This window comes from Camelus dromedarius, chromosome 2 (genome assembly GCF_036321535.1).
Source record: "Camelus dromedarius isolate mCamDro1 chromosome 2, mCamDro1.pat, whole genome shotgun sequence".
In the NCBI taxonomy this organism is placed as follows: Eukaryota; Metazoa; Chordata; class Mammalia; order Artiodactyla; family Camelidae; genus Camelus; species Camelus dromedarius.
In genome coordinates, this window is record NC_087437.1 from 37971587 (window position 1) to 38115765 (window position 144179).

General features: G+C 34.9%; 1 protein-coding gene, 1 long non-coding RNA gene and 1 pseudogene across 2 annotated transcripts; 2 read left to right on the plus strand and 1 right to left on the minus strand.

The window, feature by feature from the left end:
* Nucleotides 1-18486: 18486 nt before the first annotated feature.
* On the plus strand, nucleotides 18487-74708 carry LOC135322664 (uncharacterized). Its single transcript, XR_010383399.1, has 4 exons — nucleotides 18487-18527; nucleotides 19767-19860; nucleotides 25688-25778; nucleotides 74614-74708. It is a non-coding gene; the product is annotated as an uncharacterized LOC135322664 (long non-coding RNA).
* LOC105086014 (phosphomannomutase 2-like) lies at nucleotides 33236-43036 on the plus strand (annotated as a pseudogene).
* BCHE (butyrylcholinesterase) lies at nucleotides 62200-112736 on the minus strand. The gene is made up of 4 exons (XM_010976339.3): nucleotides 112577-112736; nucleotides 105890-107414; nucleotides 68547-68713; nucleotides 62200-62802 (listed from the first exon to the last, which is right to left on the minus strand). The coding sequence occupies exons 2-4, from the start codon at nucleotides 107404-107406 to the stop codon at nucleotides 62678-62680; spliced, it is 1809 nt and encodes a 602-aa protein (XP_010974641.1). The 5' UTR covers nucleotides 107407-107414; nucleotides 112577-112736; the 3' UTR covers nucleotides 62200-62677.
* Nucleotides 112737-144179: the final 31443 nt, after the last annotated feature.

The following is a 144179-nucleotide window of genomic DNA, read 5'->3' on the forward strand; positions in this document are numbered from 1 at the left end:
TCAGCCTAGACTTAACCAGGCTTAGAATACACACATTTTTTGGTCAAAGGAAGTGTATTATGCTTAGGATATATATATCCTAAGCATAATACACTTCCTTTGACCAAAAAATGTAGAAATCTTACTGGATGCAGAAATGTAGCATTAGAGTATTGGGTGTATGTTCAAGAAGTAGGTTTCAGGGTGAAATCGTCCACTGAAACTTGTCCTTTACCCACCTTTGTCAAAGCTTTACCATTTCTGCGTGTGCACTCCTGCTTTGATCCAAGGGACTTGTGTGCCAATAGCAATAGTATTTCCTTGAAAAATAACCTGGCCCTTTCCTTTTTCCTTTCTGAAGTGGATGAGATAGTGTATTTTTGAATGTTATCAATGCAACAATCTTTGCTGCCTTCTTCTCTGCCAGTTAGCCCAGGCCCACCTTAAGAATTTGAGAGAGAAAGGGACTATAGGATTTTGTTTAGAATTCTTCAGTTGCAACATTGCTAAGAGTAGAGATTTGTAAACCTCCAGAAAGGGAATGTGCAAACCTAACATTTTTTGTTTTGTTGGGGAAGGAGGTTATAATTTTTTTTTAAATTTTGCCCATTCATGGAACATTGTTCAGTTTTTCAAAACAGTAAATAAGCAAAGAGCCTTCAAAACAGTTAAAGGCTAACAAACTAAAAATGTTGCTTGCAGTTTTTACTTAGAGCCTCTGAAAAGCATAAAAACAATATGTTGGACAAAGAAATAAACCAAACACTTCATAATCTTGGAATATTTTGCATGGTGTAAAAGCACTGAATTTTCTCAGTCTTCCAAGTTAATTTATATTTCATAGGTCTCAAGAGAAGAAGAAAAGTTGAAACACTAATGAAGGTTTTAAAAGTCTGGAAAAATAGTATATTTTATCATTTCAGAGTTGCCCTGCTATGGTGTTAAAGGAATTATTGTTTTTTACTTTGCCTTCAATTGCATAAAGTTTGATCTGGCATTTAAATTTAAATAAACTAGCTTTATCAATAAGAAATAATTTTTAACAAATAAGATTTTAAAATGTGAGATCCATCATAAGATTAAATACTATCCTGAGAAATATGGAGTAGATTCTTATAGCATAAATGTGAATAACTAATATGAATGACTAATACACGTTTTTCACCTATTATGAGCAAGTCATTACAGTGAGGTTTTTTTTCTTAAAAAAAAGTTACCTAGTTAAATTCTCTCCACAAGCTCATGGGGCAAGTATAATAATTCCTATGTAGCACTCTTTTTAGATATATTCATTTTCTTAGGAGGCATATCCCCCTTTTGTACAGACACACGCTCTGTTAAGTTAATAATACAGTTAGTTATTAGTGGTGTGGCAGCACATAAGACCCTCTCCCATTAGCATGTGAAAGGATAACAAATGCTCAGTACAGTGATGATCTCTGGGCTTTTATTTGACTGATCAGTGTATTGGAATGAAGGGTAAGAGCTAATTTTTAATAATCAATTCATGGGATTATTAGATAGTAGAGGGAAAGAAAGGAGACAGATGACTTGCTGAGAAAAGATCTTAGTGAAGAAGAGGAAGCTATGAAATAGGCACTTGGAGTTACAGCACCATGAAACCTGGTCACACACCCCTGCAGTATCTTCAGTGAGCTCTGCAGTCTTGTTCATGCACGGGGGAGCTGGCTCCATTTGGTGGGTAGAATAATAACAGTTGCTATTTAGGGAATTCTTATTCTGAGCCAAATGTTAGATCACATTTGTTCCTCCAAACAATATTTTTAACTACTATTGTTATTCTCATTTTAGATGGAGAAACTGATTCTTTGAGAGGTTTCCTCATTTTTTTTCAAGTTTCTGTTTGACTGCTAATAGCTTTAAAGCCCCATCACTCCCCTTCCCCTCCTGCCCCACGTCTAGGCAAGCTGATATAGCCCCAACACCACCTCCTTTGGCATCTGCAGGATGAACTCATGCAACTGAGGGTCACAGAACACTTGAGAACCATCATCAAGCTAAGCACACCTAATCACCATAAAAATCAAGCCAGTCTCCTTTCCTAGATCTCTAAAGTCATTTTTTGACCAGGTCAGGAGCCAGCAGTGCTCTCCTCTGCTGACTTCTTAATGAGTAAATAAAATTTTTCATACCCTCTTGGTGAGTGTGTTTGTGGTGTCATCAGTTTTGACACAAGAATCGAATCTTAGATGGGGGTCCATCTTGTCTCAACAGAATGACTGCAGACATTTCCAGTGTGTTTTTTAAAAACTCAAGCAGAAAAATAAATTGCTGGAAGCACATGTGGTAATTTATAAATCAACAGAAGCCTGGAAAGGTAGGCTCAGAAGTTGGGCAACTACCAAGAACATCTAGTGACAAGAAAGAGAACCAGCATCATGGCCCAGGGACAGTCTAGTTAGGATTTTGCTGCGGACACTAATTCCACTGGATACTTACCACTGTCTCCACCCCTGAGCTCTCATGGCCCTGATTGCCAGTGCTGCATGGAAAAGTCTCCAAATACCCATATCATTTGGTCAGCTTTTCAAGGTTCAGACCTGGAGGTGTGAGCATTTAATTATCAGAGACCTAGTTTTCACACTCTAGTCAGCCACAGAGCAAGGAGAAGGTTTAACTGGCATCTTCTGATGTAACAGTGTCTTCTATTAAGATATGCACAATTGATGAGAACTTCAAAGTAGAAAGTTTGTTCTGATCCCGGGTAACATAAAACTATGAATAGCATCATTATATCGCTTATACAAAGTTCTTTAACACAATAACACTATTCCTAAGTGATTACCGTTTCATCCCTGAAATCCTTCTTCATTCAGCTTTATGAAGCAATTCTGTTAGAGTTAACTACCTTTTTACTTACATTTTTTTAAGTTGTTACTGAATTTCCTCTTCTTTCTATCCCCCAAATAAAGACGCTTCTTAAGTTCTTCTCTTTCCCTTTCTTTCACCTCTCCAGTAGAGACAGCCCTCACCTTCTCAGCCTCAACTATTACATACGTGGATGGTACTTAGTTCACATCTCTAATACAGGTATCTCTGTAGATTTAGTCTTTTGTTTCTATTTCCCTTCAGGATACTTACATCCAGATTCTCTCCTGCAGGTTCAAAGCGAAAATGCCTAAAACCTAACAATCTTCTCCCAAACCCAGCTCTACTCTAGGATTTACCTATCTTTGGAGCTACCTTGTCTTCTAATTATCTCACTGCCTCCTTGGAGTTTGCTTGCTTCCTCATGGTCTATATCACCAAAAACTGTCAACTGCTCCACAACATTTATATATATATATAAATGTTATATAATTATTATAATCAGATTGATTCGTGTCAGAACACACAAACCAAGTTAGACTTTCCTGGATTTGGCTAAAGGTAGTTATTACCAGGGGATTTATTGAATTCATGTGTTTGTGTTTTCAAACTTTTTCTTCAAACTTTTTGATGAAATGAATTCTTTGAGGACAAACACACAATCCCAATTTGGAAGAGAAATTAGTCTAAGAGAATTTCAGGAGTTACTGTTAAAAATATAACCTAGAAGAGATAAACCTCACAGCTTTTCATGCATTTGAAATAATTATATTTCATTTCCTTTTAAAACCCTATTTGGCTTAGCTACCATATCAGATACCTCATCTGTGCTACTTTCTATCCATTCTGCATCACATGTTTCTTTCTGGTGCTTTCAGCCACTGTTCCCAGTCTTGCCAGTGTTGCTCATTAAGTGACTCTGGGTGATCTTCAAAAAGTATCACACACTCAAAACACACGATGTCCACAACACACACCTCTTATTCCCTGTCCTGGTACTTACCTAGTGTTACTGAAGTATGAGATATTAGGGTACAGGCTTAGTGACTACAACTTGTAAGTGAGGGGGAATTAATGCCCCGCCTATAAATCCCTGACAATAGAATGCCAGATTGGAGAACAAATTATTCTCACTTTCTTCCCAACTGTCATTTCAATCATGGTCTTTCTGTTTTTTGGAAGATATTCCCATGAGATCAAGCAAGCAGTTGTGCGTATAACAAGTGCATGTAACTTTGCAATGCACTCTTGGACTGATTCACCCTCTTCTCCTGCTTCACTCACTTTTCCCCTAACTCTGCCTCCATAGGTTTGCACTCCCTAATAAAGTGGGAGCCCATGCTTCAGATTGTGCTTTCTGGGCAGCCCAGGCTAATACAGGTGTGCTGCCTCTTCCACAAACAGCCTGAGACTATTTAGAAGAAAATGGGCTTAGAGAACAAAATCATCTGAAGACTGCCAAGGCTAAGATAAGTATAGGAGGTAAGGACGTAGGGGAGAGTTTTTGCAGAAAAAATTTGTAAGCATATTATTTATGGTAGAAATTAGGTACCTATGCTGATTAACTATAGTCAAAAGGGAATTAATCTACTGGTGACGCTAAAGTAGGAAATATTTATGGGAGCTTTTTTTCCTAGGCATCAAATTTGATGCTTTCAGTGACTAGAAGTGATGGCAAAGTCCAGAGCTAATGCCACATTTGCTTTTTAGAGAGATTTTATGCCTCCCAATATGAATCACACGAGTGAACATGAATCAACAAAATAAAGAAGAGAACTTCATGTAGCAAAACAATGACCACTTAGTGGTGTCAATGAGTTTGCAGAAATCGTTATCCAACAAGTTGCGTATTATGACTTATCTTTATTTGCCTGAGATCTGTGACATTATTTAGATTTTAGATACATCTATCTTTTACCACTATCTTTTTGAAATGTTCTGGGACTGCTTACTTGTACATGCTAGTGAGAAAATACAATTAAATAAATTGTGATGAAAAATAATTCAGGCTTTGAAACCTGCGTTTTTTTCTTCCTATATTACAGTTAAAACATTTTCATAGTAAAATTTTTATACTTATAAATATCATTAAAATTTTATACTTATGAATTTGTACTTATATGAAAAAATATCTTTCTCATTATCCTAGTTGCTAAAATATGACAAATTCTTTGAAAACTTTACATAAGAAAGATGGGGTTGATTTCCTTTAAAGAATAAACTTTCTGCTTTCTAGTAAAAAAAAAATAGAAATCCATCCATAGTTTCAGTGATTTTGAAGTACGTTCTTGAGATTAATCTTGGCATTAAACTTTTAAGATTAAATTTACTCTGAAAAGAAAGTATAAAGTAAATTGGACATAAAGTAGTTTCTCAAGAAATAAAAAAATGTATCTACATTTTAAATTTCTGGCACATCTTAATACTAACCTTTATTGAGATAGCATTTGGCTTGGCAGAGGCCCCATCTAACTTACCTCCCAGTCTTGCAGAAAGAGGCATATAATATTAGGAAAATGTATGTTAAATTTGATGTATTTAAAAGATAAATTATTGGACAGACCATAAGAAGCGCTAACACTAAGAGAACAAAATTATAGTATAATCTTCAATAAATCTATAAATTATAAATATTTCATCAACATTTAAAATATTTTCTCAACAAAAGACAACTTAAAGATTATCATCCACACACTGTGAAATATATTCAGAATATATAGATTGCGAAAAGGACTGGAATATGTATCCAGAATATCCAGAATATGCACATAATTCTTCAGATAAAATGTAAGTATGGATAACTCAATGAAAATCGAAAAAGACTTGAAGAGACACTTCACAAAAGGGTAGTGAATGGCCAATAAATATATAAAAGATGGTCAACATTTTTATTAATAGTCACTGAGGATACGTAAAATAAAGCAACAAGACACTGTTCACACTCCAGAAAGGCTAACTGAAGGCCAAAAGCAAAAAACTAAAAATACCAAATGTTATCAAGCATGTGGGCCAGTTGGAACTCTCAAATACTGCAGATGGGAGTTATACTAGTTTGCTAGGACTGTCAAAACAAAATACTGCAAAGTGGAGGTTTAAACAACAGAAATCTATTGTCTCATAGTTCTGGGGACTAGAGTGAAACCTAAAAGGTTGGTTCTTCGAGAGCTGTGTGTGTGAGATCTTTATCTTGTTTTGTATGGTGATCACACAGTTATACAATTGTTAGAACTCAGCAAACTGAACACTTAAGTCTAGTTAAGTTTATTATTATGTTAACTAGACCTGGATTACATACAAATGTATATAATATATATATACAATTATATAAATACAGCAATTTAAAACTAGAACTGACCCTGTTGCTAATTCTATGTTAATAAAATTTAAACATGTAGGAAAAATATTAAGATTAAAAATGCAAATCATGGCTGACATTTTCTGCTTAAGCTTGTTGTATAATACAATTCTGTACCAAGAAAATAATCAGTGAATTTTAATGAAAGTAGAGGTCAAGATTGTATAACAAGGGGAATTCATGAATCTATTTAAAATTCTAGCATTCATGATTCTTCCTTTGAAAAAAATAAAAATGCAACTCAGATTTAGCAATTGCTATAGATAGCACCTAATATGCAGAAAAGCAAACATGGTCCCCTCAGGTTGTACAGACTTCAACTTCAACATAGTTGTTAATTTATATGTTAAGATTCATATCAGGATAGGGTGGGTTATACTATAGGCACAAACAGCCCCATACTCTCAGTGGTTAAATACAAGAAGGCTCATTTCTCACTTGGTGAACGTGACCAGTAGGGCTGCCGGGGGCTCCACGCATCAGAGGCACTTGATGGAGGCTCTTTCCTGTTCACCACCACAGGGGAAGTAAAGCTGCAGGGTCTTCCATGGTTGAGTTTTCCAGTCTGGAAGTGAGGTACATGGGTTTCACCTATAGATCATTGGCCAGAATCAGTTACATGGCTATATGTCACCTCAAGGAGAGAGTGTATAACTGCCCAGGTTCTGAAAGGTGATGGGAGTCAGATACTGGTGAACAGTGATAAGTAATAACATCTTTCATCCATAGATGATGGGAAAGGCAGATCCTGGGGACCCTTGAAATCACAGTTTTTTTTCCAAACCAGTAAAGAAGAGGAAATATATTTGACTTATATAGTCAGAAAGCCTTCGATTTGCTGATACTAATAAATAATTTATCAACAAAACTTTTAAGAGCTAAGTGCTTTGAATAAGCCTCCTAAACACCCACTAAAATATCAACTGCTTATTACTACAGGACAAAATTAAAAAGAACAAAGTGAAACAGAATGTACAGCACGCAATAGTCTTTCTCTGGTTCACTTTAACACTCCCAATTGTTCAAGTGTTCTAATGATCATTGCCCATGAAAGATTAATTACTAACTTGCAAAAGACAAAGTATGAAACCCCAAGGACCTTTCTTGTTTCAGCTCCTCCTGATCAAACGTTAAAAAGTATTTACGAAGAACACTAACTTTAACTGAAAGGAAAGAAAGGGGGAAAAAATTACCCCAGCCATTATATTGTTTTTGCTTATCCATGTTTCAGCCCTTGTCCATTTGCATACATAATTGTTTACATATTATTAGATATAGCATAAATATAGTTAATGCTTTTTGTTTTTCATTACTGAATATATTTATAAGTATTATCTATGCATTTTACTGTATATTTAACCAAAGTATGTACTGTGAAGAAAAATACATATCAAATTGTAAGGCACTGTGGCAAAGACCCTAATATCATCCCATTTTCGTAGGAAGTTAAGAAATACATACTTAGGGAAGCAAAGTATCCAGCATATATAATCCAAGTAAGGACTGTATTTCCCAGCCTCCTGTGAATTAAGCATTAGTTTTGACCACTAAGAGATGAGAACTTTTCTTATGATACTTCTGTTTATTATCCTTAAGCAGGAATGAAGGAGAAAGTTCCGTTTTAGTTTTTTTTCTTAACTGGAAGTTAGACATGATGGCTAGGTTTGAGTAAATCATCTTAGAATATCAAGCTAGAATGAACCTAGGTTCTGGAAGAGAAGGCCTGGATTGAAATGCCTAGAGAGATAAACACCTAACTTGTCCATCCATTATTTATTTGGTTTGTTTGATTTCACTTTAGTTTTGTTTTGTCACATGTTGCTGAGCTGAACACTGACAAATACAGGTGCAGGACAATTCCTCAGTAAAAAACATATATTGGGACCTTGTAAGGTTCTAGAAATGCATATGTTTTAAAAAACGTCCAATAGTACCAAAAGGTATGAAACAAAATTAAAACTATTGACTTCCCAAAATAACATTTATTGAAAGTTTTGTTCCTGCAAATAAGCGTTTATTTACTCATATAGCTAAAAAGATACAGATGTTGATGGATAGCTAGCTATATATGTGCCTTCTGCCTGTGTGTGAACTATTTTAGTAGGTATTTTTATCTATGTAGATAGATACTGATGTACTTATAGATGCATACATATGCACATTTTTCCTGATTTTTAACGTTATACAGTACCTATTTATATCTCCTTAAGGCAAAAAAGAGTAGCTAATTTTCACTCGTCTATCCTCCTTTTCTTCTTAACCTCCTTGATTTCATCGTGTTGTTTTTGTAACATTTCTTTTATAACCTTATATGACTACTTACATTTTGATTTCTTGATTTTTCAAGTTTATTCAGTACTTGTTAATTCTCCACCAAGTAGGTTGAGGAAATTAATAAAATTCCATTATCTACTATTCTCCACTCCACCTCCCAGTTTTTGGGTTTTGTTATTATTATATATATATATATATGTATGTGTATGTGTGTGTGTATATATGTTTTTATGTTATATGTTATTATGACATAAGTCATATATAGTGTATAATATTTAATGTCTGTTACCACATTTTATATATTTTGTATATGAATAATTTTAATACTGATTATTATTCATTTATCATGACATCATATTAATTTGAGTTGCCCGGATTTTTCTAGCAGTTCTATCTAAAAAGACTTTTATGTTTGGAAATGTCTTCCTGCTTCCTCTATACTTAAACATATTTGGATGGGCACAGCTTTTCTTGGACCTTCATGGTTTCTCAGTCATTGTACTCAGGAATTTACTCGGGATCAGTGTGGCTCTGGAGAACCCTGAGGTATGGCTTCCCTGACTTCTCTCTCTAAAGTTCTTGATCCTTGAAATTCGATTTTGTCTCAGTACATGTGATTTTGAATCCATTTAATGTAAATTATGGTGGGTGCTTTTCATCTCAGAAAATTTCATTCTTCCTTAATTTCAGGGAAAATTCACACAAAATTTTTGTCAAATTTTGCCCACACTGTGGGCAGATATTATATATGTCAAGGGCATTGTTTTCTTTAACCTGGGTCAGGTTTTTCAAAAATCTTTTAATGATAATTCTAAAATATAAAATGATACTTGATTGTTGGTTAATGCTCACAGGAAAGGGACAGTTTGCTTTATAATTAGTACTTTGACTTCATTTCCTCCACAGTTTAAAAGATTGTTGGGTAAACGGAACTTAGACCTAAACAATTTATGTTCCAATTTTTTTCTCAGGGTCTGAGAAAAGTGACACAGGTAATTTGCGAGGGGAAAGGGATGCTTGCATACTGAAAATGCCCTTATTCTACCTTTATATCTAAGAGATAATTTGGTTGGCTGTATTATTCTGGGTGAAAGTTATTTTCCCTCAGAATTTTGAAGGCTTTACTTCACTTTCTTTAGCTTCTGGTGTTATTGTTGAAAAGTCTCACCATTCTGTCTACAGACTCTTTATATTAATAATTAGTACTGTTATTTCATTCTGAAAACTTTCAGAATAGTTTCTTTATTCTTTATACTCCAAAGTTTCTGGATGATAATATTGGTATTGATCTTTTTTTCATTTATTTTGCTCAGCAATCAGCGATCCTTTACAATCTGGAAATTCATATCTCTCAGTTCTTAAGGCGTTTTAACATTACTTGTTTCATATTTTTTCTCCTGTTAGTTATCTTCCTGGAACTCGTGTTATTTGTATTTGAAATATCTGAAATAAGTCTTTGAAGCTTTTATTCTTACTTTCCTAATTTTCAGTTTTCTTTGCTCTCTTTTCTAGAAGACATTTCAACTTTATCTTTCTTCTCTTCATTCATTCAATGAAAGTATTGGTTTTCAGAACTTTTCTATTCTGTTATCTGTGTTGTGTTATGTGGCATCTTGTTCTCTTTTTACAGATGCAATACTTTTATTGATAGAAAATATTTGATCCCTTGTAAAGAAGAAAACTCCAGACTTCTGAGAGCGTAATGGGAGATAAATTACCTGGCAGTGTAAAGTGGGGGAGAATCCTTACAGGCCTGACTAATTCTCAAAAAAAAACCTTTCACACTGTCTCAGTTTAGCCTGACTCCCCTCCTCCCAGATCCCTCTTTCAGAAAGATACCAGATTCTAACAATCCCTGAGCCTTGAGATCTCTGTAGTGAAAACTGAGTTGTTTTATTGTTAACACCATGGCTTTAGAATTGAGTTTTAGGATTTGGCTTCCTTGGATATGTTACGTTACCATTCATAAATCTGTCTACAGCTCTTAAAATTGTTTTGATGTTTCCTTTCCTGTTATTTTCTTTTAGGTGCTTTGTGACTTTAAAAATTTTTAGTAGTTTTAGGGTGGAACAAATATAAACATATGTCTTCACTTTATGTTCTTTAACTAGACAACCTCATTAAATTATTGATAAAAATTATTGTTGAGTATTTTTTAAAATTTTGGTATTTACTTATTGCTGTTATATGTGAACTGTGGACAAAGTTTTAAAAGACAGAAAATGTTAAATATAAGCAAGCTGTCAAGATAATAAGAGAAGAAAAAGAACCTGCTTAACATGAAATACATGCAAGTTTTCTCATCTTGAAAGTGAGGATTATGTGACTTGGGTTAGTAGTGGCCATAGTAAGATAAACTAAATTCTTTAGGGTCTTATGTATATTTTAGTATAAATATTTAATTGTCTGTTTGAATTAAGCTCAAAGAAGTGGTCTAAACTGTTCTAAATTAAGAAAGATCCCTCATAATCTTAAAAATTTCCAAACGATGCAATAATACTTCATGGGGATAAAAATAACCAGTGTCATTAGTTCACTTGTCTACCCAAGGCTTATGAAAAGCTCAAGAGAAAAGACTCTGAGTTGAGCACAACCTGTTTTGTTTTTCCTCCCCCTCCCCATCCCTCTTTCCCCCTCTCCTCCCTCTCTCAATCTCTCTGTGTCTTTTCTTTCTCAGACACAAATTTTGGCATCTGAATGTGAGAGCAAGTAGAATGTAAGAAGGAAAGAAGAAACTAAATGTTAGGGATTTGAAACTTCTTGACAAAACACAGCTGCTCATGTTGGAGGACATTTTATTGAAAATATAAATTCCCACAAGCAGCACCTGGAGTCCAATAGTTTTCAAGCTGACAAGCCGGTGCTGTGAACATTCTAACTGAATATTTAACAACTGTGGTAAATGTCAATTATGTAAATGGTAAAATGATATACTCTATATTTATGTAGCACAAACTAAGCTCATAGTGGGAAGAACCTTCCCATAAAAATTACTTGAGAAATTTGTGATTTCTCACATGAAATATTCTAAAAAGCTAATAGACATGCATGCAAACCACTATTTTCCATTAGGGAATAATTAATAAATACAAATGGGATAAAAACTGACAATATGATACTGAAGAAGTTAATAATGAAATTGTAATTTTCTTACCATAAAATGATATTACAGCTATGACAGCAGTTTCTGCCTATAAACCACCTGCTCTAACCCTTTACCCCAGACTGAAAGGAGCTGAGAATCTGTGCTTTCTGATGCTAACCATCTGGATGAGAAGTGAAATTTTCAGTTGAAATTCTAAATGTTTACAAGTACTTGAGTGCTTTTTGTTGAGTACACCAAACCTAAAACTTTTAAATTTCTCTTAAAGATTTCAATTTTCATCCAGGTATTGTTCTAAAACATCTCATTACTTTGTTCAAAAGTTAATCATTCAACTGTTTTGTTTTTTGCTGACAAATATACACAACATGGACGAGCCTCCTATTTAGCCTTAGTATTAATCATATCTCCTTAGGGCCCAGGTTCATAGTGGGTATGACTAGGAGTGTTTTCTGAGAATATGTTTGTTTTGGAGGTGAGGCCATTTTCAAAGTACAAATTCACCTACCCCCGACCCTAAGTTTGATAAATTCTTGAAAGTATATAGTCCCCTTTTCCCCAAGTCTCCTAACCTCCCATCTTTTGCAGCACTGCACCAAAAATCAACTGTACATTAGGAAAGTATTCTACACCTGGAAAGAAGGGAAGTTATATATTATTTCTTCAAGGTTAACTTCAATCTTACATATATTATTAGCCATACAACATGATGGCTATGTTCGAAACATCATTAGATTGTTCATACATAATTATTGATTACCAGAAATACAGGGTCGGTAAATGCAAATATCACACATTTTCAACTTTTAACAGTACAAAAACAATTATGAATAATTGTATTTTTAAATCATTAAACAAAGAATTTTAGGCTTTGAGCATTTAGGTAATTGATTGTATCTTTAAAAAGATATAAAGCCTAAAGTTGATGGAACAACAGGAAACAAATCAGAGAACTGCAGAAGAAAAAGAAATAAAGATGAGATAAAGTTAATCATTAGCCTACATAACAGTATTAGCTCAAACTGATCGAGTGTTAGTTATGTACCAGACACGGTTCTAGGTGTTTTATATGAATGAACCAATTTACTTCTTAAAGTGATTCTTTGATAATTTACTTCTCAAAACAACCTTTTGACATTATTATTATTTTCTTCATATTAGTGATGAAATGTATGGCTATGTCAATGTAATGGATGAAGAGTTAGGAGAGCTTGTGTCATATTGTGGTCTTGCTTTTGGTCTAGACACAATGCTCAACTGCTTCTAAAACAAGATTCTGTGCCAAGGAGACTTAAATTCATCTTTCAGTGCTAAAAAGCTACAGATTTTGAGCTTTTCTATCTTATGAATTGAGTGAAAAATAAGTTATCTGATTTAGGTATTTTCTTCTTTTTGATTCAGACTTCATGGATTGTACCTCATTTTTTCTAATCACATAATAATAGTAATAATACCTTTCTCAGAAGGTTGATTGGAAAAGGTAATGAGTTATTATAGTGAGTTAATACAGGTAAATATTTAGCATAGTGCTTGTTCTGCAGTCAACACTCAATAAATTTGAGCTAATATTGTTTTTGACTAAATATCAGGATTTAAAGATTTTTTTTATTATCCTGTAAATTTTTAAACATATTATATGGCATTTATCCAACAAGCCTACTCTTAATGCTTTAGAGTGAAATAATTTAACTACTAACAATAATCGTAAACAACTGTTAATCATAAATTGTTAATACAATCTTAACATCGATATTATATTATCTGTTACCATCACTCAATGATAGTGGATTGCTGGCCTCTTATTTTCCCTAGCACTTAGACTACTGTTTACTCTCAATACCATATCTTTACACAGAGGAGTTTTACTTCTTTTTTTCTCCTCAATATTCCTTTGAGATGGCTAATTTAGAATACTCATAAACAACTTTGTTTATAATTAATCTAAAATTCTCTTTCTGATTTTCAAATCTCCCCCCACTCTGATCTCACAATATTTTCATGTTGCTTTTATTCACTTCTGTTGGCATCTGCCTACCCCAACCTTTCACAGCTAGTTCTTGCAACCAAAACTCAATCCTGCCTAATTTTCTAATTCATTTTGGACCAGGTTAGGAAGTTCAGTACATCGATGCCTCAGAGTCCTATGTGACAAGACCAGGCAACTAAATAAACTGCAACTGCCTTATCAATAATGAGATTTGGTAACCAATGAGAATTTTACATTTCTATTTCTCTAAGAAAAAATAATTTAATATTGTTTCTTGTATACCTCCAGAAAGATCTTTTTGAAAAGTTACACACATCCTCACATATTTGTAAATTCATCAAAAGTTTAAGCAGTATAAATGAGAGTAATTTTCACATTATGTGAATTTTGCTATTTAAAACTAAAACTGATAGGTCACTCTTGTAAATGTATCCATTGGACTTGAAAACAATATTGACTTGAAATATAATATCATTTACTTAAAAATATAAATAAACAAGCAAGAATATGAATTTATCAGTTTTCTTTTCTCTTTCCACTCACATTTCCATTCCATTTCCTGCATTCAAAATTCATGCTTGAAAGTGTTTTATTGATCACCCCATCAAAAATATATACATTATTTAAATTTAATTAATTTAAAATAATTTTTATAAGTTCAGTGTTAAATTTTGGATTCTTTTTATTGTGATTATTATTAAAGCACATTTATTATAACAGCATCAATATACATTGTATTTACATTTATAAGTATTAAAAATAATATAAAAAGAATATGTATCTTGAAATATAAAATATTATGTCTTATTTTTCAATTAGATTATGTATCTGTAGATGAATATTGCCATTAAAATGGGACGTTATGTGGCATTACTTCTATTTCTATTTTTGTTTTACAGGTATAGTTTGAGGGAAAAACAAATTCACATGAATAAGTTGACAAAATTGGAAGAAGTTTTGGTACGGTAATGTTACAGATCCTTTGAACTCCTTCTGAATTATATTCCAAAAGCCATATTGTGATACCATATTTCCATTGACCTATCAACATACAACTCAGTTATTTTTTTTTCTTCATTTTTTTAAAGACTCAGGATCTACTAGTTTGTAGAAGAATGTGTTATTCAGCCCCTTTTTTTGTTATTTAGAAGTATCCAAAATGCTTTATTGAGTGTTACCAAATGATTATTAGCTAATATATTGATTATCATTTTAGTTAGAGTACTGAAAAGGGCTGGGAAAATAAAATTTTATGACTATATTGAGTATAATAGTTTTTGATAAGATGCTTTTATATTAACATATGCTTTAAAAATATTTTTATTAAAGCATTGTACCTGCAGATTACGTTGATCCTATCTGTAAAATTATCTATCTTATAACTTACAGGGTAGAGGCATTTCTCTTTGACAGATAACCTGTATCATCAAACTAAGTTTTTCTCAAGAAAGATACGACTTCTAGCTTCAATACAAACAAATAACCATTTGACTTGTAAATTTTAGTTCTAATATGGGTGGATGAATAGCTAGCTTAATAAAGACATGGAATCTTACCATGAATTTGTTGCCTGGATGAAAAGAGGCAATGCTTTTGTCAGTACTTCTTATCAGGGATTTACTTTGATCTCATAGGTCTCTACCCAGCAACATTTTTTGAAAATAACTGGAGAGAGGCAGTGTGGAGTAAGGAAGCAATATAGATAAATGAAAATGTCCATATCCCTTAATTTCCATTCTACAAAATATCTAAATTCAAAAAATTTCATCACTAGTCACAGTGCACCATTTCTAAAGCCATGTTTAAAGCTAGTAAGATTGACAAAGGTGTGAAGCTCTACCTGACATAGTTGTCTTACTTTGCCTGTAGCAGGTCGTGGTCACACCAATACTTTGAATTCTCCCTATAGTTAGTCAGCCTACCAACTTTGATACCCTGGGGCAATGCAACATAGTAAGGTTTGAAATTAATGAGAGGTAGGTCTGGACAGTTGTGAAAGGAAAGGTTGCTAAGAAAAACAGGCTGATGGCTCCACCAAATATCTTCTCAGGCAGATAAATTCTTAAGAAAGAGTATATGTGGGTGCAAGATTTGAAATTTGATAGTCTTAAAACCATTCATACCCATGTACACATTAGAAAATCTTTGTGAGCTGTAAAGATTGTGTATCTCAGCTTGAAGATCCCAAACGTTGGTATATGTAGGAGCCAGGCAGAAGTCTTCATGATCTTAACAGTATTAAGCAGATAAACTACAGACTCAGGTAGGTTCAAGAGGAGATACCCTAATTGAATAATTCTTATAAATTGCCGTTCAGAAATAAGAAACCAGTTGTGTTTTTCAAGGTCAGAATCCCAGCCTTTTTTCTAATATTAAATACTCCAATTTCTAAATGTTGGGAACTCATTCAATATTTGATTAAAAGACTGAATAGGCTAAATGAAACATATCTGCAGGCAAACTCTATCTCAGGGTTATTTATGTCCTATCCTTTCTCTTCACATTCTCTGCCATTTACTTGAGTTATACTTCAATTTGTTTTTCATCAACATTCCAGTACATTGCTGAGATGAGAAACTGACTTTGCTAGGGCATTAACACCTAGTTTGTTCTTGACGTTGTCCCCTGAAGTTGAGGCAGCTTCTCTTTTCCCTTCACCCTAGTCGAAGTCCCACATGAATGGACCGATCACGTGGGATAATGCATTTCTAGGCATTTGTCTTAAAGGTAACAGCCTTTGTGAGATCCTCTAGTACTTCCTAACACACATTAAGTTGGAACGTTTATTTCTCTTTAATGACAGACAGAGGCTTTCAAAAATGATGTCTAAAGTTGTTTTGCCTTTGCAAATGCTACGCATTCAACCCTCCAGTGGCTAGAAAATGGTCCAGCCTCTATACACTTTAGCTTTTTTAGTACATTCCCTCAGTAACCACCTTCTCTTTTTTCTTTCTTTCCTCTTTTTTTTTTTTTTTTGTTTCCAGCTGGCCCTCTTGCTGTGAACACCAAAATTTATCTCCTAAATTATTCTCCAGTTCCTTCAGATTTCTCTTGCCTGTGTCCTACGCAAGTTCTCTACCTACTGTCAACTGTGCACTTTGTCATTAACCACTTTGGAGAGGACTCTCCCTTAAAATTCTTCCTGCATTCTTACCACTTGTCAACATTGTACTCATTTTTCAGTACTTAATTCTAGTTTCATATACTCCATTTACTCTGTGCGTGTCTCTTTTTCCTTCTCTGTCTTTTTTTTTTTTTTTTGCTTGAGTACTTCATCCTAATTCAAGCTCTCTTTTCTGAAAACCTGTATCAAGTTCATGCTACGAAATCAATTACATTGTCTTGAAGTATTATTTATCATTTTTATGTATTTTCACCAATTAAATTTTAAACTTTTAGAAAGCCAGTTATGTAAATTGACTCTAATACATTGCTTTAGAAATTATTTGCAACTGACCTACAATAAGTAGTCAATGGATGCCTATTGTTTAATTCATCCTGGCAATACAAATAGACGCTGAAGAGGCAAACATACATTACGTGGTCGAGTTAGAATTCAATGCCTGTTTTATAAAACTAGTTCAATGCATAAATCTTGTAAAAGTAATTAGAATTGAACTAATTGATTAAAGTTAATGTTTCTGTCTTTTGTAGTCAGTGTTCTCCTCCTGCTTTTCTCTGGGTTCTGTTGGATATGCTATTTTTCCACCACAACATTTAGATACTTTAAATCACATCCTAAATGTCATTTAGCAACTTAGGAGAAATAAAAAAAAGCAAACACTCTTCTCAAGGGAGAGAAGAGCTGTGAAATGGTCAAAAAAGAAAAAAATAGAAATCTTCAAATCTCTAATATTTACCGATTCTATACAAGGCTTCCCAGGAAGGAAGCTTACATAAAAACTGTGTATCAGGAAAGTAAACTTTGGTTCCTTCAGTGTTAGGTAGAGATAAGTTTCAGTATGTTTTGGAATAAATTCAACCTGATCTCTATTCCCTTGTATACTTTTCTCTCTTTTTTTGACCATCAAATACTTCTCTGGCCTCTCACTGGTCTGTTATTCTCACTCTTATAATATCACTGAGATTTGTCTGATTTTTTGTATTCTTCTCATTGAAAAGTTACAGGAAAGAGGCAACGAATATTGAGGGAACAGTGATGACTGACATCCACTTTAAGCTTGTCTTACATGTAATTCACATTTACAAACAAACCCCCTGCTTCCTCTAACTTTAGTGTCCATTCAACTTCACAGCCACGAAGAGCCCCCTGAGGTAACACACAGAATTAGAATTAACCTGTTCTCATATTTGTGCCGTGGTTAAATTCAAGATTATGTATAATGTTCAAATATGATGGAGAAAACTATTTTAATGTATAAAATCTTGTGAAGGTAATTAGAATTGGAACTTCTTTGAGCTGTGGGGAAGATGACTTTGAGATATATTTTGCCTTTACCAATTCTATACAAGATAACAAGAAATGTATTGATAAGTCTATTAGCATTCTTACCCTCTACGGACCCTTCTATGAATGGCAGATTCAATATCTAGGTTCTAACGACCTGGCATCAATGTTCCCACAGAGTTCATTTCTCAATGTATAATTTACTGTCTGTTAAGTGAATGTAGTATTAACTCTAAAATAGATTTCACTATTAATATCAGAATTTTCTTTGGATTTGCATTGTCTTCAGCTCAAATTGCTCTCCCCTGTACACTTACACTTGATATGGTAACCTGTTAAAGGCTAAGATTCTGATTGGTTGAGTTCTGGGTGTCAACATTTTCACTTTCCTTTAATGAAACAAGTTTTATGTTGCAGAAAAATATTTCCCATGTGAAAGCTTACTCAAGCATATTCTGCATCTGTACATCAATAGCTCCTCTGGTTTAAACTGAAAGCACAGATTTTTTTGAAAATGAAATACAAGCTTATGCCATAAAGAAGTTGAATAGCTGGACCATAATGGATCAGTAATGAGTCATTAGTGACTAAGGTGAGTGAAAAATTGCTGTAAAGTAATAAATGGCTTTGCAGCACATGCAACATTCGGCAAGAACCAAATGTCAATGGGAATCCAGGTGTCAAGGCTTCCTGTGAGTTTACAAACTATTCAGAAGAACACAAACAATTTATACCTTATAGCAGAGAATAAAACTGAATGCCTAAAACCCCAATTCTCATTAAGCCTAAGCCACTTGTAGCAGAGAGAACAGTATAAACAGTTAAGAAAATTGTGTAGCATACTGATTACTCACAGCTCTCTAAAGCCAGACATATAATCATTTTCTAAAACAGTTGCCGACAGTGCTCCTTATTTCTTTGAAACTTGTTCTCTTTTCTGAAAGGTTAAACAGAGACCTTAATTCTCTGAGAGGGCCATGTATGTCTCATTCTGAGAGGCACTTAGTATGCTCAAGAAATATCTGTTAAAAGCAAGTGTATTTTAAAAACTAATTTACAACCAGATAGCAAGAATTCTGTTTGGTTAGAAATGATGTAAGCCATGGAACTGGAGCAGGATTCTGGAGGGTCCTGCTGGGCCAGGAACTACCTTTTATTTTCTGCACAGTAGGAAGGTCTACGGGATCTAAGAAGAGGGTAGAAGAGGCAGCCTGGGAAATAGAGAGGTACCCAGGACCCCGAGAAACAAGTATTTACAGTGTAGGAAGTATTTCGATATTTTAATCACTGCTATCGGTTTATCATGAACTCATGGCTGAACATCAGTCCTGATTTGATGAGGACATCTTCAGAAGACTGTCAACATTTGCCCAACAGAGAATTTGCGAATCCCGATATTGCCACATGACGCTGTCACCAGACGTCCTCAGTGAGACTGATACCTTTTATTTCCAGTAGATATTAACTCTTCTGTTCACAGAGAAAAACATAAAGGCTCAGTCAAGTTATGCGGCAATTTAAAGAGCCAGCAAGGGGCAGGAAAGAACTTCAGCACGTAAGATATTTTGCCAGACCCAGTGCTTAATAAACTACCTCGGCTGGAGAATGAAAGTCGCCTCAACAGAACCTAATGTAGTAACTCCAACCCCTAGTGGGAACCTTGGGAAGGAGTGGAGGACCACTCAGGTTTAGGGGGAGGGAAGGGGAAAATGGTGTTCTCAGAAACCCTTGTCACACTTTGTTCTTTATAGTTCTAAAAAATAAAACTTCAAATATTATTCAGTCAAATATATTGCATGAAATATATTTAAATAATGCTTCATTTTGGCAGGTTGTTCAGGGAAAATAGGTGCTCTGACAGTGAGCCCACAGTGAGTTCCCTAGGGAGCTGTATGAAGCCCGCTGCAGAGACAGCCTGCCTGATGGTGAGTCCTAGGTACAGCCGTTACTCGGTGTGGGACATGGGGCACGAGGCTTCATCTCTCTGAACCTCAGTTTCCTCTTCGATAATACAGAAATACTTCTCTTCATGCAATTTCTGTGAAAAAAGAAATATTTCTCTTTATGCAATTGCTGTGAAAATATGGTGAGATGATTTATATTTGGAGGTTGGCACAGTGACTAGCAAAAATGTAAGTACTAAATAAATTAGTCCTTATGGTAAATATTTTTACATAAGGATAAGGAAAAGAGAAAGTCTTATCTGCAGAACCATAGCAGCTGCTATAGAAATATTTGTAGAGTTGATATTTGATAAATGTTTGTTGCGTGAGTGACCCATGAGTGATATTGTGAAAGTAAAGTCTTTCTTGATATTTTTCTGTTTTATTATGACTTTCCATTCATCCAAATTATTCACTGAGTCAGGATCACATGATTTTTAATTTTTTTTCCTGTTGACCTGTATTTCTAGAGTTCTTTACATAGTAGCCTGGAAGACCACAGGCCTCAAGACTGTGGCAGACCACAAGTTATAATAATGTTATAAAATGGTAAATTCTGAATTTGCTTAATTTTTATAAGTATATTGGTAGGAGTTTATAGAGAAGAAAGTTAAGTCCCTAAATATGTTTCTGGGGTCTAACCAATACATTATGGTAAATGATGTTAAGATAATTGCACGTCAGCTGAAAACAGAAATTGTCCTGGGGAAAACAGGTCTAAAACAGATCCTAAAGAATGATAATGTTTAAGTAGAGGAGAAGGAACAGACCATTTAATACCCTAACCCAGTTGTTTTACGTTCAACTGTTCATTTTGAGTATCCATCTACCAAGTGAGCTATGTGTGTCTTATTTTATGTCATGAATCATATAATCTTTGTGGGAAGGTCTTCGGTGTTATTTGAAAGAACCTGCAGTTACTTATTGTCTTGAAGGTGTGTTGGTCATCTGGTCCCTAACAGGTCTTCCTCCTCCTCCTGTGTGAACACTCCCAGGACTGGGCTGCTAGCTTTCTGATTCTTTTATGTTTGTATTTAGAAAGCGTCTCTTTTCTAGATTCATGTATTTCTTCTAGTTTTCTCTACAGTTTCATGTACTATTTGATACTCTTTTCATTAGACGGTACTTCAAAAGTTATAAATACCACTATTGTATTCATAAAAGTCCTCTCTTTTAAAATCAAGTGTCAACAATTTCTTCAACTATATCCACGTGGGATAGTTCTAGATCTTTGACTATTTGGGGAAGATAAATAAAGGTACTGTTTATACTGTTCTCTAGTAGCCAGGATGGATTTGAGACTCTTAATCAGTCTAGGGTATCTGGCCACATTTTGCTGAAGACTTTCTCTAGAATAAAGTACATGCAGTGCCTTTTGTTCTTAGTTTTTTCCCTTTATTTCCACCATTTTTCATGTTCTCTGTTTCCTGTTATAATTATTTAGCCTCTTAAGGTAAATTGTCAGTCTTTTCTTGTGGTTATGGTGATTTTATTTTTTGGCCATCGTAGTAGGTTTATTAGGAAGAAAGGGGCTTAAACTCAGCTGTGTCCATGTTAATTCACTGGACCTCTTTTTCCTCTTCTGTAAAATGAAGAGCCTTGATTAGACAAATTCTCAAGTCTGCCATAGCTCAAAAATTCTGATTCCATGTGTGTATTATCCCATTGGAACAACTGGAGACATCCGAGGTAGCTATTCCCTTTGCTGACTTTACTGTATCTTCTAATACTGTATATACATACAATATCAATATTATATAACAACAATGAAAATAAAACAACAACAATAAAGATAACTCCTAGTTGCAGCATTTATCTTGATCGTTGTTCCTGGGTGGAATTCAGTACAGTGTGTGTAATTTATAACAGCAGAAAAAAGCAGCAGGGGGAGGAGGAAGGCCACCACGACCTTGTGATGGGAGCACAGCAATTGTTCTTCCCACACAAAAGAGGAAAATAAGGACCAATAAACACCACTTCATAGAGTAATAGACACCAGAGAAAGGAAAGGAAGACCATGGTAAATAATGGGCAATGCTGCTAACTCCTGTCATTCTTTATTCTGTTCATGACATGAATGTAGCCTCATAAATTACTTTCTAAAGCTGCAAGTGTTTTTCTTTGAAAAGAGATTCATCATCTATGATTCTGATTCCCTTTACTGAAATGAATAGAATCAATCGCATACCCTGTAATAATGCTGAATAAAAATTACCTTTTTGAGACCATAACCTTTCCCAAATAGCATAATAATTGAAATGCTATCCTGTACATGACAGTTATGAGAATCTAACTTTCCCTTCTCTTCCATACGAGACCTCAAAATCTCTTAGTGATACAATGAATAAATAAGCTTAATACCTGCAGCTTCACTTTCCTTCCCCTGAGCAGGCTGAGATATCTCAATCTGCACAACCTCAGGAGCAATATGCTGTGATGTTATCTGGTAATTTTAAAAATGCTTAATTATGTATTTCTTTCAAAATTGTTTATATAACTGTTTAAAATATATAAAAATTATAAATATAAGCATATAGGGCAGCAGAACATGACACATGCATGTATGTGTGTGCTTACACACACATGCACATATTAAGAGCAAGTTTATGTTGTGTCCAGTGCTTTTCCAAGTGCTCCAAAACTCATTTAATCTTCACAATTCACAATAAGCCTATGGGGTATTTTTATTGTTATTTCATTGATGAGGACTACAAGGCACTAAGAAGTGAAGTGATTTCCCAAGTTACACAGTAATGTGATGGGGGAAGCAGTCTGATCAAGAGACATTACTCTTATGTCATTGCTTACTTCTATAAAGCCATATAGATATATTCTACAAATCTATATACTGTATAGTATCTACTACATAACTACTATGAAATTAAGAAGGTTAACCAAACCTAATGTTGGCTTAGTAACATTACAATGAATCATTTGAGGTTGGGAAACAGAACCATGTAGATAATGATGGAGGCAACTCATTCCCACCAAAACTTAAAACTTGCTGTTGAAAACTTAAAATTAACCATATCCTGTTTCTTTTCACATCATCACCCCTTTGCTATGCCTTAATGTGAGAGCAGGAGCAAAGTATAATCAGTTACCAAGAAGTTTTTCTATTTAATACTTAATATAAATACTCATTGATATTAATGAAATTTAATACTGTGCATATCTGAGGAGTCCAGTAGAGAATAAAATGCAATTCATATATCCTCTCACAGGCCATAGTCCATCTTACTTAATTTTCTGTAGAAGGAGGTGGAGGGTGTATGTAGAAGGCAGAGACAGAGTGACCTCATTCAAAACCTAGGATAAAAAGGAGGGTGACAAGGAAAGTGGCCTTGCAAGCCTATCCTCATAGACAGTCATCTCAAATGGAAGTAGCCACCTACTTCCTTTCCCTACTAAGAGTACAAGCAGATGCTGGAAAAATTCTAATGTGTTACAGTACAAACAAAAAAACTCAATATTTTATTTCCAATTAATTATTTTTGTTATCTTAACTTATCATCTTCCAGGGCCTAATTGCTAATGAAAACCCTCAAGCATTCAAGAGTACCCTGATATAAGCCTACCTCAATGCTATTCTAGTTCTGCCGACACCAGGAATACAGCTCAGATCAATTAAAACTATACTCTCTAGCAGTGAGGCCCAAGAATGGGAAATTTATGATCTCTCCAGGTGACTGCAGTGTGCACTCAGAGCATTCTGTGCATTCTCACTTTACTTCGATGTTGTAACCCCATTTTAGCAGCTGGAATGCAAAGTCAAGAAACTTGGGTTTACTGTGGGGGGAAACAGAAGACTTTGAAGGAAATGGTGACCATTTGTCACCTACGCAGCCCGTGTGAAATGGCAGAACCTCGGCCTGTTCACCTCTTTAATGTCACTCCGTGCTCTTCTCCTGCCTCTTTACTGTTGTCTGCCACTCTCGTTCTCAGTTCCCCGAATATGCCAAACACACTGCTGCTGCAGGGGTTTCACACCCGTTAGTCCCGAAGCCTAGCATGCAGTTTTCCCCACTCCTTACCTGCCTAGTGCCGGAGAATTTTATTATGTCAACTTAGCCAAGTGGGAATCACGTTTCCCTGAGTTCTCTTCTCTGCATAGGTTCCAAATTAGAAGCAAACACAAAGATACTTGACGAGAGATTTAAAAGGCAAAAGAGGAGCAGCAGATATATTCTGTTCACACCCAGTTGGTGCAAAGAAACTGTGTGCAGGTGCTGTTGTAGTTCACGCAGGTTTTCCTCTTCTCAGCGGGCTCCTCTTGTTAGCGAGGAGCAGCAGCAGAGCCTCCGACTCCTCCAGAAACTGCCAGGTCCTCCTCTGGCTTCCTCTACTCCTGTACTAGGTACATATTTAGTTCCACCTAGAGGGTTCCAGCTTTTCCTGAAAGTAACTTGAATCATTAAGGTTGGTAACTTGGAGGTGGGGGGAAATGACGCAGGGTCTGGTCCGTCCTCACTGGTTCCAGTGTGTCCTCACTCTCTCCACTTCACATCCGTCTTCCCAGCTTCCTGCCTGTGGACTTCAGCCTCCAGCACCAGACGCAAAGATGGAAACCTTACATAGGCTTTGTCAGCTCCCACATCCTGTGAGCTCAAATCCCTATAAGAAATCCCTCATTTATCACTCCCAGTGATTCAGTTCCTGCAGACAAACCTGACTGATAGCTCCAGCTTCTGTTCTCTCTTCAGGCTTCAACTCAAATATCCTCCCTGAGGGGTCTTCCCAGACATCCTTATCCAGACTGTGCCTCTCCTCAATCCTCTAGTTACACTCTGTCTTCTCATTGTGTTCATTTCTTTCCAAGCACTTACTATCATTTATACTTACTTTGTTAAACTTATGTGCTATTTGCCTGCCTCCCCCATTACTAAGTATACTGTATAAGAAGGAGTTAGGTGTGTCCTATTTGTCACTTCATCTCTAATGCCTGTTACAGTGCCTGATATACAGCAAATGTTCATTAAATATTTTGTACATGTGAGTGAATAAAAAAATTAATGGATGGATACTTTTTAGAAAGGTAGCTCTGGGGTCACGTGAACAAAGAATTTAAGAAGAAATTGGTGGCTGGCTGACCAGATAGAGGACTATTGAAATTGATAAAGACCTGAAAAAGGGAAGGATGAACAAGGGGAGGATGAAAAGATGAGACATGGACAAAAACAAAGATGAACCAGGATGATTTATCTCCTCTATGTTGAAGATGGTGAAAAAGAAGGTAGAACCAAGATAAGAGATTCTTCATCCCATTGAAGAAACAGGATAGCCGGGGGTGATATAAGAAAGGGATTTCTTATAAAGATTTTAATTCACACAATGTGGGAGCTGATTAATCCTATGGAAAGCTCCCATCTTTGCATCTGGAGCTGGACGCTGACGTCAGTAACACAGGTAGTTGGGAAGAAGGATGTGAAGTGGGGAAAGTGAGGGCAAACCCGAACGGCTGAGGGTGGATTGGAACCTGCGTCAGTTTCTCATTCCTCATTGCTCATGACCATGAGGATGATGATGCTTCAGCAGATTAAAGATGAAGAAAAGGCCTTAAGGAGTCAGATATTGAGTCTGAGGTTTTCAATTCAAATGGAAATATCTGGATAAAAGTCAGGAATGGTGACACACTAATTTAGATGATATTTAGTGATACTATGTGAACTCATGACAGTAGTTAAAATTATCCAGGTAGAGTGTAGAACTGAGTTAAGAAAAAGTACAAGGACACCTAAATATTTGCAATGTAAGAGGGTGAGGAAAAAAAGATTTTCCATGCTTTGAGAATAAAGTGAAATTGTTTCAGGTCAGAAAACTGCACAAACACGAGGAGCAGAAAAAGCATCACACCCTTCATTCCTCTGCACCAGCAGCCTCAGAAGTCAGCTAGCAACACTGTGAGTATTTCACATTCTCTTTTTGCCTTTTCCTCAGCCCTTCTGCCCAAATACTCATTGTAATGTTCCAAACTCCTTTCAGTAAGTTTACACTTGAGTGGGAAAATTGCACTGTCTATATCAGTCGCTCTCAAACAGGAACAGTTTTGCCCCCAAAAGTGTATTTGGCAATGTCTGGAAATATTTTTTATTGCTCTTGGCATCTAGTGGTTAGAACTCAGGAAGCAGCTAAGCATCTAAAGCATCATACAATGCACAGAACAGCAGCCCCTGCCCCCAAACCTGGACTGCCCATCCCCAATGTCTATAGTGCTCAGGATGAGAATCACTGGTCTAGAGAAACATTTTGCAAATAGCTGCTTTTAGAACACAGTTGGTGCAAGTTCCGTGGAATATCAATAGATTTTTGGCATACGCATGTGTTTATGTGTGTATATATATATACACACAAACACGAACAACTATGTGGTCAAATTAGTTGATAAAAAAGATTAAATAGGTTATTTATCTCAGTGTTCTTCAGAGTCTTTTATATATTAATGAGCATTTTAATTCTCTTAAGTGATATTTTGCATGCCTTGTTTCCCAAACTTAATTGACCTTGGAACCTATTTCTGATGAAACATGTTGAGAAATTAATGTTCTGTAAGAAAACTTTGGGAAACACTGTTTTGGAGTGTAGGAATGAAGTCTTAGGATATAAGGGGCACCATAAGATGAGTAACACCTACTTAAAAAGTTCACTAAACGGTGAACTTTTTAGTTCACCGTTTAGAATGTATAGACCTGCCATCAAATTTCAGATCTGTTTGGTTTGTTAAGCTAAGGCTAAGAAACAGTTAACTGTGTAGGGCTTTAACTTAGGGCCTAGCTACTAACAAGAGTTTGATTCTGGTAATCTACACACACACACACACACACACACACACACACACACACACACACATACACACACATATATAAAACTTTAAGAATGTGTTAAAAAACTAAAAACACAATATGTTATACATTTTCACAGAAATTTAAAACAAGAAATATGTAATATAAAAATATAACCAAACCAAAGAATTCAAACCTATCAGAGTGATTATTTCAAAATATGTAAATTAAGTAAACTAATCTTATTTAAAATACAAAGCTTAAGGTTATACTAAAAGATAATATTCAAGTTGCATAGAATAAAAATCATACTTAAACTTGAGTATCTTACATTGACTTGGCGTGTCCATAAACACATGTCAAATTTAATCACTGGACAAAGTCCCTAACCAGATTTCAATATTTTGAATTAACTCTGACATCAGTGGGAAAGCATAAATACGTTCAAATGTGTTTCCATACTGTGATTGCAGCACCATGTTATTGGCACTCTGTTTAAGGCAAGACATCTTATTTGTGAGATAGTACTATCTCTTAGGCCTTATTTCCACTTGGAAAAATAGCATTGGGCCATTGACTGGCGAGTACATCAGTAAACATAGATTTTTTTTTTTTTTGGTATCAAGTTCAGATTATTCTGAGATGTTTATGGTATAAATTTTAAAGAAGAAAAGGAAACTCTGGTAAGAATCCAGAGAGCAGCCATGAGTGAAGATAATACTAAATGGCCTGGCAAATACAATGTATAAAGAAGGCTTAAAAAGATGGTTGGCTTATAAAAGAGAATTCTCAGGTATGAGTTACTGAAAATTCTATTTGAATTAAAAATAGAACATGTAAAAATGTACTTAAGTTGTACTGAGAAAAAAGGTTAAGCATAAAGATGAACTGTGCTGTTACACACTTGAATCATTCCTGAGATTGATTCTTTTATAGCATTTTGAGGGCAAGAGTCTAAACTCCTAAGCATGTTGAATTATATTTAGTGCTACTTGGATAGAAGGAAAATGTTATTTATTTTTATCCCTATACAGCCTTCAATGATTTTAATAAATGTTTTTCTAAGTGCATATTGCAAGAAGTGGTTAAATAAAAATGGCATGCAGCAATGGCAGAGTGAAAGTATATCAAAAGATTTTACTAGGACGGAGGGGAGTGTTTGTGTACACAAGGATAGGGTACCACTCATGGAGGAAGTGCATGGATTTCAGTGCCAGGAACTCAGTATTTTAGGCTATAAACCTTTATTTTTTATGTAGAAGAAATTCTTAACTTTGGACAGACTAAAATTAAAATAAGAAGACTGATGCATAAAATCCTACTACCAATACAGTAATTGACAATGGGACATGCACCTGTCACATTTACAAGAATTTTCATTTGGCCTGATCACACATTCTTTTTCAATAATTATGGTTATGTGCAGAGCAAGGCTATATTGTTTACCTGGTGAATGTAAAATTAGAATACAGTGAATTAGTACACTAGACAGATAGGCCAGTTTATACTGTGGTACAGATTTCCCCTGCTATTCGAAAGTAGAGCATTGTTTCGAAAACTTTTGAAGCTGAAATGGCATAAAATGAAGAAACAATCACCTTAGGACACATCTTGCTAATAATGCACGAAATAAATAGAGCTAAATCATAGATGCTCACAGATGCAGTTCAAGGCTATGGCAGCTTGATGCTGAGATGCTGAGTGTAATTCTTGGGGAAGGAGCGTACCACTCTTGTTGCTCATGGTCTGCTCGCTGCCTCTGTAAGGGCTTGCTGCAGAACAAATGCTGAATGTCTTTGGTTTCACTTTTCACCTTTTCTGTAAAAGCAAAACCCCTCTTTGGATTTGTTTAGGTTAGCGAAAACTGGTACTAATGTAGGTATTTCATAAAAGTGAAGCAGCATAAAGCGGACTTTAGACAATCTGGTCAAATCTGTAACGCGTTAAACTCTAAAATCTCGGTGGCTTAATTTAACTAAGATTCATTTCAGTTTGGAAGTGCACACCTCACTTCTGCTCACAAACAGTTGGCCAGAATTAGTCACTTTGCCTAACTGGAAGAGGGCCGAGAAATGTGGAAATGCATACAAATATTTGGTGAGTTGTAATGACTTTGTCCTGCTTAGATCTGTTAATTATTTAAAGACAGAGGAGAAGATAGGCTGCTGCAATTCCCTATGGTTATGTGGAATTTATTCACGATCAAACAGCTTAAAGAGGAAAGCTAATTCTCCTTCTTAAAGCTCTGCGGTGGACATTGTTTACATTTTACTCTGAAATTCTACTTTTTCTGTGATTCAATGTTTGACCATATCACTTTTAACTGGCATAGTCCACTTATTAGGTTTACATTTTAAAACAGTTTACACTAAAGTCAGCTACCTCTTTAAGGAAAATTAACCTATCTTAGATTTTATTCATTATATGTTGATTTTATTTTTGAATTGGATGGGAGAGTGAGGGTGCAGACAGAATAAAAAATTAATTAGAAATCCACTAAATATTTTAATCAAACTTTAATTAATTACTATTTTGTTATTAAGAAAAAGTACAGGATTTAAAATAGTTATACATATATTGTCTTTAATAATTGAGTCATCTTAATTGAATTGAGTAACTCAATATTTAAAAAATTTTAAACTGTTAAACGGGCAAGCAAATTGATCAGCTGAAGTCATTCTTTCATTGTTTTCAAACTACAGCTTATAAATTCACTATTTTCTAAATAACATGATTTCTATTTTGTTAAAGATACACAAACTTTCACAAAACACTGTCGTTTTGAAAAGATGTCAACAGATGATTTTGTTGATAAAAAAGAAAATACACACACATGCACACACACATCATTTCATGATAAGTAAAAATATATTTTTGAAAAATCTGTAATGTATTTGTAGCTCTAATTTAAAAATTATTTTTGACAGGGCAGAGCAATAGTCTTCACATTTATTGGACCATGCGTTTTCAGCCAAAGAGCAGTTATATTTCTTAATATCACTAAGCACATTATAATGCTGGAAAGAAACATTGGTGAAAAATTATAATTTAAATTACAATGAACCCTGAAAAGTCAGAACTATTTAAAAAACTGCTGAAAATTCAAAATCTAAGTAGGTGACTAAACACCTGGCTTAGGAGAATAGAATAATGAGCTAAATAAAGAAGACACTGAGTGTTAAGAATTTAATTCTTGAAAGAATAGACTCTGAAATTATTCCAGACATTTCTGAAACAGTGAAAATAAATTGGTGTCTGTTAAGGACATGTCAGATCCAAGTCTCCTAAGGAGTGGATTTGCTCCAGTTGCACAAAGTGGTTTGTGTCTATCCTGTTTGTCAGTGTTCATGCTATACTGCCTATTAAATATTTTAAATATCATATCTGATATTATCTATTAGTTTATATTTAGTCGGATGAGGTTAATTTGCGCAGTTTTGTTTCTCTTACACGTTTGATTGAACTTTTTCTTGCATGTCTGTTCAGTCGTTATGATTAAAGATCCAAGCAATATCACCAGTTCTTTTTTATTCTTTTTTATTGACATATAGTTGACTTATAATATTATATTAGTTTCAGGTGTACAACATAGTGATTCAATATTTTTATAGCTTATACTCCATTTAAACTTACTACCAAATAATAGCTATATATCCCTGTACTTTCCAATACATCCTTGTTGCTTATCTGTTTTATTTATTTATTTATTTACTTGCTTTACCAGAATTTTTATTCATAAGTTTTTACTAGTTTCATTTTTAGATTTTTTAAATTAATTATTGTTGATATACACTATTATATGTTTCAGGGGTACAGCATAGTGATTCACAATTTTTAAAGGTGATATTCCATTTATAGTTATTATAAAATATTAGCTGTGTTCCCTGTGTTGTACAGTTTTTCCTTGTAGCTTATTTATTTTATGCACAGTGATCTGTACCTCTTAATCCCCTGTATCTATTTTATCCATAATAATTTGTAACTCTTAATCCCATACCCCAGTATTACCATTTCTTTAACTTAAATTTTAATTTCTTGAAAATTATATTCATTGCAATCAAGGCCTCCTTACTTTTAAATAATTCACAGGCTCATAGACTGTAAGAATCAACTCTCAATAAATGCTTGCGAAATGCAGGACCAGTCCAGCTTCCCAACCCCCATTGCCTCTTTCGGTTTTACTCCGATTTTCCTTGTCTCTGGACAGTTTTGTGATGACTTTCCTAGTACTGATTCTGCTTAATATACCACAGTGTGTGTATAAATGAAAGCTTGGAGTTTAATCCTTCTTTGATTCAAACCTGTTTTTTTCTTTAAATATTTTCGTAGCATGAAACTTTTACTCAAATATGTATTACAATGTTTTTCTTTAGTATTTACTTCATTTTAACAGGATTTCCCCCCTTGAGGTATGAACCTAGTCTTTTTCCAGCATACATTTATAACTAAAATGTCATTAACTCACTACAAAAAAAGTCACGAATCATCTATTAGCTTAAAAGCAGGCCTATGCAGTGGGATGCAAGAGGAACAGAATACAATCCCTGTTGTTTGGAGATCACAGAAACTTTGTCAAAGGAGGCGAATACTAGACTGACTATGACCAAGTTTTAGTACTACAGGCACTGGGAGAGAACAAAGGGACATGGTCTCTGTTAACTCGGACCGGTAATGTCTGAGAGGCCCTCCTGGATGAGGTCAAATGTGAATTGAATTTTAGAAGAGGAATAAGAAATTTCCAGGTAGAAAAAAGAGCGGAATTAAGAAAATCATACAGAGTGCTAGCTCTAATAAGCAACCGCCATTAAATAAATTGGATGAACTGCTCCTCTGTGAGTCATCATGACAGAACCCAAAGCAGGCTTGGGGAGGAGACTGCCTTCTGGTGGAGCCCACACGCCTCTCTTCTGTTAGTTGGGTTGGATGCTTATCACACGCTGCACTTATTCTTAAAATTGCTCTGTCAGTTGGATTTTTATTACAATTTTATGATTAGTAAAATATTATATAAACAGATGAAGCAGAATAAAATAAAAGGCATTTATGTAACACATTATTTGAATGTTTTGGAAAAGATTAAGTTGAGTCTCTGAATATATTGCTGTCAATTTAGGTACAGACGGACATTGCTAAAAGATATGGTGAGCATTTTTAGAAGTATTTACTATAAAGAATGTTTTTACTCGTGTTGTTTTAAATTAGATTCTTTCTCCACTTCAAATATACCCAATACAGTTGCTTATGAATCCGGATGTTACAAATCATGCAGTGACAGTGCACAGGCCTACAGTAAAGAAATACACTTAATTCTACATCAGAAGCTCTGTTTTAACTTAGAGCACATTGCTTAAAGTATGGATGCATTTTGTTAATTATTCCTCACCTGTCATATTTTTTAAATAAAGTCACTGCTGATTTTGAATTTTTTAGAAAAGAGGGTTTTTAAAAACCAGAAAAAGTAGCAAAACTATGGCCTAAAGAGCCATTGTTGTAGGAAAAAAATGAGAAAATAATGTTTTTCTGTTCTTCTTAATAATTAATTTACCTTGTCATTAGAACATTAAGCAATGTTTAAATATAAGTTTGAACTAAACATCTATTACCATAAAGGAGAAAAAGTAATACCAAGAGAAGCAAATTTTATTGTTTTTTTCAGAGAGACACCAGCAATGTCTGTAGTGGTCAGAAAAATTACACCAAATGAAACAGTAATAAAAAATTGTGTCACTATGTACAAAAGATTATTCCCTATTCATAAGTTGTTGGAAGAGAATTTATTCTTTCACACCATCAATTTATATGCCAAGCATTGTGCAGGTTACTCAGGCTGTTGATTCAAGAAGAGTTTCTTTCTTCAGGGAGGGAAGATCTGATAGGAGGCATAGCAAACAGAAAATTATAACTCTGTGCCACAAATAAGTTCTACAGTTATAAATACTGCACCAGTGTATTAGCTTTCTATTGCTGCTTTAACAAATTACCACAAACTTGGTAGCTTAAAGCAACACAAATGTATTATCTTACCATGCTGAAGTTCAGAAATTTGAAATAGTTAGAATAAAGAACCCCTCTACCACTGATATCAATCAATCCATTAATTAGCAAGTATTTTTAAAGGACTTTCTATTTTCAAAACTCAATAAATGACACTATCTCTGTTCTTGTGGCACTTACAGCTCTTTAGCAGATATTAATAAAATGATCACAAACATGTAACATAACAGTCATAGCAATAAGATCTGTTAAGATGAATCACACGGTGCCATGATAGTAGGGGAAAGACCTGCCACTGGGGTCCAGGGAAGAGGAAATTAAATTGTGATATCAAGAAATAATAGGAAATAAACACATAGAAAAGGGGAAAGTGCATTTAAGACAGAAAGGAACAAGTAAATGGCCCAGTGGTGAAGACTGAGGTTCAGGTAAGCGATTGAAAGACCCATGTGGTAGGACCCAGAAACTAGTAATATAAGATCATACTGGGTTTTATTAAACTTTTTGGTTGAAAATTTGAAGCATTTTGAGTAAGGACCTTGAGTTGATCAGCCTTGCTTTGTGAACTGACTGTCTTGGCAGAGATGGGCAAGAGTGAATGCAGAGGGACACGTTCACATAATTGCATTGAAATAGCCCACATAGGAGATTACAGAGGCTTGTTCTGGTCTGGTGAGGAGAATGTGGAGATCAAGAAAGGAGGGTGGATCCGCGAGGCCTGTAAGAGCAGCGATCACAAGGACTGCTAGTGAAAATGGAAGATGAGAGGATATGGAGTGTGAACAGTGATTTTTAATATCCCATCGTGAGGAAGTGAATGTGTGCTGATACTCTTCAGACTTAACTACCACATAAAGTTCTCTTTGACCTGATTCTTCAGGTTTGTTGGGAGAGGATGAGGAGCTACTTTTTGATTTTCTCTGAATTTTGAAGCATTTCTGGTTCTTGTGGTGAGAGGGTGGTAGCACTCAAGTAAGAGACAACAGAAGATTGATAATGATTTAGATTAGAGGATACCCATTTTTTTCAGTACCAAGTGGAATTTTACAGGAGATGAGTTGAAGGATGGTGGGGAGCATTTCACATACAATGGTACTTGGGAATCCTGCACTTACAGAGCAAGAAACAGACAGGTGTAAATCTTTTTCTACTTTCTGGTCTAAAAGCATAAATTTGGAAATGTAAAAGGAGGATACATTATTGAGACAACTAAAAATTAAGAAATTTGGGTCTGGAAGTGGAATGCTAAGTTTAAATGTGCAGAGTGGAGGATGTTAGTGTAATGTCAAGGTTTAAGTGCTTCCCGTGGATATAAATGAATTGCACCTGTCATTTGACACTGGCTCTAACTTTTTCCAGCTGTGTGACTTCAGACACTTGACATAGATTCTTGGCACTTACATTTTCTACCTGTAAGATGGGAATAACAACAATTGCTCTCTCACAGGCTGGCTGTGAGTTTTAAATTAATTAACATGCAAACAGTGTAGGAAACACCTAGAATATGGTGAATTCCCTATAAATGTTATTTTTATTATATGCAATACAAGGATTTCTTTATACTTCAACATACCCTAAGTTCAAAAAATGTTTACCCCAGCACTTCACAGAATAAAATAATACAAAATTTTATGACATATTTCTTTTGTAAATCTTTCTCTGAAGGATAAGAAAATAGTCATACTGTACTTGTTAACAACTTAATAGCAATTTCTCAATTGGACTAGAATTCTAGTGGCTATAAATAACACAGTGATTGTCTGCCTGTGATAAGCATTTATTCAGTATATTGCTGATGTACCCATGATGGTCTCATAACTGCAGGTTTCTTCTTGTTTATTATGATTATTGTAAGTTAGGTGCCACTTGACATTTTCAGGACTAAAAACTTCTTTTTAAAGCAAGATCACAATTAAGCTGACATTAAGTAGCCTCTCCTCAGATGAACACGGCTCTCTGTAAATAAAACTAAAAAGAATAAATACCACTATTAAACTATGTACTATTCTTTTTTTTCTTTGAGCACACTGATTTTATTTTAAGGAAAATGGGTTGCTAGAAAAATATATCTAGAAATGTAACCATAAGCACAAGGAAGAATACTTCTAGATTTCTAGAATTCTTTGGTCTTCTGGACACACGGCTGAAGTAAAATACAATGCCTTTTATTAATAGGCCCTTACTAAAAGTGAGGTTAATTACTAAACTTTTCTAAGTCAAAAATAAGTGAGCATTTCTTGTTGAATATACGCTCTGGTTGTTGTATCCTTGAGTTCTTACTATGGTTTCTAGTGGGTAGATTTTAAGCAGGCTGCTCCCTTAAACATGGCTGTGAGGTCAGGGAAGGTGTTTTTCACTTGTGGGTATTTTTTTTTCACTTGTGGGTATTTTTAAATGATCTGCTACTTGTGTTATTGCATATAATCATCCTAAGATTCTGGGAAGCGAGGCATTAAGCAGAGCAAACAAATGGCTGGAGATATAAGGCATTTGTCTGCTGTCACATGGCTACTGAGTAGTAGACAGCATTCAAATCCGGGTGTCTATCTGGTTTCAAACTTTGACTTAATTTTTTACTACATTTGTCTTTATTTCAAGAAGAATTTGAGCTATTTGTAGTGGAGGTTAGGTGTAACTGAGACAAGAGTAAATTTATTTCTTTTTAAGAAAGGTCTTCCAGTAGCATTTAGATAGCATCAGATGTTTTTCAGGGAAATAAAATGCTCTGTTGGAAACACATGGCATATGTATCCATAGACTTGGTAGTAAGTGCAGCAGAAATTAGGGAAGTTGCAAACGACGCTTTTAGAAGTGCACTTGTGATGGATCAAATTCCTAGAGTCTAGAAGGTGGTTGTCGTAACACACTTATCAGAAAAGCATTAAGCAATGACAAGTATAGGAACAGAAAATTGGTTGGCTTAACATAAATTATGGGGGAAAATATATTAGAAAACCAAGTACAAGAAACAAATGCTTACAAAGACATGACACACTTGAAATGAAAATAAAATTTATTTAGTATTGCTTCAATAACTTATTTTGGTTCTCATTTTAAGACACTGCTTTAAAAAACCTGTGAGTTTGAATACACTGGCGTTTATAGTTATACTAGTTTCCTACCTAAAACCATGCATTTGTAGTTTCCCATAGAGCAAAGAGGATTAAAGCCTCTTACTTGTGGTTTTGGTTTTAATAGATATGGTCATTAAACTTGAAAATTTTAATCTTGCATTCACTTTCACTCACTCCTAATGCCTCAAAGTATACCTGAAGGAAATGCTCCAATTGAAAGATAAATTGAGAAAGAGAGAGAGGGAGAAAGGGAGGAAGAGAGAGAGAACAATTTTTCAAAAATTATGGCTTACATTCTCCAAAGGAGCAAATACACTGCATACCGAAACAAGGATTAAGATATTACAATAAATCACAAAAAATAAACCACTAAATAAACAAACATTTAGAGAACAAGAAAGATCTTAAGAGTTAAAATATTATAGCAGAAATATACAATTCAATAGACTGGGAAAATAATTTGCATGAAGTGTCTGAAAAGTAGAACAGTAAGAAAAAGAGCTGGAAAGTAAGACATTAGAAAAGTTAAAGCATTGACCCAGGATGTCCAATATCTAATATCAATCTATTAAGATTTCCAGAAGGCAGGACCACAAAAACAAGATAAGTCACCATTCAATGAGTAATACAAGAATACTGCTGCTACTCTCTCCGCAAATCCCTGGTACCAAAGAATGTGAATTTTATCAAAATTTTAAGATAAGAATATGCCCATGCTATTTAAAATGTTTCACAATGTAAAAATAGAAAAGAAAATTTAAATCTCTTAAAATAAAACACACACACATCTGTATCTAACCATAATTTTAAATAAAATGAGAAAAAAGGAAAACATTGATTTGCAATTGGCACAATTATGAGTTAATTGAGCGAAGTTTGTGTAGAAGAATAGAATGCTTAAAAGCTCCAAGGTGAAAGGAAGCATGTATTAGAGTGTACATTAAAAACGAGTGTTACTGTAGCAAAGACAGTAAGGATGGATAACTGATGGAGGAATAGGCAGAAAGTAGAAAATGCAAAATCTGGTCTTGTTTAGAAAGTTGTCATTAACTACAATAGGATGGCATTAGAGAGTTGTGAGCAGTGGAAAGAACGGATCAGATGTGTTCAATTATGAAATACATTCAATTATAATAATTTCACCAATTTTGCAATCTTAAAGATTCCTCTTGGTGTCTAATTATGGGTGACAGAGAAAATGTGTACTTGCTCATAATGAGGAATCTGATAATGAACCTTGAGATTTAAGTTACACATGGAACAGGTGATAATTTGTAATGTATAATTTCATAGACAAATAGAAACTACTTACCTAAAGCACATTACTTCATATATTTATCAAAACCTGTGATGTGTTCAGCAAGGCACACATATTAATGATATCCTCTTATTCCTCCAATCCCCCTACCCAATATGGCTTAGAAAAGGCAACATTTGTTTTCAATTTATACTAAAGAGCAGAAGACTATAAAAAGCCTTTAGACTGTTTTATCCAGGTCATTTTTGTAGTTAGTTTTTCAAACTTTTCTTTTAAAGGTCTGATCCTTTCTTACTTTTCCAGGCTTATCTTTTGTCCTTTTATCCTTGATACACCATGGTCTCCTGCTACAGCAATACGACCTTTTTCTCTTCTGCAGGAATTTGCATGTCAATTATACTTTATATATTGTGAGTTGTTTGGAGTCAAGAGATGATAACTTTTTATCCTATGAGTATTTATGAGATATATGTCCAGCATATTTATTTCTCAGAGACTATGCTACATACCAGCAACAAAAAGATATTAAGATCGAGTTTTGTCTTGGTTCTAGTAGTATTGTTCTATAGCAAGTGCTAAATACATATTTTTGACTGTGTTGTTAATCACCATATAACTACTTTTTGAGTGAATTTAATCTCAGTTTACTTTTTGATATTTTAAGCTTAAGTTTGAATAAATAGAGCTTTATTCCCAGACAAAAATTCATTTGACATCCCTTTCTTATCAGGAAATATCTCTACCTATAGTAGGCAGAATGTTGTCTTCATGACCTTTGCCCCTGCTGTCACACCAGTGACAATGGTGCATTACATGGCAAAACAGACACTGAAGACATAATTAAGGTTACTAATCAGTTGACTTCAAGATAGAAAGATTATTTGGGATTATTCAGGTAGCACAATGCAATCACATGAGCCCTTAAATGCAGAAAAGGAAGTCAGATAGATGTGAATAAAGGGTAAATCCGAGATTTGAATCATGAGAAAGACTCCACCTGCTGTGGCTGGCTTGCAGATGGAGGGAACCACATGGTAAACATAAGAAGGAAGTAAATTCTGCCAATAACTGATAATCTTGAAAAGCAACCCCAAACCCTAGATTGAATTGCAGCCCTGCTGACGCTTTGATCTTGGCCTTGTAATACACTGAACAGAAATTCCATCTAGGCCATGCCAGGTTTTTGACTTACCAAAACTGTGAGATGATAAATGAATGGTTATATTTAACCATTATATAACATAAACTGTTGTATTTGTGACTTGTTATGTAAAAATAGAAATCTAATATACTGTCTAAAAGGATGTTCATTACTATTATGGTTTTAATTCCTGAGACAACACTTCAGTGTGAAGAGATTCAACCACATGGAAGAATCATAAATGTAATTAAATGTAATTGTGTTTAATTTGATGAATTATAATTATGACACCATTTTTACTTTTAGCGAAAACATAGTCAATGTATGGACAGTATACAGATTTACATCTGTTTCCATAGAGATTTTGTGTTATAGTAGAAAAAGCCCTGGAAGAGCAATCAAAATAGCTGTTTTCAAATCCAATAGTTTCCGTAATTGCACAGTTATTAGGTTTTATAATCAGTGTAGCTTTCTCAAAAAGGTAAATGGATCAATGGATAGGGAGATTGATAGATAGTGAACAGTCTATGTATTTAGATTTTTGAAAGTTATTGTATCTTAAGGAAGATTTAGAATGTATTTAGAAAACTCTTCTTTCTGCATAAATGATTCCAGAGGGTTAATATCATTACAGGTGTCTCAACTCATTAAATGCCACTGTGTAACTTATATACTTTTTTAAAGCAAACTTGCTCAAGCAGCAAATTCAAAGTGACAAGACTCTTTTTATCATATATGTGGCATTATTAATTTTGCAGCCTCTCCAGGAGATGCGAAAAATAGTATGTCATTAAGTCATAGATGTACACAGTTTTCTAAGGTCTAGATACTCACAAGTCTAAACTCACAAAGAAAAGATAAAGGAATTCAAAAGCTTATTAATATAAATAATGGAATGACCAAAACATATATTGCCTTAGGCAATACAGTTATTGGTTAATAACTCCTTATTACATCATCATCTTTTTATTTTAGCACTTCATTTCTTATCCTTTGATCTGATAACTCCTTTTTACACTCTAGACCCGTGTGTTATTTTTCTGGCCAGAAATCTGACCCAGTAATAATTCAACATAATTAATCTAAACTTAAAGGTCTTCACTAAATCTTTATTAATACTGAATTTTAAAAGTTTAAGATTTTTTTTTCTTTTTCAATGACTTTCAATATATGCCTATGTGCCTATGTCTTCAAGCACACCGATCCTTTCTTCTGTGGCATCTAATCTACTATTAATACCAGCCAGTGTGTTATTTATTTTGAATATTGTTTTGCACCTCTAAAAGTTTTATGATCTTTTTTTTAAAAAGCTTTGGTCTTTTTTTGCTATTTTCTTGTTCTCTTCTCATCATCTTCGTTGTTTTGTTTATATTCTGAGCATTTGGGACATGTACATTAGCTATTATAATACATGTGTCTGCTAATATGCTCATCTCTGTTATTTCTGCATCTTTCTTTTGATTCATTTTTCTGCTGGTTATAGGCCATATTTTTTTCCTGCTTCATTGCATACCTAGTAATTTTGTACTGGATCTAGGAAGTGATGAATTTAACATTGTTGGATGATAGATTTTGTTTTATATAGACTTGGATTTTTCTCTAGCATGCAGGTAAGTTATTTGCAGAAGATTTGAGACTTTGGGGATGGCTATTAAGTGCTGTGAGGGTGAACTCAGAGAAGTCTTTGGTGTGCAGCTGATTTGGCCCAACTTCTAAAGTGATACCTATCCTTGGGACTATCCCTGATGCCGCATATATTTAAATGTTTCTCTGCTTTTGGCATTGTTTGAGCTCTAAGATTTGTTTAGAGTGGTGTTACCCCAACCACCTTATGGAATGTCACCCTACTCAGGTGCAGACTAGTAATAAGGTAAATATTCAAGAAGACCTCTCTGTAGTCCTCTGAGATTCTCTCTGTGCTGGTCTCCTCTCTGGTTTTCTTCCCAGCACAGTTGATCCTGCTCTGCTTCTTTTCACCCTGACTTCTGGTTCTTCAGCTCATTGAGATTACTTGACGTTGTTTGGTTTCTCTTTCTCTGCACCACATAAACTGACTTCAGGAAGTAACCTATGTCAAGCAGAAGTCTGGCTTATTTGTTTCCTTCCTCTCAAGGATCATAGTCCTCTTCTGGCTGTTTCCTGATGTCTAATGTGTGTGTGTGTGTGTGTGTGTGTGTGTGTGTTGAGGTATATATGTTTTTCTAGTTGTTTATTGCAGCAGGGCCATTCTCAGAGCGGTGCTTTAACGGCAGGAGTGGAAATACCCTTGAAGTCATTTTAAAATGATATCTTTTTCTATTTCTTTCACGGAAAGTGTTCAGAAATAATGATATATCATGAACACAAAGATACTCGGTACCCAGATCTTTGCTTTAAAATCCTATTAATTGCTGAAATGAACCAAAACCCTTTATGGCTGATTTCCAATTTCCCATTGACTAATTTTAGACATGGGATAGGGAAAGTAAGAGATGAGGCTGGACATTCTTGTTACACTAGAAAGTTTGTAAAAAAAGAAATGCTAAAAAAAGAGGAAAATATGTCAAAAGTTCATAGATACCTGAATAGCTCATATAGACAGCATTTGGGAAACACTTCAGGAATAGCAGTGAAACACAGGTGGGCTAGTGATTTACAGTAAAGGTCTTTCTCAAAATGCAGCGCTCCATTGTAGGACTAATTGAGTAAATATAGATTTATCCTAACAAAGCCTAAGACAAAAGCCTTCACAAGATAAAGAAGATCCACCAATAATTTAACCGCCAGGTAGAAAACTTTAATACTCTTCTGATGAAGATAACAAAATCAAGGTTTCCTGCAATATATCGTCTATAATGCTTTGTATATAACTGAAACTTTTTAGCCATGTGAAGAAGCAGGAAAATGGAATCCACAGTCAAGGAGAATGCAAGTGAACAGAAAAAGATACTCAGATGGCACATTTGTTGGAAGTAGCAGACAAGGGTTTCAAAATAACTGTTATATATATATGTTAAATAATTTACAAAAGATGAATAGAATGGTGAAGAGAGAAGGAATTGCAGGACAAATATGAAGTAGCCTTAAAAAGTAACCCCCAAAAATCTTAGAATTAAAAAGATACAATATTTGAAATAAAATTATTGGATGGGAATAATAGCAGGTTGGACACTACAGAGAAAAGAATCGTTGTACTTGAAGACCAGTAAATAGAAACTATCTAATCTCATCTGAAGCACACATAGAAAAAAAGAAAAGAAAAGAAAAAAAAGATTGCAAATTAAGCAGAGCCACAATGCCCTAGGCGAGAGACGATAACAGTCAGTCTAAAATACATGTATTTGGTGTCCCAGGAGAAGGAGAGAAAATGGGAAAGAAAAATATTAACACTGGTTAAAATTTGAAAAGCTTTTTAAAACATCAATCCACAGAGCCAAGAAGAAAGGAAATCCCAAGCTGGAGAAATACAATAAAAACCTTACGAGGTTGCAGCATAGTTGAACTACTAAAAATAAAGAGAACATCTTGAAAGCAACCAGTAAAAAAAAATTAATAGAAAAAAGGGAGAGAGAGAGGAAGAAACAATAAACAGGACAGCTAATTTTCAGCAGAAGTAATGGAGAGCAGAAGGCAATGAAATGACATCTTAAAGGTGCTCAAAAAAACAAAGCACATTTGCCTAGAATTTTATATACAGTGAAGGTGTTCTTCCAAAATGAAGGCAAAATAGAAACACTTTCAGATAAACAAAACTCAAGAGAATCAGTCACCAACAGAGCAGCATTGCCAGCATCACTACAGGAAGTGAATCCATCTGAAGAAAATGCAACTGGAGATGATGCTTGCCTTATGTGAAGTGGTACAGTATCAGTCCAAGGTAGATGAAGAGTCAAGGAAGCATATTATAATCCCTAAAATAACTACTAGAAAACCAACTGAAAGAGTGAATAATAAAATGCTACATAGGAGATAAAATGGAATACTAAAAACAGCCCAATATTTTAATTATTTTAACAGAAGGTAGGAGTAGGGGGCAGAAACTGAGGACTTGAGGGTCTTGACCCAGTGTTCTGCCTCTTTGTTGTGGACTGGACCCTGCTGGCCCCGTGGCAGAAAATCACTAGAGAAATAAATGGCATTCTACAAAAACTGAAGCAGAAGATCAAAATCTGTGTGGTAGGTGGGTTGAACTTTGAGAAAGTGAAGGAGACATTGGGAAATGATGTGGTTAAAAAATATGATTATGTGTTTCCAGGAGATGGCTTGGTAACATACAAAGATGAGAAACTCTCATGGAAACAGAATATTCAAGGTCATCTTGGTGAGGCCCTAATCCAAGATTCAATCAACTACTGTCTGGGCTGCACTGCAGAAATCAGACCCCTGAAGAAGATGGATGAGTTCTGTCATTGGAATTCTAAATGTTAGGTTAAATATGTCTGCTATTAGAAGAAGCGGCAGCCCAAAAGAACACATGGGGTTCTATGAAGACCATAAGAATAGACAGAAATGTGTAGATCTATGGGAAGAGTCTGCAAATAAAGGCCTCACATTTTCTGTAGAAGGCAAGATCAGCTCTAATGTCTTTCCTGATGGATAAGACAAGAGATATTGCCTGGGACATGTGGAAAATTATGGTTATAAGACCATTTCTCACTTTAGAGACAAAACAATGGCTGGTGAGAATGACCATGAGATCCTCACAGACCTGAGACTTGCAGGTCATGCCAAGTCTGTCCCTGAGAACACAGCAAGATCTGTGATGAGCTCTTGTCCTAATAGTCCTTTCCCTGGTGGAAAGGAGAGGGAGTCCCAGCTAGTGAGCCTGACAGGGTCATTCAGTGGCCACGTCCAAGGTTGCTCCTTCACGTGCCCACCCACCCCAGGCCAGGTCAGGTTCTCCACAGGGTTCAATCATAATGTATGGTCCTGACAGTGATACCCTCACTCAGCAGGGAAATCACTGTCTACCCACAAACATGTGATGCCCTCCACCTCCAATGCCAGAAGAATCCAGAAGAGAGAAGGCAGGACTTGTCGAGAATGGCTCAAAGGAATAGCTCCACCAATAAGATTCTATCCCCTAACTCCATATGTGCAATCAGAGTATGCATTTTTTTTTTGGAAAACTTCCTCTCGTTCTAGAAAGATACAGAACAAATGTGCCTGGATCCTCCCTCTTTGTGCCTCTTGTGATAAATGTAACAGATACTTATGTTTAAACCCCCCGCATCAATAACAAAATGGGGATTTGTGATGAGAAAAAATGGCAGGACTTTTACAGCAATTCAACTTTGGGGCACAAGTTTAAAAATTCCTTCCTGAAATGAAGCTGCACCCTGAGTGTCAGCTTGATGGGACTTTTCAACCAAAGGGACTGTGATCTTGAGGGCAGTATTAAGCTAAATGACTGGGTGCACTCTTTGTTTTCCAATCTTGTCTCCTGTTTGTGAGATGCATACCTCAGCATGCCTGCTGACAGATGACTGGCAAAGTGAAAACTGACCCCAAGCCATTTGCACTTAGCTGTCCTAGAAGGCAAGTCAGCTCTGTATTCACTCTACCTTGAATAGCCTGGTTCGTTCTCTGTAAACATGGAGATGGGAGGAAATAGGAACCAAACCCCTGGTGGAAAATTGGTTCCAGCAGAACTTCCTTTGGATGCATCTTCTGATCCCAAGTCTGGAGAAACTAACTTATAATGTTCAGTTTCACCAAAAGAATCTTCTTATTGGACCTGGCTGCCTTCCCAAAGGCATTTTTGACCTCTACTTTCTCAAGTAAGAGCCTGGATAATTAATAGGAATAGGAGCTGCCCTTTATCTCTCTGTAAACCTTTTAATAAAAGGAGTCCACCCAAGCCCTCCCCTAGCCTTTGACGCCAGGGTGCGAGCAGCTCTGGTTGGGACCCTCACTGCTCCCTTACACAATCTGCAAGTTCTCTGTAGAACTGGAAGGAAGCTGAAGGCCCAGGTCTAGAGCACAGTTGAAGAGAGCTTCCTGGGTAATGGTGCACATGTCATTTTTCAGTATTTGGACATGTTGGATCCATAACCCCTTCAAAGATAGGTGCTGGGGTCCAGCTTCAGTCCACAGTGTGGCCTCTGCTCAGGGTAACCTACCTGAATCCTGGACCTGGGGAGCCCTGTGCTCTGCAGCCCCTGCCTCCCAGACCCTAGCCAGTTTCTTTCATCACAGAAAAAACTGGTTCCCTCCAAACACTCTGGTCACTCAGTCTTCTCTTAGCTCAGGATTGGGTTGGGGGAAGAAGGAAGAAACACCAGCCTATGAAATCCCCCCACTCAACCACTCCGTTTACCACACATGGGATGATTGTTTTGCAGTGATTCTCAGGCAAGACCATCCTGTTGTATCTTTGTGGAATTTTATAAATGATACTGCAATGACACTTCAAAATGAAAAGTAACAAATTAAAGTGATTTTGTTGTTTCCTAAAAAACAAAATAAAATAAAAGAAGGCAGTGAAGGATGAACAATGGGACCAAGAACAGATGATGAAAAATAGAAGACAAATAACAAGAAAGTATAATTAAATGCAAAATATCAATAATTATGTGACATATAACTGGACTTAATGCTCCTACTGAGTCAGAGATTGTCAAATTGGATAAATAAGCAAAACTCGATCTATGTGCAGTTTACAAGGCATGAATTTTAAATATAAGAAAGTTGAAAGTAAAAACATCAGAAGAGATGCTATGTAAACACAGCAAAAGAGAAATGATACGACTGTACTTAAAGTAGACTTCACGACACGTGGTATTTCCAATTATAATGAATATGCATAAAGGTAGGCGATTCAATTTAACAAGAGGATCTAAAAATATTGAATTGTATGTACCTAATAACAGAGCTCAACAAAACATAAATAATAACTGTGAAAACTAAAGAAAGAACTGGAGAAATCCGTCATTACTGTTGCACATACTGTAGGGTTTTTATTTATATGCATTTCTAGAACATAAAGTACTAATCTAAACTAAGGGAAATTTCACTAATGGTTGATTTTGGTGGAGTTTTGATTGTAAAGGGAGTAAAGATATGTTCTCAGGGTGATGAGGACACTTTTTTACTTGTTCAGGCTGGTGGTTTCACAGGCGTACACATTTGTCAAACTCCTCAAGTTAAACACCGAAATCTGTCCATTTTATTGCATGTAAATTCTTTCTCAGCAAAACCTCAAACCACTGCCCACTATTCCTCATAATGCCCTTTTGTCACTTGCCACATTTAATATTGGATTTTCTACACGTTTGTATGTATTATTTCCCTCGCTGGAATTATAAAGTTCTGCCTGAATTATTTATTTACCTTTGCTATTTTTCAGCATTTTTCCCAATTTGGGTAATCAGTAAATACCAACTGAGCATATGGAAATGAACTGTAAATATTGCATTCAACATTTTAAATAGGATTAAGTTTATTTTATACTGTAGAACACAGGTTGGCAAAGGATGCCCTGTGGGCTAAATTTGGCCCATGGCTTGTTTTTGTGTGGACCACAACCTAGGAATGGTATTTACATTGCAAATGAAAAAAATCAAAAGAAGTAAATACTATGTGACAAATGAAAAAATATATGAAATTCGAACTTCAGAAAACATAAATGAAGTTATTTATTATAACACAGGAGTGTTAAAAAGATGAGAAAAGACATACCACGCAAACACTGAGCATGATAAAGCTGAGACAGTTTTACTAGCATCAGATAAAGGAGGCTTCCAGGGCACAGAGTATTGCCAGATATAACTGAGGAGAATTCACAAAGGTAAAACTTGACATGGACATTTTAACTGGGCTGACAGAGAGCCCAGGAATCTGAATTGCACCAAGCCCTCAGGCCCTTTCTAACAAAACCTGCTGTAGAGTAATTGAGATAACAAAAGAATTCTTAGGTCGTGAGCCATACAAATAATCCGCTATTTCACAAGACACAAAGTAGCAGATGGGGTCACACAACAGGTTTAGTAAGAGGAATACGGGTGATTGTGCAGGCTGCAGGCTGGACGCGATCCGGAAGGCTGTGAGACAAAGAGAGAACTGGTTTCTGCCTGCACGCTTTCAGCAGCTTTGCAAAGATGAGATTTATAAATACTTTATAAATTAAAGAAATTAACTACAGCATCGCTAAACTGAAAGTACCACCTACACGACTTGCACCGTTTTCTATTAATAGTGAGTGAAGCATTAGCTGCCAAGGCCTTGGGATAAATTATTATGGAATTAGAGCTTGCCGAGATGAATTACTGCCTCTCATATGCACATTACTTGTAGCAAGAAAATACCATATTTGGAGTCAATCTCTTGTAGAGTCCAAAAGCTACACACAGTTACAATGACATAAGAGCTTTGACTGACAGCCTTATTAATGTTTTATAGAAACGAGGTGGAGAAGATAAAATGGATAATAATTTAAATGAATATGAGATGGTTCTTCAGTATTTCTTAATCTTTTTGGCCTCTCAGCTACTTCTAATAGTACAAGAAGGCATTCCTTGTTTTTAAAGAAACACACTATTCTATAGCATTACTTATTAAGGAGGGAATAAATTCAATATTAATCACTGAAATGATTATAGTTAGAAAATTTTGAGGTCCATGTTTAATCAGTTGTGATATGTCTGTGCAATGTGGATGGAAGGGGGTTTCTGGTCAGGATCATCTACCTATAATTAATATCATAATTATAACTCTTACTGGCAAATACAGACCCATTGGGAATTGCTTAATCAATAAGATTTATTACCAGAATCGAATATAAGGGTAATTCACAGGTCACAAAGGCCTAATGTGGCCAGGCCTCAGGGGAAAAAACTGGAACCGTCAATATGATTGTTATTAGGACTTTGTCTACAATGGTCACTTTGGGCTGTTTCCTTGTTCAGTCTTGCTGCTGACCAGCCTCCTCCCATAGCTGAAAATGGCTGCCCTTCACTTTCCAGTTTAGAATCCGCACTGTAGAGGAATGCCATGAAGGAGATTAAATGCCTGGCTTCCTTGCTAAAAAGCTAGTTGGCCCAGGTGGTGTTAGTAAGTACCTCTCCTAGTCTAACCACAACAGATCCTGCAGCCCCGCAACTGGGTCCAGAGAAAGAGGTCTCACTGTTCTAATCTGACTAGTGCTCACTAGTCAGACCAGAGAATATAGTAATAGGGCCAAGTTGACAAAATATCGTTTGTTTAAAAAACTTCCTCATCCATAAAAACAATGTCTGATTTTCATGTATTGCCCTCAACCCACCAACCTGGGAAAATACTGAGAAAATAACAATAAGAAGTTGAGCTTCAGGAATCCATACCCTTTTAAAATTAACGTCTAAATGCATTTGTCAGAATTCACTGAAAGGACGCTAGCGGTTTATGCATATAATTATACATAAATTTTACCTCAGCAATAGCAAAAAACACAGGAAATAAATATTGAACTCCGGTTAATAACATGCATGTTGAGGTATTTGTGGGAATATACTGATGTCTGAAACTTTGTCTGAAATGCATCAAAAATAACACACATGAGGGGGGTGGAGGGTGGGAAGGGATAGACTGGGATTTCAAAATTGTAGAATAGACTACACTGTATAGCACAGGGAAATATACACAAAATGTTATGATAACTCACAGAGAAAAAAATGTGACAATGAGTGTGTATATGTCCATGAATAACTGAAAAATTGTGCTGAACACTGGAATTTGACACAACATTGTAAAATGATTATAAATCAATAAAAAATGTTAAAAAAAATAATACACATGAATCGATGGTTAAAGGTGTAGATGAACACAGATGATGAGAGATGGGATAAAGCAAATACAGTGAAATGTTAATTGCAGCGCTGATATAGTGTATATATGAGTTTTTTCAGTAAAATTCTTTCTACTTTTATGCATGTTTGAAAATTATCCCAATGAAATGTTGGGGGGAAAAAACCAAATGAATCAGCACCTCCTCCCATGAAGAATGCATTCTCAGTTAGTATTTCTATGCACTTGAGAAGCTAGAAGAATCTCTATTCCTACCACTTTAGATAGTATTTTACATTGCTTTAAATGATTTACTAATTACAGTGGGTCATCTTAAATATTCTTTTCAAGTTTTTAGTTCCACGATGAATAGTTATACATTATAAAACATAAAACAGCAAAATCTGAAGATATAAATTACCCGTATACTCACTACTCACAGACATTTGGTGTATGTTCTTCTAGAATTTGCGTTAATAAATGCTCTTTTAAAAGTTGGAGAGACAAAATCAAATATATGGGAAGCATGTATTATCTTTGTCATTTAATAGATCTGACCAGAAACCTTGCTTCTTAAAATCCAAATTTATCATTTCCCACCTGAACCTTATCATGACAAGTATTTGTTTTTATCCTTCAGATTTCTCATTGACCTATTCCATGGGTGTTTTATGTTCTATTGATTTTCTCAGCTAGTACAGTATTATACATGTACTTCACAATACAATATTATTGGATTGTACTGTCTCAATAGCTTAGGGACTGAGATGTTTATCAAGCACTGCCTAATAGGCAGCACTATGAATTGTGACCAGAAAAATAATATGAAAGAAATAAAACTTATTTTACAAAATATTAAACAGAAGATTGCCAACATGGCGGAGTAGAAGGACGCATAGCTCATCCTTTCCCACAAATATACCCAAAATTACAGCTTCAGACCCATCAATTTGCACAGGAAAAAATATTAAACAGGTCATTTTGTTGATGTTTAAGACAGGTAACTAGTCTGAGCCTCAGTTCTAGAAACTTAACAACTTCAAGAGAAGTAACAAGATGCTTGTAGCACTTCATCCAGTACACGTCAGACGCTCAGTAAATCCAAGTCAGGATTGATATTAGTATGTTATTTTTAACTTGCACATTATTAGCATATTGACAGACTAGACTATGCTGAAAACGCCTGTACTTAAAAGAGGTTTCAGTAGTTTCCCATAAATACTTTTTATATTATTGACATTTTTATTAAGTTCATTTTCATTGATAATGCAGCCCGACATGAGTTTAGACAAGTTCTGACACCACAAAGTCTAAATTTTTTGAGTCTCAGTAATTGAGATTTTGTTATTTCAGGATCTAAGATAAAAAGCCTCACTTAACGTTTTAGATGCTTTGTTAAGACATCATTCTTTCATCTCTGTCCTGGACTAGTGACTTTTCACTTGTGTGCAATATGTCATTAAAAACAGTAAAGACTTTGTTCCACAAATGATACAATATTATCTTGTTTTTTTAAGTTAATGTTTTTCCCTTTGTCATGAAACAGCCGTTACTAATCTGCTCAAATCATTTGTAAATCTCTGGCTTTCATCAATGCTTGCTACATTTTTTCCATCAAAAAGAAGAACAAATTATATATTAATTTTGCTGTCCCTCCTTCTCTAATGGAATTTCTCTTCCAACTCACCTTTTGTGAGTCAACTGACATGTGGCAAATACCCTCCTCACAGATGGATCCATAATGGCCATCACACAGTTGCTGAGTTTTGCAACACAGGTGCTTACATCGGCCCTGCTTGCCTGCCAGCAATATACAGATTTTTGGCAGACCCCCACAGTTGTAAAAAGAAGCAGAGAGACAGCACATGCTCGTTCAGCTGGCACTCATCCTTCTCTGCAGTGGGGCCCACACTTGAGCCAGGCTCACTGCTATCATCACCTCTTGGTCCCTGAATCACTGTCAGGTTCTTGACCCATATCTGCCACTTGCAAGGAAACTCTTTTGGTTTAATTACAAATGTGCAGATTTACTCTGGAAATAATGTGTTCCTTCATGCAATATTTGCTACCAAAAAAGGAGTGGAAACTGAGAAACTTGAAGGCAGTCTTTTTTCTTTCTGATACAAAATTAAATGTTTCTACAATAAATATAACAATGCATTCAAAATGAGGTTTCCTTTGTTAAAAAGTCGTATGTTCGCTATCAGTTTTTAAATTAAACCTTTGATTTTCCAAACATACCTTTGTCATTTTTACTCGATGATCTATCTAGAGACAGTGATTGCTATTCATATATGTGGATGGATCTGAAAATACTGTTTGCGAGCTGTTTTTCAGCATGAGTGCATATTAGTGGGAATTCATGCTCTGGGCTAGTTTCCAGGACTCCTAATGTGACTTAGAGATAGACTCACCCTTGAGGAACTCATAGTAGAGTTGATGGAAATGTCAGTGCGATACCTTCTACTAAATAGAATGAATAAAATGAAGTGATACTGGTGGGAGGAGAGGCTGTTGTGCCTGAGAAGGGTCAAGGAGAGCAATGGAAAGACAATGACATACACTTCCAGCTTACAGGATGTGAAATAGTTCATTAGGAATGTATGTGGATGTAGGTAGTTAGGACAAAGGGAAATGGAACAGCAGGTTTGTTTTGGAAAATGGAGTTCACATATGTTTGTTATGATTAACTAGAGATGTAATTGGAATGATAGTCTTGGATCAGAAATGAAGATCTAATAATTTTTCCTAAGGAAAATGGGATTTATTTAAATGTAGGCAATGTGAAATTTATGTCTACAAAGAACACTTGAATTACACCATCAACTTACCATCATTTTCAAGTCTTCCTTTTTCTTCATACCCCATATTCGACCTATTAAAGAGCTCTTATTATTTCACCTTCAAAGCGTATTCCACCTTCTTATCCAAACCCTTACAGTTATTATGCACTTCCAAGCCATAATCTTTTCTTGTCTGCACTATTTTAATAGCCTCCTTACTGGTTTCCCTGCTTCTGTTTGAACTACCTATCTGTCCCAAGATCTTTGCCACACAGCAGTTAGAACTATCTTTCAAATTCTAAGTTGGATCATGTCATTCCCCTGCTTATTACCCTGCCAACTGATGTCCACTGAATTTATAATAAAAGTCAAAGTCCTAATGCTCTTATAAGACCCTACATGATTCAACTTCATCTCTTGTGGCTCTTGCTATTCTTTCTAGATTCCAGTCTTTCCCTAAAACACCATAAGGTTATTTTGGCCAGGGGATCTCTGCACTGGCCTGGAATGCTCTTCCTCAGATAGTTGCATGATGGTGTCATTCTTGTTATCTTCATGTCAGATTTAGATCGGTGACTTGGGGGACCATTTTCTACCGTTCAACCTAAAGTCATCCTCCAGGCCTACACTATTACAGTGTACCTCTCAGTAAGGCCTTTTGAGTAGTTGGGAATGTAAATAAGGAACTTGCAACAGAACGTAAATCAATGCACTGTTTTCTTCATGGAGAATGTACTGCTGTGTAACAAAAAATGTCGACTATAGTGTCTCATGTGTACAAGTCATACTTGCTTTATTCAGAAACTGCAGAAGCCAGAATGGTGAAAATTTTTTTAAAAATGTAGTTTTATCTTGATCAGAAAATAGACCTGATTATCTGACCAAGAACCTGCCTGGGCATAGTATTAGGACTTTGGGCTTTTTGTTAACCTCCTCTCATATCTTAGCAACAGAAAAAAGGGAGGAAGGGAGTGTGTATGGACAACATGAAAGTCAAAGAAATTCTGTCTGGATGTGGTACTGGTACCCAAATTTTGATGCTTCTTTTCCTTTATTTTATAAGAGGAAGAGATGGCCTGAGTTTTAGGCAAGTCCTCACATCCACTTCATCTGTTCCAAAAACCCAGGATATTGATACATTCTGCTATTGACTGAAGCAAACTGTAAGTGCTCATTTTAACATTTTATCCTGGAAATTAAAGTCTATAAATTGTTTCTTTCATTTCAGAAGTCCTATGGGCTATTTTTTTTTCCTGTAAAAGAATCTATGCCTTGGTTGAGATCCCAGAGTTCTGCACCACAGAGCATGGAAGAGCCATTTTGGCCTGGAACTGTTAAGGACAGGTGTTATCAGTTATCCACCGACATTGAAGAACTTTAGTAAGTCTCTTGCCAAATTTTGAATAGCACTGCCTTCATGGGTCCTCCACCGTTAGTCAGCAGCAAAATGCTGCTCCAAGCAGTTGAAAATATTAACATGTCGGATGGAATTATTTAGCATCATCCATTATATTGCAGAACAAAGCTTGTCAAAAGCAACAGTGTAGGTATTCCATTGTTATTTTTGTTGCTGTATTTTTTTTTCCCCTGAGAATAATTAAATAGGTTTGGCTGCCTTTTAAAAATTATATGTGATTATTTGTTTTGAAAAGGCAACATATGCACATACTACAAAGTGTAAAAGGCACTCAAAGACAACATGAAAAATAATTCTCAGGCTGACATTTCTATCACAGCCATCTCATTCTCTCCCGGGAGGCATTTACTCTCATATTTTTAAATGTGTTTCCAGAGATAACATAGATTATGTACATTCAAGCATATGTACTAAACATTGATTTTAAATAAAAATCGTGATACATCTATAATATTATGTATATTGATTCCTTAGAGATTTTTCCACATCAGCACATAAGGAGTTCCTTCATCTGACTGCTGTATGGAATTCCATCTTTTGAATGAACCAAGTTAGCTGTAACACTTTCTTATTAGTGGACATTTACGTAGTTTCCCAGTCTTTCTAATAAAGAATATTTTTAAAGTTTTGTAGACGTCCTAGGGTATGTGCACCACTTGAACACCTTTCCCCCTGAGAAACAGTGCCCTTTTTCAGTTTACAGGCAAAAAACGTTGATCTAACATATTTTTTGCCAAATTACACTGTCAATTCTTTTTGTCCTCCTGCTTCAGTTTTCATACTTAGCAAGCTGATTGTACTGGATCTCCTTTTTCAGTCTTCCCAATTCATCTTTGTCTTATTTTACTCTTTTTTAATTTTTAATTTATTTTGTTTACTTTTCAGTCCTGTCATATTTCCACTGTTTTCAGCTATGATTTTCTTTTCTATGTTGCTCCTAATATGGGCTTTATATCTGAGGTATTTTTTCCTTCTGCTTCTTTCCTGTACTTTACAAACTCATGTGTTGTCTCTGTTAGCTACCACATCTTTCCTGAATTCTTCTATCTTTACTTTGAACTATTGTTTATGTAATTCCTTGTTTTATTTTTAATATTTTTAAATTTTAATGCCAATATGTTTGGTCACAATTTTTATCTGCTCCATGAAATTATTTTTTTCCTAGTGAGTATTTTTTGCCCATCTTTTATTTTCCTGATTTTTTTTTTTCTTGTTATTCTTGCATTTTCCTGTAAATCCTGTGCTGGTATCTTAATTTCAAAGAATTGAGTCCTGGGACCAAAAATTTGCAGAAATTTTTTGTAAGGCAAAAATTTTTCTTAAGACTTTATTGAATTTGGCCATTATTTCCTTAGTTTATTATTGAAATAAAGTATTATTTATGTTTAAAATACATTTTGATATTTAATTATGTCACTTAAAATCTCTTAGCTTAGTGGTCTTGACTTGTTTATCTTGATCTTCATCAACCAGTGCTATTTTAAAACAATGCAAAGAAGAGGCATTGGGTGAATTTACTATGCCCAAGCAATGAGTTGATTTATTCTAACTCGGGGTTAGCGGTGTTATGCCTCTTGACGCTTAATTGAAAAAAAAAAAAAAACAACTCAGTAAAAATAAAAGGAGGCTTTAAATACTGATGAGTATATAAGCAGATTATATAAAGTAAGTCTGAGAGTTATAGAATCTATTATAATGAAAATAAATTATTGGTGGAAGTGCTTCTCAGACTGAAAACTGGAGCACTGTGATTCAGGAAAAATAATTTTCTAGTTCTTGTGACTATTTGATGGTGTTGACATGCACTTTCATTTGTCTTTTCTGTAGAAGAATTAATACCAATATTGTACCAATATTGTAATCACCAGTTGATATCACAACAGCTGAGTTACTTATTCTTGGGTGGCACATCTCTGAGTTTCCGATGAAAGATTTCTGACACCCTGATTTACCTTAAGTTTTTGAGGATGTGCTTTTTTTCTTCTATTTCCAGCACAGAAATTTCTGCACTGATGTCACATGTAATTGCAACCTAAACCCCTTTACCTTTTTAGAATAAAAAAATCTTTAAAAGTGCAGATCAGCAGCATTTGAACTCTACCATTTTAACTAATCATATTTCTGTGCTGAAAACTGAGCCAGACACAGAACAAACAGACCTCTGAGAATGAATCCTGGTGCATCCATAGCCATGCAAGGCTGAAATAACATGAAACAAAACCAACAAGAAAAGTGAAGAATAAACTGAAAGAGAACATTGCTAAGGCAGTTTTCTGTCTACTGCAGCATCTTGTAGTGGAACCCAGATAAGCATCCTTTCTTAGCAGAGTCCTCCACTAGAATTTCCTCTTAGAACCTAACAGATATTGGATTTCCCCACTGATTAAGTCCAAGTTATATGAAATATAATCTGTCTCCTCTTCCTGTGCCGGTGCCTGAAGGATTAAATCAGGAATCCCCACTTATTTATAACTGCCAAAATTTATTTCAACATTTATATTACATAATACAGTGTTAGATTTACAGGAAAATGACTCATCTGAAAGGAATGTCTATATCTAAAGATAACTTGCTTTTTAAAACTCTGCTAGTACAGAAATAAAAGAAAATTTTAGAATATTTATGAATATATAAAAATTTATTTTTAAAATTTTAAACGAATTTTTTTACTTATGAAGTTGTAACAATGAATTATGAAGAGAAAATAAGTCAAAGTAAGTAAAACTATATGAGATGCAAAAAAATATAAAACTTAGTGAAAATAATGATGGTAATAAAATTAGATATAGAAAACAAACCTGGGAGGAGAAGCAAACACTAGAAGGAAATTTTCTCAAATTAGAGTATTTCTGAGGAAAGGAATAAAAAACAATTAAAGTGAGGCTACAGTGGGACAGATTCAGGTAATCTGACTCATGTGTAATAGGACTACAGGAGGTGAGAAAAAAGTAGACAGAGCACAAATAACAAAAATATATACATGTGAACACTTTCACCAAATAACGATATATACTAACTGGAAGATTGAAAATACCTCTGAAAACCTAGGAAAAATTATGTTAGATAAATAATATTTAGATATAACTTGGTGAAATAATACATATATATGTACATAGATGTAGTAGTTTCTTATGGCTGCTATAATACATTAACACAAACTTGATGGCTTAAACAATGGAAATTGATTCATTCACAATTCTGGACGTTAGAAATTTGAAATCCATTTCAATGCATCAAAACCAAGGTGTCAGCAGGGCCATCTTCCCTCCATAGACTCCAGGGAAGAATTTATTCTTTGTCTCTTCTACTTCAGGTGGCTGCTGGCATTCCTTGGCTTGTGGCCACATCTCTCCAAACTGTCTCCAGTCACATTGCCTTCTCTTCCTTGTCAAATCTCCCTCTGTCTCTCTCTTACAAGGATACTTGTGATTGCATCTGTTGCTCTTGTGGATAATCCAGTAATATCTGCCTCTCTCAAGATCTTCAACTTAATCACTTCTGCAATATTATTTCATGCATTATAAGACAACATTTACAAGTTCCAGAGATTAGGAAGTGGATGTCTTTGGGGGTAGCACTATTTAATCTGTGAATTATATGTATATATGCATGTACGTGTAAATCTTGCAAGCATCCAAATAGATTGTATGCATGGAAACAAAAATCTAGTTACTCTTAGACTTTCAGTCTGTAGAGAATACTATGGAGTTGAGGAAAATATATTTAAATGGTGATATTATAGATTCAATCAAATTGTCACTCATTTGTGAAGACAATCAAAAGATTTTCTCAGCTATAAAAAGGCTTAGTTTACTTCTCCTGAAGAAAAAATTCTGTTGAATTATAGATGGATGGGAGATGAGTCACGATTAGAAACTTGAGAATAAGGGAGGTTGTTTTACAAAGATCTGGCAAAAAGCACTATAGTTGCACAGAGACTTAAACATCAAATTAAGTCTCAGTGCTAGACTGCTGGCTCTACTCAGTCCAGATTCACACTCAGTCTCTAGGTAATCTTCAGTCCTGTGGCTTCATGTACCATCTTCATGCTGGAGACAGCCTAATCCCCAACTCTGATCTAGACCTCTCCCCTCAACTCTACTTTCACTTAACAGTGTTCTCCTTGTTTCTTCCTTAGATACCTAGTGTGCATCTGAAAGCTAACATGCTCTGAACCAAAGCCTTATTTCTATTTAGACCTGCTGAACCTACAACTTTCCTTGTCTCAGGATATGATAAATCCATTCAGCCAGCTATTTAGACAGAAAATCTTGTATTCAAGGTTTGTTTTTTGGAAAATCCTTTGGCTATTGCTTAGAAATGTAATAAACATGATACCTCTTACTTCTCTACAGCTAATATCTAGCTCAAGGCATTCTTCTCTCTTGCCAGGAGTAAACAACTTCCTCTATGCCCACTCTTGCCTTCTTATAGTCTAGTCTCCAAAGGACCAGGGTGCTGCTTTTGAAATAAAATGTGAGTATGATTATGTAACTCATCTGTTCAAAGCCCTGTAATGGCTTCCGATCTGCCCCTCTCCTCACTTCCTGACCTCATCCCCTACCACTCCCCGATCTCCTCCAGCAGCTTAGGCCTCCTACCTGTTCCTAAACACAGTAAGTGAGATTTCCCCAGGGCTTCTCATATGTTCCTTCTGCCTGAACTTAATTGAGACAATGTCCCAAAACATTCCACTACTGAATTTCTTTAGATGAGATCCAAGCCAGACTCACTTTACTGAAATTGACATGCCTTTGAGTGATGATATAATGTGATAAATCAAACACTTTTCATTAAGGCATGAGCATATAACAGTTCAAATTATTGTTCTTCCAAGGGATAGTGACAGTCAAAAGGAAGTTGAAAAGATGATTGAAAGACATCTTAGAAAAAATTGGAATGTTTTTCAGGCATTGAAAAATGCACGTGAAAAGGTAGAATTCCAGACAGCAGTGCCAACAAATGACCAAGAACTTTAGGTGCTCCAGAATTTAAGGCACTCCTTTGTAGCCTTCGATCTAGTCTAAGTAAATTGCTGCCTCTCTAACTGGCTGTAACACCAGGTGAACTGAGCGTGAGAACGTTGCTCACTCTCTGTCTTTGAAAACTTCAGAAACCTTAGAAGAAAGAAGGAATAGCATTCTGTTAGCCTTCTCACTTAATATTTTGCACATGACTTCAAAGAGACAACTCCAAGGGAGATTATTAAAATTTTATCTTTCATGGTTATGTGAAAATGTTAATTCACTTACCAAAGAGAATATTATACACACATTTGGTTTAAAATTGAAATGCCATAGCAGATGTTAGCATTTGAGTTTTTCTCTCACTTATTACCTTGCACAAAGATAGTAACTTCAAAATTAGCATATTACAATGTTGTAAAACAATGATAGCACATTCCAACTAAAGAAAACCAGGGGAATGTCTTACAGGCAGTGGGAGAGGAAGAATCCTCTTGGACTAAAAATGTTATTTTGTGCTTGGGACGATAGACCAAGAGACTCATTTCCATTGATGTGGTGAGAAATAACAGCTAAACCAAATTTTGTGCCTCCTGAAACTCCTCTCTTTCTGGAAATCATCTTTAAGAAAAATAAAATACAGTTGCGTACTGTGCATTCAAGGGGGTCCTTGCAAGGAGGATTCCTAAAGTTTAACTTATTAGCTTCATGATACACTTTTTATCCCCCTGGGAAAATGTTATTTTTTGTTCCCATAGGCCTAAGAGTATAATGAAAATTTGTATCAAAGATGTACATGTAATGCTTTATATCACCAGTAACTCCTAGATCACAGCACATGAATCTCTAGTTATTCCTTTGCATGAGTGAAAAAGAAAAGGAAAGAGGAAAGGATAAAAGAGGGAAAAAAGAAAAAAAAAAATCCTACATGAGAATGAGAGAATCCATTTGTTCACAGCACTTCTATCAGGAAAACATTATGCCCATGGAAAATTAAATTTAATGTAGAAGGGAAGAAAAAAATACAATAGAACATTAAGAAATGTTAAAAATGAAAAATGTCAAAAACTTGAAGTTAACACCAAAATTCAAATTATCATCTAAGGTCTAAAAAATATTAGAAAAAAATTACTAAAAAATAGGTAGTCAGCGCTTCATAAATTCTAGTTCTGCTGCCCTCTTCACTAGGTAAGAGAAATACTCTTTTGAAGGATGTTTGCTGCACGAAAATATTTGTATTTTCCTGATATAGTAGTAGAAAGTTGGTAGAAATGTGAGTATGCCCTAGACATTTTAAGTGTTGGATTTTGGTTTAGGCTGTTAAAGTGAAAATTGCACTGGACAGTGTTCAACTGTCAAGAAAGACTTTGTTCAAGGCTACTGCAATAGGGGAGAGACTGAATCCAACTTCCTGAAACAGAAGATGTGAGGTTTGTTAAGTGCTGAGGTGAGCTAGTGGAAAAGTACTGGAGGACGTTCAGGGAGGGCTGACCAATGGGATGTGTTCAGCATATAGAGTTATTCCTGAGTTCGCAGTGTTTCCTACTGGGATTAGGCCATCTGATAATTGGTTCCCAAAAAAGTTCAGCTCCTCCCTTCCCATAGAGACTGAAAGATGGAAGCACCATCTCTTTTAATGTTTAGTTTTAAAATGATGGTTCCCAGGTCTGTGAGAAAGACATTTTCTGGGTAGTAAAACTGGCAAGAGACTGAGGATTTATTTACATTTCAAAGGGGGCAGAGAAATAATTTACAAATCCAAGATTTTTGAAATAAATTCTCTAAGAAACAAGAGGTTAGAGGCCCGCAGCCAGGAAGAAATCTGTCTAAACTTTAGTCAAGCTGAGAGTAACATTAAGGCTAACTTGGTCAAAGCAATGACTTTGAGTTTATATTCCACATTGTATTAGCTATACTAGTAACATTACTCTGATTTTTATCCCTCTTTGACTAAAACTGGGAGTGGCTATCCTAGGTAGATGATAAATAGATGAGTGATAGATATATAGATAGGTAGATAGATAGATCATTCACTTGGAATATTCATTTCAAGGATTTTAGAATGCTTAACGTTGTTAAATATATTTTCATAGTTTATTCTCCACAGACTTCTTTGGTAAGTTGTTCTTTTTTTTTTTTTTTTTCCTCCCTTTTTCTTCCTGAACCATTGAAGGGAATCAGAAACAATTAAAACAGAATGGAAGGTCTCACTTCAGAAAAACAAGGTAATTCAGTAATTGCCTCAAGCAAAAGACTTCTGCTAATTCTTCTAAGGAGAAAAACAACTCTGAGTACTAACCTACCTAGTTTAATCATCATTAAGTAATTAATCCTAACAACATCTCTTTATGAGCCTGGCAAGAATGATTACTTGTGCATATTTTTGAGAGCTCACAAGACAGTCAATTTTTACATAAAAAGTGCAATGGAAAATGCGAATTAAAATTCTGATTCCTTATCTTGAATCTGTATTACTATTATCAATTATTGTCAATTGAGCAAATTCTGGGTTAACTCAAAGCAAACAATGATCTTCTGTAATAACTGAAGTTATATAAACTACTGTAAAACATTATATATATATATTTCATGTACTCTTTCTTATTTTTCAAACATTTTCTCCCAAAGCGTATACTTATGGTAAAAATAATATCCTGAAAAGTTGACCTTCTAGTATGGAGGTCTTTGGGAAAAAGTATGCATGCCAAGTTTATTCTATACATTCAGAAATCTCTGTTTACAGTTCCTTGTTCAGAGAAAAATAATGAGGTCCTCAGATATCAGTAACAAGTACATTTTTTTCTCACATAAAATTGCAAATTTTATAGTTACCTGATTGTAAGTATTAAAACAGTATGAATATCCTCCCAGTTCTTTAACCATCTAGAATGGGTCATTAGTCTCCAAACTTTGCTGTACATTGGTATAATCAGAGATCATTAAGAAATACCCATTCCTGGCTCACACGCTCACACTGTGATTTAGTTGGTATGGGGTGTGGCACGGATGCTGGAATTTTTAATAACTTCCCAGGTAATTCTAATACTTAATCATGTTTGGAAACTATTGATCTACAGTTTCTTCTCTAGGGATAGTATTGTCCTTAAACCTGTGAAGACAAACAGTGCTATCATAGAAAAATGGACCAGTGCATCCCAACTTGTGGAAATCAGAATCACTAGGGAAACTTAAAATTCCTGATGTCCAGGTTCTACTCAAGAGATTCTAATGTGTAGTCAAGGTTGAAAGTTGAGAATCATGGAGCTAAATACCCATATATCAATGTGAAATTTTCTACTACATATATATCTGCAGTTCCCTATCTCATCACCGTTTCTGCCCTGAAACTCTCAAGTACCTAGGATAGCCCACGTGGATAAACTCAATTCCAACTCCACAGGTGGCAGCAGTAGTGGCTCTCCTCCTCCTCCTCACCTCTACTCTTTTTCTTCCATGCTTACACTTCTTTTTTCCACGCTTCTTCCTGGCTCCCTAAAGATTCAGAATGCAATTTTCCAGCTACATAGTGGACCTGAACTCTGCTTCTCTCATCCTCCCTTTCATTCACTCAATCAACAAGCACCTACACCGTGCGATGGCAATGTGCAAGCAGTTCCCACAGGGGATCCAGCGATGAATCTCACAATATCAAGGCATTGACAGTTAATTGCCTTGGAAATTCAGGGTTTTTTTCACCCTTCAAGGTTCCATAAAGAATTAAAGTAGGCTAAGAAAATGGGCAATGTCTGGAGAAGAAACCAGCTTTCTTTTGGTGAGATAAATGAGTTTCTGCACTGCATGTGTATGGTTATTTGTGTTAGCAGTCACTTCTAAAACCACTATATCCCTTCTATTTCTCAAGAGCTGATAATTCTAATGGTGAGATTTCAGACCAGGGATGAGACAGAGCAAGGAAAATCAAACTCACGAAACAGGAATAATTGAATAAGGAAATTTCTTCATTTCTCTTTTCCCCTTCCTTCCTTCCTCTGTTCCTTCCTTCCTTCTTTCTTCTTTGCTTTCCAGAAAAGTTGTGAATCTTAGATGTTGTTCACATTTGGATATAGTATTAGACTTGTGGTGTGGCTATATAAAGGTTTTACATTTTCTGTCCCTTGCAAACCTGTAATACTTTTCCCAAATTTTGACTGAAAATATTTCTCACTCAGTTATGACAATATTATGTGTCCCTTCAATTAATTTGTAAATAAAATGTTTTCCAATTACAGCAGAAGCATATCAAAATGACTATTGTGTTTTATCACAACTGATTTAATGTATTAATATATTGTATGTTAGAGGTTTATATATTAATTAAAATTATATCTCTATATTTAATAAAGACATATTCTATTTATATTTATAAAGTACATTTTATCTCTTACATTGCTTTTTAATATTTGATTAGATGACCATTTGATCATCATATGACCATCTTTGAGTGACAGTTTGAGTGAGGATGGCAGACTCATATTGGATCTAACTATAGACATTATGACCAATGAACAATGAGACTTGGTTTAACCAACATTTTACAGACCTGTAGGCTCACTTTAGCCGGTCCTGACTGCTAGTCTTCATTAGCAGAGTCAGCAAATACTGCCCTTTCCTAGAACTTGAAATTCCCTGGTTTCTCCTGTTTACTGAATGATTTAGTGATTTATTCACTGGGTGTGTTCCCTTGCCATGCAAGGTAGTAAGTGCAACTTTCTAACTTTTTAAATTATTAAAACAATATCATTTGTCCACAGAAAGTAAAACCTTTTTTTTTTTTTACCCTCCTGTTGAACAATTTCTCTAGTAAAATCCTAACATTTCTAGGTCCAGCCTAGGGTTCCCTTATTCCAGATGGTACATGATTTCTGAAATTGTTCAATGTAGACTTCTGCTCATCCACATTTTAAAAAAATTTTTTAGTTACAAGAAGAATAATTTACATATGAACATGTTTGGAGAGAGCTAGTGAGGAAGAAAAGAGTTGAAGAATGAGGAATATAATTTGAGGACTCTAAGCATACATATTTTAAAAAATACAGAACATAACTATTTATATTCTTTTACATTTTGTCTCTTGGTAGTGGCATTTGGTTTCTATCTTAAGGTGTTTCCAAGTGACCTGGCCTCTTATTTTAAGATTCTCTCCTGCCTTTACGTAAAAAAACCAAAGGGACCAAGTATTTTCTGTTTGTGTTAATGTATCATATTGACATTAAATGCATAAATTAATTAAAGAAAATAGTATTAATTACAGCCTCTAATGTTTCAAGACCTTATCCATTTTAAAAAGATGCCTTTTATGAGTGGTTATGAAAATAAACTTGAGACTGAAAACAGAATATACTTTTTAAGGGAAAAGAATTTTTAAAGTTATTCAGGAAAGAGAGTTTGAAGCTGCAAGTTGTTTTAATATCCATATAATTAATTCCTGAACTTTATAATGTGAAATTTAATTAAACTTGTTCTAGCCACTTGAGTTGTGAAATGCTAGGTAAGGTACTAAGTGAAAGATCTGAGGAATCGATATTATCCTTCTGGCATTTTCGTTTCAGCCACATAATAGCTTTCTTACGAGGAGTGTAAGAGAGTCCCTGAAATTTTTCCCTTAATCTACAGGAAAATGAACATTCTAGAAAGGGTAAATCTATTAATTAGAGACCTGCACAGCTTTCTTTCTTGCTAGTGTAATCGTTAAATTGATTTTTCCAGTCCATCATGTAATTGTTCCACCGATGGAATCCTGCTTTCCATTCTTGTTCCACTTCATCAATATTTTCTGTAAAACATGGAATGAATTGTATTAATCTAAATTTTAATCTCTGTTTACGTTAATTGAAAAATAATTTTGATTGCAGACGTCATTTTCTCCAAGTACACTGCACAGCAATTTTTTATTCTTCATTACTTATTTATCAGCTTCTCTGACTACTTGAAAAGATTTTAGTGCAATTTTATACATTATATGACAATGCAAATAATAGATGTGTACAAAATATACATACCATAAAATGCAAGTTTGTGTATTATATTACATCAAATTGTTACATTACATATATTTGCTTTAGTTTCTAAGATGTATAAATATTATTCTCTTTGCTTGACCCAGCCATGCATAACAAAAAGTTCATTTAATGCATCTCATTTACATATATAATTATAAAGCAGAGTATTATTTCTGATGAAAATACTTATATTTGAATATTTATTAATGCATAGGAGGACTTTTAATTGGCATTCTGTATAGATTTTACACTCATCCCATATCAATATATTTTTAATTCAAAGCAATGCCTGGTTATTGAAAGCATTTTATTGAAACTACTAAATGATAGAAGTTTATTAATTGCTTCACAAATTAGAAACATGACTAAGAAAATCTCTGCTTTCCAGCAGTTTGCAAAGTGTATGTATGTGTCAGGGAAGAGGAGTGTTTATACCAGAAATAATGTGAGGCAATGAACCAAAAAGCATTTATGTGCTACAAGAACCTTGAAATTTTGATATATTTGAAAGTGTATTACATTAAAAAATAAAGTTTGTGAACAATAGAAACTCTTAAATTACAAATGTTTAAAACCATATATTTATGTTCCTAATAGAAATAGACATGATAAAGCTAGAAGACAGTTTAAAGCTAGAAGACAGTTTAAATTATAAGTCATATGCATTTGTAGTTCTCTTACTTTTTAAGTTTTTAGGATACTGAGCTATAGTCACTGGATTAAAAACAAAATTTTAAGTCATTTCAACTGTTGTAAAAATAAGGGCTGACAATTTTTTAAAATATAATTTTCAGTTAGGAATTTTGAAATTAATTATAACTTTGCAAAATGTTAATTTGGAAAAGAAAATTCATGTGCTCTCATACTATGTTATAATGTATGTGTAAAAGTGTTTCTTTTCATTCATATTATTAACAATGGAGCACATTCAGTGATTCATTTTTAATTTATATGAAAATCAAAATATTTAAAACATTTGTACTGCCATTAAAAGATCCCCTGTAATTTAGGATATATTTAGGTTTAAAATGTTCATAATGCTTGGACATCGGACAAATATCTGAGAATTTATACAAAAATATCCTATTTTTATGTAAAATGCTTTTTAAAAGGTCAATGGCTATAATTTTTTGTGAATAAAAGAATTTTTCTAAAGAGTCGAAAAACATTCAATGTGGAAGAAAGATGTTAAATATTATACTAAATAATCCATGCTTGTGTTCTTTTTTATAATAATTAAATGCTGTTTTAAATGTTACTTACACAAAATAAGGACTCTGAAGTTCAGAAATAACAAAATTTTTGATACAGCAATTAAAAGATAGGTAATTTAGCATTTAAACCATGAATATTAATATTTAGAGAAAAGGTCCCAAATCTGATTTTCTTTTCTTCCTCATGGAATGATACCCAATCCATTGATTCATATAAATGTAAATTTATTTCCTCATGTATCATATTCAGACAACTATACAAGTTAGTTATTGAAATAGTTTGCTTTTTAGTGTACGAGTGCTTTGTAAACCTGAGTACATTTTTCCTTTAGAAGTACTGAACATTGATTGAGACAATAAAATATGAAACAGTTAATTATTTTCTAACAGAACCCAAAGGAACTGAATACACCATAATAAGAAGATAATTAAAAAATGAGTCCCATGTCGTAAATCAAAATCAAAACTAGTTGTGTTTCTCCTCTCCCTCGTCTCCTCTTCCCCTCACGCTGGAATACTACGTAAGTGGCTATAGATGCATTGTCATCATCAGTGAGATGTAGGTCTACTTGGTTTGTAGTTAATGTGGTACTGTGGTGTGAAATAAAGAAAAGAACATCAGTATAGGCTTTGGAGTGACATGGGCTAAAATTCTAGCTCAGTCATTTACTATCTTAGTGACAGAGAAAAAATTCTTAACTTCTCAAATGAGTTTTCCAAATGTAGGTAGGGTTGGTAATTCCTCTTTTGCAGCATTACCATGAAGGGTAAATGAGATGGTGTGTACACTGTGAAATCAAGCTCTGTGCACCCATTGGGAGCTGTGCAAATGAACTGACTGCCCTTACAAAAATTTATTCCTAATTTTGCTCTCTATTGAATCTGTATACAGCTAGGTCAATACCAGTAGTTCATAAACATATTGACACAACTTTTTCAGGAGTTTTGTGATCTTTGTTTTGCTCATATCATGTCTCATTTGGGGAGGAAAAAGGTCAGGCTCTCTTCCCTACCAAAAGAGTGATAATAATACAGCTTTTTTTTTTTTTTTTTTTTGGCTTGTCAATTAAAAAAGGGTGAGCAATGTTTCACCAGAGCTGAGTCTATTTAGCTAAGTCTGAGGCATTAAGACAGAACACAGGAGAGGTGAGTCAACCCCAAATTATTAATGGAGATGAAGTTAGAAGAGGATGTTACATTGACATTGAATTGCAGTGAGCACTATAATAAAGAAATGACATATTTCCTGTATTCTGAGAGTTCATTAAAAATCTCTTCTGTCCCCTTTATGTGCTTATTTCCCTGTTTGTCAACCAGTTATTCAAATTACCAAAAAATTCGTAATTCTTTACACAGCAATCAAACTTATTAGTTGTCCTGTTGTAATTTGGAGCGTGTGGTTGTGAACTACTAGAAACTCAGGATGAGTTTTGTGAAGACTTCATGGGCTTTTCCAGTGAAACAAATAGATAATTTGATTTGACTGTCAAGTTTCCCAAAGCCTTTTGTTTGTTTTGCTTTGCTTTTAACAAGGAATGGAAAATTCAAACACGAAAACAGCAAAATTAGTCTGATCTTTTTCTTCAAACCACCTTTCCACTATCTCATCTTTGTTTGCCACTCTTGCTAACTGATTTGCAAATAGCAGTAAATGAATCCAAAGTGACGGAATCCAAGAGGTATCTCAGCTCTTAAATTTATATTCGGTCTTCTTTAGTTGTGGCAAGCAACAGTGTTTCATGATTCATTCAAAGGCGAAAGGAGGAACCACTGGATCTGATGTTTTTCTTTACTGGGGAAGATATGAAGGTCAATTTTTTTCCTCTGAATAAATTTACTTTCTCAATTTTAGTGAAAAATACTGATATATGATTGACATTGAATGGGTTGTTCTTCCACTAGCCTTTCTTTTTACGAATAATTATATTACTGAGTTACATTCCTAGCAAAAAATCTTAATTTGATAACAGTTGAAAAAAAATGTGCATTTTATTTCTTGCAAGTGCATGCAGTAATAGCATAGGCACGTGCTGAAGGACAGGCTGAAAATTAAGTGCTAGAATTTGTGTGTTTAAACAAGTCTTCAGGATTATTATTTTTTTTTTTTGGAAAATATGCATTGCTTAAATGTAAACTACTGCTCATGTGGTACTTCTAATGCTTAAACTCATGGGTTTCCGTGAGTAAGGTAAACATTTCTCCTTTTAAGAAATCCAATCAGTAGTTATTCTTTGAAATTTTCCTTTATTTGTAAAGCTACCTTTTAAAAAAATACTGTTTTCATAAAACCTTCACCTAGGTCATCTAAGTAACCTTAATTTTCAGAACATTAAAGATTAAAATGTTTGAAGTTTTGTGACTTGAAAAATATAAGGTACAGTAAGAACATATTAATCTTTTTAAACCCCCCTACATTATTTTTTATAAAGCCTAAAAACATTGCATTTCAAACTGGTTTTGTTTAAATGTAAACATTTTTATTATTAATGAATACCTTGCTGATGTTATGACAATTACATCATACATTTACTAAAAAAATTTTTAAATATACTTAATATAACTCCTTTGGGGGAATTATCTGAAAAAAATAGTGATAAAATTTAAAATTATGTTTTCAAGATTCATTGGAACCACCCGAGAGCAAGGTATGGTATACCCACACAACTCAGCACTGCTTAGAGTAGAGAGTTGTTCAGCCCTGTGTATGCCAGATGCATACCGCAGCATGTAGTCAAAAACTTAGGAGTTTGTTTATTTAACCTGCTTTATAGTAGCAGACAATTAGAGACAGAGATTTTGAAATACATCTTCAAAAACTGCTGATACTGAAATTGTATTTTATCAACAAATACATTGCAATAGGCCACATGTGCTTGAACTAGAAAGAGTCAGTTTGGCTTATAATAAATTAGTCATTTAAAACTTGCCCCCATCCCCTGCTTATTTCCCTACAAATTATGATCTTCTCATTTCAAAAGTATTTTAAGTAAAGATTGAGAATATGTAGTTTATGATATGTTAAATGGTACCTCTTCTGGTCTCTTGGCAGATTAAACGCGTTGCCTCATTGTTATTCACACCCAGAGGACACAAGGGCAGCACTGTAGCTCTGCCAAGGGATGCAGAAGCCCATCTCTGATACATACTGTGTCACAGAGCATTTGGTAACACATGGAGCACTGGTATAGCGGTAATGTTTCCCAGACAGATGGAGTCCACAATTATAATTTTGGTGAGCAATGTCTGATAATCAAAAGGCATATAAAACAATCGGATACAACTCTGAGATGCCCACAGTTGCCTGAAACTAACCCCTAACCTCTCTAAGCAAGAAGAAACTAAAAACATCCACTATACTGTGATATCTAATATATAACCTGCAAATTGTGGAGTGTTATGATAAACAGGATGGTAAAGTCTAAAGGACCCGGTTAGCAATATGTCTGGTGGTTGAAAGTCAATTACTTTTATTTGAAAAATACAGAAAATAGACTTGAGGAGCCACATGAGTTATAAACAGCTGGACTTTTTTTTAAAGAAGGCAGTGAATTGGAAATGTCTGTAATTTTTCTCACAGAAAATGTGATCATTTAAGTTGATCACTCAAATTTATTTAAATATTCTCTTACTAATGAATTATGACTATGCTCATCTGAACCATTTTCCTAGTATCTCCTTATATAAATCTAAGTAATCACTTCCTAAAGAGTAGTTGACTAAATTGCTACCTGTTTATTGTAGTATGTAATGTACGTGCATGCTCTTTAAATATCACCAAGCTCAGAATATTCAGAAATATTTGGATTATGCTTATAAGTATTAAATTTTAGGAGTTTTCTCCCCCTTAGAAATCAAGGTTTCTACTCCTTATCAATAAAATTATTTTTGCTTCTTTTTGAATATAAATTAAATTTAGTTCCATAGTATATTTGTTCAGTTATTCAGGTCAATAAATTGTTTATGTTACATATTTATTTTGTTCATTTATCCATTAATTCACTTCACAGAGATGGGCTAAATGGCAAGTAGTGCCCAATTTTAGTTCCACTATTAGTTTTCATGTTCCTCTAGGGGAATTTTCTATTTTTGTTTTCTTTGTTTAACTACTAAGGTGCTGCTTATATAGTAAACCTTCAACACATATCTAAAATTGCTGGAAGAAAGTTGTTAAAATAATGGACACATTGGAATCAGATAATTGTAAAGTCACAGATGAACATTCTCACCATGTCCTGGATAGTCTATCTTTTCTCCCACTTACATAATTCACAGCCAATTATTTAACCAAATACCAAAAAACACACCTGTCATTTCCAAGACTTTGGGAAAAAAGAGTGTCCAGAATCTGCATTGTTGAGCACGTAGTTTAGTGTACACTTTTGGTGACTCTGTATTCAAGGTTAAATATTTCTGTTCAGGGCTTTTGAAGAGAGGCCATCTAGTACTATTGTTCTGGGTCCCATTTGGATTTCTGAAAAATTAAAGAGAGACATTATAGTCCTACTAAAATCACTATTAGATTAAAAAATATTGTTCTCAAAAACCAATAAGACGAGATTGGGCACGTTCAGGGTGGTATGGCCATAGATGGCAGCAGGCGCCAGCTTTATTGTTTTTGTAACTATGTAAGTTTAAAAAGCTAAAGATCCAATCTGTTCTTAGAAACAATAATTAGTACATATATGTAAACTAACTAACTAAATAAATAAAAACCAATAAAAGCTTTTAAAATATCAGAAAACTGTGGACACAGTCAGAAAAATTGTGGGTTTGTTTGATGATGTCAAGTACATATGAATAGGGTTGAATGCTTTCAGTGCCTTGAAGCACTATGTTAGTTTAAATTGTAAAAATTAAAATTTAAAGAACTTTTTATATACATTTCTATTTAACATACAGGGAGAAAAATATATAAATATATTCTATTTTAAAATACTAATATTTTCTTCTCACTTAAACCTGTGCTTAAGTTTGGGACAATTACAAATCTCCTTATTATGTAATAACCTCATTACTCGAGGACACTGCCTTCAGTCTCATTTTTTAAGTTGATCCCACCTTCTTATAGATCTGTCCACTGCTTAAAGATCTTTCAGTCATTCCCCAGTGGGCTCAGACAAAGGTCAGTGAACATGGTGCCAATGACATTTCCAAGCTTACTTTCAGGTATTTTCTTCCTGGGCCAGCCAACAGGAATCAGGGACAGTTCCTTGGTCTTCCCTCCTCTATTTCACCTCCTTGCCTTTACCTAATATTTCTTCTGCTGGGAATCCCTCCATTTCTTAACATCAGGAGTCTAAGTCAATCCAGAACCTTCAGATTATCTTTTACTGCTGATGTTTCCCATATCTTTAATTGTTATTTCAAAATCAATAACGCTTGACTTTATTTTTCAGAAATTTACAGTTTGGGACTAACTAGCACCTTTGTAGCACTCAATATATATTATTGCCTAGGTCACACATACAGAAACACAAAGAGTAAACATTCTGGAAGTGACTCTGTCTAGTCAGTCGCTGGCGAGTCTATAGATTTCCAGATTTCCTTTTAATGTATTTGTATGATGTTATTAGGAGTCAGACAATGCTCTAGGCTCTAGAAATACAAGTAAATATGGAAAACATAGTTTTCCCCAAGGAATTTACAAGCAAGAACATCCATGAAAACAAAGAACCAACAATATACGGTAGCCTAAATCAACCATAAACAAAGGGACACTAATTGTCAGAAGAGGGAACAATCGTTATGTGTTTGGAAGGAAATTACCTAAAGCAATCCAGACAGAATTATCTAAAGCAAAGGGACAGAATTATCATAGGTATGTATATAATGAGTGTTCATTTTAGTTCAAGTAACAATGAAAAAAGTAGTTTTCTTGGATTCTAGGATAGTGGAGATCCTGTTAGAGTTATAGCTTTAGGATGTAAGTGTTACAGCAGGAAGATCTAACAGCCTAAGAAAATGGTTTAGACTTTAGCTTGTGGGTTTTTACTATTCTGGAGGGATTCTTGACTAGCTGGCTTATTGTAAATATAACATTTTAGAAATACTGACCTAGAGGTGGTACCTAGGCTAATCAACAAATCTATTAAATAGTCACATATACTTCTATCATAAAAGGAAGACTCACGTGATGAGGATAAATAATTCATTTCTTTTCTTAGATTCATCTAACTTAAGCAAAATCATGTAAGAAAAACTCCAGTTGAACTACTCTAAAAGTTCAGCACACAAAATTCTTTATCATTGATTTGAATGATATATAATCTGTATATTATTAATAGATAGAAATTTGGGAGTCGTGACAGTAGGTACCCTTTTTTCCCCCAAAGCTTGTGAATCCCTAGAATTTGGAGAGAGAAGCAGGCATTCAGGCAGCATGGTTATCCAGAGGCAGAGTTTGCCATCAAGAACTTGTGTCGAAAAAGTACAATAAATTCCTATTTTATCATTGATGCAGACATATTCAGCCATGAATTCAGGAGCTGTAGAGATAAATCGCTTCATGATGAACTAGTTGATTTTATGTAGGAATTGGATGATTTAATAAGAATTATTAATAACCAGAGCTATTCAAGCTAAACCAATATCATAACAGGATTAAACCCTCTTGCTTTAGGGGATTATTTGAAAGAGGTCATGAAGAAAATTTTTCCAGATCACAGATGGCACACTTGTCTAGGTGAATTATGTAGTCTTTTTCTTTTCTTTTAAAGCTTTAGAAACTAACAAGTACAGCTGCTGGAGGCTGCATATTAAACCAGGAGAACTATTGGTCTGATCCGGTACAGCAATTCTTATGTTCCTAAATTGCCCACTTTCCTTCTAATTCGATTCTAATTAACTTATGGCACCATTTAAACTGCACATTCATTTCTGGCTTATGCAAACGGTGACTTAAACAGAGCTGACTTGTACTTGAGTTCAAGAGCGAAGCACTAATGGCACTGCCAGTGTTCATTTAACAAACTTTGTCCTATGAAATAACTCATGACATTCCAAATTGTGATTCAGAGGTAATCAAATTCCTTTGCCTATGGATGCAGATACAGTTTTCAAAAAGTGATTGAAATAGCTATTGAAGTGATGAAGCATTTTACTCTATAATTTGAAGAAAGCTCCAAAGACTTGAAAACAACCAGAGATACAATTCTCTGCTTATTGGTATCAATTAAAAACTTTGTGAAATACAACATAATTCCCAGATACAGAATTCTGAAACACTGTATAATTTTAATTCCAAAATTGTAAGATAAATTTAAACATGCTGATTTTGCTATCTTTCAAAAATATTTTCTGTTCTGGTTACAAAATAAAGACCTCAAAGCAACTGTACTTCACACTTTCCATGAGATAGAGAAATCTCTTCTCTTTTTGTTACCAGGCTCTTTTTCTAATTTGTGGTATACAAAATGGTCTAAAAATTATCCTTTTTACTCTTCCTCTAATGTAGGATTGAAAAGCTTTAAGAGACAGATTATTCAACCAAAAAAAGCAGAATATCTTTCTAACAACTGTGTTACAGGAAATTACCTGCTTGCCATTGACATCTGAGCACAAGATTTGATAACTCATTTTTGAATAGATTTTTTTTAAGGCACTAATTGACTCAGGATGGCTGATATGAAGAAGCAGGATGCACTCAAATTTCATATATCATTTTTTGAAGTTATAAATTCCAATATTGCTTACCCAGTCCTAACACGGGATTTAAGCTCTTCTTTGATTAAGAATTCAGAGACAGTTATTTCTAACTAAGATATACAGTGATTTTAAAATGAATATATTTTACTGTGCTTTACAATCTAATCTAATGAAGCCATGATTATTAGTTGTAAATTGAAAGACCATCCAAAATTTTCCACTATCATAAGAGGGCTGAGGGAATACAGCATATACTGGATAATTTCTTAAATAGGCAAATATTCATGGAATTATATTCCATGTTTTGTCATGCTTAAATAAAACTGTATTTTAATTTAAAGAAGAAATGGTTATAAGAGAATCTGAATTTGGAGATCAGATCCATTATTTTATTCAATAAACATTAATTGAGTGCATACTATGTCAGGCTTATTTGAATCACAGAATATTCAACAAAGACAAAACAGAAAAGTTCCTGCCTCTTGCAGTTTCATTCTATAAGAAAGATAAACAATAAGGACAATAAAGGAAATACACAGTATATTACACAGTTATACTGCTAGAAATGTTAATAAAGTGGAGAATGGGGATGATAGGAAATGACAGGTGTGTAATATTTTCTGTGTGTGTGTGTGTGTGTGTGTGTGTGTGTGTGGAGAGGCAGTGGTGAGGGAGTGTATAATAATGAATTTGCTTGACTTTTGTTCACATATCCTGGGAGATAACCTCTAAGTGTTTGGAATTTTGCACCATACCTGATAATTTATGCTAACAGGATGACTTAAGTAATGCATCCGATGGTTTTTGCTAATGACGTGACTCAGGATGGGGCTACTCACACTGATAATCTTAGGGAAGGAACTGGGCTCACCAGGAAGACTTACCGAGTGGTCAAAGGTTTGGGACTCAGAACCAAGTGTTACGAGCCTGACCTTCAGGAAGGGGAGGGGCCAGAAGATGGCATTTAACCACATGACCACTAATTCAATCAGCCACGCCTTTATAATGAATCCCCAATAAAACCCTGAACCTCAAGCTCAGGTGAGCTTCCTGGGTTGACAGTTCCCCGTGTGCACACTGCCACCATTGATGCCATGAGGGCACTGCAGCTCTGAGGGCACAGAAGCATTCTTTTGGGATCCTTGTCAGTCTTGTTCTATGTATCTCTTCCTTTGACTGGTTCTGAAATATATTAGAATCTTTTGCTATATTAAAACTGTCATTGTAATTATAGCATTTTTTTCTGAGTTTTGTGAGTCATTCTAGTGGATTATCAAGTCTGAGGGAATACGTGGGGACTCTGAACTTACAACTGATGTCAGCAATCTTGGGCCAACTTGGAAGTCTGAAGGACTGTGCCTTAACTTAGACTTTGGCTAACTCTGGGTAGGGAAACTGCAATATTTGGTAGGAAAGAAACTTTTAAAGAAAGAGTTGACAGAGGAGTGAGCCATGCAGTTTTTTGAAGGAAGACTACTTCAACAAAAGCAATAGAAAGCAAAGACCAAGGGACAGATATGTGCCTGGAATTTTCCAAGAACAGCATGTAGGAGAGTGTGGCTAGAGTAAAGCCAGCCAGGGAGAGGAGAGTAGGAGGTAACATTATTTAGTGACCTGTATGCTGGTCCTTATCTTTTTACATCTACTCTGAGTGAGAGAGGAAGCGTTTGGAAGATTTGCACAAAGAAAAAACAAGATCTCATATTTTTTAAAAGATCATCTGGGTAAAATTCTGCGAAGGGACTGCAGAGAATCCAAGGCCAGAAGCAGAAACAGAAACAGGAGATCAGTTAAGAGACCACAGGGATAATTTAGGTGAGAGATGATGGTTACTTGAATGCTTGAACCAGGGAAGTCATAGCAGAAACTGAGACATGCTCAGAACTTAAAAATAGTTTGAAGGTAGAGCCCTTGCAATTGACCAATGAATTAGATATGAAGAGAAAGAGCAGTCAAAGATGACTCCAAGGATTCTGGCTTGAGAAATTGGAAGGATGGATGGAGTTGTCATTATTGAGACAAGAAATGCTGCAAGAGGAGGGTACTTGGAGGAAAGTGTCATGAGTTCAGCTTTTCCCACATTTTTAGGAATAACTTCAGCTTTTTCCTAACTATGTAGGGAGAAGCTCTGTTCTTCCCTACTGTGTATTTCTTCCTTTTCTAATCACACGGAACACTTCTGACACTTCTGGTCACCAAATGTGTGGAGGTTTTTCTCACACAGTAAGCAAGTTTTCAACACCAGCTGGGTGTCCTACAATTTAACTCAGTTCTGACACGATCTACCCAGACAGAGCATCGGCTCTCAGTCCCACAAGACTGCCCCACCCTCTCAACACACTTCAGACACCAGTGGCGAGCTCAGATCATCCCCTGTGCTGTGTGACCAACCAGCTGTAGACTGAAAGTTCCAATGACCCCCCCCTCAGGTTTGATAAATTGCAAGAACGGCTCACAGAACTCAGAGAAACATTTATGATTACCAGTTTACTCAAGGATATGATAAAGGATACAGATGAACAGCCAGATGAAGACATACATAGGGTGAGGTCTGGGAGGGCCCAGGGGTCCATGGAGTCGGACTGTTGCCCCCCCCCCACCCCAGTGTGGATGTGTTCTCCAGCTTGGAAGCTCTCTAATCCCCACATGACTGGGATTTTATAGAGGCTTCCTCATGAACCATGATCAATTGCTAACTCTTTTTCTATCCCCTACCCCTATCTACAGGATGAAGGATGAAGCTGAAAATTCTCAGCTTCTAATCATGGTGTGGCCTTTCCGGTGACCAGTCCCCATCCAGAGTCTCCTCCTCAGAGCAAAAATTGGCCTGGTGCTCTTATCACTTAGGAATTTACAAAGATTTTAGGACCACTGTGTCAGGGACAGGGTCAAAGACAAAATAACAGACCAAGTGATGCTCCCAGTGTTCTTACCATTTAGGAATGTGTACATTATTAGGAGCTCACCAGGCACAGTGATTGATCTAGATATTTATTATTTCACAACATGTGAAATTTGAGAAAGGAAAATGGTAAGTAAGCAGTTGGAATTTAGTGGTTAATCTTTAATTTATTGAGGGTATCTCTGCTTTCCATCCAAATGGATTCACAAACTATTTAATGTAGTGTTCTCCCAGGAGCACTAAAAATGTGACCAAATTTACAAATTTCAATACATAAATGATATTTTAAAATTTACATGTTACAGTAAATTAATTCACAGGATTTACAGCACCTGCCCCCTCCCAGATCTTTGGCCTAGGTTTGTCCCACCATCTCTTCAGGACTTCCTTTCACTACAGAAAATTTTTAAATTTAAAAACTACCATTGCAGAGAAAACTATATTTCACAGATGATAATTTAATTTCAGAAAAATCAATACTCTGAGCTAAATAAAGTGAAATTCTGTATCGAATACATTTTTACTATGGCTATAAGTTACTATGGGACAATTTTAATATGTGCTTTACACATGTAAACTATTTTTTACCATGATAGTTTAACATTTAAATAAAAATAATTGATAACATAGCATATAGCCTGTGCCTAAAGGATCCACGTTTAAAAAGTGAGACGTGCAGATTCAGTACCTTTAGAAAAAAATCAGGAACCAATTGAGCAAAAAGAAAATACAAATGAAACATTCCGTTAGTACCATGATTAGTGGTGGTAGCAGCAAATGAAACATTTCGCAAGTTGCTTCTGTTATTTTGACATGTTTATATAAAGAGCAGACAAAGCAATTTTCATATAGTAAACATATTTACTCTTTGTATTTAAGCAGATGAAGATGAACAGGAGTTCCTCACATAAGCTGTTTTAGCAAAACACGGAGATACAGGTGAATGAGTGATACTAATAAACAGCAAAGGATAAAAACTTATTTCTCTCAGGATCATATTCTCTGCTTCACTTTGCATACAGGGAACTCCTTAGGATAAATATAAGCTTTATATATATTTTGAAGTAGTTTTTGATTCCTTCTAGGGGAATTTCTGTGGCTGTAATATATTTATAAAACTGATCAAATTCCACTACTAATTTTGTTCACATTCCAAAATCTGTACAGTCTTTAAAAAGGACCCAAAGATAGCATTCTTAAATACATTAATTAATTTTAATAATTTTTTGTTATATAACCAAATAAAATTAGTTTAATACCCACTGAATTCTATTAAAAAACTGGACATTAATTCATTAATTCATAAGTGCATTACCAGTATTTCAAACATCCTTGTTCCATTTTAATCTATAAGGCTACAGCTTAGGCTGATTAGTTGTATAAAACTTACTCTGAACCTCATGGTTTTCTACAAGCTTCCAAGATAAATGTTTAAAGACAAATGGAATAATTTAAATAATTTTTCTTCACAAATACACACACATATACACACAAACACACACATTCCTATTTATCTAGTTCCTTACTCTTATGTATTATGTATATACGTGTGTGTATGTGTGTGTGTGTGTGTGTGTATTCCACAACTTAAATACTAGGGATAACAAAAACAACAGAGCAAGTATCATTTATGTAAAACTCTAATCTATATCACAGTATCATACTATTGCAATTCATTGTAACAGTGCCAAAATATATAAATAACAACTATATATTGACCGTCAGAACAAAAAACATCTTATTTAGTTTTGTATGCTTAGTACCAATCATAAATCTGAGCAGGAAATAGATACTTAATAAATGCTTGTTGAAATGGGAACTAAGTGAATAGCCTTCAGAACTTTAGATATATTTTGAATTAATTCAGAATGACATATAAAATGCTTTTCACAGTAATATAAGAAGAGAGAAATTCACTTTATTCTCATGTGTTAAGATGAATAAAAATGTCTTGTAAATATAACTCTTCTAAGATCAAAAACTTGAAAACTCACATTGATTCTTCAAGTGCCTAAAGCAGTAATACATTTGACTTCAAAGTCCTACATGAGCCTATGGAGGGTCACCATGGGCATGAGTTTCTCTTAAGCTTGTTCACATACTGAATCTCAGCTCTTTTCCAAGTTTTCTGTCCTCCATCTAGATGCACTGTATATTTTTAGGAAGATTTTTATGACTGCACTTTTTTCCCTCTGGATGTAATAAGGGCAAAGAAAACATTAGTTACTAAAGCAATATGGAGTGTATAATAATGTAGTTTTGCATAGAGGATTTTTTATAAGTGGATTATTTGCAATTTAGATTATATTTAATACAAATGTCTAAATCGAGTTTACTTTTTGTTACTTGTTTCCCCTGTCTCCTGACATTTCCATTGCAAACTGTGGAAGAAAGAGAATTAATTATTGAAGAACTAGTCCCTAGATTCAGGAGTTTAAGCTTTCTCCTTATTTCAACAAGTTTGCTTTTTTAAGCAGGAATCTGGGCATGGGGTGGGGAGCAGGACTGTATTAGTACACTACAGAAGTTTGCAATAATTCAAAAATTATTCTCTAATAATGATTTCTTGGATCTAAATATACTGTGTAAGTAGAGTCTATGGTCAAGTTGGTTATTAAATTTTTATTATCTCATCATCCCTAACTAGTGGATAGGGATACATTCTCAACTTCACAGAGAAATAGGAGTACAGACTTTTATGAGAGAAAGAAGAGAAGAGAAAAGTGAAGGCAAGGGAAGGGAGGGGAAGAAAGGAAAGAATCCCAAAGGAAATACATAAATGATATAACCTTGTTACCAAATTTGATCAACAGGCAAAACACATCAGTGATCTAAACTTTCTACGGAGGGGAAAAAAAAAAAAAAAGAGGAAGATTTATTTTCACTCAGCACTAATAAAAAGGACCGAATTACATTTCAGTTAAATAAATGCCATTAGGAAGTTGAGATATATTTAGCTGCACATCATCCCCTAACTTTAAAAATAATTATTAACTGTAGTAACTGGAGGCATGTGGAATATGGGATGAGGTTTCAGCACTAGCAATAAGCAAAGGCCAATTATGATATAATAGAGACAGATATGTGCTATGGAAGTGGATGCCTGGGAACTAAGAAAACAACATCCGGCCTAAAGGGTGATTAAAAATTAAAGCTCAGCATTGCACATAAGATGAGACTTCTTGAGTGTTCCCTGGTGTTGGGAACCTTGTCTAATCTTCTTACTTTTTTATTTTTTACCAGCACTTAACAAAGAATCTGGCCCAGGTTTTCAGTCAGTGTTGTTCAACTCGATCACATTTAAGGAAAACAAAAGGAATTTTTTAAAAAATGTCTTAAACACACACAAACATTTTTCTCCTTTTAATCCAAATCTAAATGTTTCAACACATTTTCAGCTTTGCTGAGATGTAGTTTTTTTTTTCTCTGAATTTGTGACTAAAAACCAGGTGCCCACTTTAAAGCAGATTTTCTATACTTTGTAGGAACATTTAAATTGTAATTAGTATTTGAAAGAGGTTTTGGTACTTACCCCAGTCTCCTAAATACTTCACTAAAATAGTTGGATAGAATCATGCAAGCAAATTGATTCCAGGCACACAGTTTGCATTTAGCAATTAGGACGCACTGCACATCGTCAGTTGTTCATCAGCTGAAAGGGCAAGAGGTTGCCAGACAAAGGATCTTTAAGATCTTCACTAAATGGTTGGTATGATGGATGAACAAAGCTTTCATGGTCAGAAAGATTATCCTTTCTTCTTTCCTCTGCATTGTTTGGACAGAGGGTTGGCTTAATTAGCTGGAGAATTAAAGAGGAATACCAGGCAATGTTTAGCCTCCTCCAGCTTTCCAGAAAAATGAACTGGGTTGAATACTAGATTGATGTAAAGAGAAGCAGAAACGTTTCCTTCCTTCCTTCCTTCTGTTTTTCCTCCTTCCCTCCCTCCACCCCTCCCTCCTTTTGTTCTTTCCTTCTTTCTTTTCTTTATTAGCTTGGCAGGTGCATCCAGACATCTTGCCAATTTCTAATTGTGAAAATGCATTATATGTGTACCTATTTCTGTTTTCTAGTGATGATAGAGCAATTGCTATCATTTGGATGCAATCATGTGAATCCCAGAGGGGTTACAGCCGAACAGGCTGTAGAAAGTTCAAATGCTTTCACGTAATGGCACTAGAGCACTTATTTTAATAAGAGTGCAGACTTAGTATTAATTATGGATAAGAAAATAATCCCAAACTTGAAACAAACTGGCTTGTTTTTGAGTCTTCCAAATTCTATCAGTTGTGTTCTTCTTCATGTCAGTTTGCTTTAGTCTGTGGCATAAAACTGATGGCAGGAAGCCCACAGTTTTAGGAATAAGTCTAGGAAATGCCAAGAAAAAGTCCTGGAAACTTAGTTTTGTAGTACCATATGCAAGTCTTAAAATAGCTTGATTTTAAGGGAACACTGGAACATTAGAAGGGACTTCGGAAACCAAATGCTTAGAGAAAATTATACAAAACCTTAGCTATTGCACTTTTTTTTTCCTTATTGGTTAGTCTATCAAATAATTCTCCTTGAATTCAAACTTGTTTTTCTTTGTATCACTATTTGCTGGTGATCCCTATATTTGAATAATCAATTCCATTAGACTGAAAAGTTCCATGAGCGTAGATAACACATCTGTTTCACTCATTCGTGTAGCCTAGCAGGGTCAGTGCTCAATAAAAGCTACTCAGTAAAGGTTTTTCCTACCAGAGGGCTTGCTTAGGTAAGTAAACCATTAGACTGATTGTATTGAAACCAGGCGTAATTTTATGACTATATATATATCTCCAATGTGCAAAGAAAAGCTTTATGTAGTATAATGAGTATTGCAAACTGAAGTAAAAGATGTCCATATATATTTGATTTTATTGTATGTAACAGGACACTGATTCTAGGGAAAGAAAGGTGAAGGAACCAAATGTGCCATGTTAACGTGCAGACATAGCGATGACACTGTTTTTGAAGAAACAAATATTTTAAGTAAGTTTTATTGCTGTATGCACATGTACAGAATAGAGCCCCAAAGCATGCTGAATGAATTTTCCAAAGTGCGCACTCAAGCATACTGGATTTCTAATCATTAAAATGGTTAGACACACAAAATAATCTTATTTCATTTAATGATAAATTTTTGTATAATTTAACTAATTGGTGAAGTTCTTTGACCCAAGTGATATTAAATCTATATTAACATTGAGGAGGTAACAGCAAACATTTGTTTGCTATCTACTGTATAAAATACCATTGTTGTTTTTTCAACAATTCTATTGTATTTGACCAATAATTTGTAAATTAAAAGTAATCCTATTCATAGTTTCCATTGTTAAGACTTTAATGGTGTCCCATTTCAGACAATTATTTCTCATGAAAGCATTTTATTTTATCAGCATGTAGTTGGAAATATTTTATAATCAAAGATTTTCTATTATTAAATTGTTTCAGTTAATCTTTAGATACGTTTCCTAGCTTTTCTATTGCTTAAATAATTATTTTTTTCTCAGAGATAAATATTATGATCTTTAAATAAAGTTTAAGTTTTCCTGAAGTGATGTTGTCTCATCTTCTATTCAGTGTTCCATTCTCTCTAGACTATCTGCTTAAAGCTCTTCTGGCTTCTGTTTGTTCAGTTTGTATAATGAGACGTGTGTCACATTTTGGACAAAGTCATTCCAATTCCTGACAACTTTATTCGTTATTAAGTCTGGTTGATAAAACAGATCTGTATTAAGGCCCTACTGGAATTCCAGGAACTGGGGCTATTTTTCATTCTTACTCAAAGAGAAATAGGTTTTATTATTTATTTATTTTAAATACTAAGCTAACATGATCTCTCTCTCTGAATTTTACCCAAAGGTTCTCTGCTTTGCACCCGCATAGAATATATCCAAACCCACTTTCTGACACAATTTTTGTTGTACTTGAAGCCAGGTATATTCATCCCCTAACACAAACACCTTTTTTGTCTTCCAGATTAAAGATAACCTCTTCATTAATGAGACAATGACATTATTCTTATCTGGAGATGTATCACATGATAGCCAGTGTTCTGCTGATCTTTTTCAGTCCACAATAAAATATCAAACTGATTATTTTTCAGGAAGTTGTTTGTTGTTCACTTACTGAATTTTATCGCCTAAAGTGTGCCAGGAACTGCTCTGTGGGCAATGGATATAGCAGTGAACCGAGCTAATGGGGTCCCTGATCACAGAGATCCATCAATGTAATGAGTGGAGACAGACAACAAATAAGAAATAACATTAACACTGAGGTGGTAATATTGCCTAGGAAGAAAAGACAAGCAGTGTAACCAAATATCTTTAAAGAGTATGTCATGACTCAGAACTGGCTATTGAATCATAGAAAGGAGTTGTGAGATGAGCTGAAGGCGGGTGGTGAACGCACCTTTCTTCCCACACGGCTTCTTGGCTACAGCTTTCTGGCTTTCACCTAGAGAGAGACATGTGAGAAGAAGTGGATTTTTCAGGTCTCCTAGATACTAAATACAGCTCAGGCAATTCCTTCTGGACTCTTCCGTAGTGACAGTGACGAATGTGACTTCCAGATGACTTGTGAATTACAGCTAAGTCAGGCACAGGATTTTGCTTCTTATGTCCAAGGCAGATGTACCATAATAAAAACTGTAATTATTTTACACTGGGAAGTATGATTTAATAACTTGTGAATTTAAAAGCAGTGCCCTTGGGCACTATTTCAAGAATTTTATTCAAAAATATTAAGGTAATGTTGAAGAATTTAAAATATCTTTTCTATTAAATTGTATTCTGTTTCATTATGAGAGCTACACATATGTTTATCTTCTGATTAGATATATTTTCAAGATTTTATGTGAATGTAGAATTATAAAATTTGAAATATAAATTATGAAGTATGTATAAAATTAATACATTTTTTTTGAAATCAGAAATCTTAAAATATCCTTAATGTGAGAGGAGGGATAAAAGTTTATTTTCTACATAAAGAATGGTAACTTTATAAAGAAGATAAGGGGAATTCCTGCCAACAATATATTCATCTTATGTTTCAAAGGTCTGGGTTTTTTTTTGGTACCAGGAGATCTAAAATGTTATTGCAGGTGTCATAATTTAAAAACAATTTTAATATTATGAGATGATGTGGTAAAAAGTCTTTATTAAAAATTTTATCAGTCATGTGATCTTGGGAAATTTGCCTAAACTCTCCAATCATTAGTTGATTTGTAATATAGGGATATTAATGTATTTTTCAAAATATATGAAATATCTATATAGGATGTTTAGAGCCATACCTGGATCTTAATGAAATATTTAACGAATGGAAACTATGATGATGAAGAGGAAGACAAAGGTAATAGGACAGAAACGACACTGGCCTGTAAGCACCAGAGCAGAGCCACCCTGGCTGTTCTTTGCTGACTTCCACAGTAGGACACATATTACTCACTGCACAAGTTTTGCCAATAAATATATGAGACAGGTTTTATTAGGGAAATAGAGAACAGAGGAATTAGTTACCTTGGCAACTCTGTGGTAAACGTGGGCTTCAAAAAATCCACTTTGGATTTGTCTAATAGCCACGCTCTTTCTGATGCATCATAGTTTGTTAGAAATGTAATTAAAAAAAGCAAAGCTTTATTTGCTGAAGTGAAAGAAAAACCAAGAAATCCTTACTTAAGTATGTGTTTAGATTTTCAACTTCTAACATCATCTCTTTCCATATTTTCAGAATTAAAAAGTAATTAAAATAAAAAAGCACTGCATCTTTTAAACTCATTTGTAATTTTAAATATTATCATCCTAACTCTTTTTTTGGAAAATGCATTCCTTTAGACATTCATTTACCAGTAATTCATATTATCCATACAGTCCAGTGATGAGAGTGTTATTCATGAGATAGCTTTTCATTAAAATATGTATTTACTTTTACTCGGTGCCTCTTTTGCTACTACCATCTTTTTGTCTCGTATTGCTAACTTTCTCTTTTGTTGGTGTAGTTTGAAAAAAATATACTCTTGGCGTTTCTGCTTCCCATACTATAAATCAGTGATTCTCAATGGGACGGGAAATAAGAGTAAAAGAAAATGGTGGTGATTCGGAGACACATCCATTAGGGATGGTACCAGACTTCATAGAAATAGATGAGCTTACAAGGGAAGCATATAGGAAAAGCAAAGGGAAGAGATCTAAAAACCTAGCTCTGGAAAGCCTTAGAGGTAGAGAAGACAAAAAGAATCCATTCAACTATTCATTTACTCACTTACTGAGCAGTTATCCTTGACTATCTATTATGTGCCCAAATATGCTGTGGGAACTGGATTACACAGTTCTAAACAAACAAGCTCTTGTTCTTCTGGAGCTCATATTTTGGTGAGAGAGAGAGAGAGATGATGAATAAGATCAACCCATTAAATAAGATATGCGAAGGGGACAAAAGAAGCAGAGAAGGAAAATGTTAAGTGTGTAGAAATTTCAAAAATGTGTGAAGGTAGCCAGCAAATTCTCCACTGGGGAGGTGATTTTTTCAATCGACCTGAAGAAAATGAACAACATCTTCACGTCCTCTTCTAGAGAAGGAGGCAAAGAGACCAGTGAAGAAGATCAGTGCAGAAGGTCCTGGTTATACGTAGCATGGGATGTGCCCAGTCACTTCAAGCAGCAGCAGGGAAACCGGTGTGGCTGGTGTGGAATGGATGCAGCAAAGGCAGAGGAGAAGAAGTCAGGGAATAGATTGTTGAAGGGGGCCTATAAATCATTGGTAGAGATTTCGTTTTACTCCCAGTGAGATGAAAGCAAAAGAAGCATTTAAACAAAAAAATGACATGACCTGACAAACTTAATAGCTTCTTTTGGCTGGTGTGTTGAGAACAGATGGAAGTTGAACAAACACAGAAAATAGACCCCAGACTGAAGGCTAGTGCAAAAATACATGTGGGAGATGATGCTGGTTTGAACCTAAGTAATAGCAGTGGAAGTAGCCAAGACTGGTTAAATTCTGGGTGTTTTCTAACTCATTTATTTATTTGTTTGTTTTATGCTATAGTACAGACATCACATTCTTCACCTGAGCAATTCTTCCCCCCAGGCATATTTCTACTTATCCAAAACAATGTCATACCTAGTAACTTTAACAATGATTTCTTAATACCACCTATTGCCCAGACTATATATTTATAACTATTTTAGATAAGAATATCTATAATGAACATTCAAAATTATAAGCAATGTGTACTCTTGAAGAGAATTCTAATTGGTTACATTTTTAAAGGTCAAGCTGACAGAATTTACTGATGTACTGGATGTGGGGAATGATAAAACGGGAGACAGCAACATTTATCTTGAGGGTTTTGGCATAAGCAAATGGAGGAATGGAGTTGTTTTTAACTGAGATGGGAAAGCCTGTGAGGAAAATATTAAAAGCAAATGATGGCTATAAAAAGCTTGTGATACTAGATATCGAAGTGGGTAGGTACACAGGGTCCAGGGTTTCAGGGAGAGGTCTGGGCTGCAAATATAACTTTGGAAGTCATCAGCATCTAGATGGTAGTTAAAGGTATGAAACTGGGTGGGATCATCCATAGAATAAATATGTTCAGAAAAGAGAACATGTCCAAGAACTGAGTTTTAGAACACCGTGACATTTAGAGATGAGGAAATACCAAGGAGTTTAAAATAGCAGGTTTGGAAAGGTTAGACAAAACCTGGTGGTTGCTGGGTTCCCAAGATCTAACTGAAGAAGACATTTCAAGGAAGAGAGAATGCAAAAGACACTGAACACTGATGATAGGGTAAATAAGAATATTGAGAAATGACTATGATTTGGCAATATGCAAGTAAGTGCCAACCATTATGACAGTAATCAACATGAGGTGACTGGGATAGTGACATAGTGTAAATATAGAAAGAGAGGAGAAAAGTAAGCAATTGGTAGCAATAACTCATTTAGAGAGATCTGTTAGATTTAGAGAGCTTTGAAGAGATTGAAGGTATAAATGTTACCTAGAAAAGTTAAGGAAATGAATTGGTGAGGGACATTTAATGCTAAACAACATTAAAGACCTTGAGTGTAAGGTCTTGATTTTAATAGCAAGGTGTGTGTGTGTGTTTGTGTGTGCCTGTGTATATTTCCGGGCACATTAACTATTTGGTTACAATTATATATTTAGACATAAATAAGGTTTTGATTCTTGATGATGAGAAAGTTTGAAAAATAGAAGAAGTCAAAGTATTGTATAGATTATTTGGGGAGGGGTAATTAGATTTTTTAAAATTTATTTTAAGGAGGTACTGGGAATTTAACCCAGGACTTTGTGCATGCTAACTAAGTATGCACTCTACCACTGATCTATACCTTCCCCTCCAGATAGATTGTTAGTATCAGCCCTGAAATAGTTAAAAATGCTTACATGATTTATGATAAAGAGAAGGAAAGAAAGCTAGATGCTAAAAATCTTCAATGAATGAACAGGGTTTACTAGGATTTAGGTAGATGACTACAGCAAAAATAGGCAAATGGGTAGCATAGTCTGACAGAATCTGCATCAAGTGAATTGAAATATTCTGAGGGAGGAGGTAAGAATTATTTTTTGAAAATGATAACCAGCACTCAAGTAGATACATATAAAAATCTGAGGTAAATGAATAGTAGAATAAAAATAGCCATCAGCTGAATGGGCTGAAGGTGAAATACAGTCTTCAGGATCAGCCAGACATGACTTAAAGCCAGAGTTAAGGAAATATTCAAAAGTTGAAACTGCAGTGAATTTTGTTGCCAGCTTTGGAATCCCAGAAGGAACAGTTGATGGGGTTTGTTGGTTTGGAAAATGTAGAAGTTTGACTAGTGCATATTTCAGCAGTGATTATTAAAGGAACACAAATATATTTCCAAAGGGATTTTTAAACTTAAAATTATATTCCTTAGTATCATAGATTTTTATTACATATTTTAAATATTTAACTTAATGCTTGCAAAATTATGTGTATATAGGCAGATGGAGAGATATTTCTCTACCATCATATGATTCTGGAAGATCTAAGATACAGCACAGATGGATGACACCAATGACCTAAATCATCAGCTATAAACGTCATGTTGTTAGTCCTTACTTCACCAAACTTTTACCTTTCTTTCTGACAAACATTCTTCCATTACCTTTACAAACAGCACACATTTCTTGTTCTTTTCATTTTTTTCTTCTAATTTTCTAGTCACTCCTTCTTACCCTAAATTATAGGCACCTTTTCCTTATCTTCATCCAACATTAGGTATTGTCAGGTAGCCTGTGCCTATTCGGCTTATCATCCTATATAAAATACCCTAGAGATCTCAAACAATTTGATTGATTACCATTTATATCCAAGTGCCTACTCAGCCTATCCCCATAGGTGTCTCATATGTACTAACTCAATGTATGAAGGACTGAACTCATCAATTTAACCCTAGCCTCCACATGTACCTAGTCAGTAAAAGACCCTGGCTAGTCAAGTCAGAAAATCAGGTAACATTCCTTGATTTCCTTTTCTTCTTACATATTCTCCGCATCTAACTAAGTAATCACCAAACATGATGGCTTATAACCACTGAACCTCTCAAATCCGTCTTCTGCCTGGTCTTTTAATTCCCAACATAACCCTGCTAATCTAGGCCATTATTATTGCTGCCCTGAACCACTGCAACACGTTTCCAAATCGTTCTCCCTTGTCACTTTCCTACTGACTCCACAGCATTTAGCACAGTGTCTGGTTCATAATTGGTCTCAATGAATATTTATTCAGTGAATGAAATTATAAAGTATTATAAGAAATGTGAGATTAAAATTTAATGCAACACATTTGATTTTTTATAATCATCACCTATGTTTGTAACATTGGATAAAACAAAAAGGGACTAAAACCAGATGCCCGAATAGTAGTATAATCACATCTTTATAATAATAATTATATAGTTTATTTTAATCTGCCTAAATAGTAGCCAAAATGGATAAAATATTGTCCTTATTATTTTAATGACCAAATTGGGTGCTTTCCATGATGGTGTTGGTTGATTATGCAAAACTCAGTTAGAAAAAATAGCTTGATTAGAATACTGTAGTCTTACAGAAACAATTATAATGATGCTATATCTATGAATAGAAACTATCAATATTATCAAAACTTTAAACAACTATGATGTATCATATTTTCCTAAAGAAGTGATTAATTTTTTGTTGTTGGTTGGTGGAATGGAAATAGAAACTCAAATAGTATATAATTTTCATTTCTTTCTTATTTTTTGGAGTAAATATTACAGAAAACCAAAAAAAATTTTTTCATCAGGTTTCTCACATTAATTTATTAAAATTTTCTATTCTTTTAAAGTAAGTTCAGAGTAAAAATCCTGTAGATTAAGGTAAACTATAGTTGAATTATAATGTTTGTCTACCTTTCTGATATCATTCAAGATTCTTTAAAAAAATTGTTTTTGTTCCAATCTCTCATGGTAAAGGACAGTTTTAAAATAAAGTAATATTTTTAGAAGCTTATTTGTCCAATGCCAAATTTTCCTTAGGAAATAGCATTGAAATTCTCCCTATCTGGAACATAATAATATTTTATTACACTTGTAATAGTTACAGTTGTTTTTAATGACCAGTTATCACTGTAGGAGTACATTAAGATATTCATTTTAAAAATTGAGATCAAAATGGAGAAATTTTAGTAGAATTTTTAAAATAAAATGTATTTTACTCATAGTTAAATTTTTATGATTCAAATAGGTTTTGTTGAGTTGGCTTTCATTAAGAAAAATTGACTGCCTCGTATAGTCTTGCTTATTTTAAATAATGTTAAGTATTCTGACACCAGCTATTGAAAAAGGAGTGATAGAAATGTCAGATGCCATTTATGAATTCATAAATACTGATGAAAAATAGATTTCAAGGAATTTTTCTGGACACATCAAATACATAGCTAGTCTTTGTATACTAGTTGCATACATTGTGAGGAAACCATGAAAAAAGTTTGCATTTTTTAAAGTAACTTTTGGTATGTTTAATTTCTAATATCCAGTGATATTTTATAAACAAATACTACATAATCAATCCACTGTGAAAAGATTGTATTTAGGAAAAATCTATTTAAATTAAATACCAAGTTTAGTTTTCTTTTGTAAACTTAATAAATAAATATTTAATTTTAAAGGCTATGACTGTATTGTGGTTACCTTATTCCTACTAGAACTCAAGAAGGCCAATTTTGAAAGCATTCAGACTGCTGTGAATATTCCAGAATTCCATTTATATCTACAAAATAGAGGTATATACTACAGAAGAAAGTTGAATATAATGCTACCTGTGGGTAAGTTAAGAAAGTGAAATATAGGAAAAGAGAAAACTGTCATCAATTATGGAGTGATACACTTAACAGTTACTTATTCCTTTTGAATTTATATATATAGTTTCATCACTAAGAAAGCCAAAGTCTATGTTTACCTTTTATATTTAAAAAGCAGATGATCCATATGTATTTCTCAAGATATTATGAAATTATTTCCTTTGGTGATTAATGGGTGTCCATACATTATTTAGTATTTAGCTTGTGGAAGACAAAACTGTCATGAACTTTCATTTTTCTATATTGTCAAAATATTTATCCTTTATTTTCTGTAGACTATTTGGGAGGTTGGATGGATAACATTAAGCCAATCTAAATGAAAATATTGAAGTCCAGGTACAAAAAAATAGCTAAACCCAATTTCCATGTGGTTTCAATTTAAACATTTTATGAGAGTTTTTTAACTTTAATGTCAAGACATCAAACCATTGCCAAATCACAATATTTGTAGGTGTCTTGTGTGGCATAACAACTTAAATATAGGACACTTTCATTTCATTGCTATATAATAAGAATTTGGGATGAATGAATAGATTTTAAAGATTCTTTTTGACATTCAAGATGCATAGAAATATGTTACTTGGCATTATGTATGTGTCTATATAATTGCATATGCATAACTATTTAGATTCATTGCTCATATTTAGCATAAGTTTATCGGTAACTTAAATGTGCTAGGTAACTACTAATTAGATTAATTAGTAACTAACTAATCTCGCGCCTATTACTATGCATTTTTATTATCTAAGAGTAGCATATTTTCATATTATAGTACCTTCTAAGGTAAAGTACATAATAGGATAATGTACACAAGTTATCTAAGAGAAGAGGCATTGTTTTTATGATTAAATTTATAATAGTAAAAGTTGACTTTAGGATATTTAGTAGAGCATGGCCATTAGTTAAATTTCCTTCACTATCAAACTTCAAAAAAAGGTATTATCAAGGTAAGAATTATGTTATTATCATAATTTATTGGGAAATGCCCTTATTTCTTTAGTATTTTACAGTAGTCACTAGAGTTCTACACATTCTTAGGATTTTTAATGTTAAGATTATTAAAAATATCATTAAAAATTGCCATTCTTAATCATGCTTACTATATGACAGACATTGTGTTAGATGATTTAAATTCATTCTCTACTTTCACAGTAATTATAGAAGCTGAAATTTATTTTGGAGACAAAAATGTAAGTTTTAGGTAGGCTATATTCTTGCTTACTGAGTTTTTAAAAATATATATCCATTAATGGATAAATGGATAAAGAAGTTGTGGTATGTGTATATATATATATAGATAGATAGATAGATATAGATATAGATAGATAGATATAGATATTCAGTCGTAAAATAAGAGAAAATTCTACCATCTGCAACAACGTGGACAGAATTTGAAGGCATTATGCTAAATGAAATAATTTAGGCAGAAAGAAAAATACTACTGCATGATCTCACTTATACATAGAATTTAAAAACAAAAACAAAAACACACCAATCTCATAGAAAAAGAGATTAGGTTTGTGATTACCAGAGGTGGAGGGTGGGAAAGAGGGATTGGAGGAAACGGTCAAAAGGTACAAACTTTTGTTTATACGATAGATAAGTAGAAGGGATGTAATGTACAACATGACGATGCTGTACGATATACAGTAAAGTTGCTGGTGTAGATCCTAAGAGTTCTCATTACCAGAACTTTTTCTTTTCTTTTTATTGTATCTATATGAGATGATGGATGTTAACAAAATCTTCTGTAATAATTTCACAATACATGTGAATCAGACTCTCATGCTGTACATCTTAAACTTATACAGGGATGTATGTCAATTATTTCTCAATTAAACTGGGGAATAAAAAGAGAATTAGGTTTGTTATTGATGGTTATACTCCATATGAGCTATGGGAAATATTTTTCTGTTCAATTTGTGATTTTCTAGCAGGAAGTTTAAAATCATAGGCAAAATCTTTATGAAAGTTTTCCATATTTTCTCTACCAGGAAGATTATGCCAATATAAAATATCTTGATATGCACTATATATAGCGCCCTGGAAGGGTGCAGATTCCTGGGACACACACTTCCTTCACTTGTGTGCTCATGTTTTTTAAGGAATTAACTGAATACTCTGTATAGCTTTTATCACTTTAAAACATTTGTTTCCATTTTGTCCTTTGGTGTATTATTTTGTTTCCAGCTTTCCACTCGGAGGCAAAATTGTGAAATCGGGACAAACACCACTAGACCCCGATGCCATTGGGGGTAAGGATGCAAAGTGTTCATCAGCTCTGCCCTGGTGGCCATGTGGACAACCAAGTTCCTCCATTTGAAATTAATAACATGTTATTTGACACTGGTTTCCTTAGCAGTTTTTGAGGCAACATGCTATTTCCTTTTATTTCTTAAAAATTGTTCTTTAGTATACCATTAAATGAAGAGCTGGTGTGGTGCTTTCATCTCAAGGGATGAAGTGTGACAAGATCAGAAGATAAGACTGAGGGGAAACTTCTGAACAAACAGAAACATACGATTCAGGATTAATACATTAAGACTCTGACAAAAACATGAAGTAGAGTAAATTATCCTTTTTTTTTTACATTTTACTTGAGTTATAAAGTTAAATTGACTGAAATGTATTTCACAACGATGATAAAAATGAAGCTGCAGTGCACAACTGATAGCTGAAATAGATAGAGTAAATCTTTAACTTTTAAAATCAGCCATGAAAACAATACCAATGTTAAATTTTAATTAGCAGAACGTAACAACCTGAGAAATGAAACAATCTGGCTCAAAAATGGAAGGCTCAAAATGCAAATGATTCTAAAGTGGAGGGATTTAAATCTCTCCATTGAAGAGTCAATTACATACCTCACACAGGAGGTGAAATTAGAAAAATTCTATCCATGCAGGTGGAGGTCTAAATAAATTTCCATTTAATACTGAGACAGGAAGTGGGCAGGTCACAGCCATTCAAGGAATGCTACAGCAATTAACATCAAAATGGTGAAAGATTCAACCCCCAGTACGACGTGAGGCTCAAGATGGTGGGAGATTTGACTTCTAGCAGATCTTGAGCTTCACTATACGCCCAATGTAATATATTAACATGGTGAATAACATGCCCACAGGCACCAGGCTAGCCACAAAAGGTCAAAGAGTGGGAAATGGCCAACTTCCTAGGAATCCCAGCCCCTACCCTAGACTAGCTAGACTGGCCCTTCCACCTATTAGCATATGAAGCCACTGAGCTCATAGAAACTGGCAACATGGTGCCTCGCAGTGGCCCTCTCTCTCTCTCCCATTCAGAGATGGCCCATACTCTGTCTATGGAGTGTGTACCTACTTTTACTCTAATCTGAGCACCCAACCCCCACACCTCGTGGCCTTTGTCTTGCTTTTTGATGTAACTCTCTAAATAAATCTACCTTCTCTTAACTGTAGCTCGCTCTTAAATTATTTCCTGTGTGAAGCCAAGGATCCACACTTTGCAGGGTACATCCCAGGGGCTCAACCAAAGCCTGGGACATGGCCCTTCTCATGCCCCATATCCTTTTTTCCTGCATCAATACCAAAGGACAAGAATCTGAAATAGAAGTGAAGACACAGTTACCTATGTATTCATGAACAGATGCCCCACCTGCATGCGGACATGCTTGACAAAAGGGTGTAAAAGTGGAGGGGAATTTAAGAATAAAGAATAAGTGGAAAAGTAAGAAAATTATTTTAAACATAAGAGAGGTTTTGTATGAATAAACAATGGTGATGTTTCAGGGATAAATGAATTATCTACATCTACCAACAAACACAAAATTCAACTGAACAAAAGAAATTAATTTGATTTGCTCTTCAAAAACTCTACTTTTGGATTTCTGTTTTCAGCATTAAAATTTTAATTTGTAAATGCAAAATGAAGGCATTCATCTGATAATTTAGACTTCTTATTTCCTCAGCAAGGTGGTAGGGCACATGGATAACCATTGTTACCTTCCTAGTGCATGGAGTTTCAGCCTAAGCACAGAATTATGAGTAAGCACTGGACACAGTGGGGATTAAGAAATAATAGTAAACATAGCAGACTCTAGATTGGAAAGGTGACAACATGATCTAGTGGGGAAAAAAAGGGCTTTGGTATCAGAAAGACTTGGGTCAGAAGCCCACTTTAAACCATGCCAGCCGCTTGACTTTGCCCAATTTATTTCAATCTATCTCTTCATCTAACTAGTAGAGATAATACCTTCTAAGCCAATTTGTTATGAAAATGAGATGAAATTAAATTAAAATAAGCTGCACAGGTCCACTTACATGCATTTTTTTTCTGTAATAAATGCTATAGTACATGATCCTCCACTGTTTGAACCTGAGGCTGTCAAACTGCCTCTACAGAGGGCCAACAGTAAATCATACTGGATTTTCAACTTTGCAGGAGGGTGGGCACCCCCAACTCCAGTGTTTGTTCAAGGGTCAACTGTACATTCAGTCAGCCAATCGCCAAATATCAACTCAGGGCTCTACTCTTATTTCCTTGTTATTTAATCTTTCTTAATAAGGTCATAGATGCAACCACAGAAGTCATTGCTTCTAAAGTTCAATAACTCACTCTTGCCCAAATATCAAAGAAAGCCCCACTGCCTGTGAGGCACGGTATCCAACCCCCCCACCCCCCACCCTGCCACAGAGCTGCTTTCCCTTGAATAAAGAACACAAAACCCATTACCTGTTTTATTTTTGTCATTTGACAGCAATGAATATAAATTTATGTTTTAAGCAAATTTTCTGTAAAAGTTTCCACATAAGAAAGGGCAATTGCAAAGATGAAGTTTAATTTCTATTTCAAAGTTAATAAATTTTCTCACTTTAATATTACTTTTTCATTACATATAAATGATCTCCATTGTACTAATGGTAGAAAAAAGAATGTAATTAATTAGAGAAAGATATAAACCTTCTAATATCGCTCTCTACTATAATTTAGGTGGAGATCAAAAAATCTATCTTAATTTACACATAGTCTATTATAAGCCTGGGTACTAATAAAATATCTTCTCCATCAAGTTGATGGAGAAGACAAGATTAGGACTTGTACATCCTTGAATTTTAATTATTTTTTATCATCATTAGGTTTCTTTAACTCCCACAAAGGTTACTTTGTATAAAAAAAAAACTTTTATTACAAAGTCTGAGTAATTCATTTTCTATTAACTCAGATTGGCAAGTAAAACATGGTAAATAGGGGTTTTTTTTGTAATAACTTGAAAATGAAATCTGAGATTGCAAAGTCTAGTGTTATAAATAGAATTAGCTTGAAGAATCTACAAATAATATTTTCTGATTTATGTTATTTTCCCCTCATTCTTTAGTTCAGAGTTCATTAGTATGATTCAAAAGTCTTTATAAATACATTTTATGAAACTTGCATTTCCCAGAGTTTATCTCTTCTAAAGTAGAAAAGATAAGAAAACAAAAATCCAAAAATGAACAACAAAATAAGCTCAAATGCATATTCAGAGCTTTAGAGATTTAGGCTAAGAAAGAAGGAAACCTTATTTCTACTAAAGTGTTAATATTTAGATCAGCTTTTGCCCTTATGATGTTAATCTTTATTTTCCTTGGGTCACTTAACTTTCAATGGAAACACTAAATATGCAAACTAAGAGCTGCCGACAGCCAGTCCTGGAAACACAGCCGGGATCTTAGAAATGCAGCCAAGTCCCTTGAGAGCCCCGTCCATCCCTGCTGGCCTGGTCCTGTTGTGAGAGGAGCTCTCACTTCAGTGTCCTGCTTTCCTTCCATTCTTCCTACCAACCTGCGCGCCCTGCACTGAACTTCCCTCTAACACCTTTCTCAGCTTTTGCTAAACCTTACTGCTAGGGGCTTCTTCCCATTCTCTGCAGGCCATCTGACCTCCAATTAGGGTTACTAGATTTAGCAAAAACAAGACAAAACACCAAATGTGAATTTTAGCTAGACAACAAGTAAATTTTTTTTTAGTATAAGTATGCCTCATGTAGATTTATGAGACATGCTTACACTAAAAAAAAAAAAAAAAGAAAGAAAGAAAAGTGTTTGCTGTTCAGCTGACCTTCTAATATAACTGGCTACCCTGTACTTTATCTGTCAACCTGACTCGTAGAGTGTATCTGGAAATATGTTAGGCATTTTACATGTAGTTTCTCCAATTTCCATGACAACCCAGGAAATTAATATTAGTACTCCCTTATTACAGATAAGGAAAATAAGGGCAAAAAAAAAAAAAATTCAATTATTTGTTCTTTCCCTCTCCCACTGGTACGCAAAAATTCTAATTGAGAAGGAGCAAACCCAGGAAAGATGTACCTGAATTCCTCCATGAGACCACAGGGTTCAAATTGGAGCTCTGGTTTTTACTAATAGCTGTGGAATTTTGAGCATCTTAAGCTCTTTAAGCCTCAGTATCCTCTTCACCACCTGCTGATGGTGATCATACTTCCTTAGAGAGTTGGCACAAGGAGAGTGAAGCCCTAAGCAGAGAGCCAGCACATGTCAGCAGCCAATAAATTGTTACTGGTGTTATTATTACTACAAACAATACTGTCGGCTTAACATTGCTCGGCCAAAGGCTTCTCGGTCAGTAGCTTCTTAAGACTATTCAGACCACATAATATGCTAATGATTCTTATTTATAGGTCATGTGTGAGGCATATTCCTTAAGGGCTCAGTTATTTTGATTATAACCATGATCATTTTATTTTAACAAATTAATTTTCCTAACAGGTATTGCATAATACTTCCCTGAATGTTAAAGGACCCATGGAAGGCACGATGTAACATGTTTTGTGGTCTCAGGGTCAACATTTTGTCACTACTCACAGGAGCTTGCATATCAGAGGTTATTATCCCCCCCCCCCCGCCTCACCCCTGCCCCATCCCCACAGCTGCCGTCTAGCTGCTAGTCTGTGACCTCTCCGCTCTGTTGCTTCCGGTCTTATGCTCTCAGAAAACTGCTGCTTCTGATTTGTCTCTTGTCTTAAAAAATAAAGGAATAATTCTTTTAGAATTGAGGACACATCATAAGTCCATAGGTTCCAAGGATGAAATACAACCTTTTCTGTGGAATAAAATCAAAGAAGTATTTCATGATAGCTTTTTGTTAATGTTCAGAATATTCAGGTGGTGATTTTGTTTATTTTCCCTTTGCTTCCCATCTCTTGAAGCACCTTAGTTTGTGCTTGGCAAAATCCAAGTTACTGACAGCCTAATTTCTAACCAAAGTGTTTGCATTGTATTTAGATGCATTGTTTTCTGAAAATAAAATAAATAAATAAATGAATAAAATTAGGGAGATGAGTATGATGCTGACTCAAAACCAAATTAGCCACATTAATCATTGCACCATTCCCATCAGCACACAAACATGTTGCAATATCTCCCATTAAAAAAAAAGTAAAAACAAAAAAACCTCCTGCTCTCTCTTGACCCCACTTTCCCTGATTCGATTTTCCTGTTCCATTTAAAAGTAAAGCTCTTTGCAAAAGGTGATTCAAATGGTAATTTCTGATTCTTCTCCTCCCATTCTCTTTTGAATCTCCATTAAGGTTTTCATTCCCACCATTCCATCGAAATATCAGATAATTTTGTCACCAATAACCTCCACAGTTCCAAACCCACAAACCCTTTATGTATAGTTTCATAGAGGTTTCATTATACTTATCCTGTATTTGATACAGATACTCACTCTCTCCTTGAAATGCTTTCTTCCCTTGATCTTGGGGAGATATCTTGTTCTCCTAGTTGCCCTTTCAAATCATTGGCTACTTATTCTCTCTGCTGTTTACTCTTCCGCCTCCAAATCTAACCTTGGAGAGCTCAGGCATCTGCTCTGTCTACAGCCTCTGTAAGTGATCTAATCCTGTCTCGTGGCTCTAAATGCCATCTTCATGTTGTTAGATACCATATTTATATCTCTAGCTTCTACCTCACTCTTGAATTTCAGACTTCAGTGTCAGAATAGCTATTTTATTGCCCCAAGTGTCCACAAAACAGTCACTTTAACTTAAAATGTTTTAAACTGCACTTTTGACCACACACTCCCAACCACATCCTCCCACAGTCATCCCTATCTCAGAAAATGCCACCTCTGTTCTCCTGATGGCTCAGGTCAAAAACCTTGGGGCATCCTTGTCTCCACTTGTCCTCTCATATCCCACAGACACTCTATCAGCAAACCCTGTCAGAGCTTCTTTCAAAGTATATCCTGAATCTGACTATTCCTTTCCATTTATACCTAATCCAACATGACATCATTTCTCACCTGGATTGCTGCCTGAGCCTCCTAGCTCTTCTCTCTGCTTCGCCCTTATTTACCTCCCAGTCAGAGAGATGCTTATAAAGTTTGGGTCAATTGCCCCAAATATTTCATGGCTTACAGTTCCACTCAGAGTAGATTCTAAAAAACATATCTAAGCTCCAAATTCTATACATCTCGACCCTCTGTACTTCTCTAACTTTCCTTTCTACCACTCAACCCTCACATAGACTAGCTTTCCTGGGGTTCCTGCAACATCCTAAAGCTTTCAGTCTTAGGGCACGTCCTTGCTGCTTTCTCTTCTGAGAACACTTTTTCCCCAAGATATCCACACAGTATTTCTCTCCTGGATAGCCACATGATTCACTCTGTCACTTGGCTCTAATATAACTTTGTGAGAGGCTTTTCATCACAACCCTACAAATAATCTCACATTCCACTCACTTCATGCTCTAAGCCTCTAACTCTGCTTAATATTTCCTCAGAGCTCTGATCACTATGGGACATACTATGTATCTGTTTATTGTCTCTCTCATTCTACTAGATTAGGCCCCTGAAGGTAGAAACTTTCTCTGTGATTTTTTCCCCCCCAACATTTTCCTCTTTGTTCTTTTCTTTCTTTCCCTGGATATTTTTTTATTACTGTTGTATTGACATCACCCAGGTAATATTTGGTGCATATAGACTTCAAATATATCTGTTGAATGACTAGATGGAAGAATGAATAAACAAATCACCATAATCTATGACCCATCTATACAAAAAATTTTAACGTGTGGTTAGGAAGGACTCTGTAAGAGATGTAGATTTCTATTACAAAGAATTTGATAAAACATGTAATTTTTTTCTACTTCCAGAAACATTATCAAACTAATGAAAGCATGATGGGAACTATGGTTTTTAAGAAAAACATGAAATTCTAACACTTGTGGTATCATTGGCTTATAGTGGTTTATCGGATAAGATATATTTTTTGTAATCAATATTTAACTCTAGTCATAAAATAAATATTATTTTGATATCAAGTTTAGAGAATGATACACCTAAAGTGATTCAATTTAATTTGTATGAGACATAGACTTACTTGCTTTTATATAACTGAGGTCTAGAGACAAGTTAATATTCACATTTCAGGTATAATAAACCTATAGATTATCCTGTCAGGTTAATAGTACCTATCATGCTAATGTGAAGGTGTCCAGGCAGGCTATTAACACACAGAAAACTTAAAAGACTAGAATCATGCTTTTTACTACTCTAATCTTGAGTGTTATTGACTGGGAAGGAAAATTGGCGCAAGAATAATTTCTGGGAACTCATCAATCTAACGAAATACATTTAAATCACATTTGATTGTGGAAATCAGAAAAATACAGTATTTTCTACAGCCAAATATTTAAAGTCATATTTTGCTTACTGCATTTTGTTACTGAATGAAATATGAAGTTATTATTTTGTATCTGACATGTATTTGAAGTATTGCATTTATATACGTAGTCCTGAAAATGACTCTGATTTTTCAAAAATAATTGATGGATTAATTCTAATTTGAGATTGAACTTAAAATTTACAAGTGGACTGAATGTTATAATTTTGTTTCCAAATACAAGGAAAACTTTGGGAAAACACAGAGAACAAACCCCACTAAATTATTTCCAAGTAAATGGATCCTACAAGTATGATTTCCCATGTTTTAACGAGACCCTTATACTACAGAAACATTTGTTTTCTCCTTCTTTGCTGTGATAGAGTATTTCAAAACACTTAGCCAACGATATTTTAGTTTTGTAGTTATTTCATAGATGTAGTAGCCCTTTGGGGATTCTGGGTGTTTCTCTTTGTTCCACTGTCACTGAGAGTAAAATATTGCTGCACTGGGAAATGGTTTTGCAAGTGATCATATTCACATTTTAACTTCTCCCATAACATAATTCTACCTTTTCAAATAAGTTACACTAATGCTTGTATTTTTTTCACCTACATTTATATTCTATTTGTTAAACTTAAGGTCATTTATAGGAACACTGCAGCTAACATTTACTGTTTTAGTCCTTACAAATTTCTCACCTAATTCCTAAGGGGGAGGAAAGGATCTGAAGCAATTGAACATTGATGCTGTCATGATAATAATAAAATAAATCCTAGGGGATTTGAACCCTGACCCTTTTGTAAAGTCATCAAAATGTTTCAGTTAGGTTAATTATGATAATGTACCACAAATAATTACAGAATCAGAGGGTAAGGACTTTTTTCTTCAATCTGGAAACCACATGAACTATTATCTGTCAGGAAATCTAATTATAAGCCTGATGATAATTGGACTAGATGGCCAGATGACAGTGTTTCACAAACTTAAACTTGTCTCTGCATGTCAGGATGTCTAATTTTAGTCTGTTCTCTGCCCTGACCTCTGTACCATTAACCAGGCAGGTATCAGTATGCTAACACGTTAAAATTGTAAGTTTGCAACCAAATGCATTTCCTAAGCATATTTAATGACTGCTTTCAATAATTCATGGTGAAGGCAGCCTGGTGAATGGATGATAGGAGGAAATGGAAGCTAATAGTCTGGAGTCTTGGTTAATCTTTGTTCTGTCACCTATTAGCTCCAATTCACTTTTCTTCCATGGCCCACACTCTTCTCATCAGAAAATGTTAGATAGTGTCATCATTTCAGCAAACTTTCATTCTAATATTAGCATCCATATACTTCACGCTTTGTCAGTGTTCACTTTAAACCTATCTTTAACTGCTACCCTTTTGGTTTATTTAAGACATCACTTATGAAGAGGTGTGTTGTAATTAAGTTTTAGAATACTTATTCTAAGTTGAAAAATATGATTAAAAATAAATTCAAGTGTAATTTGAAAATGAATTTCTTGGTGAAAGGATTTGCACAAACTCTATAAAATGAGAACAGACGCATGCTAGGTTCCTACACAGAGCTGCAGTGTGAAGGAGCAGTGGCCCTCCACTTACCATTTCTTCCACTTTTCTTCAGTTTTTCTATTACCTTTTGAAAACTTAAAATGATCCCAGAAGAAGGAAAAAAAGAGCACACAAAGAAAATACACTTGTCTGAAAAATAAGTGGGGTTAAAATGTTATTTCAATCACTTTATTTCTTGTGTCATTTATAAATAAACACGATCGAAATATACCTATTTAACACCAAATATTATTAAATCAACTTGGCATTATAAATATTAGAAAATGAATTATTATTAAGTCATTCCTACCAGTATAGTGAAGTTAGAGCAATGCATATGAAACACCCTTCCTCTATATTACTGGAATACAGCAATAAAGTTCATTGCTTTAGAAACCTGGCAAATCTGTACTTTCTGATGATTGCATTTACAATTTAGCACTCAGAGGCATGTCTATTTTACATTCTCCCAATTATTCCAAAAAATCTTGTGCACTAAGAAATTATGGCTTAGCATTTCATTTAAGCTCACCTACTTTCAGTACAAATATCAAGAACTGTTCTTATTTCCTTTTTACAGATCAGTGAGCCAAGGGACTGAAAGTTTAGTAATGTATATTTGTTACTATTTAATAAAGCGTTACTTCTGTGATAAAATCCCTTACACTGTAAGGGAATAAATAATAAAGTACATGAGAATGGCAGCAGGTGCACTGCTGTAAAGTTACTTAAAAATACTTTGTTAAGTAACTTATTGGTGTCATGATATCAAAACAGGAAATAATCAAAGGGACTTGTGTCATATAATTTATTTCTGGCAAAAAAAAATGAGTTAGGAAACATTAACCAGTTCAGATGGGTCTCTGAATAAATGAATTCTCACCAAAAAGACAGAAGCACATTAATTGCCTCAATTTTGCAGTTTACCTTTATTTATTTGAAAGTGTGCTTGATTAATGTTGAGCCAGGAAATTAAACAATTGTGCATTTTTGGGAGGAAGCCAAGTTTAATCTTAGATAAGAATAGAGTGAAGTAGTTTATGCCTGGTAGGGAAAAAAACTGAAAATTTTAAAAGAAAATGAGAAATGCAATTTTCTGTTGATATTAAACTTTATTTCAATGTGTCAGTAAGGGAGATATATTTATAGCCCCACTTTATAGATAAGGAAAAACAGTAAGGAATTTTAAATAACTTGCTTAAGGTTATATACAAAGGATCTATAGAAGATGAACACTGGACGCCTCAAGGCTATCACTTAGGATGGGGGAGACTGTGTGACTGCACTGTGAATGGCTCCCCTTGAAGTTGTGCACTCAAGGAGCTCTGAGTGTAGCACCCAGAGAGGATACAGTAAATAAAAGGTGCTCTGCAACAGCAGAGGCAACTGGAGAGGTCCTGGAACCATGATCCTCCTCTCTCTGACATTATGCTACTAAATGCATTTTGGATTATTTTCCTTCTTTAGCTGTTCTCATCTCTCTGACAAATCAAGTTTGATTTCACCAACTTCCTGTATTACTGGGGTAGTGCTGAAAATATGTCATTAAGGGCTGGCTAATTTAATCTACTGGTCATCAAGTTACTGACTGGATAAATAATTGATGGATATATGTTATATTGGTATTTCAACACATAGTCTCCTAGAATACTGGACATGATGCACATATGGACCTGTCTGCTTTTTGCGTAAGGCTTTAAATTCGTTTTTAGAGATGGGATTGAGGGAAAAGCAGGAGCAAGTAAAGTACATAGAGGTGGTAACTCCAATTAGCAAAGGCATAAATTATACTGTGGCTTCAATTTTGGAAGAAATCTCAAACACTGCAACTAAAGATACCAAATTTGAATACCATTTAGAGCTTTCATATGATAATGTTTTCTTTATTTTTGCCAAGAAGTCAAATTAAAAAGGTTTTTTATATAATCTTAGAAATTGGCAAGATCTTTTAAGATTCTCTTAAAGCACAAATGCAGGGAGGGGTTGGGTTTTCATCTTCATCCATGATGGAGTAATTGAAACTGGATTGACTCCCCCCCCATAAACAATTATTTTCTGGACCAAAACAAACAAAACAAAACAAGAAAAACCAAGGCAATATGTTTCAAGAACTGGATACCACATAGTACAAGTCTATGATGTTTGAGAGAAGGGGAACTTTAAGGTGAGTCCATGTTTACTGTGGTTATTCACGTGAGGACACTTTGTTGTCCAGGATGCAGGGAGCTTGAGCCTAACACTAAGGTTAAAAGACAGAAATAAGAGTTGAGGGATATAGAAGAAACCAGAATCTATGGGACAGGTCTCCCTGTGATTTTAAAAAAGAAAAAAAAATAGTTCAATCGAAGTCAAATAAAGGAAGGTATTTTCAGATAAAAGAAAGGTGAGAGAATTTGAAAGTAGCCAACCTGCACAATGAGAAATCCTACAGGATGTTCTCCAGCACCAAGGGAAATGTTGCCAGATGAAAACTAGAATCCACAGGAAAGAGCAAAGAACATTGGAAATGGTATACACACGGGTAAACATAAAAGATTATTTTTCTTTTCTTTTATGAATGTGCATTAATATAATTGATTGTATAAAGCAAATAACATGTAGGAAGGATTTTATATTATACATTGTATAAACATATGACAACAATATAAAAAAGTTGGAGAATACATGAAACTATATTGTTTGTTACATCTGTGAGTTGTACCAGTGAAATGGAAAATGGGAAACATGAATTGTTCTGAAAGTGGGAAATGTCAGTTGCAAAGCACAAAGTGCTTCAATATTAACTCTAAGTAGACAGTTACAAGTTACAGAAACAATTGTTAGCATTAAAGCAAACCCTGGGGGAAAAAATTAAAGGCAAAACTATATATATATATATATAAAACTGAATCACTTTGCTGTACACCTGAGACTAACACAACATTGCAAATAACCCATACTTCAATAAAAATTTTAAAAATTCCGAGATGGTAGATTTAAACAAAACATATTGATAATTACATTAAATGTCAAATAGATTAATCACATCAACTGTAAGATTTTTTTTAAAAATATAGGTGGATTGGAATAAAAGGATGGAACAAAATATATTACTCAAACTTAAGCATGGGAAACTTGATGTATCTATCTTAATATTAGGCAAAGCCAACTTCAGGACAAAGAGAGAGATTTCATAATGATAAAGCAGTCAATCAGAATAAATAATCCTAAATGTGCACAAAATTAATAGTATAGATTTAAAATACTAAAAGGCAAATTAGCAGAACTAAATGGGGAAATAAGTAAAACCACAACTATAGTTGAAGATGTGGAATACCCTTCTCAGTATTTAAAACAAGTAGACAAAAATACTAGGAAGAATAGTAAAAGACCTGAGCCACCATGAACTAATTAATTTACAGAATACACTGCACCAAATAATCAGAGAACACACATCCTTTTCAAGAGCACATAAAATAATCACCTATATGGATCATATGCTGGGTCATAAAATAATTCTCAATATATTTCAAAGTGGAAAATCTTACAGAGTAGAGTCTCCTCTGAGAACCAAATTAAATCATAAATCTACAACAAGATATCTAGTAATTATCCAAATATTTGGAAGTTAAATAAGAGACAACTAAACAATCAATTAACCAAAAAAAAAAAAAAAAAAACCACAAAGAAAACTTCAAAATTATTTTGAAGTTAATCCTAATGAGAAATACAATATACACTAAACTTATTATTTAAGAAGAAAAATTTATTAAAACAATTTATGACCCATGAACTTGAAAACTCATTTTACTGAATGATAATTGCAACTCTTAGTTCTACTTTTTTATTTTCTCAATGTGTCAGTATGGGGTTATGTGGCAGTAAAAACCTGCAGTTTCTCAATCTTGGCGTTACTGACATTTGGAATGAAGAATTCGCTGCTGCTGGGGGCTGTCCTGTGCATTGTAAGATGTTTAGCAGCATCCCTGGCCTCGGTGGCTCCCCAACTCCCAGCAGTGACACACAAATAACTCCAGACATTGTTAAACGTCCCTGGTAAGAGCAGTGGAGGGGAACCAAGAGGAAGAATCGCGCTGGGTTGAGAACCACAGTTAGAACATCATGTTTGTGGTCAAATGTGGGTAGATTTCCAAACCTAACACTTAAACTCCCTGCTTCCATGAAGTTTACTTAATCATTCTAAGTGTCTATATTTATTCTTAGGTCTATTCTGAAAAAAGACAATGCACACCAGGAGATTAACATTATGTTTGCCATCAAGTCAACTCTCAACATACATGACATGCTCTTATTATCTCTGTTCAACTGTGCAAATATGGAGTATAAAGAAACTCACCAACTAAAATGACATCTTGCTATGGCTAAACTACTTTGAAAAGTTTACTTTAATCTTTATGGTTTATAACTTTGTTTATATGCATTTATCATTATAATTAAAATGTGTCAACCTTCATTTATTTCCCATTAAAATATGCTAATCATAGAAGCAGATTAGGATTAAACAATCCATTATCCTATCAAGTGTCAAATATTATCTTCTTTGATCTGTTGCTCTCTGTGTGCCATAAAAATTGCATTTACCACATCTGGTTGTCAGGTTCTCCACCGTGACATGAGAAAATAGAAATTCCTTGATGATTTAAACATGCAAAATATGAAGTCCTTTAAAAATTACAAACATCAATAATTTTAAGAAATACTTCCCCTTAAATTATTGACAATCTCTAGAATTGCAAGAAAGAATTAAAAACATATTCAAATGATTGGCTATGCCTTTAGGGAGAGAACAGAGTAAAATATAAGTAATTCTAACACAGCTCTAGAAATTAGATGATCCTTCTTAAGCAGAAATTTAGGCTGATGTTGAGAAGGGATAAGAATAAGAAATTGCACAGCTGCAAATAATATAATAGCCCTCATATCTTGAAAAAATATTTTTTACTCATACTGGCTTTTACTCATTCAATCATTAACCAAATATTTGTTAAGTGTGACATATACCAATGTCAATACTTTAATGAGTATCCAATAAAACCATAACTTCTTTCTCAAGAAGCCAGTTTCAGAATATAATGAAAGACAGCCTATAGACAAGTGACAGTCAGTGACTTCTGTGAGAGTGAAAAAGAGGTCTGGGGCAATTACAGCTCTAGGAATCAAAGATATGCCATATGAAACATGTAGTTGGTCAAAATCTTAACGAAGTAGTAAAGAGAAGTAAACCTTCTAAGCAGAGCACAGAGCAAGAACAAGGCTCTGAAGTGTAAGCTTGGAATCTTTGGTCTTAATGAGATAGCTGATCTACCAAACAGCTGGGTATGGGGGATTTGAGTTGCAGTAAGATCACAGAGGATCAATGTCAAGATTAATGTCAGGTGGAAGAATTTTAGCTTTACACCCAGCAAATAAATGTGAAAATTTTTCAGAAGAATTATACCACACAAGTACTTTGTAGAAACATACATACAGTAACATGGAGGACCATGAATTCCAAATGGAAGACAGAAAAGAAAACCAGAAAGCAATATCGTTTTCAACATTCTTTTCAATTATGAAAGACAAGATGATGGATTGGATTAGCACATCAACCAGTTTGTGAGTTTGTGTAACCACTTTTAAAGAAAGAGATGCCCACATTTCTATTTTTTAGTTATTCTCATTGATACAAATTATTCCAATGCATAAAATTCAATTTGGGGTTAGAAGCATAGTGAAAAAAACTTTGTTTTATATACACATAAAATATAAAAAAATAGAAAATATATTCAGAGATTATTTTCTTCTGCCTATTGACAACAGAACATCACAATACTTACAACATATAAGGGAGAATATGTTCTTTTGTAACGTCTCTGATTATATGTCCCCCTTAGGACCACTCAAGTAGAAAATAGCTTAGCTAAACAAGAGGAACCTTGTAGCTCTTTTCCAACCCAGGTTACACGAAAGCTCTAAACAAATGTGTTAGGGAATAAAAAAATGATAAAATGGCAACTCTGTATTTTGGGTAATCTGAGGATCAACCTTATCACCATTTGTCGTTTGATTTTCCTGAGCAGGCATGTGCTTCTTTGTGTATCGGGTACCAATGTCCCACTGCGTCAGTGCATGAGAACAAGACATATATTCCTACTCTTTCCTAAACATGTGAACATTCTCAACTTTCAGGTTAAACAGCATGGTTGCAATTTTAGTTCTCGAGGTAAACATCTATTTTCATATAAATGTTGACTAAAGTACTAAAGTACTTTGCAGTATTTTGGAAATGAAATCAGAAAATATTTTTCATAAGAGTTCTTTGATTATTTCTTTTAAGCACTCTGATGCAAGGAATTGAAATGCACTACATAATAAAAAACAAAACCAGCTTAAGCTATGAAGAGAAGAAATAATCAAAATGTGTGTGTCCCTTTAATGAAGTCTATACTGGAGACCAGGCAAAGCTCAGCAAAACAAAACAAGCAAAACTCAATGAGAAGAATTACAAAAATTGGCACTTACCCATATTTTGCAAAATTTGCCCAACGTTTCATAATGGATCTACTCAAAATTTCCTCAGCTTTTGTGTAATTAACTCTTCTTTCCAGAGGTAAACCAAAGACAAATTCAATCTCATAACCATGCATCACTCCCATCCATTCTGGCCAAGGGAGTTTGGAGGATCGGTGTTCAAAATAGTAGAAGAAGGCATTATTCCCCATTTCTGAGAACTTTTTGGTGAACTCCAAGGCAGGGCATATAATGTTATAATCCCCAACAACATCATCCAAGGCTTCACGGTAGTTTTCAGCTCTCTGATCATCTAACCAGTCCATGTAGTGGAAAAGGATTGATTCCTTTCCAAATGCACTCACTCCTGGGAAAAATATTTTTAAACCTTCTTGAAATTCTTTTCTACTTATAATACTGTTGTTATCTTTGCTGAAACCAGGAGCACCATATACTAAAAATGCTGTCCCTTCGTCTTTATTAACACCCACCAAGATCTGGGTTTTTTTGAACTGTCCAAGTTGGAGTAGTGTGCCTGGCATGTCAGTGAGAAAATCACCATCGACAGTTGGACCAAAGTTTACTGACAAGAGCATATCATAGGGAACAACAAATACTTCATTCAGAAGAATATCCTGGGGATCTTTATTTCGAAGACATTTGATAATCTCAGTCTCATTTTCTCTAGAGCAACCAATAAACTTAGCTAAGGTCAATGTTCTGTTCCTAGCTTCATAAGGAGATGTCACTGCCCAAGGGGCGTTAGACGATCCACTTTGCAGGATGGCTCTGCTGAACAGAGGGTGGCTTCTAGGAGAAAGTAAATGAAAGCTAACTGAAGCTGCTCCTGCACTTTCTCCAAAGAGAGTGACACTTTTAGGATTTCCACCAAAGGCTGCTATGTTTTTTTGGACCCACTGAAGTGCCAACTGTTGATCAAATAAGCCCATGTTCCCTGGTGCTTCAGGATTTCCTGGTAAGGCCAAGAAGCCCAGGGCCCCCACCCTGTAGTTCATTGAAACCACGATAACTCTTTCAACCCGCGCCAAAAACTTGCCATCATAAACATGTAAAGATGATGTTCCAGTCTGAAAACTCCCACCGTAGATCCATACCATTACAGTCGCATTTTTTGGTTTAGGTGCTGGAACCCACACATTCAGATATAAACAGTCTTCACTGAGGTCAGTGTTTGGGTTCCACATCTCGGATCCAAGGAAGCCTGGGAAACTTTGATCTGTTTTCTGACAGCAAGAATTTGCGTACTTTGTGGCATTCCAAATATCAGACCATTTGGTCAAGGACTGTGGCTTTCTGAATCGAAGTCTGCCAAGAGGTGGCTGTGCATAGGGGATTCCAAGAAAGGCTGTTACTGTGCCACCAAGAACTGGCAGGTTCATCCCTCTGACTCTTCCATTCTTGGTGGTAATTATGGTGTCTTCTTCAGTATGTGACTTCCCAACAAGGGCCCAGAGCAGAAGAAACCGCAAGAGAAGCTGGATGTATCTGATTGTACCCTCGCTCTGCATATTGGTTTCTGAAAAAGAGGTAAGCAGGCAGTTTTAACAGTGTCTGGTATTATATTTTATTGATGATAATTAACTAAAATATAGTAGTTCTTATTAATCCTACAAATTACGAAAAATAATAAATCTGCTATTGCTATGAAGGTTTACATAAAGTAGAATATGGTTGGAGATATTTCAGTTTTCAATTTAGAAAAGAAATAAGTGAAAGGGAAAATTAGAAACTATTTCACTTTGGAATGATTTATTTTCAAACTTGTGTAAGATTTAGTATTTCAAGGAGGAAGTTTGTCCCAGGCATAAGTATGTGTGTATACCACACACAGCACCACCGAAGGTGGCATTAAGTGGTAGTCTACTTATGATAGATATTAATAGATAAAATTTCTACCATGGTTAGAGCAGGAAATACAGGCTCATGTGTTGTCTGAAATATATACAGTTCTAATCATGGCTGGCTGGCTCTTGACAGAACTGGGAAGTAGGTTAAGAACCTTGGAGGATCCTCTATTATTGTCTTTTTCTGTTTCCACAATCCTTTCTGTGCTCCTTTTTGCTTAGTGGTTTCTTCCTCTAAACAATCGCAGTCTATGGTCAGAAGAGAATTTGGACAAGCTATTCACAGAATATTAAGGAAAAAAAATACACTAGCTGTTATTTATTCTACAAATTGTGAAAACTAACAAATTTGCGATCGCTATAAAGGCCTATGGGTAAAATTGGAAAGGGAAAGCCATGGATGTATACCAGACAATTTCTCTGAAACTAAATAACCATGAAGGGCTTTCCTACCTGAATTATATTGTCAGTGGAGAAACTGGCTGAGAAAGTAATGTGTGGGAGAAGAAGCTGACTTAGAAGAAATTTTACACTCAAGGGGTTACTCTATGCATGTCTGTTAATTTGTTAATTGGAGAAAATCTGTGCAACTAGGGAGGTTAAACATGTTAGCATGGTCAGATTTACCTGTATTTTGATAGTGGACAAAATGAGTGAAATAAAAGGACTAAAACTGAGAATTATTGAGAAAAATGGGGGGAAGCAAAAGTAGTATTTGAGACTTACCCAATCATTACTATTTGACATTTCATCAAATAAATATTATTTGATAATATATAATAATATTTATTTGATGAAATAAAGAGACTATTTGGGGAGATCAGAGTTTATTAAAAAGTCATAATGCACACTTGAGATTCTTTTAAATAAAAAAATTAAATCAGATTCTGAAACTCTAAGTGACAAAGAGGAACAGAAAAATGTAATGAAGGTATAATTTGAAAGAACTAACATCTTCATACAGCTGAAAGAAGAAAGAAAACCTGCTTAAAACTGTCAAATACAAATACTAATTCTCATCCACATAGCAAAGGTCCATAAATGTATAAAATATTTTATTATGTTTTGATACTGTAATTATAAATACAAACTATTTGTCCAAGAAGCTAATACTGTCACCACTGAGAATTTGTATCAGTTTTTTTTTTTCTTTTTTAAATTTAGATTGCCTTCAGAGCACTATCTTGATAATTGTCCCAGATTTAGGGTCTTCATATTCACTGCTCAGGATAGCTGGCAATCAAAAAGTATTTTCTGATTGCCTCCAAATATCTAAATAAATGAATTCATTGTGTACACTATTTTGTTCAGTGTCCAGTACTTATGGATATATCTCTACCTCTACCTCTGTTTCTGTCTCTGTCTCTGTCTATGTCTATGGCTGTGCCTGTATCTATACCCAATTCTATAACTATCCATAGGTTTATGCATATATATACACATATATATCTATACATAATTAGTGTTCCCAATTTTGATACAACTGAATTTGTGCTAATACCAATAAAACGTATTATTGATGTATATAATATTTAACACTATTTATATACTATCATTATAATCACAATAAATGTAATTTGTTATCTTCTAAAAATATTAAATAAATCATCATAATAATATAAAGGTTACTATAAACTTGACACTTACTAATGAAATTTATATTTTGCACAGCAAATATAAAATTAATACCAAAATATTTTGATTTTGTATGTAATTAATAAACATAACAGTTTTCACTGTGTATGTTAAAAAGTGGTCCTATAATATCTAAAAGGTTGTGATATCATTCCCATGTCACTTAGTTTGATTTACATAACTACTTGTATGTTTTTATTTATATTTTGTGCTGAGTAGAACTTAATGTTATATAATATGATTTATACGAATAATATTACTTTTTCAGCAATAGTATCTATGAGTCATCACCTTGTTATTAGTAATACAAGTAATTACACCTTGTAATTGTGAAAAATGTAATTAGTAACATTCAAAAAAGCCGTTGTTAGCTTCTGTTCATTTCAAGAATTATGATATAATTCCAACTCACCTTTGTGCTACCTTTTGGAGACTGTTATATAGCATGTTATTAAATCTAGGTTTTAATATGAAAATATGCTTAGGTTCACATACTCATTGCTAGTGTAGGCTAATCTTTTTATATTTAGGTGCAGTACTTTGTTTAAGTAAGCATTGCATTGGTCTTTTCATAATCTGGTATTCTCTAGTCTAATACGTTGCTCTGTAGTTTTAGCTTTTATGTTTTTAATATATATTATCACATGATTAAGTAATTGAATGAAAGATAAATAAAGAACACTAAGAAATGTTATTAGTCTATATCTCTAAATCTTTATTAATAATTAAAATATTAGATAAAACTTCATTATTTCCTGCTATAAATTCTGGTGTGAATTGACCACTGGCAGTTAAATAAACAGTTTAAACTCTGAGAATACTAAACATGCTTGTCACAAAAAATGGAGTAAATTTTCACACCAAATACAACTGAGTATCTGAACTTAGATTAATTAACTTATTGTCATGATCTTTAATATTTGATCAAAGGGAGGAGCTTTTGTTTGGAATTACAAAAGAAAATGAATGATGGGGCTAGGAAGATGGAAGAACCTGAAAGCTAATGAATACGGCAGGGTCCAAGTTTATCAAATGCTCTAGGATATCAAAATCTACGGACAATTTTGGGAAAATATTCTAAACATAAAACAAAAACTTAAAAATTAAAAAAGGCAAAAAAATCATTTCCTATCTTTTGCATTTTTAATTCAGTTTTGAAATTAGTATTGAAATTCCTCAATTGATTTAAAAAATATGTAATGTTATGCTATAAGATATGGGTGTAATACTATTATTGATATAGAGAGTTCTTTATTTGCCATGTACTTCTCATAATTGGATCTCAATCAAATGTTCAAAATAATTGGCCAGCCAAGGACTTCTTAAAGGTTGGTCAAGTCAATATTGACAATATTATTCTCTGAGTGTAATTTTCCTGTCTTTTAAAAAGTTAGAATATATATTTCTATGTTAAATTAAGGACACAACATGGTGGGGAAAGAGCCATCTAGACAATATGATCCAGAACAAGCACAACTAAAATGTATCAAATTAAAACAACTAAGCCTTTATACCAACCTAAAAAGCTTGTTTTGTTGTAGGCTAAGTGAAGTGGGGAAGTGAGGAAGTCTCTTTATAAATAGACTATACCACTGTCTTTCAGGGATCCTCCAGATACCCAATCAGCACTAAAAGGATGTGTACAGACAGAAGACACTATGTTAGGTATGAGAATCAGGTCTGTGTCTGTCCTCATTCAGGAAGAACATTCACAAACTTTTCACTGTGCGATTAATTTGAACATTTAGTATTAGACAGATATCTTGGGTCTTCTTTGAAAGTTCAGTCTGTTCTCTGCTTGACATCTATTCGATTATCATTCTCTAACATTTGAGACAGTCCAGTTTTGATAAAAATGAGCAGATTATGGCATGAAAGGATTAAAGGGAAGCCAACACGCAATTTAAATATATATTATTAATTGTTGCCAAGAAATTTGTAAATAAGATGCCATTTGCTAAGATGTTAGCTTCTATTTTAAAGACTGAAATGTGGAGTAGATCCCAAATATTTTCATCCAATTAAAGAAGCAGGACATTAAAAACAAGCAACAACAGCAACAAATCTAGGAGAATAAAACAGAACTGTGTAAATCCAGTTAGAAATTTAATTTGCATCCAAAAGACCACATTATTTCAAGTTCACAGAGAATTCTAAAGATTGTCATTAAAATGAAAGCCACCCTTTAAAAGCTTATGCTTAACCTTAAAGTAACTACGTATTTATATAAGGGAAATATATTTATCATAGCTATAAGATAGTTTATATTATGGAAAGGATTATACAGACTAGTGAAAATAACTCCCAATTAAGTTTATTATCATGCAATATATTCATTAAAAATTTAAAAATTATAAATAGAAATCAGAAATAATGATATAATTTTGTTCATATTTCAGGTTACTTTTTCATATATTTTATACTCAATGCTTAATCTTCTGGTTAAACAAGAACTAATATCATCAAAACAGAAGTAGATTTACAAAATTAAAGGATAACCAGAAAGTCGATATTTGTTTATTGTTTCTATAATAATACAAATAAGAGCAAATGTAAAATACTTTGCTAATAACACACATATTAAAAGAAAGAGGACAAACAGGGCAAAAGGGACAAAAGTTTATAAATCAAATCAGGAAATAGATTTTCCTTTTAAATAAAAGAAGCAGACCTTTCCTTTGCCAATTGATACTGTTTGTTTCAGATGGCAAAATGCTGATTAAGAAAGTACTGTATAAAGCCAGACAATAAGAGAACTATTCATTTTAAGCCACTTTTAAAAAAGAGAAGAAGGAAAAACACAGAATCAAAAACCACTTTTTTACTCTTTTAGGGAGAAATTCACTAAACAGTGCATTTAAGGGTAAAAAACAGCATATAAAATGTTTTTCCTCAGGGGTTGCATTAGGAACATACATCACAGTGATTCCACAAGTGCTAAGTTCCTTTATACAAAGTTGAATAAATCCATTATTTCCTTAGCAGTTATATGGACCCAGTCTGCGTTCCCCGAATAACAGAAAGATTTGATGCAAGTAGCTGCTCCCTTGCTCCCTCTGTCCCATTTACAATGACTGTCGCCCCCAACAGAGCAGCAAAGGGGCACAGCAAACACGTGAAGTGTTCACATTCCTCCTACAGAATGAGCTTCACAGTAACTTGCATCTCTACACGAGGATGTAAATTAAGAGCAACTTACCCGACTCACTGATGATAAAGTTTGCAGGGAGTGGAAACCATGCAATACTTCAGGGAAATGCAGTATGCAGCTGCTGCTCCAGGCTGTAAATTGGACCGCACTGACATTACAATCAACTGTTACTGACAAAGCTCGCGAGAGCTGGCAACAGCAACTTGATCTAGAGGCAGCCAATCTTCACTTTCTGACATCTGTTCAGAGGCTAATAGTATGAATGCAGTGGTAGTTCATTTACAAAAGTATTACCGAGGCAGGCTTATGATTGCCGGCGCTTATCTAAAAGTGGAGGGGAAAAAATACAGAACCTTCTGTAACAGACGTTGAAATTGAACAGAAAATAGTTTTTTTTTTAACATAACCAGAACTTTTACGATTTTTTCCTCTTTTATGGAACATACATCTTTGTTATGCTCTTTTTGATTTAAAGATATACATGTTGTTTTAAAGAAGTGCTGTTGTTGAAATCTTTGTTCCTTCGATCTGTGCCGATTATGTAGTTATAAAGGAGTGTAAAAGATTAAACAGGAAACAAAATAATTACTCTGTAGGTAAAGCTAAGAAAATCAAAGGACTAGTTGTATTAATGAATGAACGTCTTTAATATGTATGTCCTGCCAACCTCCACGCCCCAGCACTCATTTAAATTACACGGAACTCAATGTTGGTGATTCCCCAATCAGCGACCCTGCAGGCAGTCAAGTGTAACGAGAAGCCACGATTTTCTGGTTTAGACAAGGAAAATACACTGAAGAGTCGTCACTAAACTTTACAGAAAAGACATGTTTGTCAGCTGAACGTGGTGGAACTCTCCAGGAGGTATTTATGTCTCTCAGGCTTATCTTCCTTGAATTAGGTATTTGGGAAAATGAAAGAACAACAACAACAACAACAACAACAACAAACAAAAAACAAAAACAAACCCTTTTTTGTTAACTGTTTAATACTTGACTTTTCAACGCCGTTACATTCTTTCTCTCGCAAATGCAAATGATCACTTTCACTTTAAAGTCTCATTTTTGGGCTCACTGTGGACTAACAGGTAGGCATGCAATTGTAGGTAGGGCCATTTTTTGTTTTTAAAGCATACTGTTTTTGTTTTTTAAACATAGTGTTTAAAATTTCAAACATGCAAATGTAAGATTGCCATTTGTTATTAGTACTATTTTGTGCATGTCATTATAATTGACAGTATATATAAATTATTTTGTTTTATTCTGGCAATATATGAGTTAAATATTACTAACCACATTTTCAGATGAGGACACTAAAGCTTCCTAAAGATCAGAAACTTGGCTGTATATATCTGATTCCTCCTGGAATCAGAATTTTAACCTAGATTTGTCTGGTGTCATTTCATGTCAACTCTTTCCAAGATAGTGAAGGAGTATAAAGCAAACTAACCAACTGACTTCCCTGATGCGAAACTGTTTGCTGAGAATAACTTTAACCCAGAGGTTATGCTCCAGGAAGGAGATAACAGGCTGATAATCTCAGAAGAATGGACAGACCTCCAGAGTTCCTCCTGATGATTCATTAAGGTGAAGAGGAATGTAGTGCTGATTGTTATCACCTTTTCTGTTCCTTCCAGTTTTTCTCCAAAAGGGGTTAAGACCCCAACCCCTAGATAATGCCTTTAAGGCATTATCCTGCTGTGACTCCCTTTGCCGGGCAAGGCAATGAAGCTGCTCTTTTCTTTGCTCCCAAAACTCTGCCTCCGAGCTCTAATTCACTTTCCATGGTGCAGAGGCCAATTTTTTGGTAACAATAGTAGCCACTTTGGTCTTTTAAAGTTCTCTTTCCTGGGAAAATTGCTGCTTAGCAGGCATTTATTAAGCAATGACTTTCACAATCACAATGATTCATATTGTGTTTTGAATATAGTTCATTGTAATGACAACCTAGTTACACAAAGTTATAGAATGTATGGTCTATCTAAAAGGAAAAAAAAAGGTTTTTTTTCAGACATGGTACACTGACAGTTCTGCAGTGGGTACTTAAGTGATGGTATTTCTGTTTAAAATATAGTCACTCTGGTGACCCATGTGAAAGAGAGTTCATTAGTTTAATATATGTTACTTTTTTATCCAAATGTCAAAATTCTTTCCTGCCACACAGCTCCACTAATTGTTTTCTTTGTGGGCATGTGGTTGGTCTTATTCCCAAACCCTGCAATTGCTGAGGGATGCTTTTGATGTTACTGAGTTCAGCAGAGCAGTTTCCATGCTCTTAATACCCCTCACCACAATGAAAATATATCACATATATACATACTTGGTTTTCATCTTTAAATGGGAAGCGAAACAATAAAATAATCCATTACAAGAAGATTTTAATCTTTAACACATATTTAAACTAGGTGACTAGCAACAATAACTGATTACAGAATCTGGCAATTTTTCTTCCGTCCGATATCTTTGTTTCAGTGAACCATCTCTAGTTAACTGTCTCTTCAGTTCATTTGTCACCATGATTTCTCAGGTATGTCACATTATTTGATGCATTACTGCAGTGCATTTCTTCTTCCTGTCTTATTGGAGGATTTCTTCCTTTGTGCCTCAACATACAGCTGCTACTTTACTTCTGTGATGTCATTATTTTTTTCACATGGAGCCAGCAGAAGGATGGTCGCAGGCAGTGAGTCTTGTTTCAGGCTTAGTAGACAAGCACTATTCTGTTACCTGACAGCCTTGATGGTTAATGATCATGCTGTTAGATGTTGAGAATGCCCTGTAAGTAACACTCCTGAAATACCACAGATGCTTGACACAACATTCATACCGCTCAGGTTTTGCAACCATATAAGCTGAAACTCTGGCAAGGCACCCCTTATGGTCTTGACTGTGAACATTTTCTGTTAGTCTCTTACAGAGGCTTTTTGCTTTTAATGTTTCACTATAACAGTTACCACTGGTCTGGTTGTTTTCTACTTAGCAGCATTGAAGGAGTTTTGAGACAGTTTGGGAAATAATCATCCCGTATTGTATGTTAGTCTTCCTTAGGCATATTCATGGCACAAAAATGCCCTTATGTTTTATAAATACTTCTAATTTTTTATAAGAACAATGCCTTCTATAAAGAAAATATGGTTACAAAAAATACCCAATATTTTACATTTCACAAAGATGGGAAATATCACTTGATGTATTCCATTCTAGCTTTTTAAAACTCAAAATACACAGTTACATTTATAGTTATATATAATAATAGTCAAATTGTTATTATGATTTTCCTATTTTTAAATTTTATTTCATAATATTAATTTTTATTAAAATATTGTAATGACTGAGAGATATATTATCAATGATTACACCATAATTTATTGTACTATTGTTACTTATATGAAGATAATAATAATTTGCAAACACTTTCCTAAGCACTTTGAATATATTAACTGTTTTAAAACTCAAAACCACCTTTTAAGTAAGTACTATTATTATCCCAATTTTATGGTTCAGGAAATTTAGCCACAAAGGGCTTTAGTAACTTACCAAAAATCACACAAGTAATAAACCATTTTCTAATTTTTTAACGTAAATACTATTACAGTTGGCATTTTTGTAACTTTGGCTTATTTTCTTAGTTTATTTTCCCAGAAGTGGAGTAACTGAATGTAACTAGTAGAATGTAGTTTTGGGGGGAAGTTTTTTGCTTGTTTGTTGTTTGTTTGTTTGTTTTTGCAATTTTCTGAAGTCCTCAATAGACTGTTGAATAAGAATAGGTTTCCAACAATTCTGGCAAAAGGGGAAATATTCTTAATCAGAGTAAATCTGAACAAGTCTCTGGAGCAGAAAGACTAGGCATTCAAACCTGGATGTGGCAGGTGAGGTATTGGGTATTTAGAATTTGAAAAGTGCTCAACCCTACAAGCAACACAATTCTTTAAGAGTATGGCTGCACCTAATACGGAAGCGCCTGCAGGCAGTGACAGGCACTCCTACTTCAGTAGGAGGTAAAACAAAGATTTCTTGGAGTCAAAGGAGAGTGAATGATGGTGAGACAGGAGGGAAAAGAGGAGGGCACAACCATTGAAAGAATGACATAGCAATTAGCACCAAGATGGTGAAAGATTCACCATCTTGAGCTTCATCATATGCTCATTGTAATACATTAGCTGCTAAATGGGACTCCTGTAGGTGCCATGGCAGTTACAAGGTTGACCATAAAAGGTCAAAAAGTAGGTGATGACCCAATTCCTGGGAATCCCAGACCCTTCCCCCAAAGTAGTTGGAATAATCCCTTTACCTGTTAGCAGATGAAATTACTGAGCCCATAAAAATGTACAAACCCCACACCTCGTGGTTGCTCTCTCTTGCTTTCTGAGGTGGCCTGCACTCCATCTATGGAATGTATTTCTACAAAACACACCCCCTGCCCCAGCCATGCCTCATGGACTCTCTGGACCCCTGAGACAGCCTGCACTCTGTCTATGGAGTATGTATCTCTCTGAATAAATCTACTTTCATTCTACCAAGGCTCACTCTTGGATTCTTTCCTGTGCAAAGCCAAGGACCCTCATTTGGCAGGGCAGGAACCAGGGATTCAACTGAGACCTGAGACATGGCCACCCTCTCACACCCCATTTTTCTGTTTCAGTGTGAAACAGGAGGGAGGGGCCCTGGGCACAATCACTGAAGGAATGACACAGCAATTGAAGACATAACAAACTGGTTAGAACCAAGATGGCAGAAGACTTGATTACCAGTAGACCTTGAGCCTTATGGTGCTCCCACAGGTGCCATGACAGTTCCTAGGCTAACCACAAAAGGTCAAAAAGTAGGTAGGATCAAATTCCTGGAAATCCCCACCCTTTCCCCAGAATAGTTGGAATAATCCTCCTTATTGACAAATGAAATTGTTGAGCCCATAAAAATTAACAGCCCCGCACCTTGTGTTTGCTCTCTCTTGACTTCTGAGATGGCCCATACTCTGTCTTTGGAGTGTGTATCTACTTTTAATTTAAGCCAAATACCCCCACACCTCTTGGCCTCTCCCTCTTGCCTTTTGAGATGGCCCACATTCTGTCTATGGAGTGTATATCTCCCTGAATAAACTAGCTTTCACTTTACTATTCCTTGCTCTGGAATTCTTTCCTGTGTGAGACAAGAACCTATTTTCTGGCAACAGTGGGAAGACTGAAGTAGCCCTGTGCTATTTATACTGGGATACAGGTTGTCTGTGTGAAAAGTTCTGGAAAAAGGTTTATAGGTACCAACAATCTGGTAAAAGTCTGAAACACTAGACTCTAAGGGGATAATTAAAATCAATAAAAAGCCACAGCTTCTGAGGAAATACGGTACTAAGCTCATTTTCATGGAACTGGCAAAGGCCGGAGAATCATAGTAAGGAAGTAAATTCTGAAACTAAATGACACAGGGCTCGAGCAAAGAAAGAAGGAGAAACTCATTTTTTGAACATGAAAAAAGAGAGAATGAGAAGCAGCACCCTTCTTTGTTTATAATCTAACTTATTAAACTGACTTAAATTTACTCTTACCAGGCACTTGATTATCTTAGAGTTCTACTCTCAGAAAAATTGTACATTAGCATTCCACCAGATCAATTAGGTAGTCTTTAAAAATTCTGATTTCTGGGACACATCCTTGGGCTTTGATTTGAGTAGATCTGGGGTGGGATATTTAAAGTAGCCTCCTACATGAGATGGATTCAGGAAGTTCACCGACCTCACTCTGAGAGGCAGGGTCCTAGTGCCTGGCTGCTCAGAGAATTGTTATCTTGTATTACAGTTTATCTTTTTTCTCCTATTTACTCATGTGCAATTACACCTCTTACTTTAAGCTAATTTATAAATGTACCAAATATAGTATTTTGCAGTCTACTTTCATATAACTGGTGCTATCATATATTTTTCTCCCATTTAATTTTATTGCCTATATCTTAATTGTTTTTATGGGTATACTATCATTTATCTAACTCATCTTTTGTTGTAAAGGTAGATTGCTTTGCATTTATCATGGAAATAGTGGTATAAAAATGGCCATAATAATTATAAATATTTTTACATATTTCTTATTTTTCATGGAATAATTATTTAAATCAGGATTGTTCAAAAGGTATGTACATTTTTATGACTAAAACACACACCACCAACTACCTCTACAAAATATTATCAATTTATACTCCCATAGGCGATTTAGAATGTGTTCCCTTTATGTTCAAAAGACAATTACATATTTTCCTATTTTTCCTTTTTCACTTGATAAAATATGGCTTTATGTTTAATTCATTTTTATTACTGTGATCAGCCATATTTTCATGTCTTTATTAGTTTCCTGAAATGTAACTTTTTAATTTAGATGTTACTATTTTAGCACATTTTCAATATCATGTTCTCTTTCTTCATATAAATGTATATGATAACATATGTATGTACATATATGTGACTATTATTTTCCTCAATTATTTCATTATTATTTGGAGGCTTCACACTTCTTTATCCCTAAATACCTCTGTAAGATCTATGGAAATCCACCTGCTATAAGTGAAATCAATCAGTAATCTGATAAACAGAATACAAAACTAAATAGCTCTGTTACTGGGAGATAACTCTAATTTAGACAAGGACAACTAACACATGAAGAAGGAATACTATGTTACAAACAAAAATTTCACAAAACCTGATGAAAATTGGGTCAGGCAGGATTAAATATTGGTATTAAAACCATTAGATATATGATTGATGGAGAACTGAATGTTTGATATTCCTTAGAAATCACTCAGATTATATCCAGAATTTTGTAACTTAAACAGAGGGTGAAATTCAGCATCATGGATGGTGGGACCTATGGAATACTAGAAACACGACAGGGCATTAAAAGTTTTTAAATGAGTTTTTTATCATCAAGTTCTAAGGTATGGTTTATACTTCATATGAAAAAAGAAAATAAGTGAACAAAATAAAATAAGCTTCTTAATGAAGCAATTTTGATCATTCTGTGAGCACATTTTGGAGTCATCCAGTGACTTCTGAGACAAGCATTAAAAAAGAGTAACAGGTGGCCCCTTCCCCAGCAGGGTCTTGGTCTTGGCTTGCCTTCATTCTCAGAGTAATCTCTCCTGTTTTTCTTGTCTTTTCTTTTTCTCCCCTGCAAGCTCTGTCTTCAATGTCTTCTTTCCCTTTATTCTCTTTGCAATATTTCCAGATACCTCTCCTTTAGTTTTTTTCTCTGAAACCTTATTTTTATTACCCCATAGTGACATTGCAAATGCCAAAATTCAAACCTGATTTTGGGGGAGAATGGGAAGAAATAGAGTGAAAAGCCACAATGTAGACATTGTGATCTGCTGGGATTCACCTCTGTTTTGCAACTGGATTATGAGTGTAATGCTAAATAGTATGACTAAGTTTAAGCACTGGATTGCCGGGGCATTATTGCAGTTACTAAATATAATTAGGCAACTAACAATTAATCTTGCTATGTCTTAGCACAATCTGTATCTTAACATTATTTTTTTGTCTGTTTATGTTTACCAATCACATTCACAGAATGATTTTACCATACAAAGAAATTTTATTCAGAGTATATGCCCAAGTATGGAGAAGCTTGTTTTGCTGGCCATGAGAAAATTTATGTTAAGATAATTTGCTGACTCCAAGTAATGGTTGGTTCTATCTTTGATTTCCTCCTTAAGCCTGCCAGATGACTTTTTAGTCCTCTATATAAATCTGTTGTCAGTTGTCTGGCTCTGTTTAAAAGATTAACATGGCATAAAATATAGATTAGTGCCACAAATCCCAAGAAACATGACTTGAAAGGCAACCTATTTGTAGACCTTAGAAAGTATTCCCCTACAAATAGATATACACATCTGACTTATTTTTATCCTGTAATTGTTAAAATTATGAATGCATAAGCTTATTTAAACCTAAATCGGTGGACATAGAAAAGACATTAGGAGCCCTAAAAAGAGAATATGTGTTTCTATCCTGTGTATTTCATTAAATTTGGGGGAAGATCTCATGAAGTAATATATGGAAAAGCATGTAATAAATTATAATATCATTGCATAGCTCTATTTTATATTTTATAAATATAAATAACTAGAAAAATGTTGGTTTCTATTGTTCATCACACTCGGTTTCCCAAAGCACAATAAGATTGTAGGACCAACAGTGATAAGGGTCCCACTCTTCTCACTTGGTCTTAGAGAGATAAGAAATGTCCCTGTGTGTGTTATCATAGATTTCAAAAGCAGCAACATCAAAGTATAAGGGCAAATAAAAGTACATTTAAAGGCAGTCACCATCATCCTGAGGAAGGATGGCCATCTTCCAAGAATATGAAAATTTAGAAGCAAAGATGTGAAAATAGAAGGATGGAGGACTAGTCCTATTTTTATCGCTCCTTCTTTTGATCTGCATCATTCAAATAAATAGTCATTTTTAAGTGAATGTTATACTGTGATTACTTCAGTTAAAACATGTGAATAGGCCATGGTAAGTGGTTAAAGAAAAAGAGACGGGGTGCCTTTAGAGTAAATGCTGTAGTTCCTTACATGTTGATTTTCTCGTGTCACTCTCTTGTATCTGAGTTCATAAAATGGACATCATTTTGTACATCTTTGTATTCCTAGCACATTGCAAATTCTTTAGTATACAGTAGACAGTGTCTAAAAACTTGGTAGTTGCTTGAATGTATAAATACATGTCTAAAGCATGTAGATCACTTTTCTAGAAACTTTTAAACGTACAGTGTGCTTATTTCTCCAAGAGTTTCGCTGTTAGAAAGAGGAAGTACACTTTTGTAAAGAAGAAATGTCTCATCATTGGGGATATCTTCAGAAATGATTCATGTGTTATAGGTGTTTATCTGCTGCAGGGATGTGCCCATAACTTTCCCCATGGTATGTTCTGAATCAGTTCTGTGCCAGCTGGATACACACAATGAAGCAATTTATTGGAAAGTTAGACATGTCTCTTTTGTCTACAGAATGCAGTAGAAGATCTGGAATATCAAATTCAAGGTGATATTTTTGAACAAGTCACACACATTCCCATGGCGGGTAATGCTGACTGTGGGAGTCATGAAATATAATGGCAAAGAAAGACTTCCTGGAATGTATAGGTTCACCACGATTATAGTTCATATGCATTAGTGATTTTTTTAAACAAAATCAACACCTTACTATTCTTGCATCAAGGAAGATTTGTGTAACTTTTACCACCCCCGAGCTTAACAACAGCTGATTATTTATGATGTTTTGAAAGTAATCCATTAGTAGTATTTTGGGAACATTTTGATAAGAACTAAAGTTTTTACTTGAATTTCATAATAGCTAATGGGACTCAGCTTTCTCAAATTGTAGACTGGTACTTTATTTTTCTGAGACACTCCTGGTATATGCTTGTTTTTGCTGCATAATTATGAATAGTGTAGCCTTTAACACTCAAGACATTTGAAGACCCTACTGATAGGTGACAGTGAGTCCGTAAGAAACATTACTCATATACCTAAGTGATAAAGAACAGATATGAACTCAAGAGTTTTCAGTAACATTTTATGTAATGACACAGCTGTTAATGACATTGATATTCCATCCCAGTAAAGAACAGTATCCTTTCTTATGAGGTCATTCTATCAACAAAGCAAGATTTCCAAAATCTTATTGGAGTGATTACTTGGCATCAGGTTTTCTTTGCTGCATTGCCAAGGCATTTCTTCACCATTAGGATGAGCCTGGCATATGAAGGATTTATTGACTGTGTGGTCTGGACTGTGACATCGTGATGAACACAAACCCGGCTTCTTGCCACTCACACTTCACCTTACGGGGCGGCTGCTGTGCTCAGCAACAGGATGCCAGATGGCATGGAGACATCAATTGATTACTGCTCCAGAACAATGTCATTTACCAGAACAGACGACAGACAAATTGACAAAGACAATGCTATGTTTGCAGGTCTGAATGAAGAAGCTCTTTAAATAGATTTATGGCTGCATTTTTGAAATGTGTACTGTTTGGAAACTTTTGTTTGTAGTATCAGGCTACAATCTTAATTATATAACCAGACATGCCTTGCTGGAATCTTTCCTTTGTGCTTCATCCTTTTAACTTGTCTACATCTCTAGAAAGATAATATAACATAACATATTAAAGCTCTTTAGTGTCTGCCATTACAAATCCCAAATTATCTAAACTCTCTTTTTAAAATGTATCCTTAGCCACCTTTTTTTCATGATAATCAGTTAACATTATAAACTTGGGCCAGAGAGAATGGTCAATAGAAGAATTGCCTAAAGAATTCTGAAATTCACCAGCTGTCAGTGTGAGTTATCTGTCTACAGAGAATGTCTTTTATGAGTAAGTTTGTTTTTATAGAAGGCATTTATTATCTCATTTGGCATCATTTTATGTAGCATATCTTGAGTTGTTTGCACTCAAATCCTGGCTACAAGCTGTATCTTATGGCCTTAGAAGTGGATGTCAATATTTGAGAAACACACATGCCAGGTTACTCAGCTTAGCTTTGGTGAATAAGTCATTTTGATTTTTCACAAATATTCCCGGGAAACTTTTTGATTGTTGTAGCTTCCTCTCATATTTATTTGAAAAGATGCTAGTATGATAGTGAACATCCTACTTCAACAAATGCAGTTTATTGCTGCTTTTCTACATGCCGGATTGCCTGTAACTATAGTTTTAGGTAAAGAGTGTGCATTTACTTAACTGCCAGTATAATATCTCTTTGGACACAAATTGATCTCCTTATCTGAGATGTTCCCAAAGTACCTCACTTGCTGTGAGGGAGGGCTTTTGTTGGACGATCTAAGATTTTTGGAAAAGAAAAACCTGTGGATTCTGAGTCCTTCTGTATTTAGTTATGGATTTTAACTGACAATATAACTTGATTATCTATAGCTGACATTGAGTCTTGGAGTATACATTCCTGCTAATGGTAGGGACAGAGGAGTGGACCTTCCATTTGTTTATTGAATATAATTTGATCTCTTCTGGTTTAAAACAGTAACTTTCATTTAAATAGTCAATATAAAGTTTAAGAGTACTATCAGGGCTACTTTCTGCTTCTGAGGGGCTTGCCATGACTTTCCAGTTTAATACCTTGGTTCAAAGTGAAATGTTTTAATCTCCATGGAAGGCATTGTCCATAACCATCTTCTTGTCCTTACTGAACTCCATTGTCTGACTGTCTCTCCTGAACTGATGTCTGCTCAGGTGCACGTGGTCTGCCTGCTTTTAGACGATCAGGCTGGTATCCTCTCAGGATAAGTGGGTAGCTCCCATGACCTCAGATCATAGTGTTACCAGATTCTGCTGCTGCCTTATTCCAACTTGTGGCACCTGCAGGTCCCAGGTGCTCAGCATGACCACATGCTTGGAGAATGATGAAGAGCTTCTGTAGCTCTTGGATGCTTCAAGCAAGCTTGGAGGTAGATCCCCGGACACCGCCTTCAGTTCTCCTTCCATCTGGAAATGTCAAGCTGTTACTTCTCCTCTTCTGTGGTTATAATGTGCCTCAGGCACCAGATCTTCTCTCTCGGCTTGTTCTGTGCCCTATCTTGCCCCACCCCAAGGGGTGTTTCGTCCCTTATCAGACCCCTGCTGAATATGTCAACAAGTCTTCTATTCTATAGATTTATGTTTCTCTCACTGCTCACACATTTATTTCCTTTCTAAGTCACAGTAAAGCTGTCTTTGTATCATTTATATACTATGTCTTTACACTTGGCTTTTGCAAAAATCTCTACTCAGATCTCTTAATTTTACCTTGATATTTGTAAAGAAGTGTCTAAAATACAGAAAAAAAGAACAGTAAAGTCAATCTAGTATCTTCCATTAGACTAAAAAATTGTTTAATTTGAAACCCAAAATTGATCAATAAATTCTTTACACTATATTTGAACTTTCTCTAATATGAAATATACTATTATTTCCATAAGTATGGAAGCCAGTGTACAACAGATTATTAGGAATAGAATTTTGTTGCTTTTGTCTGAAAAAAAAAAAAAAAAAAAGAATTCCATCTCGATTTCATCCTACCCGAGTACAACATTGTTTCCTGAAAAAGACATTTATTCTTAGGCAAGAATGCCATTTTGCCCTAGAATTTGAAAGCTGAATATTCTCAAACTTGATTTTTCTATCACTTGCCATCTTTCCAACATCTGAGCACTAGAGGACGCTGTGTCTTACCGCAGAACAATGCTTCTCAAAGTAACTGTGTATCAGAATCACCTGAATGGTTTGTTAAAGCACCACACCCAGATTTTTCGGTTCAGAAGGTCTACAGTGGATCCAAGAACGTTCATGCCCTCCACTCGTAGCTTTGCCACCAGCAGAGGCAAGGCTTTCTTTGAGCATTTAGTTGTGCATCGTTATCCAGTTGAGTCAAAACTGCATCTGATTCAAGAGGGGTGCAGCTGTTCTCACACCCTAAAGAATGATGCGTCTCCTTCTTGGCTTCTCAAGACATCTCTAAAGAGACTTAGTGTCCATGTTATCAGCTGCATATTTTCCTTCTGGCTTGGATGCAGAAACCAGAATTCATCTACAAATTCCAACCTTTTCAAATATTCTCTCAGCCACAACACTTCGGGATGAGCTGTAGAAATTTGTGTTCTGTACTTGAAAAGAGGTTCCATATTTTGAAAGTCCAAAATCCAAGAAAGAAGACTTAAAGGTTATTTTCCATGTTCTTCCTTTTTTCTTTTCCTTTTTTTCCCCCCTTGAAAAACTTATTTCTTCCTTGTTATGATAGTTTTTCCCTAAAGGGTCACGACCTTGGGTTCAAATGACTAGACATCTCTCTCTCTCTCTTTGTTTTGTTTTGTTTTTTCCCTAAAGGTTGGTAATGACTCTGGGGTATGGACATAAATCCCTGAGTAACAGGTCTGATATCCACCTCCATAGTCCAGTAGCTTAGGTCTTTGCCAGATGTCATTCTAATTTCGTAAATTCTCTGGTGTTATTTGAAGGGCTTACAAGAAGTCTGGATGTAAATGCTGAGCACCTGTGTTGGGTATTTTGAATGGAGTTCTGAGGAATCTTGCAGCATAGGTGAGAATCACTTCTGTGTGCAGAAAATGATCCAGGAACACCCTTACCAGGAGTGATGAGAAGCGTAACCAACATGACTCAGCCCAGCACAGGTGCTGCGCACACTCACTGGGGAACTGCGGTGCCTCCGCCGCACAGCTCTGTGGTGGTGGGACCCGTGCTGGCCGGGCTTATGATGCTTTGTTAGCTTCTCCATCCATAACCTTCCTAAATCTCCTCTCTCACTGCAGGTTTCAGTATCTTCTTCTAAACCCCATGCCAGATGAGCTACATCTTCCTGGGGCCAAGTCCCATGTTTTCCTCTCTAATCAGCCCAATTCTTGTTGTGACATAGGCTGATGTTCTGCTCTAAATGCCTTCAACGTTTGCCTTTCAAGAATCTTTTATTCTCTTAAAAAAGCCCAACTTTAGTAAATCAAAAGCTTTGACTTTAAAATAGACTCTCAAAAGCCTATATTATAAGGATTTTTTTCTTTTTTTCTTTTTATATTCCTGCCATAATAAAAAATTTTGAGGCAGTGGGCATAGCCCAGGTGTACTCTGGGCCTTGTATAAAGAAAGGCACCATGACCTTAGGAGTAGGAAGGCAGTCACCTTGATTCATTGTTATAAATGCAGATAAAGAATAGCTAAGGCATAGTAATTAGTATAAAAATGCGAAAGGCAGTGTTCAGTAGACAACACTCTGTATCAGATATATGCTGCAATTTCTCAAGCGGATACCATCCTCATAGTTGCAAGAACGTGCTAATTCAGAACACTGCTTCCTGTGGTGATAGACACAGGGTCTCCTTCATCATTCTAGTCCCAGGGCTTAGCACAGTGATTTGAATATCAAATATCTTACTGTACTTTAACTGAATAGGTTAACAGAAAAGGGAGATGTATACACTAGGGCACTCCGGTCACTTTCGGTTTTTACATTTATGTGGAAAGTGGCAATAATCTCAGGTATTGAGGGTTAATTTATGGCAGAGCATCTTCAGGTTTTAGGACTTTGGATTCTTTCATCCACCTAAAAATTACTGAGAATTCCAAATAGCTTTTTAATGAGTTGTATCTATTAATATTTACATTGTTAAATTTTAAAACAAAAATTAATAAGTATTTATTTATTAATTTATTTAAAATGGTAGTAAAGCCATTATATGCTTTTTAATTTAATTTTTATTGAAGTATAGTTGATTGACAATATTGTATTAGTTTCTGGTGCACAGCATAGTGATTCAGTTATACATTATATATATATATATATACACACACATTCTTTTTTATATTCTTTTTCATTATAGGTTATTATAAGCTATTGAATATAGTCCTGTGCTATACAGTAGGACCTTGTTGTTTATCTGTTCTATATATAGTAGTATGTATCTGCTAATCCCAAACTCCTTATTTATCCCTCTCCCCTACTACCCCTTTGGGAACAATAAGTTTGTTTTCTATGTCTGTGATTCTGTTTCGGTAATGTAAATAAGCTCATTTGTGTCATTTTTTTAGATTCCACCTATGAGTGATACCATGTGATATTTGTCTTTCTCTATATGAATTACTTCACTTAGTATGATAATCTCTAGGTCTATCCATGTTGCTGCAAATGGCATTAATTTCATTCCTTTTTATGGCTGAGTAATATTCCATTATATATATATATATATCTAATCATCTGTTGATGGACATTTAGGTTGTGTCTGTGTCTTGGCTATTATAAACAGTTCTGCTATGAACATTAGGATAATTTTACAATATTTTTAAGGAAAATAATAACTTGATTTTTTAAATCACAAAATAATTTAGTCAGAAGAGTGGCATTAACACACACACACACAACTTTTTAGTGTCTGTCTTAATAGAATATAATTGGATTCTCATGTCTGTTCCCACATCCTATCTGTTGTGATGTCACATGTCATGTAGTCTCTGGAAAACTCCATGAGATGAGTGTGAAAAATACATATGAGGCCTTGATATTATGGAAATAGTTTTGACTTTGTGGACCCCCTAAAAAGTCCCATAGAGATGCAGGAATTCCCTAGTCCATGTTTTGAAAACTGTTGGCCTGAGTATTTCTTGATAGTTTTCTTATTTTGTTATAATCATTAAACACAACACCTCAACATAAGAAAAATAAGTAAAAGCAAATTAGAGTGAAGAGAGAAAAATTAAGGGAAATACAGGGGAAAACTGATCTTTCTCTTTGTATCTACTTAATCTATCCCCTCATAAATTTTTATTTATATTTAAATTTTTTATTAACCAAAGTATATTTAACATGATATATAAACTGAAAGAAGAAAAAAATAGCTCCCACATTTTTATATTGACTCAGTAAGGGATTGTTATACTCCTCTTAATCAGAAAATAACAATTTGTAGCTCACTTAAGAAGAATCAAAATATTGGGGGGATTTCTAAGTTCCTGTTTTAATACTGACTACTAGTTTGTTTCAACAAAAGTCCCTGATAATACTTAAATTTTTTATCATAGAGAGATAAAATGTATTGTACATCAATTAAATTTAGACTTTGTTTAAGGAACTCTCAAATGTGCCTAGGCAAAATCTGTTCATAATTCAGTTTAGAAATATAAAACTGAAAGACAAGTGTCGCAAGATTGGACTTTGAATTCATCACCATTGGCTTATAGACTTAAAGTTCGATAATGACTGCCCATATAATACACATGGAGGTGGATGAGAATGGCTTATGTATAATTTAGAAGAGCTAATCCAAATGAAGTTAAAATAATTAGTAATATTTGTGCATATTCCTTATGGTCCCATATATGTTCCACTGAATTTTTTAAAGCAAGTTTATATGTGTGTAGTGATATGTATGTGAGAGACACATGTGAAGACAGACACAGAGAGTAAAAAAGAAATAAATTGTGTGCTCCAGTTCCTTCCTAGAATTCACTAGGACTTATGTATTTTCTCCATATGTAAGCCAGAGAAACAGAATTTGTGTTGGGGGTTGAGTCTCAGATTTTGGAATATTAGAGACTTACATATTTCAGTATTAAAGAACCAAGAAAGAGGTTGTTATCATCCATGTTTCTACCAGTTATTTGTGTTAGTATTATGTCAAATGATTTATCTGCCTTCCTTGGGAATCATCCCTCAACATTTCAAGTCACTAGTTTCCTATTAATATCATCTTAAAGTCCTTTACAACTCAAATTGATTAGCTTTGTGCCTTTGGAATTAAAGATTTTTTTCCTGAATGGTCCATTTTACCTGGTATTCTGTAGCTTGCACTTCAAGGAGAATTAACATAGCATCACAAGGCATATATCTTGATATCAACAGTTTATTTTTCACTTGAAATGATATTTTCTCCATATAATACAATGAAGTTTTTCTCCTGATATCGTGGAGAACACTGGGGTTGAAAGTTAAAATTGTTTTGAGGTCTGGAAAGCTAGTTTTGTAAACACCTTTAAGTCCAGAGTATTTTCAACTCCTTTTATTAAAATGATAAAGAAAAAAAAAACCCTCTAAATCTATCTTTCCCATCCCAAATTTTCCTTAGAAATATGTTACCTTAAATAAATATAAATAAATACATTTAATTCCTGGGGAATACATCACCCTTAAAAAATGCAGCACCACAAAACATTACTAAAAGAAACCTCACCATATAAATGTCTTTCACAACAGAAGGCTCTGTCATTCTCTGAATATGCAAGTGTTATGTGATCATGAACATTTCATTATAAGCATCTGTGCAAAGTTTCCAGATTCATGCCATGATTCCTGTGTATTGGGTAATTTATCATAGTGCCATCTGTTTAAAAAACATAGTTGCCAACGTGGATGGATTATCAAGAAAATAAATTATTTTGTGTGTTTATGTAAATGCTTTTGATGGTATATGCATATGAATTCTGCACAGATCGTTAGCTTTTAAAAGCAAAATAACATTGCAAAGATGACTCACCATTGAAAATAAATATAATTTCAATCAAAGCAATAACTCTTAAATAAAATGATAAGCAAATATTAGTTGTTCTGGTCAGTTCGTGAAAAAAAAAGATACAGTGGTTAGTTTGGGGGGAAAAATCTGTGTATGTAGATTTTTTTCTCTCTCTCTTGCCATTTGTGCTGGTATCATATGGACTTAAACTGATTTCCTTAGAAACAGAGTGATTATACATGGTTATGAATTTGTATATAACTACAACTATTGCCTCTTAGTGCTTACTAAAGATTACACTGTAAGTGATCAACAATGGAAATAGAATGCAGCTCAGTCAAGTTCTTATTTCTTATAATTCTTTGAGAAAATGAACTTAAATTGTAGCTCATAGAAATTCTGGCTACAAAATATTCTGAAGTTATGTGGTGCAGTTCCTTCATTTTGTGGGTAGGAATAATGTTATTCAGAGTGTTTAAGAGTGTCTCATTGTGACAGTGTCATTATTATCAAGGTTCTCCAGAAAAGAGAACCACCAGGAGATTATGTGTGTATAGATTATTTATTTATTTATTTATTTATTTATTTATTTATTTATTTATTTATTTATTTATTTATTTAAACAAATGGGCTCCAGTGAGTGTGGAGGTGCAAGTGTCAAGCCCGCAGGAGAGGAGGGCAGGCTGGAGACCCAGGGATGAATTGCAACCTGACTTCAAAGGCTGTCTGCTGACAGAATTCCTTTTCGCTTAGGGGAGGTCAGTCTTTGTTCCTTTAAGGCCGTCAACTGTTGAATGAAGCTCACCCACATCATAAGGGGAATCTGCTTTACTTAAAGCCCAATGATTTAAATGTTAATCTCATCCAAAAAAACACCTAAAAAATATCCAGAATAATATTTGACCAAATATCCAGGCACAATGGGCCGGCTAAGTTGACACATGAAAGTTAACCTTCAAATTAGTGTACATGCTGCACCTTCATTGTTCTGTTAACAACGGCTGGAGAACTATTTGGGTATTTACTTGTTTCCTCTCCCAAGTGTTTCTTATACACCACCATCCCTTTGAGGAATTCAGCATGAAATTACCATTACAAAGTACATTTCTAAATAATGCAAAAAGTTCATGATGTTCCTATCGACTGAACTAAGATGACTAGATTACACAACCAGTTTTAGAATATTATTTAAATACTAGAAAATATATTTGTCTAGAATTTTTTACACTGTTGATAAAATTTATATGTGATCTTAACTCTAGATCTATTTTGTTGTTTTGTTGTTTGTTTCTTTGTTTTTTGGGGGGAAGGCAATTAGGTTGGTTTGTTTGTTTATTTGTTTGTTTGTTTTTAATGGCGGTACTGAGGGTTGAACCCAGGACCTCGTGCATGCTAAGCATGTGTTCTCCCACTGAGCTGTAGCCTGCCTCCAGATCTATTTTGAAATAAAAAATCGTTTATTAGAGAAAGATTAATACTAAAACATTTGTATCACAAATCACAAATGTTGAAAGGAAGCTTCTTGAGTAGATGTGACAATAAAACATTTAAATTAAAGGTACGTGTCAGCCCTCAATATACTATTCTTTCGTATTTATGTGTCTTTAATTCTGCCATCTTGCCTCTGCTTTTCAACTAATGCTTATTCTCCAAAACAAAACTGAACAATCTCCTGCTCTTCTAATTATTTTCTCATGGCTCCCTTTTTCCATGCTCCCAGAGCAACTTGTATGTATTCCAATCTTGCCAACCTCCTGCGACATAGTTTGCAATTAAAGTAAGTCAATATTTATTGTCTACAACAAATAGTTTAACAGTATCAGTTCCTTGTAAAAAAATGTTTATTGTATTCAAGTACTAAATCAAAAATTTCTGGGACTATGATAGGAAAACACTCAATCTTTTAGGACTGATACTTGGAAATTTTATTAACTGAAATAGAATTCAGTTAAGAATTCAGATAAGAATAAGTATAGATTTCACTATGACAATTATATTCATTAATGTTTCTTTTCTTTCTCTATTAAAAAAGTAATGTCTATCTAATGTTATACTTTAAGATCTAAGATCAAAATTTCTTTCAAGGGTTTCTCATTTACTGATAGTTGAAGCATGTGGCTATTGTTTTCAACATTAACTTTAAGCAGGTCTGAATCAAAAGCAGGTCTGGGCTATGTAATATTTATTCCTCTAGTTGTGAAATATTTGATGAAAGATATTGTGTCTTATTCATATCTTTGTCAGAGGTACTTGTCATTGGCTATCTCAGGTACTACTCAATCCTTGTTATCTTTAAAACACTAAATATATCATATACACTATATGACTGCTACTAAGGAAATTTGATTTTGGATTTCTACCAAGGATAACCCTAATAAAATTACAAATTTATTTTTCTGTGTACCATTTTTAAACACCAATTTTGCTGCTAACATGTTTTTATACTTCACCATAATCAGGGACCCTATGCTGTCTTTATTTCTTCTTATTCAGAAGAGTTCAGATTTAAATATCTTTCACTAGAGAGTGTTTAATAACATAAGTGGATTAATCACCAACATTTTTGGGGTTTTTTTTGAATATGCATGACATAGAAATAGCAATACAACTTGGTAGGAATAAATGTAAATTCATACTGATTGTAAACAGTTACACTTAACATTTAGCTACATTTTATTTTGAAAATTATATTGCTAAAAATAAAATATTAATACCACATATATAGATAGAGTTGAATATTATAGTGAACACATCCACTTTTGCTCTTGAACTTGATCCTCTTCCCAGAATTTGTGAGACATTTAAGGCACTACTTAGTGTTAACAGCATGAACAAAATCTAACTGGCCAGGATCAATTTTCAAGCAAGATCACCAAGGTCACAACATCTCTTAGTTTAGGAACTGGCATTTCTCCAGTCTTGGAAAGCAGAGGAAATAGCCTTTGATAAAAATCACAGGTGGGGCTGTTGACCTGACAGCATCCTTTAGGTGTTTTGGCATTGGAGAAACCATTAGGAGTTGCAAATTCCTATTCATTATCTATTAGTATTAGTTATCTATTTCTGTGTAGCAAAATACCACAAACTTAGAGGCTTAAAATAACACAAAATTATTAGCTCGAAGTTTCTGTGGGTCCATCTTAGCTGCCTTATTTGCTTATAATAATATAATAATTTAAAACTGCAGCCTCATGAAGCTGCAGTAAAGATCAACTGAGGCTGTGTTCTTATCTGGAAGCTTGACTGGGGAATAAACTGTTTCCAAGTTCACTCAGGTTTTTGGCAGAATTCATATCTTTGCAGCTGGAGGATCGAGTGCCCAGATTCTGTCTGACTAGAAGCTGGGTTTCGTTCTCAGCTGCTGGAGGCTGACGCAGTTCTAGAGGCCGTTGCAGTTCTTAGTCACGTTGGCTTTCCCAGCATGTCACTGTACTTCATCAAAATGGCAAAGAGTCTCCCGAGCAAGTCTGCCAGCAAGATGGAGTTCTATTTAATGTAACATAACCACAGGAGTGGCATCCATCACCTACCTGTGCCAAATTCTACTGATCAGAAGGAGGTCACCCCATCTATCTACACACGTGGGAGAGTCCCACACAAAAGCCTGGCCCTCAGTTTGCTGGGATCATGACATGGGAGCAGAGGGACCTTTAAGTCTGCCAGCCCTACTCAGTACAGACAGCTTTTACCGGCCCCAGATGGAAACAACAGAAGTAAAATTTTCTCTCAAGTCTTACACCACCAGCACACAATGAAATTAAGAATTAAAAATAAACCTTTCTTGTTCCCAGAAATTAAAATCTCAATATGATGAAAAGTCTGTATCTGGCTCTTTTCCTTGGCTCCCTAAAGTCTATACCACGTCTCAGCATCACGAGCCAGTTCGACCCTGGCTCTGGTCCCCACCCCAGCTCCATCCCTGGCCTCCACTCGGTGTTCACTGCTGCACCTTTTTGGCAGATGATGTGTTTCAGATGCCTGCACCCCACACTTGCTTCTGAAATTTAACATGCAGAGACACCAGGCATGAGAAATAGGCCCCTAGGATGCTGTCTGGAAAGAGACTCCCCAAGGCAAGCAGCAAATAAAATAACTCAATAGAGAGTAGAGGAAATCAACTGAGAAGCAGAAAATAATATGATTAAAATGAAGAAAAATGAAAAAAATCCTTTCCTTTTTGTGTTCTGCACATTCTATCTCGGATTTTTAAAATGGCAGGCATAGCTATACATACAAAATTGTAGGTGGCAAATTACTCCCCTGAGGGCTGCGTATTTTAATAATGTAAAAGTGAAGCAGGCAGCTATTTCCCCTCCTTTGGGCAGGAGGACAGAGGTGATTCTGGATGGACAGTGGGCAAGGATGGAATATAGAGCCTTAGATGGAAGGGCAAAAAGTCCATCTGAAGGCCAAATCACTTATCAAATGAAGGGACCAGAAACTGAAGTCAGGGACCAGAGAGACAGCGAAGCAGTAAGGTGTTTGGAGTGGTCTCCCGGAACAACACCTAACAACAAGGCTGTGCTTGAGGATGGTTCCTTGCGGCTCAGCTGGCTGGCGGTGTGTGTCAGGAGGATAACAGACTGCGGCAGACAGAAGATATGCATCTCGCAGCATCAGGAAATCCTGAATGCCCTTTGCTTTAGTCTTCCTACGTGAGGCTACTCATTCATGCATCAGATACAGCAGGGAATAAAAGAGACAAAAATACCTTCTCTTATGGAGTTAATATTCCAGGCAGGGGAATCAAACTCTAACATAATAAATATGCATATTAAGCAGCCATAGGTGTTAAGTCCCAGGGAAAACAAGTAACAGGGCAAGGAGGTCCAGAGGAGTTGAGTTAATTATTGGATAGTCTTCACTGAGACAAGGTGACATTTAAAAACCTCTTGAAGGAAGTAAAGGTATGAGCTAAACAGATACAGTCTGAGATGGGGTCCTGAGGAAAATCAAAGAGACAGGTGCACTTGGAGTGGAAGGAACAAAGAGGTAGGTAGCTGTAGGTGAAGGCACAAAGGTATGGGAGTTCTTATCACATAGAACCTCGTAGGCCATTAGCAGGGTTTGGGTTTTACCCTGAGTGAAGTGAGAAGCCATTGGAGAGTTTAGACAGGCAACTAGACCCCCAGAGGTTTCATTAGTCCAATGTTACACCTACACGCAGGCTTCCGTGTCCTCCCCTGTGACTAATTTTTCTCTCTACACCTTCCTCCCTCCAAGTATAATAATCCTATCAGACTTACAGAAGTCCTTGCATTTGCCCTTAACTCCAGCAGCAGATAGCCACGTGAGCTCTTTTAACACGGTTTGGGAAATAATACCCAGAGATTGACAAATACCCTTTTAACCAAGCAGTACCTGATGGATGCCCTTTATAATTTTATTGATTTTTCATGTTGATGTTTTTGTACTGTAGTGACACCTTAAAAAGTCTATCTATGTCTGCAAAGGACCCTTTGGATGAATTTATGAATCACCAAAATCCAATGATAGTGATCTACATTACCTCAGGTCCAGGACAGCGGCGGGAGATGCCTACAGTTCATCCTGACTTCTCACATTTTCTGTGAATGTCTTTAAGCTCTTTGTTAAATAGGAAATGATCCTCCTTCACACTCCTGGTTTTAATATTCTCAAAGCACTTCTTTTCTCTTCCTTCACCCTTTACTACTACTCTCACAGGAGTAGCCAGTTATCTGGTTGCTGGGTAAAAGCCATTGTTACGCATTTTTCTGTTTGAGCTAATCTACCAAAAGGTGTAAACACGGGATTTTGTCTCCTCTTCCTCCTCCATCAGGGAACAAATGAGTACTTGCCCTGCAGGCTTAACCCCTTCCTCAGCTGGGCTTTCCCAGGCCGGGACTGAGGGCCAGTCCATGTGACTATTAGTTAAACTGTATCCACCAATGTACCTGGAGAAGTTGACATTTTGTCCTTTTTTGTCCTTTTTTTTTTTTTTTTTTTTTTTTTTTGCAATCTGTTAGGAATTTTGAGAGTGGTGAAGGTTGTTTCAATTCCTTGATACTCTTCATAGATTAAAACCCTGCATTGGTCTCAAGATGCAACAAATTTGGAACTATGGTAACTAAAAGTAGGGGTACCATCGAGAAGCTGTGATTTTCCATTGCTTTCAATTAAGTATTGCAATTTTCCTAGTAAATCTCATTCTTAGATTGGTAATATTCTGCTACTAGGTGACAATGTTGCCACACATTCTAGATTCCAAGGTTAATCCTTTTTGATTGAACTAGAAGGGGTAGACATAGAATTTATATCTCCGTGTTAAGGAAAAAGAAATGACCAGTGTAAAACTCTATCTTCAAATGCAAGTGAAATATACCGATAGAGTTCATTCTATTTTTACTTGAGGAAAATGTATGCATAGAGACCTTAGGCATAGATTTTAACCATATAGTTAGATAAATTTTGTCCAGCACATACACCATAAGACAACACCTCAATTGAGATAGAGAACACTTTCATCACCTTAGGAAGCTTCAGATAACTGTTATAGAATATGACTCTCAAGAGGGACAAGAGGGTAGGGACAAAAGTGAGGGAAGACCCAATTTAGAAAATATCAGAATATCCAGGCTTAAGCGTAGGTCTAAAAGGATCCCTTCTCACAAATCATGTGGAGGTGTTGGTGGTGGGAGTGTGTGTCCTGCCCCTGCCTTTGGAGTGTTATTTGTGAGAGTGTGTTGTGCAAGTGAACGCTCTCAGAGTAGAAAAACTGGGTGAAAAGCCTAGAACATTTAATGAAACAAGCCCCTAGAAACAGTATGACACTTAGTTGCATATTATGTGATCAATATCCCTGTGGAGCATTCATCTTGAACACAGCTTCACCCTCTTGTTGATTTGAAGGCAGACATCTTTCCCTGGGACCGATAGCCTTAATGGCAGACCAGCCTGCTGGACAGATGCTGTTCGGCTAAGTGATGAGGTGTCTCTCCTATTAACAGTTGCCTCTCATGTGTGGCGTGACAGGTGAGTAAAGAGCTGTCTATTGGGTCCTCTCTGTAGAAATGGCTCTACCACTCTTGGGATACTTGGAATGTTTGCTTTTCCCCCCAACTTAATGGAGATAGAACTGAAATATGACACTGTGTAAGTTAAAGGTGAACAGCATGGTGATTTGATACAAGTATAGATTGTGAAATAATTACCAAAAAATTAGTTAACACTTTCCATCACATAGTTACCACTTTTGTGTGTATGCATGGTGAGAACATTTAAGATCTATTTTCTAAGCAACTTTCAAGTACATAATACAATATTGTTAACTCTAATCACCATTCTGTTCCTTAATTCACTGGAACTTACTCACCTTAGAATCAGAAGTTTGTACCTTTGGACCAACATCTCCCCATTTTTGCCAGCGCCAGCCCCTGGCAACTACCATTCTCCTCTCTGTTTCTATGAATTTAGCTTTTCAGACTCCACATATTAGTGAAACCATACAGTGTTTAACTTTTTCTGTCTGACGTATGTCACTTAGCATAGTGTTGGGATGTTTGCTTTTATCGTAAGAAGGGAAATATAAATTCACTTCTGAAAATTAACAAATTACTCAGTCTTTCTAGACATCAGCTGGATTTTCCAGCTGGGTATAATTTGATATTTCATTTTTTGCCCACCTAAAATGACTTGACAATCTGCAACATTTACAAAAATGCAAATTGCTTTAGAAAAATAGCTATAAAGATTTTATGTCTTTGGAAAACAAAACCATCAACCCAAAACCAAAACAAAACTCAAACAAAACATGAAAGCAAATTAAATGACATTCTGAATAATACATTATTAAAAGAAATGGTAAGCATTAAGGGAAGCTTCCTCTGAGTTGGTTAGTACTGAGTGCTATACCCCATCTGGGAGATGATGATGATGATGATGACGATGATGAAGGGGAGAGCAGAACTTAATTGCTCTCTCCTAGTGTCAGCCTCTGAGCTAAATGCTTTGCACGTGTCACTTCATTACATCTTCACCACACTCCAAGAGATAAGCATCGTCATTGTCCCTTGTTTGCAGGTAAGAAAAGGGAGACTTAGCTACAATAAGTAGTGTCTAAGGGGCCCAACCAAAAAATGGCAAACCCAGGGTTCAAAATTAGATGGTGCGACTCTGAAGACCTTGAACTCAACCCCCATGGTGATGTTTCTCCAAGTTGGAGCCATGAACCATTTACATCAGTGTCAGTGGAAAATGCAGGGTCATTGGCCTCACACCAACCCTTCTATGTTTATGTCCAACCCTAGTAATTAAAACTGACCAAGCTCACAGTAAATCTTAAAACACGATTCCAGTGTATATCCTCTTCTAACAGCCAACATCTGCCAGGACAAAGGGTGAGTACAAATACAAATACATTTTATCTATAAAATCAGTTTCTGGAATGAGATAGAAATAATTTTTGTCTACTTTCATTGTCTATGAAAAGTGCCTAAATATGATGAAATCAAAAAGAATGACTTGTTTTTACTAAATATGAAATTCTTTTTAATGTATTAGAATGGTTCTCAACTGCTTGGCTGCCCCTCCACAAACTTAAGTAACCAAATGTGCTTCTGTCACTAAGAGTGGTGACTAAAACAGTGACTGAAAAGGGACAAGGAATAGAGTGTGTGTGTAAAAAACAAAAAAACAAAAAACACTGTTGGATGGGGAAATAGTCAGTTAAAATAATCTCCTTAGATCATTCTGACATAACCTCTAGTTTATTTTTTATTTTTTGCTGACTATAGTTGATATACAGTATTGGTTTCATGTATACAACATGGTTCAACATTTATATACTTTATGAAATAATTACCACAATAAGCCTGGCAACCATCTGTCACATGTAAACCTATTACAATATTGTTGACTATGTTCCTTTCACTCCACATGACATCCCTGTGACTTATTTATTTTATGACTGGAAATTTTAACCCCTTGTTTAGTTGAGACTCCTTGATGTCATTTTTGTTAACCACTCCTACTGCTAATTTCAATAATGTGCTATTTTGAATCTTGGTAAAAAAAAATCACAGACTACATTACTGTCAATAGTCATAAAAATATTTACTTGTAGATCAAACATCACATATTATAGTAACTGAACCACAAAATGTTCAGAAACTAGCCAAAAGGAGCGTCCATTTTATCTTGTTTCATTAAAAGAGAATCAAAAAGTTACTTGCTATTCAAAGAGAGGAAAAGTGTGTTCTTTTAACACAGCATGCTGGTTAATACATTTTATTATGTAGTCAACATAAATAAGAAAAAAAGATTTATAATATACTATCCATGCTGACATAGTATATTCTTTTTGGTATGAATATATAATGTACAGAAAACTGTTCAAGTATTTCAGAGATTATTTTACATTCTATCACTATAAGTTCTAAATATTTTGATGCCGAAAAATCAATGATCAGATCTAGTTTCAACTGACAGATGTCTCCAAATTAAGATGTCAGATATTTCAGTTATTCATTCTGAATAAAACCACAATGCCAAATGTCACTACAGAGTGTAAAGGAAATTGTCATATCAATTAAGATGAAATCAGTCATGATCCATATGTTAAAAAGCCATAATTGTGAAGGCTGAGCCATTACTTAGGAACTTGAGTTTTATATGTTCATAAATACACCAGTGACATAGTAACTCTTTTCCTCTGTTTGAATCTATAGTAAATAGCGATATAAAAGGAAAAAAACCCTACTTTTGTCACCAAATTTCAAGCATTATTTTGAATTTAAAAAGGGACAACACTTCTTGCAAATGGATACACTCTACATGTCTCTGTCATCATAACATGCCATCCCCACGGGAATGTAAAATTGTCACAATAGGGTGTTGGAAACCATCATTTTCTTTGTAATACTGATACAGCTTATCACCTCCGGAAATTTTGTGTGCACTGAAGCTGTCTTTTATCAACCCTACTGAACTATAAGCTCTTTGAAGGTGGAGACATAGTGTTCACCTTTGTTTCCACACTTGTAGCACAGAGTTGACAGTGGTAGATTTTGAGTAAAAAAATTGTACTTTCCTGTGCCTGCCCTTCCCAGGAATGATCTGAGCAGAGAGGTTATGAGAACAGGTATCCCATTTCCATGAGGTAAACCATGGGAGAGCCAGGACCTGTGGTTTCTACAAGCCTTTATCACAAAACTAGGCTATTACAGTTGTCGTAAATATTCATCTTCACAAAAATTTTTAAAGCATTTTCTCAGGTGGATGTAACTGCATTAAGATTTCCCAGGTTTCTTCTCTCCACTATGCTGTGGGAATCATTTAACATTCTTAGTCATCACCGACTACATGCAAGGCACTAGGGAAAGAGGAGAGCGAAATGTAAGCATGTCCCTGGCAGCAGGCACAGACCTTATTGAGCGAGCATCTCGGAACTAAGGCAATCAGGTTACCAAGTGAAGAAGGGAGCCCTGTAATTTAGGATAGAGGGAGTAAGAGGCGGAGTCAGGAATAGTAGGTATTGTTCTGGGTGCACTACTAGAGCGGTTCTCGAATTCTGCTGTAACACAGAATTGTAAGTGTATTGGTTCAAAGTATGTTGCCAACCTAAGATTTGGACCGTGTATTTTGATATGAAGTCAGCTCTCCTGGAACATTTTTGAATAAGATTTAAATGAAATTTTATTTTTTATTAAGGATCTTGTAGCGGAGATTTTATAATAAAGTACTAGTGTCGATGTTGGGGCATGTGGAACGGGAAGGGGAGGAAGCAGAAGCAGTGAACTTTCTGTTGTCTCATCTGGCCATGCTTCTGCGTGTCTGGAATCAGGTTACCAAGCCGAAGGCAGGAAATCTGGGGAGAATTCATATCTGTAAACCTAGGTCAGAGACAAAGGATAAATACTTTCAAAGATGGACTCTGTAGATAACCTAAATTACATAAATATCTTCAAATTTATTAATTTGGCTTTATTGCTTCATTTATCAAACCCAAATAAGACTAACATCTTACATATCAGTGATCTCAAATTATGCTTCTATCTATGGAAAAAATTGATAACACACAAGTACTATCATCTTATATTAATTAAAAATTGTGAATCAAGTTATATCTTACATTTCTGTTAGCATTAATATTTTGAATATTAAACCTGAACAACTAGACCTTTCAGTCTAACAAAATTTTCTTTCTTCTACTAAAAAAGAGCTGTCAAGGAAACAAATGAATTTTTATTTCCAAACTACAGAATATTTTTGTAGTCAGCCAATCTAGTAAACAATACAGAGTGTGATCCTGAATGACTGTTCACAAATGTGAACCTAAGACACTTATATAAAATGAATTATATTATACTAATAAACTTTTTTACCTATAAAGAGGTAAATGTGGTTTGACATAATTTAGAAATAAGTTCTATGAGTGCTAAAATAATAAAGAAAAAATTCTATTTAAACATAAGTGCTTCCAGAGAAAAAAGCAAGGATTATTTCTTTTATCAAGAGAAACCAAAGCGAAAGAATTTTCTAGTGCTGGTCCTTAGGCAGGAGCTCACCTCACTTGTACCAATAGCTTTCTGTGTTAGTTTTCATTGTATACATTCTTTCTGAATACAAGAAAAGAGAGGCATACTGTGGAATGGCTAAATAAAATAATCATTGTTAAAGTTTCCCACACACCTTAATTATAATTATTATAATTTACCTTTTTTTTTTCTCCCAGGACAGTTAACTCATTCAACACTTTGATACTTTTACTTCAATAAATTGTTCTCCTATTTCCCATTTTCCTTTCAACATTAGCATATAAATATAATTATCAATTTACCATATAAAAGTCAGATTTAAGAGTCCATCTTACTCCTCCTTATATTTCCTATATAGCTTATTTTGGGCTTATGATTATGATATAATTATTAACACTAACTGAATGAATTCCCAATAGTTGACTAGTGTGGGGACAAGATAGAGAAAGGAATGCTCTCCTGCATTGAAAATTGTAATTATCTGAGGATAGCGATATTATCATTTGAAATGATCCTCCAGTGCTCAAAGAACTAAGGATGAAATAGTTACCAATAAAAAGAAATTGAATATAATTTTCTCCTTACTCAGAAACAGAACCTTAGAATCAACTAAATAGAACCTCCTAATTTTTTAAATCTTGGATTAATCAGCAGGGTTGCATTAGAGAAAAGTCACTGTGACTAGTGGTAAATTAGGCAATTTTCCCAGTAAGGATTTAGTCATGCTTTGGACTTTAAAGTATTTGTATTGTAGACATATTTATTCACCCCAAGTTGTACAATATCCATCCAGAAGGCTAGAGTGAAGAAAATGTATTGAAGCTTTTAGTCACACTGAAAAAGGCCACTTAAATGTGTAGATGATAGAACCAGCTTGCATTAGGTATCTACCTTCCAAATGACTGATATGGCTGTTTTCATAAACCTAGACATTGAAAACAAAGTTACCTGCTACAATAAAATGGTAGACTGTTAATATATAAAATCAAAGCAGAGTTATGCTGAGTCATCTTAAAAGGGATGGTTGTGTCAAGGTCTAGTTGACCAGATTTAGCTCCTTTAATAAAGAATGAAGTGGAAGGTGAGCTAAACAAATAGCAGAATATCAGCAAAGGCTGTGCTAATTTCTGAAAATATAGCAGTAAATCCTAATTTTTGACAGTTCATAGTCATAAAATTGAATGAACAAGCATATAATAAAAAATATATTCATAGGTAAGCATATACATGTAAATATAACATGTTGTATATCCATGTATGCCTGTGTGTGCATACGTGTGCATATACTTGAAGGCAAAGGAGGTGAGAGTAACAGATAACAGACTGGTCAACTGAGCCGTCAGGAAACAGCTCTTGGGAGTTAATATTCATGCTAATAATTGAAGAGTGAGCAAAAATTGGTCAAAGGAAGTGGGGGAAAACTTCAGGCAGATGAGAAAGCCTTAAGTGAGACAGATTCACCTGTTGGAAAAAAGGAAAGCAGGTGGATGTGACTGGACCCTAAGAAGGGAGAGACCAGTGGAAGAGAATTTTGTGATTTTTGTGAAGGCTGGTTGGTTTTTCCCCATCCATCTCACACTTCTGCTCTCTTCTCTGTTGGTTTCACTTCCAGGAAGCTTTCTCCAATTTGCAGCAAACATTAGCAGCTCCAGTCTTTAGGGCTCGGAACTTCAGACACAGTCATGTCTTCACACTGTTTCTTTGGCTGTCTTTCCCTAGTTTAAAGGCAATTCCATCCTTCCATATTTGAGGGCAAAAATAGTTATCGTTGACCCTTCTCTCACACTCCAAATATAAGTTATAAGTAATCCTTGTAGGAAACACGTTCAAAGCATTTCCTCCAGTGTCTGCTCACTTTTATCACGTGTCCCTGCAATCATCATCTTTCACTTGGATCATGTCAAGAGCCTTCTCTGTGATCTTTCTACTTCACTCTTGTTCAGACTTGGCTGTTTCTAAGGCAGCAGCCACTCCTCTGACCTCATCTCTACCTCATCTGCTCTCCTTTCTCTTTACTCACACAGATTCAATCACATAAGACACCATAACTGCACATAAATGTTTGCAGGCTTTAATTTATTGGATTTATCTCATGAATTTATTTAAAGAATTAAATGACAACATGCATGTACATGTTTACTATCATGGTTCCCAATAAATAATAGCAGCTATTGATGATGATTATTGGCAATTAAAAAATTGATTAGTCGATAGAGACAGAATATATGATTCATAAAGACTTTTATTCTTTGATTTATAGTTGTCTCCCTAAATTAATAGAATACCATTAGAATTTAAACAAGGCATTTTTGTGAGGTGACCAGTTTAAAAAGTTATGAATTTTGTATTAATTTTGGAGTAAATCTGGATGAAGTAGATGAACGATATTGAAACTCATGATTTAGACTTTAGGCAGCTGAAAAGTTACTAATACAGCATCCCTCAAGGAAAGCTGCACAATAAGCTATAGTTGTGACATAGTGTGTGACTCCTAGAGGTTTATGGAATGAGTGCCCAGTGACATGGGGCCCTTAACCTCCACAAGCACTGCAACTGGAGGGGGAATCAAGAGGGGGTCCTCCTTGGTTACTTATTCGCAATTTCTCATTTTGAGTCTCTTACTATTGTATCTGGAAGTAAAAAAGGGACTTGAAGAAAACAGCTTGCTGCAGAGTGACTCTCCACTTCTTATTTTAAGACTGTTTACTGCTCTCTAGTTTTCCTTTTTAATGATTTTTTAATTCTCATTGCTTAAACAATAGATAGGAGGAAGTTCATGACAGGGACTGATCACATTAAACAAAGAAAAGTTCTTTGCGCAGGAGTGAGAACACTGCTGACTTCACTTCCTGCACTACTTACTGCTACTTGAAAGACGTATTACGGGATTAGTGCCTCGTCTAGTTCACTTTAAAGTTGGTGAAATATTTCTAGTCTCTAAGCACTTAAAAAAAGGAGTCATCTAATATACCGTACTTTCTAATTACTCAATTATATATAAAATGACAGCATAATGGCTGGAGAAAGAAAATGTGCATAACAAGGTATCTAAACCCCTTTCAGGAAGAATCTCCTGCCACGAAAGAACTGAACCACACATATATTACTATGAAATATGCTTTTCTGTACTGGAATTTGAGTTCTACAAGAGGAAAGGCAT

Bases quoted from the DNA above. Each gene is read 5' to 3' on its own strand.
- BCHE (XM_010976339.3), bottom strand. From the start codon at position 107,406: ATGCAGAGCGAGGGTACAATCAGATACATCCAGCTTCTCTTGCGGTTT. The intron at 68,714-105,889 runs GTAAGTGCCAAT...TTAATTTTTCAG, and splicing joins GCAAATTTTGCAAAATATGG to AAATCCAAATGGGACCCAGA. The intron at 62,803-68,546 runs GTGTGTTTTTTG...CATGTTTTACAG, and splicing joins CAAAGTCTTGGAAATGACAG to AAAATATTGATGAAGTGGAA.